At 46.4% G+C, this 144,179-nt stretch overlaps 2 protein-coding genes across 3 annotated transcripts; one reads left to right on the forward strand and one right to left on the reverse strand.

Annotated features, from left to right (window-relative positions):
* Nucleotides 1-6,964: 6,964 nt before the first annotated feature.
* RPS27A (ribosomal protein S27a) lies at nucleotides 6,965-14,269 on the reverse strand. The gene is made up of 6 exons (XM_073553906.1): nucleotides 14,116-14,269; nucleotides 13,935-13,999; nucleotides 11,417-11,471; nucleotides 8,552-8,637; nucleotides 8,253-8,384; nucleotides 6,965-7,149 (listed from the first exon to the last, which is right to left on the reverse strand). The coding sequence occupies exons 2-6, from the start codon at nucleotides 13,980-13,982 to the stop codon at nucleotides 7,000-7,002; spliced, it is 471 nt and encodes a 156-aa protein (XP_073410007.1). The 5' UTR covers nucleotides 13,983-13,999; nucleotides 14,116-14,269; the 3' UTR covers nucleotides 6,965-6,999.
* A 302-nt stretch (nucleotides 14,270-14,571) lies between these two features.
* CLHC1 (clathrin heavy chain linker domain containing 1) lies at nucleotides 14,572-53,882 on the forward strand. Of its 2 annotated transcripts, XM_073553907.1 has the most exons (12): nucleotides 14,572-14,697; nucleotides 19,700-19,913; nucleotides 20,001-20,188; nucleotides 20,553-20,689; nucleotides 25,018-25,219; nucleotides 27,812-27,927; nucleotides 35,097-35,181; nucleotides 38,738-38,844; nucleotides 45,934-46,108; nucleotides 47,170-47,372; nucleotides 49,568-49,747; nucleotides 51,839-53,882. In XM_073553907.1, exons 2-12 carry the CDS (start codon nucleotides 19,734-19,736, stop codon nucleotides 52,033-52,035), a joined length of 1,770 nt encoding a protein of 589 aa, XP_073410008.1. In that variant the 5' UTR covers nucleotides 14,572-14,697; nucleotides 19,700-19,733; the 3' UTR covers nucleotides 52,036-53,882. The 2 variants fall into 2 exon arrangements, with proteins under 2 accessions (XP_073410008.1, XP_073410009.1); XM_073553908.1 differs by lacking the exon at nucleotides 14,572-14,697 and having other exon boundaries at nucleotides 17,191-19,913.
* The last annotated feature ends 90,297 nt before the right edge of the window (nucleotides 53,883-144,179 follow it).

Consider the following 144,179-nt stretch of genomic DNA (forward strand, 5'->3'; position numbering starts at 1 on the left):
GGAAGTGGCATTTGGATGGCTTCACTTTCAGGCCAAAGTTGGACAGGGCTTCAAACACCTCAGCCAGGTGCTCCAGATGGTCTTCATAAGTCTTGGAGAAAACAATGACATCATCAAGGTACAACAGAACTGTCTCGAAGTTCTTGTGTCCAAGACAGCACTCCATAAGCCGTTGAAATGTCCCTGGGGCGGTGCAGAACCCGAACGGCATGTAGTTGAACTCGCAGAGACCCATTGGTGTGGTAAACGCTGTTTTCTCCTTTTCTGCCTCTGCCACGGGAACCTGCCAATACCCACTAATGAGATCTAAGGTGGAAAAATAGTTATCAGTTTTAAGTGCAGCTAATGACTCTTCATTTCTGGGTAATGGGTAGGCATCCTTATGTGTAATGCTGTTAATTTTTAGGTAATCAACACACATTCTCATGGTACCATCTTTCTTTTTCACAAAAACTATTGGAGTTGCCCATTGGCTACAACTGTCTCTGATCACCCCAGCCTCCTTCATTTCCCGCAACATACTTTTGGCACATTGATATTGTGTTGGGGGTATAGGCCGGTACCTTTCTTGAATGGGTGGATGATCTCCAGTGGGGATATGGTGTTGAACCCCTTTTGCCTTCCCAAAGTCTAGAGGGTGTTTGCTGAATACCCGCTCATACTCCTGAGCCACTCGGTAAACCCCATTCTTTTGGTATGAAGAAGTGGAGTCAGCTCCCACATGCAGCTGCTGACACCACTCCTCCAGCTGCTTTACAGAGCCATTGTCCCCTGCCTGGTCGGATGAGACCAAGGGCTCTGCTGCCTGTATTGCGTTGTTACTGACAGTAAACAGCTTAGCAACTGTGGCATGCTGAGGTATTGTGGCCTCCTCCTCCCCACAATTCAAGAGGCGTCGATGTACTCTCCCTTTGCGGACATCAACTACCCCTCTGGCTGTCAGGACAGTGGGCCAGCTATCAAGAGTACACTGACTCTACCAATGCTTGGTAATCTTTTCCTCTGAGGCCTATGGCTGCCCGACAGCAAATTAACATTTCACATATAGGGGGTATCGCAATGGGGAAAGAATCACTCAATCTGACGCTGCCAATTTCTCCGCCAGACAGTTCTACCTGCTGTCTTTGCATCAGGGCCTTGATCTCCTTCTGCAGGACTCGCTGTTCACTGGAACCAGCAGTCTCAGCTACCTGTTGCATAAAACAATAACCTCGGCAAGACAATTTTCAATCACATTAGTACCTAAGGTCATCATTGGGTTACATTCTCATCGATCAATGTCTACAACTATCAGACCTTGAGATTTTAACTCCACTCGCCCCACCTTAATGGTAATCTCTTTACATCCTACTTGCGGCAAAGACTGACCATTGCTGGCAACTACTGTCAGCTCATCACTTGGGCCACGAGTAAGTTCAGAGTCAGCCCAATACCGCTTGTAAAGGATATATGGCATAGTTGTCACCTGAGAGCCAGTGTCCAGCAAAGCGTTCATGTGGATGCCGTCAATCACCACTGGGAGGACCGGTCGCCCTCCAACATACTTTGCTCACCAGTTCTTTGGGCCTTGTAGTCCTACTCCTGGGGGTTGGCCCTCTGCCCCAGGGGATGCTCGTTTAAATAACAGAATCTTGCGATGTTGCCTGCCTTGCGGCAGTGACGACAGATGGTATGTCCGTCCTGGTCATAGCGATCGTTGTCTCTCCCTCGGAGTGGCGGGATCCTCTTCTTACGTAGCCACGGGACATCCTCTGGACTGGAGGCCAGCTGGATCTTCTCCTTTGAGGACACCTACATGGACTGCACAGTTTTGGCAAATGCAGCCATATTTGTGGTCAGCTCTTGGACCTGAAGGCGCAGTTCTGTAGATGGATCATTATCCAGAGTCTGTGTGTCAGCCTGCACAGGGCTCGGAGTGAAAGATGCAGCTTCTTGGTGGTATGTGATTGCTGGGCGTCGGACGGCTGACATTTAGTTCATGCAGCACCCGGGTAGCCCTGTCTTTAAAGTCTGCAAAGTCTAGATCAGGGTTTTGTAGGGCTATGATGCGCAGATGTGCTCTGTGGGTACTGGATAGGAGTCCCTCAATAAATTGCTCCTTTAACAGTCTGTCTCCATCTTTCACACTGTCTGGGTCAATCTGCTTTATGGCTCGCAGCGCCTCTTGCAGGTTAAGAGTATAGTCCCATATACTGTCCTGCGCTCTTTGCTTACACCCAAAGAATCTCATTTTTATTTCAGCTGCAGTGCGGGTGTCAAAGGTGCTTCTTAGCATAGCCAGAATCTATTTAACAGTCTATATCAGTGTCCTGCCAAGACTTTACTTCTCTTTGCGCTGCACCAGTTAGCTGCCCAATAAGGATGTTCATTTATTGGCTTTCAGACAGATACACCTCAAACAAACTGCAGTTTCTCTTTGAATTCACTCAGGGTATGTGACTCAGGGGAGTATTCCCTGAGTAGTGCGGTAACCAGGTCGCTCCCGGTATATAGGCCATGGACAGCGGCATTATGGGGACTGCTGTGGTGGGCACTTGTTCTTGCAGTGCTCTGGAGGTGGCGCTGGCCGCTGAATTCTGCAGTGCCATTGGAGCCGCAGCTGCGCTGGCCCCTGCATCTTGCGGCGCTGTGGGGGGTGCGGTGGCATTCACCACTGCATCTTCTCTGACCTCAGACATTCTCTCCCCCCCCCTAGTTAACGCTGGCCAGGCCCTGTGTTGCGCTGGCTTACCGGTCGCCGCTCCGCAGCCTGGATGATCGGGGGACGCCGGGACTGCAGACCTCTGCTCCTCACTTCCCGCGCCCGCTGGTCTCTTCCCGCGCAGCACCTCTTTTTGCGCTCTGTGGCAGGCTCCACCCACGACGGCACGCCCCTTTGGCTTCCTGCGGGCGCCAAGTGGCAGGGTAATGGCGGCAATTGCACAATAAGTATGGCACACAGGACTCGGTGGCACCGGGCTTCGTAAATCCTGTTTGTGACGCCAAAATGGATCACCCGACAGGGCAGTGGGGTTACTTGGTACCGGGTAGGTGTCTCATAGGGACGTGTCACAGTTGCGGTGACCCGGTCTGTGGCCCTGGGCATCCATGCAAAAGGGGTGAAACGTAGCTGAATAAAGTTTATAGGTGGATGATACGTGACGCCACCTGTGGTGCTCGGCAATGAAGGGGTTAAGCCGACGCTGCAGGCAGATCCTCTGGGACAGATGGTATAAGGCAGCAAGATGTAAGAGCTCCCCACAGGTAGAGCTGTAGTCGAAGGGCAGTAGTAATAGGTGTTGAGGAAGAGGGTGCAGTGTTAGGCACAGAAATGTAGCAGTGCTAAAGGGGTTGCAGGAAGAAGGCAATGACACAACAGGGTGCAGTTTCCTTTACCTTTACTGTGCTTTGTCAGTGCAGTCCAGGATCCAGATTACAGATGGCACAGGAGCTGGCTAGCCTGGAAGCAACTCAGGAATCTCTCTATGCAGATGGGTTGTGTAGTCTCCTTCCTAGCGCTTATCTGAGGTACTTGCAGTACTGAGTTACACTGAAGTTCCCCTTGCTTGCTCTCTTTAGAACTCCCCTCATATGGAAGACAGCCGTAGCCTCCTTTTTCTGGCTCACACAAGTTGCTGCTGTTCCTCCGAGTGTTAGTTGGGAACAGAGCATTTACAGCCTCTTGTTCCTCCGGTTTCTGCTGCAGGACCATCAGCATCCATACAACCTTGGATACTGGACTCCGGACCATGCGCTTACAGCTAGAAGTGAGCCTGAATTCTGCTCAATCCTCCAGCTCCTCTTTTCCACATCCACACGCTTTGTCTTCTCCACACAAACTCCACTAACTTCCCTTTCCTGGCCCCAGAGAGCAGCTCCTCCCCCAGTTTGGTTCAGAGCTCCCTCTGCTGGCCTGGAGTGGAAACTGTGCTGTGTGCTGATTTACCTGATAGAGATCCTTCATTGCTTCCAAGCATGACATCACCCTCCCTAGGAGGAAGGTAATGCCACTGTGGCGACCATACTCCTGGGGGCGCCACAAGAACATCCCACTATTTGTTGTAGTTCTCATAGTTCCACCAAATTTTGTGCATTACTAGAGGTATTTGTTAAAGGATTTGAATGTGTTACTCTCTAGGGCTTTGTACAATGACCGGCTGCAGGAGAACATTTAAAAAACATTTTATTATCATCCTCCCAACCACTAAAGTGCTGAGCCTGAGCTTCCAAGACATTCACTCAAGGATTGGGTATCACTAAAGGCCGCGTCTCACATAGCGAGATCGCTAATGCGTCACCGATTTTGTGACGCGACAGCGATCTCGCTACATGTAACACATAGCGGCGACGGGCCCCCCCTCTGGATATCGCTGATCGTGCTCGAATGTCCTGGGCCATTTTTTCATCATCTGCATCCCGTTGGCCATCATGCATCGGTGTTTGACGCCGACGAGCGACCTCGTTGGCGACACAGAACTCAGGACACAGACTGGAATCGTTCAGAATAGCTGCTGTGTGACAATGCACCAGCGATCCTTACCAGGTCGCATCGTTGTCGGGATCGCTGGTGCGTCGCTATGTGAAACGGGACCCTAACCCACCCTCTGATTTTTCTCTCTGTAAAGTTTCCAATTTAATGTGGCCCACCCAGCAACCACCACCCCCACCCTCCCTGCACAGCGAGGATCTGAATATACTGTTAATAGCCTAAAAGAAGCAGGATGGGATCCAGTGAATTATGTACGAGATATAAAAACTGAGGCATCAAGATCATTGTAAGTAAATTAGTTCTTCTCACAGCTGATAAGGGATGTATAGACCATGTGTCCCTTTTTTGCAAAAACTTAGTGAGAATTGAAGTTAAATTTATTTTTCATGGTCTAAAGGATTAAGAGAGACCTTGGCTCCCAAGTATTTACATGTCGATACCTGTTGTAGTCCTGAGCCCCTCAAAGTATTAATCTGACCAACCCACTCATCCACAGACATCATCACCAACTTTGACCAATTAACAACAAGGCCGGTGCAAGTCCCATAAGACTGAATCACCTCCATTAGCGAAGGCAGGGATTCTGAAGCACTGGCTAAAAAGAGTAAAATGTCGTCAGCATATAACGCAATTTTATCTTCTAACACATCTTCTAAACCCCTCTATACCGGAATGTTTCCGTATCAAAATCAATGAAGGTTCAATAACCAATGCGAAGAGCAAAGGAGACAATGTACAACCCTGTCTTGTACCTCTCCCCAGTACATATGATTCTGATAGAAAGCCATTCACCCTTATCCTAGCCGCAGGGTTAGAATATAAGATTGGTATCCAATCTATAAACCTTTACCCTATGTTAAATTCCTGTAAGACTGAGCACAGAAATCCCCATTCCACACTGTCAAAAAATTTGGCAGTATCTAAGGAGCAAATAACTCTGTCCGGTAAGTTATCAATAATGGGCCCCATATAATGCTCCATACAGAATAATGGTCCATACATAATGGGTCCCAATGCCTCATCATAATCTACATAGAAAGAGTCCCATATAATGCTCCATACAGAATGGGCCCCATATAAATGCACCATACAGAATGGGCCCCATATAATGCTCCATAAAATGCGCCATACAGAATAAAGGGCCCCTTATAATGCTACATACAGAATAGGCCTGATATAATGATCCATACAGAATGAGCCCCATATATTGCTTCATACAGAATGAGCTCCATATAGAATGGGCCCCATATATTGCTCCATACGTAGTGAGCCCCATATATTGCTTCATACAGAGCTCCATACAGAATGGGCCCCATATAATGCTCCATACAGAATGGACCCCATAGAGACAGGACCTGCTGAAGAGGCATTTCAAACAGTTTGAAACACGAGGCTAGCCTAGTCCCAGGCCTTATAGCATGCCGGTGTTCCCAATGGTGAGTGGGCCCCGACACTTGGTAGTGACACCGGCCCTGACCGCCTGCAAGGGCCCCCTCCACCTCCGGGCCCAGTGCAGCTGCACTGGCGGTATCTCCGCCCCTCCTCATATATTCCTGCATTTGTGGGTGCATCTCATACAGGGATTCATAGAATATTTTAATTTGCTTTACGGTCTGTGGAGTTTCATATAGCGCCTCTCCAGCCCCATTCATAGTGCAGCAATATATGGCGATCCCTTTGTGTGTTTGCTACCGGTGCTAGATCATACTCCGCTTTTTCACCTTCATCAAAATAGATGTTTTTTATATAATCATTTAACATTCGCTGGCTCCAATACATGCAAGTTATAGGCATCTTGACCGACTTGCATCTGAAGAAAGTCTGCTCTTCCACTAGATAAAGGCATTCCTGCAGAAACACGCGTCGGGGTGGGCACATGCTGTGGAACTCCCTGCCAACTCTTGAACAGGTATTACATTTATGATTTTCTTTGGTATTTTATTTTTTTTTTATCTCTGATTATTTGATTACTTGATCTATGCGTATCCCGTTCAATATCACTGTGAAGGCCAATAGGGAAAGTGCTAAATGATATGTATATGTCCAGTGCGCCTTATTTCTGCACATGTGCGAATTTGGTGTTGATTCCTGCTTGCCACTCTTATACTTCCTGATATTTAATAAAGTATCAATTTTTGCAACTCAATGTGAATTGTCCTGGGATTATTCATCGCATTTTTTCTTGGTTTTCTCCACTAGAAGTGTAGAGTTTTTCCTGTACTCTTTATTTGAGGAATTCACCAAACTGTATTTTTCAACTTCGCTTACGTAAGAAATAATCTTTAATGGCCTGTTCTAGTAAATGACCATCAATAATCTATAACCAGAATGCATTAAAGCTCCAAAGTCTAAGCAGAGATATATTATTACATTGATACCTTCACTAATAATGGCGAATGATCTGATAAGTCGAGAGACTATTTTATTTTCCCAGCCCAATTGCAATGTAGAACAAGTCATGTCCAGGAGTGGCTAATAAATAGAGCAGCACACAGGTGAAGGATGGGTGGACTTTATTAACTCATGTACATTTATTTGTCCTCTGGCTTGTTGAAGCAGTAGGTCAGACAGCACTTGCCACAGTAATGCCTGTCAAAGTGACTGGCCATGAAGACTCCAGCCCCACATTCCTCAGACGGGCATTCACGCCTCAGGCGGTGGATTTTTCCATTTTCATCAACCTACAAAAGATAGGTTTATGTGAGACAGCCAGATAGATGATAGATAACCAATTAACAATTGTAGGTGCAAACGTTTGTGGGTACTGCAATGTAAGAATCTTGCGAGTAAAGGGGGTTTTACACTAAGCGATATCGCTAGCAATATCGCTAAAACGTCACTGGTTTTGTGACGTTATAGCGATATTGCTAGCGATATCGCTATGTGTGATACTTACCAGCGACCGGCTCCCCCGCTGTCCATCGCTGATCGCGCGAGAATGTCCGGCTCCATTTCTCGTCGGGCGCTTCCTGCTGAGACTTCCTGCTGTGACGACGAGCGACGCTGGAGGCGGGCGGGAGGACGCAGGATCGCTGTGTGTGAATGGTAAGTATCGTGCGCTGCGTCGCTGCTGAATCGCTGTGAGGTCTTTCTGTATGAAAGCTCACTAGCGATCATTTAGCGATGCACCAGCGATCCTGACCGGGTCGGATCGCTGGTGCATCGCTAAATGTAAAAGGGCCTTAAGACTATCACGTCCCAGTCAAATGTCCTAGTGCAGCATGCAATCCTGCAGTCCAGCAACTAAATGTTTCTTCGCGATTATGAATGACATTGTGTATTAGCGCCAATTGCCAGGAGTCGCAAGAGCATCAGCAGGAACAACTACTAGTGTTACAGAGGAGGGTTGCAAATATGATCAACTTTCACATAGGACATTGGGTCTACATGATACTACCCATTTTCTATTGTAACCAATCACAAGCCCAGAGATTGGATTTTATGGATACTCCCTTAAAAGGATGATTATGTACCTTCAATGGGCTTACTATCATTATAGGTCAGGTGGGTGGTACATTAATATTAGTGATAAGCGAACGTGCTCAGATGTGTAATCCAAGCATGTTCGAGTCCCTGCAGCTGCATGTCTCGCAATTTGATAGCCGCAACCATGCAGGCACGGGGGTCTCAAACATTTTTCAAACACGCTGAAGACACACAAGCATGCTCGGGTAACACCTTATTCAAGCACATTCGCTCATCACTAATTGTATCCATACGAAACAATTCTGTCTCGTATTCATTGTTATGCCGAGGCACAGAAAGAACAGACCTACAGTCTTACCTTGTAGTACTTAAGAACAGCAAGTTTGACCTTCTTTCTCTTATGCTTGTTCTTCTTGGGTGTGGTGTAAGACTTCTTCTTCCTCTTCTTCGCACCACCACGGAGTCTCAGCACCAAGTGGAGAGTGGACTCCTACAGGGGTTAAAAAAAAAAATAAAAAAAAAAAATAAAAAAAAAAATGGGGGTCTCAGGATGTGAACTCCAACCCATCGGCAGGGAATTGTGTCCTGTCACTTGGCGGTAACAAAAAAAAAATAAATAACTGAGGCTATGCCATAAACTGATAAATGTAGACATACCTTCTGGATATTGTAATCTGAGAGAGTGCGGCCATCTTCAAGCTGCTTGCCGGCAAAGATCAACCTCTGCTGATCAGGAGGGATACCTAGAGAAGCAAAAGACATCAGTCTCCATGGACGAGAACATTGCAGACAACCCCTAGGTTAGATAATCAAACTTGAAAGTGAATAATTTCATAAGGGCCTCTTTAGTATCTTTAAAAGAACCAGTCTAGGTCTGCACCTATGTAAGACTGGTGATTTTTCTAAATACTCTATGGTCAGAAGGTTCCTCATGGCCCCATAAAGGACCTGACTTCTGGGTTCTTGTATCCCAGCATACAAAGCTCTTTGCACTCATCAAGTGCTGTCGCGTCCTTTACCAAGAAGCAGTGACAAAATCTGCTCTAATGATGCAACCAGTAAGCAAGAGCCAGGATCAGCATAGAGCGAGATCTCACAGCAAGAATCAGGGCTGTGGAGTCGGTAAGCCAAACCTGCGACTCCGACTCCTCAATTTCCCTTACACCGACTCCGACTCCAACTCCGACTCCCACACATATTGCTTATATTTAAGTGAAAAGTTTATTGTAGTACAATGTGAACCTCAGACATTTAATCATTTTTATGATCCAATAATCAAGATATTTAGATAGAACAGAATATATATTGGTGTGCTACCCGGTTTTCATTCTTTTTGGTACAGATACGATTTGGATAGACAGATATGGATAAATGGATAGATAGAGCAGATTTCTAATCTGCTTTTGCTATTGAAAACATTATGAGCTCAAAAACCTTTCAGGTGATGCAGTTTTTTTAAAAAGATGATCAGCTTTTGCAGCTGAAAAACGTATCCTCAAAAAACACAGGAAAAACGCTGTGTGTGAATGTAGCCTTAGATCAGGATTATAACAGCCATTTATAGGACATTTCATAACTTTCCCAAACTCCTATGAAAAAATATTCATCACATCCTGCATTGAATTACTGTACCCAATTTATTATATATTTTAGGAGTCGGTCCATTTTATACAGACTTCAACTCCACCAAAATGAGCACCGACTCAGACTCCACAGCCCTGGCAAGAATTGTAGCAGAGTTGTGGGACCCCACTACATGCTAAAACCCAAAAACCAGGAAGCTTGGACACAACAGAGGGTAGAAAACTGGGCCAATTGGGGGGTGGAGGGGCACTTGGGATCATGGCAACACTTAGTGAGTGTTTAGAAAAATCAGTCTGGTAATGTCACTCTACTTACGTAAAAATGGCAGACGCAAATTGGCAATAGGTACTTTGTTTTCTTAAGGAAACAAAGCCCAAGAAACAAGTAGGAACTTTAAATAGGCAAAAATCACTACTTGAAATGATGTGGATAAGGAAGGGACCCCGTGGTCGGGACATACATATCATACACTTGCCCCACCGCGTATGTGTCCAATTAGGTTTCAGTAGACGCAATATCACCCGCCCGTTCACCTCCTGATATGAGTGTGACAGGAGTAAAAAAACCCTGTAATACCTTGAAAAACTACGTGTAAGGCCACAACTAGCACTCAACAGAAGTTTTAATTTGCACGTATAGAATGACATTTGGGTTCATGTTTTTTTTTCCCCCCAGAGAATCTCAACGACAAAACAACCAGGAACATTCAGCAAATACAGGTGTATTCTCAAAAGGATTTTTTTGCCATTTACCACATTTTTCAGATAACTTTTCCCCCCAATTTTTTTTTTTTTTTTTGGGGGGGGGGGGTAGAAGTATGGGGGGTGTATTACAGCATTATAATTCGAGTGTAGCTTACCAGCTGCGGTGGAGCCAGGTCGTTGCTGCAGGAAGCTTCTGGTGGCAGGAGTGGGGCAATACTGCAAGTCCCAGGCTGGTAGGATGGGGCAGCTCAGCGGTGCGGGGTTCCACCAACGCTTTGTGAAAGCCTGGGGGCTGTGCACTTTCCATGCTTTTGAATGCGGTGGACTCAAGGAAAAGAGCGCAGATTAAGATCTTGGTACCGACATCTTGTCTCATGCACAGCCTTTAGTGGCCATTCCCACCCTAGAGTCCATCGCATTGAAAAGCACAGAAAGTGCAGGGGCTCGAACTCACAAAATGTTTGCGGAGCCCCGATCACCTCCTACCAGCCTGGGACCCGCAGGATCTCCTGCCTCTGCCAGCTTCCCGCAGCAGCAACACTGACACTCACCAGGTAAGCTTCCTTAAATCGGTAAGATGCACTACCATTAAAAAAAAATATTTTGCTCCCCAAAATTTGGGGTGCATCTTAAAATCCGCAAAATACAGTATGATGCAATAATAAGGCCTTTTTTTTTTTAATACAAATGTATACAGCTTATGACTCATGTGGATGCGCCATAAGGAGAAATACATTTCCTTCTAGATGTCGCGGATCATCTTTCAAACTTGTCAACTTCTAGCAGAATACATATGAAGTCATCCATACAGCTCTCTTCCGACAGCCGCCACACAGATGAGCGTTCATCTTGAGTTCTCTAATGAAAGTGCAGAGAAAAATCTCTTCCCCAGAGGCCAATAATCAGAACGATCATTTACAGTATAGTAACAGTCATTCTCGTTATCGGCCCGTGATGCTACCGATCACTCAAGCAAAAGGCTCGCTGGGTTGTCTGGAATGGAGCATTCCCCCGACACACAATGCAAACAGCAAGACTAATCTCACCATGTCTCCACCGATCTCTACTGCCTGCTGACAGGACCCCATTGCTGCAGTAGGGAGACCAGTGGGGAAACAATGAGTCCTTGATGGCTTCACTATCTCAAGACCATTTTGTGACACTTTTTAATCCCCAGACAACCCATTTAGAGCCATTCTGGTCTGCTACAGGGATAAAAGTCAGCAGAACTCACCTTCCTTATCCTGAATCTTAGCCTTGACATTTTCAATAGTATCAGAGGGTTCAACCTGGACAAGAGAGCAAGACGTTAAACTGGATTAAAGGAAAATAAAAAAAGAAGGCAAATTGCAAAGAATTAGCATGGATGTCAGTCTCATGTGACTTATATTGAAGTCTATGACAATTAACATGTGCAATCGGTGAAATATTTCAGGCCGTCACAAGGCAGTTGAATAGGTCGCAATGTGACACGATAGGAAGTTGTAAGGTGCAAAATAACACTGATTTTAATTTCGCCGGGTAGCCATACGGAGCTACAGACTGCACACTCCTGTGAGGAACGGAAGAGGAACCCTTTAAGATGGACAGAAGACTGACTCTAGGTGGCACTATGACTCCATAGATGGGAAATACAGCAGCCCAGGCTAATGTGCTGTCTGTATGCAGACCTGCTATTAGTCACTACTCACTTTATTATGCTTTCCTTATATAGCACCATTAATTCCACAGCGATTTATAGCCATCATCACCCCTGTCCCCATTGGGACCCACGATCTAGATTCCCCATCAGTATGTCTTTGAAGCTGAGAGGAAACCCACACAAACACAGGGAGAAAGTACAAACTCCTTACAGATGTCAATCTTGGTGGGATTTGAGCCAAGGACCCCAGAGTGCTGCAAAGCAACAGTGCTACCCACTGAGCCACCGCGCTGATCACTTGATTAAGTCTATGTAATCCAAGTGTTTAGTAAGGAGAACCACACCACCTGTGACTGCCGGGTCCCTGGGAGCTCAGATGCTTTCTGTACATGACATCCTCTTTAAAAGGTGTTGTCCAGTTAGAAATATGTTATAACCTACCCAAGGGATAAGGAAGAACTTGACCAACTGGTGTCCCACCCCTGGGACCTGCGCGAGTGGACCGAACAGGAAATGTATCCCTGGTACCAAATGGAGCAGCAAGTCAGGACACCGGACCACCACTCCATTCATTCTTTATGGGTATTAGGACAAATACTGGACTCAGCAACCCCACAGGGTATGAATGGCGCTCCAGTCACACGTGGGACTGACAACCCTAGAGGGAATGGCGCTCAGGTAACAGGTGGGCACAAACAACCCTACAGGGAATGAATGGAGCGCAGGTCACGTGGGCACCAACAACCCTATAGAGAACAAATGGAGCGCAGGTCACACATGGACACTGACAACCCTAGAGAGAAGGAATCGAGCGCAGGTCACACGTGGGTACTGTCCTATTTTACAACCCTCAAATTAAAGAGGCTGTCCACTACTTTTTTATTGATAACCTATCATAGGGTTTGGTCATCAATGTTTGATCTGTTGGGGTCTGACACTGGCGTCGGCTAACATATACTCACTTGCGGAGCTGCCCGTCTTTTGACACCCTGCGGCAGCCACTACTACACATCCGCGTCCTACTGATTTGAATAGGAGGCAGATGCACAGTACCAGGCCGTGGCCACCGCCAGAAGACAGCCAGCTCTGCGAGTAGATCCAGCAGCCACCAACAGCTGATAGGTGAGGGTGCAGAGTGTTAGACCCCAACCAGACATTGATGTATCCCAAGAACCTCTTAAAAATACACAATGCAGCATAGAGGGAAATAGTATTTATGGGATTATTAAAGAGGGGTTGAGGGAATCTGTCACCCCATTTCTGGAGTATCAGCTGCCGGCACCGCCATCAGGAGCTTATCTACAGCATTCTGTAATGCTGTAGATAAGCCCCCGATGTAACCTGAAAGAGAAGAAAAATTAGTTATATTATACTCACCCGGGGGTGGTCCGGGTCTGGTCTTGGTCCGATGGGTGTTGCGGTCCGGTGCCTCCCTTCTTCTAACGGTGACGCCCTCTTCTTTGCTGCCTGTCGCGGCTCCTGCGCAGGCGCACTGCTCTGCCCTGTTGAGTGCAGAGCAGAATACTGCAGTGCGCAGGTGCCGGACCTTTCCCGACACCTGTGCACTGCAGGACTCCACTCTGCCCTCAACAGGGCAGAGCAGTGCGCCGCGATGGGAAGCAAAGAAGAGGGCGTCACACTTAGAAGATGGGAGGCGCCGGACTGACACCCATAGGACCAAGATCGGACTCTGAGCCCCCCCCCTATAATGTAACTCTTTTCTCATCTTTTAGGCTACATTGGGGGCTTATCTACAGCATTACAGAATGATGTAGATAAGCTCCTGATGGCGGTGCCAGCAGCTGATACTCCAAAAATGGGAGTCTGAAAAGGGAGATCTCCAGAAACCAGCTCAGCCATATTCAAACCTCAAAGATGCCAGTGATGAGTGATGGCCACTACAGACATCCCAAAATTAGCAGGATGGCAGCTGTGCAGGTCACACTGAGCTGCGGTTTCCCCGCGTTATCACAGCTCCTCCATGATGGCCCCGCAGAGCACATGAGCCGCCAGCCCGCACACCCCGGGAGCACGTGTACACGGCCGGCACACACGTGGCCGCACTACTACTCCCTGGGGCCTCCACCACACACCGCCGCCCCTCACACACCTCAAGGGTGATGGTCTTCCCCGTGAGAGTCTTCACGAAGATCTGCATGTTGGCGCCGGATCCACCTGTAGAAGATGACACACGGTTACTACCGTCCAAAATAGCGCGGACTCCCGGGGCCCGAGCCCCCGGTACACGGCAATAATCCCCCCCATACCCGGAGCCGAGCCGCCACACTCACCTCCTGCTTATGGCGGATCCTGGAGAGAGGGCCTCCTTCCGGCGAACACGGGGTTTTCCTAGCAGCCGAGCAGGGCTGCGGTGGGCGGTGCGGGATTTGGCTGCCTTTCTCAATGCCTGCTAGAATCTTCCTAGTACAAAACGAGACGGAGGTCGGAGACCGCAGAGAGCGCCCCTCAGCGACCACTGCGCGGTATCATTGTAGTGAAATGGTGGATAGTACTGGTTACTCGTCTCTGGGGGCCTTCCAGGCGCAGTGCATTGTGGGACTTGAAGTCCTTGTGAATTTTACGCTGTATTTTTTATTTAATAAATTCACTCATAAAACATTTGGACAAATATTAAAATGTTTAAATCAGTAACGGAAATGATAATAGGTAGGAGTGATTTTCTTTTTCCCGCAAACGTTTTCTCATTTCCATTGACCACGCCCCTGACAACAGCCCTTAGTAACGAGAGTCCGTACACAGAGACCCCGGTCCTGCTTTTTGAGGTGTGTGGCAGGGAGCGTGCACAGCTGGGGAGCGTGCATAGCTTGGCGAGGTAACAGCAGGGCTGAAGGGGCTCTCATAGGTCTTCAAAAGTGAGTATTGCTCTCTGTTATCAGCCATTGTAATAGAAGCAGTAAAGCAGAGTTCTGACGTAAATCAGGTCCACTCTCAGTACTTTATAATGTAAAAACATCCACAGAAAAACCATTCTGCTGACCATGAACCTCTGCAATCGCCCTATCGCGTTCCCCGCACGACCAAAGCTGGGAAGGAGGCAGTACGAAATAATGACCTGTCTCTAATCTTCCCTTCATCTCTAAACTCCTGGAACGCCTGGTCCACTCCGGTCTTATCCGCTATCTCTCTGATAACTCTCTTCTCGACCCTCTCCAATCCGGTTTCCACTCTACACTCTACTGAAACTGCCCTCACTAAAGTCTCTAATGATCTGCTAACAGCTAAATCAAATGGCCATTACTCCATGCTAATTCTCTTGGATCTCTCTGCAGCATTCGACACTGTGGATCATCAGCTCCTCCTCACTATGCTCCGTTCCATTGGCCTCAAGGACACCGTTCTCTCCTGGTTCTCCTCCTATCTCTCCGACCGCTCCTTTACTGTTTCTTTTGCCGGTTCCTCCTCCTCTCACCTTCCCCTTACTGTTGGGGTTCCTCAAGGATCCGTCCTAGGCCCCCTCCTCTTCTCTTTGTACACTGCCCCTATTGGTCAAACAATCAGTAGATTTGGTTTCCAGTACCATCTCTATGCTGACGACACCCAATTATACGCTTCTTCTGACATCACGCCAGCCTTTCTAGAAAACACCGGCGATTGTCTAAACGCTGTGTCTAACATCATGTCCTCACTATATCTGAAACTGAACCTGTCAAAGACTGAACTCCTTGTGTTTCCTCCCTCTACTAATGTACCTATACCCGCCATTGCCATTTCCATGTGTGGTTCCACTATTACTCCCCAGCAACATGCCCGTTGTCTTGGGGTCATACTTGACTCCGAGCTTTCCTTCACCCCCCCCCCACACACATTCGATCACTGTCTCGCTCTTGTTATCTGCATCTCAAAAACATTTCTAGAATTCGTCCTTTTCTTACTTTTGACTCTGCAAAAACTCTTACTGTTTCTCTTATTCATTCTCGTCTCGACTATTGTAACTCTCTTCTAATCGGTCTCCCTCTTACCAATCTCTCCCCTCTCCAATCTGTCTTGAATGCTGCAGCCAGGATCATATTCCTCGCCAATCGTTACACCGACGCCTCTACCTTGTGCCAGTCATTACAGTGGTTACCCATCCACTCCAGAATCCAGTACAAACTTATTACCCTCACCCACAAAGCTCTCCATGGCTCAGCACCACCCTACATCTCCTCTCTCGTTTCAGTTTACCACCCTACCCGTGCCCTCCATTCTGCTGATGACCTGAGGTTAGCATCCTCAATAATCAGAACCTCCCACTCCCGTCTCCATGACTTTACACGTGCCGCGCCAATTCTTTGGAATGCACTTCCCAGGTCAATACGATTAGTCCCCAATCCCTACAATTTTAAGCGTGCCCTGAAAACTCATTTATTCAGACTGGCCTATCGCCTCAACACATTAACCTAATCTATCCCTGTGTGGCACAGCCAAAAGTTTTGCCATAACCAGGTTCCCCGCATCATGTTCCCACATGCTTTATGCATCCATTAGCCCTCTGTGTCTGTACTGTTACACACTTAACATTATGGCTGGTCCAAACAATCAGAGCAACTGTTACCACCCACCTTTCGTGTCTACCTCTTTCCTCATAGACTGTAAGCTTGCGAGCAGGGCCCTCACTCCTCTTGGTATTTGTTATGATCTATGTGATTACTGTTATGCTGTTATGTCTATTGTCTGTACAAGTCCCCTCTGAAATGTAAAGTGCTGTGGAATATGTGTGCGCTATAGAAATAAAATGTATTATTATTATTATTATTATAATGCTAAAGTTGGTGTTATTACCTGTCCCACCTCTCTGGATAAAAAAGCTACTGTATAAAAAAAAATCCTGTGCACCCCGAAGTGTTTTCGTTGTGGAGCATCAGTATTACACGAGGAAAGGTGGAGCACACATTGCGGATCCGCAGCATTTTTTCCACTCGGAAATGCTCCAAAAACGCAATGGATTATTTAAGCGAGGTTAATCAATGGGAATCCAGAATTGGTGTGCACACGCTGCGCAAATTTCCGTCCTGATTCGCAGCGTTTTATTTTCCGCAGCATGTCAATTCTTTGAGCGGATCTGCAGCGTTTCTGCACCCATTGACTTCCATTGAGTCAGTCAAATCCACAGCAAAACCCCAGATGTAAAAAGGTCTGCGGGTTTGATGCCAATAAGGCTGCGGAATTGTCAAAGGAAATGATGTCAGAAGGAGGAAGAGTATGTGAGCGGAGAATATGTGCGTGTCTGCGGGTGTCGGTGCCTGCGGGTGTCGGTGCCTGCGGGTGTATGCGTCTGTCTGTTTTTATTAAAAAAAAAAGGTTGAGGCTGAATGTATATGATAAGTGGCCAGACAGAAGAAAATAGAAACAGCAAAAAGGTGCGCATACAAAATCACATATGGGTGCAGGCCCCTGAACATATACTCAGTCTAGACAAGACCCCCCAAAGGGGGAGAAGAGGAACAGGCGAGCTAGGGGGTGCACTTTCTTCTTTACATTGGTAATATTTTACCTCCCCCTCTTTCTTCTGGTTCCCTCCTTTCCGTTTACCTCTTTGGGGTCTTGTCCAGACAAGAGTATTTCTTGTAGGGTCACCTGGATACATTCAGGGGGCTACCCCCATATGCCGGCCTCTATACACACCTACTGGCTGTTTCTGTTTTCCTCTGTTTAGCTCTTTGTCATGTATAGCAGATCTGTGCAAGTATCGGCACACAGACAGGGACAGACAGAGACCAGAATCTAAGGCATGCAGGGGGTCATTATACAACATGGGAGCTAATGCGGGGGGCACTGTACGGTGTGAGAGATAGTGCTCAGGTCATTATATAGTGTGGGGTATAATGCAAGGGCCGTTATACAGTTTGAAGGCTGCTATCAGGCAATCATATAGTGTAAGGACCTATATACACTGTGGGAGCTACTGTGAGTGCCATTATAGAGTGTGGGGACTACTGTGAGGGCACAAAGGAGATATTTTACTATGTAAGGGCACAGTGGCGGCATTACTATATGAAGCAGTATGAGGAGCATTGCTTTTGTACCACACAGCAGGTGCAGGAATAGGGCATATGGCAGCAGCGGCTCAGTATTGGGGTATCATCAGGATAGGGAATTTGTGCAGGTTGGGGATAGATGAGGACGGTGCAGGAAATGTGAGAAGTCAGATGTGTATATGTTGTAATCTCTGCAGGCAAGTCCTGGCAGGAGAAGTCGTCATGTCGGTCTGGGCCCGATGGAAAAGACGGGAAAAGTGAACGACTCCATCAGAAAGAATGTCCTCTGTAAGTCACCATGTGTAACTTTACTATAATCACTTGTATGCTTTGTAGGACTGGTATCTACCACTATATGGTCACAATATGCCGGTATTATCAGTGTTGGTCTTTGTGGAGATTTTTTTTTAGCTACAGCAGGATCATCTGCTGAAGTTCCCCTATACCCACGATTAGAGTGCACCACCATAGTTGTAATCAGAGATTAGGGGCCCACTCAGATATCTCGCCCCCCTGAGCTGAAGCCCTAGCTACGCCTTTGCCTTAACTACCATTATACACTGGTGCTCTGTACATAGTAGTGTCAGTGTACAGGTAATGCAGTGATCACCAATGACATTATACACAGGAGCTCTGTATATATTGTATAGTGACGGTGTACAGGTAATACAGGGATCATTGGTAACATCATAAAAAGGAGCTCTGTATATAATATATAGTGTCAGTGTACAGGTAATACAGGGGTCATCGGTAACATCATAAAAAGGAGTTCTGTATCTAGTGTACAGGTAATACAGTGATCACCAGTGTCATTATACACAGGAGCTCTGTATATAGTGTATAGTGTACAGGTAATACAGTGATCACCAGTGTCATTATACACAGGAACTCTGCATATAGTGTCAGTGTACAGGTAATACAGTGATCACCAGTGACATTATACACAGGAGCTCTGTATATAGTGTATAGTGTACAGGTAATACAGTGATCACCAGTGTCATTATACACAGGAACTCTGCATATAGTGTCAGTGTACAGGTAATACAGTGATCACCAGTGACATTATACACAGGAGCTCTGTATATAGTGTACAGGTAATACAGTGATCACCAGTGACATTATACACAGGAGCTCTGTATATAGTGTATAGTGTACAGGTAATACAGTGATCACCAGTGTCATTATACACAGGAACTCTGCATATAGTGTCAGTGTACAGGTAATACAGTGATCACCAGTGTCATTATACACAGGAGCTCTGTATATAGTGTACAAGTAATCAGATTGCAGCAGGAGCATCCCCCTACAATTGGGTGTCTGTAAGAGAGACAAAAGATTGCAACAGGAGCCTCCCCCCCCCCCACTGCAAGAAAAATACAGGCGCAAATTAATGTCGCTGTTTTCTGTGGAATTTATACAAGAAAATCCTTCAAGCTGACAAACCCTGTGGGCAAGGTTACAGTATCTCCCATTTACTTTTAGTATTTACTTGTAGATTAAAAAAGGTTGTCCACCTTTTTATATATTGATGATTATATAAGACCGGTGGAGGTCCAACACCCAGAACCTCCCCACCTCCATCAGTGATTGAACGCAAACAGTGTATTTTGCGGAACAGCAATGCTCTGTGACACTGTTTCATGGCGGTTTTCAGATGAGGATTGAGGAGAATAAGGGCTGATCTGCAGTACCTGGCAGCAGACACTACACAGTGTGGCGGAGTGGCGCTGATGGAGGTGACACCGGCTGATCGTGGGGAGGTGCTGGTTGTCAGATCTCCACCGTTCTAATAGTGAAGACCTGTCATCGTGGGGACAGGACATCAGTATAACAGTAGAGGGGAAATTTTAAATGTTCCTTTCACTTTGTTTCTTTTTCTGACACCACATTTATGCAGGCGTGAAATAGCACCAGATGCATCTACAGGAACTATGAAATCTGTTCACGGATTATCTGGGACCCCCGTGCTCCCACCCATCACTAGTACCAGTGATAAGAGATTTCTTACCAGCATTGAGGAGAATATAAAGGCGGAGGCGGAGAAGCTGTCGGCTGCGGGTCAGCTTGATGCTGAGCAGTGGTATATTATCTATGGACAAGCTTTTGATAAGGTGACCTACGTTACAGTATATCGGTACATTGCTTTATGGTTGCTCTGTCTTCTCTATGTAACTCTTGCATTTCCTGCGTGTTTTCAGGTCATTGACAATTCCACCGATTATAAACGTCTTCTGACTGCGATCAAACAAGAGTACGATGAATTTATTGATGCCGCCAAACAAGGAGAAACTAATGCAATTCATGTCCATGCAAAGTTGAAGAGACTAGCCTCGGAGCCCACAACACTCATGTATTATAGGAAACGGGCAGCCGAGGTGGCAGACAGGTGATACTGGTATAATGATTTAGGGGTTATCCTGCACTGCTCACTTCTTCATCGAGAGGTGATGGGTACTGCTGATGTGGGCACATGTCCGGTACCGTCCAGATGAGTGCGAGACTTGGCAAGCTGCTGTCCACACAATGTCAGCCGTGCATCTCACCTCCCTCCTACCGCTATAGGATAAACTCGCTGTGCAGACAGAGGCTCCTGACGTCCCATGTAGACTGGAGGCGGTCTACAAATCCATACAATGCAAGATGGTGGGGAATCACACCATTTATCAATTTTATGTTTGATTAACCAATACAATCTTTTGTAAAATGTGTCCTCTGTATCTTTTTTTTTGTATCTTTTTTTTTTGTCCTAGAATTGATATAATTAATAAAGATTCTAGCAGAATTGAAAAAGAATTGCAGAAATTGCTGGATGAAAAGAGAGTGAAGACCCCTCCAAACGAAGCAGGACCTCCACAAAATGAAATCAACCCCAGTGCTCCAATTTCAGGTATCATATCCCCAATATTCGCTCGCTTCCACATACTCTAAGCTGTGAATCAGTATTTTAATGTTGAAAGCTGCTAAAATGCTGTTGAGACTCAAAACCCTATGAGACCTGTCCCAGAGTCGTGGCAGCTACTGAGTATTCCTCTTTCCATATTTTGCTAGAACACCTGACAGAGTTACTCTAAAAAAATTTGTATCTAAAGTAAAGGAAAAATAATGAACAAGTAAATGCAAGTCCTTTACTTGTCAGGTTATTACAGGGGTTGTTTGGCCAGGAAAGATTCCGCGCAAAATTCTGCACAGCAATCCGCAATGTGTGCACATACTGTCATGATCCATGCTGGATCATGACAGATATAAAGCACAGGTAACCTTTTTTTTTTCCTAAGCTGTGCTTAAGGTGGGTTTTTGCCCCCGGTGGCCATTAGGATTATTGAACTGTTGTGTCGTTTGTTCTAAGTTTTCCCCCCGGTGGTGGTGAGCGTCATTGCACTCTGGTTTCTTAGTTAAGTGCACATGATTAGAATGCAGGTGTGATTGCTTGCTCTGCTATAAAAGAGTCACAGGTGTTGCAATCAGTGTTGGTGATAGTGTTCATTTCAACCATGCTTGGTGGAGGAAGGAGCTGGAGAGCAGCTCTGACAGAGCCTGGTGTGAAAGGAGTCATAGGGGATTTCCTTAGCTCTGACAGAGCTTGGTGGCATCGATTCAGGAGGAGAGCTGCATGCTGGTGGTGGACTCTGTTGCCAGGAGCAAGTGCAACAGAGTAAAGCTAAGTGGTGTTTCCCTGTTTTTTTTTTTCCTTAGTGTGTATTAGTGCAGCGGTGGGGCCAGTGCCTGCGCCACCCAGCTCCCTAGCAAGGGATAGGTGTAGGGTGTGCTAGGGCGACAGGTTCGTGATCGGCGCCCGGTGCGGAACCGGCATAGGGAACGTTAGGAGCGTTAGGCGTTAGGGACACTGACTCGGGAGTGCAGGAGGTCTCCACATCCCCTGTCCCTATCGCAGGGCCCACCGTTGTAACTGTTTCCGTACCCCTTGTCTTGTTGTTTTAGTTACCGGCCTACGAGCCGTGTCACACAGGACAATACCACGTGCCGCGTCTTGTTACCGGCCTGCTGGTCGCATCACACAGAACGGGTCCACGTGACACATACCCTTACTACCCTTATCACTAACCATAACTTTTTTTTTTCTCTGCTGAGCCATGGACCCAGTTCAGCCCTTTGCCCAATTGCTGCAGACCCTTACTAATGAGATTAGGGGGCTGGGCGGAGGGTTGGTGCGGCAGCTGCGGCTGTTTGTGGGCTCTGGGGGCTTGGTCCAAGAACAGGCTCAGCCAGAACCCAAGATATCCCTCTCTGACAGATTTTCTGGAGGGAGAGATCAATTCTTGGTTTTTCAGCAAGCCTGTAAATTGTATTTCAGGCTGCGCCCTCGTTCATCAGGGAGTGAAGAGCAATGGGTGGGAATCATTATGTCCCTTCTTAAAGGGGATCCCCAATCCTAGGCCTTCTCCCTACCGGACGATTCTCCATCTTTAGAGTCCGTGGACGAGTTATTTGCGGCTTTGGTGCTTGTGTATGGGGATCCTGATGGCGTCGCCCTTGCGGAATCCCGAATCCATAGGTGTAAACAGGGAGCCCAGGTTGCTGAGGAAGTACTGCTCAGAGTTTAGGAAATGGGCCACTAATACTCAGTGGAATGACCCTGCACTTAGGAGTCAATTTGGGCACGGTTTGTCTCCAAAGATGCAGGATACTGTGGTGCAGTACGCCGCCCCCAGGTCGCTGGAGGCCGCCATGTCCCTTGCCATCCAGGTGGATAGACGCCTTAGGGAAAGACATATACAAAAAGTGCCCCCTGATGTCCTCACTAGGGAGGAGGGCCCACCAGTGCGGACGGAGGAACCCAGACAGCCCGGTGTTGTTGATACAAAAAAGGGTGTGTCTGCGGCTCGTCATGGTGGAGGGGTATGCTTTTCCTGTGGGAAGCCTGGCCATTTTCTGAGAGCCTGCCCAGTTCATGCCAAGTCTCCTGACGAACCCATGCAAGTAGGAGTAGCTAGGTTGTATTCGGAGCTGCCTACGGTTCGGGGAGTGGTGTCGGCATGTTTGTATTGTGGGAAGACTGGTCATGTCCTGAAGGCTTGCCCACTGCGCGCCAAATTATCTGTGCCATCTGAGAAGCCGCATTCCCCTGGTCACTTGGAGGGAGGCGACCAGGGAGTATACATTTCCTCCATTTTGCCCTCCCAAAGTACCATGTCAGCAGGTCTTGGCTGGCGTGGTACCGGAGGTGATACCGGTGTTTTTGGACAGTGGAGCAGGAGTTAGTCTGGTGGATTCTCGCTTTGTCTAGACTCATGGTCTGAGGTGTAGGACGCTAGCCCAGCCTATAAGCGTCCAGGCCATAAACTCTGTTCCAGTGAGCCAGGGGAGCTTGACCAAGGTCGTAGAGAATATCCATCTGTGTATAGGACATCATGAGGAGTCCTTGTCATGCTACGTCTTGGAGGGAATGCCAGTACCTATTGTTTTAGGCCTCCCTTGGCTGAAGAGACACAACCCGGTTATAGATTGGCGGACGAGGGAAGTGGTCAGCTGGGGGCACTCGTGCGAGGGCTGCTGCCTAGGAACTACTGTCTCTGCTGTCTCTCTGCAACAGACCCCTTCCTCTTCGGTGAGGGCAGCAGATGTGCTGCAGGAGAGTAGGGGCAAGTCTCAACCCTCGCCATTGACCAACCCTGGGAGGCGCAGACCTCGTGGTGGCAGGGGTTGGAGGGTGGTGTACCCCTTGGTGAGGTGCGGGGGTGTGAGTGTGGTGACACAGGGGGACGCCTCTGTTGTCAATCCCAGAAAGAGTTCTCCAAGTGGTGACGAACGAGTGGCAATAAACGTTCAGGTCCGTACCTGTGTGTGAACGAGCGTGTATGGGTGGCCACCAAAAAACATCCAGTGGAAGTGTGTTGTGGAGTGTTGCCAGCGCATACCAAATATACACATACACAACCCGTTCCCCAGGTCAGAGCTTCGGAGATGTGTGTTGCCTCCAGAACATACGTTGCCAACACCAGCGGGCTCGTTTCTCATCAACTTGACATGCAGGTAGTTGCTGGGGTGAACTGTGGGTCTGGGCGTCCCCACTGTAGGTGGTTCCCTGATGGGCAGCGGTCTTGAGGGTCCAGAGGCCCCTCATTAAGGGGAGGGTAGTGTCATGATCCATGCTGGATCATGACAGATATAATGCACAGGTAACCTTTTTTTTTCCTAAGCTGTGCTTAAGGTGGGTTTTTGCCCCCGGTGGCCATTAGGATTATTGCACTGTTGTGTCGTTTGTTCTAAGTTTTCCCCCCGGTGGTGGTGAGCGTCATTGCCCTCTGGTTTCTTAGTTAAGTGCACATGATTAGAATGCAGGTGTGATTGCTGGCTCTGCTATAAAAGAGTCACAGGTGTTGCAATCAGTGTTGGTGATAGTGTTCATTTCAACCATGCTTGGTGGAGGAAGGAGCTGGAGAGCAGCTCTGACAGAGCCTGGTGTGAAAGGAGTCATAGGGGATTTCCTTAGCTCTGACAGAGCTTGGTGGCAGCGATTCAGGAGGAGAGCTGCATGCTGGTTGGGGACTCTGTTGCCAGGAGCAAGTGCAACAGAGTAAAGCTAAGTGGTGTTTCCCTGTTTGTGTTTTTCCTTAGTGTGTATTAGTGCAGCGGTGGGGCCAGTGCCTGCGCCACCCAGCTCCCTTGCAAGGGATAGGTGTAGGGTGTGCTAGGGCGACAGGTTCGTGATCGGCGCCCGGTGCGGAACCAGCATAGGGAACGTTAGGAGCGTTAGGGACACTGACTCAGGGGAGTGCAGGAGGTCTCCACATCCCCTGTCCCTATCGCAGGGCCCACCGTTGTAACCGTTTCCCTACCCCTTGTCTTGTTGTTTTAGTTACCGGCCTGCGAGCCATGTCACACAGGACAATACCACGTGCCGCGTCTTGTTACCGGCCTGCTGGTCGCGTCACACAGGACGGGTCCACGTGACACATACCCTTACTCTCGTATTACTCTTTAGAGACCATACAGTTGTAAATATTCAGAGAAGGCTAAAAGATAATTGTCATAACTTTTGAGATGAGGAGATGACAGCGGCTTATATTCGATTTTTTTTAGGAGATGTTGTAATAGAATAAAAGGTAACTACACATCTGTTAGCGCTCATTAATAGGTTATTATAAGCCTCGATTTGGTGGTACTTCTGGAAATTTTTGTGATCCACAACATTTCCTGTCTGAAATATTCAGAGAAATGTATTAAATCTGAGTTATAATGTGACAAATCTGTTAGGGATGACAATAGAAGATTCCCTGGACATGGCCGCCCTTATAAAATACCAGCAGCTCTTAGAGGACAAGAGGTGTGCATTAAAAGCTGACATGAAAAGCAAGTACGTCCCCATCCAGAGGAAGCAGGAACTGGACATCAAGCTCGGAATCGCTTTACAGGAAAGAGAGGAAGTTGACTTAATCAACCAGAGATTGCTGGACAGGTATTTCTAATAAATAATGCATGCTGCGGGATTTGCTTAGTGCCAGAGTCATCTAAATGGATAGTACTTTTTATTTATAATCATAATCTGCGGGTTTTCTCTGTGCTGCAGAAAATATTTTCTTTTCTGATAGACTAGGGAATCAGCATCAGGGCACTAACAGCGCAAAAAATACAGCTGCTAAAACTGCTGTCCTGATTGGTTGTCTAATTTTCACTTTTAAGGTCTTAAAAAATCATCTTAGAAAGGGAGAAATAAGTGTTAAATACCCATCCATCAGAAGAAGTGTGTGACTGACGGATTCACTGGTAACTCATTCTGCAGTCTGCTGTGTACTATAGTACAAAGAGATCAGTCTTCCTGTAACCAAACTTTCTCCTCTCTAAGCCATCCTGAATGCAACAACCAGAGTCATATTTCTGTCCTGCCGCTTCACCGATGCCTTCAACTTGTGCCAGTCATTACACTGGTTACCCATCTGCTATAGAATACATTACAAACTTATCTCTCCCACCCACAAGGCCATTCTCAGTCCTTCTCCACCCTACATCTCCCTCATCTCTGTTTATCGCCCTACATGTGCCCTCTATTCTGCAACTGATCTAAGACTAACATCCTCTTTAATCTGAACTTCTCAATTCCATCTCTAAGACCTCTTGTGCTGGCCCAGTTTTCTGGAATGCACTACCCCGGATTATACAATTAATACTTAGCCATTTTTAAATGTGCTTTAAAAACACATCTCTTTAGACAGGCCACCTCAACTCACTAACCTTATTCTCCCCTATTCACTCTTTCTAAATTTTCCTCAGAATCTGCACCCTCCTATTCATCTGTCTCCACATCCTCCATGCCCCAATAGCATTTGGTAACTGCACTTAGACAGATACTGACTGATGCCCTATTTATTATAATGATGGCTGGACCATACATGACAATCACTTTTTTCCTACTATTATGTCCCCCCTATTTCCTCATAGATTGCAAGCTTGCGAGCAGGATCCTCACTCCTTCTGTAATTGAACTTTCTGTTACTTTGCATTGTATGTACATGTCCCCGCCCATCTAAGTGTAAAGTGCTGCGGAATATGTTGCCGCTATATAAAATCATTAGTTATTATAGAGATTACAGAAGCCAAACAGTTCACATTTTTTCAATGAAACCCTATTGCAAAAGTTATTTTTAACCCAAAATGCTTGCATTTAACCCCTTTGCACAACCGGAGTGTACATCATAGTCAGGGCCAGGGTTATCAGTTCGAGCTCCCTGTGCAATATTCCACTTCAGTGCGCTGTGACAGTGTGCTCCCTCACCATCTGTAATGAGAAGTGACAAGGCAGCAACAGAGCGCACTATCAGTGTGCATTGAAAAGTCGAGAACGTGGCAAGTAGGGAGAGCAGAGACCAGCTCTGCCCCCGAAACAAGAGCATTGTCACTACACATTGAAAAGGAATATAGTGTAGGGAACTCATACAGAGTATATCACAGAATTTACAACTGACGCATATTCAGTAGAACATGGAGTAGCCAAGTGCCCGATACGGACATCATTGATAACCCAAAAAATGGTGGGGGGAACAAGAGGCGCAATAGTGCCCTATCACTAGTGACACTTGAAGTATGAGCGGTATAATACAGTTCCACTCACCTATTCCAGATGTGTAACCCACAACTGGCTTGAGAGCATATCACAGAATCAGCTGCTGCAGGACCTCCACCAACCACTCACACGTGGAAAAACCTTCAGAAAGTTGTGGGAAACAGGGTGTGTTGCAGTCCACGCTGCCGAGATTCACAAATCACCTGGGATACAAGATGTTGTAGCAGTGTACTCCTTTATTTCCTCCTATGCGTTTCGGCGCCCTTCCTGGCACCTTCCTCAGGGTAGGTGCCAGGAAGGGCGTCGAAACGCGTAGGAGGAAATAAAGGAGTACACTGCTACAACATCTTGTATCCCAGGTGATTTGTGAATCTCGGCAGCGCGGACTGCAACACACCCTGCTTCCCACAACTTTCTGATCATTGATAACCCGTCATTTCAGGGTTGGGAAATCAGCGGTGGCAGTGACCATGCCCCCCTGATGATGTCCTGTTTCAGTATCCCAGCATGCACTCAGGAATCTCAAACAAAACGTTATCGGATCGGACGTTAAAAAAACAGAGTAGAAAAGGAACAGTATGGACTTTTTAATAAAAGTAGGTTAGAAAAGCAGTTTAATTACTACATTAAATATAGACTGACATTTAGGATTAAATCAACTTTAGTTTCAGACCACTCCTTTAAAAACAATGCCCCTGAAGTTATCCATATTCTTTAAATGGAAACAGAATTAAGCTAGTAGACAGGTACAGGAGCCATATGTAGCAGACGCCGCTGTGCTACCACGGCCTGCCGTCCTGTGCGCTGCATACAGGCTGCTGATGCGTCTTGTTGCCAGACTCGCAGCCTTTAGTCTTGTGTTAGTGGCCATTATCAGGCACACCTGTGAAATGAGTGAATAAATGAAATATACTGTAAATGAAGGAAGATGCAGCCCCCTTATACCTAAACCTGGGCCGTAAACCTAAGCTTCTTTATGTTTCCCTACAGTTACAGAAAGAAAAGAGCCATTGCGGACACCGTCTCCTCCTGGGCGAGATCAGATAAAAGTCTCTCTCTTTATGAGACATTAGCGCAAATTTTATCGAAAGAAAATGAAATAAAAGGTATTTAGCATAAATTATCTCTTGCAGAAGTCTAGGGAAAAAAAACAGGTTACTGGACAGTCATCCAATTTGGAGGTTCTGCAGGTCAGAAAAATTAGATTTGTGTCTACAGCAGAAATCCTAGGCTCACTCTGATTTCTGTGCCTAGTGGTGGTTTGCCCTGGCAGGCGTCTGCACATTGATAAGCCCCATTCGGTGGGGCTAATAGGTATGTGGTTACCCGCTGTGGTTTCGGGCAGAACGAAAACTAATTTAGTAAGTGACAGATCCTTGGCCGAATGGACAGTAACATCGATCTCCCATTAAAAAGCAATGGGAGGTGGCAGCTTTGACTCCATCACAGCACAACACGTACTAGTGCGTCATATGTCAGGTTTGGGTGTATGGCGCAGGCTCAGAAGATGACCCCACTCCTCCTCAGCAGGTGTGTGCTGTGTTACACACCCAGCACCTTCCTCCAGCAGCAGCAATCAAAGCTAGTTGGTCACGTAAATGCCACTGTCACTCTCTGATCACATCATGCGGTTGTTTCGCATCCTTCCTACCCTCTCCTTGGTTGCCACCGCTATCTTTGGGTTCCCATGAAGTCCAGCCATAGGACTGAAATAACCTGTATGTTTAACGCCGTAAAAAAAAAAAATTAAAAACGCCAGAATTGCCTTTTTGGTCCCTGCCCCTCCCCCTCAAAAAAACAATAAAAAAAGAAGAAAAAAAAAGGTCACATGTACCCCAGATTGGTATACAAAAAAAATCTGCATTCCCCACAAAACTAAAACACATAGATGATGTCTGTAAGGCACTGTGGAATGAATGACACAGAGAGCAAAATAAATAAAATCACCTCCTCCAACGTAAAAATATAAATGTTAGAGATGTCAGCAGAAAGGCGACGCTAACCAAAGATCTATTTTTTTTTACTTCTGAATTTTTTTTTAACCATTTGTGGCAGGGTTAATTGTCGTGTAATTGATGGGAAATATGTGTCTCATAAATGGCTTATCTCCATAATGTAAGGCATAAGTAAAGCATACCAGATATTGTTATTGTTTTTGTTTGAAGGACCTGTGGTGAGGTCACAGTCATGTGACCAGTCAGCTGCTGGGTTCGTGGGTGTGGCTACAGCCTTATAATGTGACCTGCTCCTGAACCAGGGAGCTGTATGTGGGGAGGACTACACCTCCCAGCATGTGCTGAGACTCACGGTTTGAGTCTGCAACCACAAACGTTTGTTTTGTTGGCCTAAGCTAGAGGCGATTTTTGGTGACACGCTGTTTTATGGTTTATGACAGAAATAAACCGCATGAACTTTGGAAGAACCTGTCTCCTGATTGTCTCCCGCTGCACCTGAGTGAGTCACATCCCTACAATTGGTGGAGAATGCGGGCAGCGGTCCCAGCAGAGACTTGAGACAGTTGCTGCATGTCCTGGGTGAAGTTTGCAGCGGGGCAACAAGCACTGCCTGGAATCATAGAGGACCTGCTGAAACACCTGGTCCAGTCCCAGGCACTGCAGCAGGAAACCAACAAGCTGTTGTTACAGCAGATCCAGCAAAGCCAGCAGGAGCAGCGGCAGCAGTTCCAGCAGAGCCAGCAGGAACAACGGCAGCAGATGCAGCTTCTGGCAACCGCCATCCAGGAGGGCAGGACGAGCGCCCCAACCCCAGGTCGGGCTGATGCCACCGATGTCGAGAAGGCGGTAAGACGCGCATTACAAAAAATGACCCCTGAGGATGATGTTGAGGCCTTCCTGACGGTGTTTGAAAGGGTGGCTGAGAGGGAAAAACTTCAGCCAGAGCGGTGGGCGGAGGTACTGGCCCCATACCTAACGGGGGAGCCCCAGAAGGCGTACTTTGACCTGACGGTACAAGATGCCAGAGAGTATCCCAAATTAAAAGCGGAAATTTTCGCCCGCTTGGGGGTAACAATGACTACCAGGGCACAGAGAGTTCATCGTTGGGCCTGTCACCGGGACAAACCCCCGTGCTTCCAAATGTTTGACCTGTTGCACCTGGTCCAGAAATGGCTGCAGCCAGAGTCGGCTTCCCCTGCACAGATGGTAGAGCGAGTTGTGATGGATCGGTTTGTGCATTCTCTGCCGAGACCTCTACAGACTTGAGTTGCCCAGGGTGATCCCCAAAATGCTGATGAACTGGTTGGGCTGGTCGAGAGATACCAGGGGATGGAAGGTTCCTTGGGGAAGCAGCCCATTCCGTATTGGGGGTCCCAGCAGGGGGCGGAGTCACAAAAAGGGGTGGTGCGTCCAAGGTCAAAAGGGGCGGGGGAGGCGGTGCCCAAGGTCCCCTCGGGTGTTATTTGCTGGAAGTGTCATGGGCCAGAACATATAGCTGCCCGTTGTCCCCAGACCACCGAGCAGATGGACTGCAGCATGGGACGCCGTAGTTCATACTACGCATATCCAGCTTGCAGTGGGAACTCGCTACCTAACAAGGGGCCACAAACGTGTCCCGTGAAGGTGAACGGTCGAGCAGTAATGGCGCTTCTGGACTCCGGGAGCTTGGTGACCCTTGTGAGGGCCAGTTTTCCTCTAAACATACTCCCGGGTTAAAAGATTGGTGTTCGGTGCATACATGGCGATGCAAAGGACTACCCTATGGCTAGGGTGAATATTGAAACGGCGCATGGCACCGAGTCGCATGAAGTTGGCGTTGTTCGAGACTTGTTTCATCCTATAATTATTGGCCGTGATTTCTGCCTGTTTTGGGATCTGTGGGGGATGGGTTCTGAGTGTGCTAGCAAGAACAAGGAACCAATCCACCTCACTGAGGTATCGCCACCACCAGACGCAGACGAGTTTCCTCTATGTGTCCTTGTTGGGGATGAAGAGGAAGGGTCCCCTGTACCTGACATCCCGGAGTTAGGGGTGGCCGGGGAGAATTTTGGGACTGCCCAACATAGGGACCCCACACTAAGGGAAGCCTTTAACAATGTCACCGTCATTAATGGGGTTGCACAAGAGCCGGGAGCAGACACAAGGTTTCCCCATTTTATGTTGAGTGCGGAATTGTGTTACCGGGTCAAGAAAATAAGGGAGGAGGTGGCAGAGCAGTTAATAGTACCAGGCCCCTATAGACGAAAAGTGTTGGACATGGCCCATTCACACATCTTGGGGGGACACCTGGGGGTGGAAAAAACCCAGGAACGGATTGTACAGAGGTTCTATTGGCCTGGGTGTCACCGGGAAATAGTAAACTGTTGCAGGTCCTGCCCGACATGTCAGCTAACTGCTCCCACATCTCATTTTCGGAACCCTCTTGTGCCACTGCCCATTATTGAGGTGCCATTTGAGAGAATTGCCATGGACTTGGTTGGTCCCTTAGTTAAATCAGCTCGGGACCATCAGTATATATTAGTCATCCTGGACTATGCCACACGCTATCCTGAGGCCAGTCCCCTGAGAAACTCCTCCGCGAAGAGTATAGCCCGTGAGCTGGTCCATGTGTTTTCCCGGACAGGTTTGCCGAAGGAGATCCTGACCGACCAGGGGACACCTTTTTTGAGCAAGGTGATGAGAGAATTGTGCAGAGTCTTGCAAATTTCCCAGTTGAGGACTTCAGTGTACCATCCGCAGTCAGATGGCCTTGTTGAGAGGTTTAACAAGACCCTGAAGAGCATGCTGAGAAAAGTCATAGAGGAAGATGGTAGAGACTGGGATTGTCTCTTACCGTATTTACTGTTTTCTATCCGTGAAGTTCCCCAGGCCTCCACGGGGTTTTCCCCCTTCGAGCTTCTGTACGGCCGGCATCCGCGAGGTCTCCTAGATATAGCCAAGGAAACCTGGGAAGCCGAAGTCACACCCCACAGAAGCGTCATTGAGCATGTGGCACTGATGCAGCAGAGGGTTGCGAAGGTGATGCCCATTGTTAAAGAACATCTCCGCCAGGCACAAGAGGCTCAGGCCAGGTTCTACAACCGGTCAGCCAGAGTGAGGCAGTTCAATCCGGGAGACCGAGTTCTCGTGCTAATCCCGACGGTGGAAAGTAAGTTCTTGGCCAAGTGACAAGGGCCATATGAGGTGGTGGAGAAGCTGGGAGACGTAAACTACAAGATCCACCAACCCGGAAGACGGAAGCCATACCAGGTTTACCATGTTAACCTTATCAAGCCGTGGCAAGATAGAGAGCCAGCGGTAACTCCGTGCTTGCTGGGCAACCTAGAAGGGGAGGTTGGAGCCCTTACCATAGCGGAGACTCTGTCGAAGGCCCAGAAACAGCAGTGCCGGGAGTTACTCCAGAAAAACAGCGACCTGTTCTCAGAGTTGCCGGGGTGCACGAAGGTGGTGGAGCACGAAATTCTGACCGAGCCACATGTGCGGGTGAACGTGAAACCATATCGTATTCCTGAGGCCCGGCGAGAGGTAATCTCTAAGGAGGTGCAGCGTATGTTGAAGCTCGGGGTCATTGAGGAATCCAAGAGCGGCTGGTCGAGCCCAATTGTCCTGGTCCCAAAACCTGATGGTGAATGGAGGTTCTGCAACGATTACCGGAAGCTGAATGAGGTCTCCAAGTTTGACTCTTATCCCATGCCACGCGTTGATGAGCTCATCGAGAGACTTGGACCTGCCAGGTACATAACCACTTTGGATCTGACCAAGGGATATTGGCAGATCCCCATGGCACAGGAAGCCAAGGAGAAGACGGCATTCTCCACACCAGACGGGTGCTTCCAGTATGTCCGGATGCCGTTTGGCCTACAGGGAGCTCCGGCAACCTTCCAGAGGGCGATGGATAGAATCCTTGCACCTCATAAGCTATACGCTGCCGCATACCTGGATGATATCGTCATCTTTACCCCGGACTGGGAGACTCACCTGGAAAAGGTCCAAGCAGTGTTTGACGCTCTGAGAGGCGGGGTTTACAATAAACCCGAAGAAGTGTGCCTTGGGGAGAGAAGAAGCCAAGTACCTCGGATATGTAGTGGGGCGTGGCGAGATCAAACCCCAAATCAATAAAGTGGAGGCAATTCAAACATGGCCGAGACCTCTGTCAAAGAAGCAAGTTAAAGCCTTCCTGGGGATTGTGGGATATTACAGGAGGTTCATCCCAAACTTCGCCACAATGGCTGCACCTCTAACTGATCTGCTTAAAGGGACAAAGTCAGTGATGGTCAGCTGGTCCGAAGAAGCAGAGTCAGCCTTCCAAGAAATGAAGGGAGCTCTTTGTAACCATCCCGTTTTGGTGGCCCCAGACTTTAAACGTGAATTTGTCCTCCAGACAGATGCCTCAGATGTCGGGGTAGGAGCTGTCCTTTCCCAAGAGATACGTGGGGAGGAGCATCCTGTTCTCTACTTGAGTAGGAAGTTGACTTCTTGTGAGAGAAATTACTCAGTTGTAGAGAAGGAGTGTTTGGCCATAAAATGGGCAGTGGACACATTACGGTACTACCTGGTGGGACGGAAGTTTAGGTTAATATCCGACCATGCCCCACTCAGGTGGATGAGGGAAACCAAGGGCCAGAATGCTAGGGTCACCCGCTGGTTCTTAGCCCTACAAGACTTCAGCTTCCATGTAGAGCATAGGGCCGGGAAGCTACATGGGAATGCCGATGCCCTCTCCAGAATCCCTTGCCTGGTAGGTGAAAGTGCCAAGCCCCACGGCTTTAGGCAGAGGGGGGAGGTATGTGGTAGGGCTAACGGTCGTGTAATTGATGGGAGATATGTGTCTCATAAATGGCTTATCTCCATAATGTAAGGCATAAGTAAAGCATACCAGATATTGTTATTGTTTTTGTTTGAAGGACCTGTGGTGAGGTCACAGTCATGTGACCAGTCAGCTGCTGGGTTCGTGGGTGTGGCTACAGCCTTATAATGTGACCTGCTCCTGAACCAGGGAGCTGTATGTGGGGAGGACTACACCTCCCAGCATGTGCTGAGACTCACGGTCTGAGTCTGCAACCACGAACGTTTATGTTTTGTTGGCCTAAGCTAGAGGCTATTTTTGGTGACACGCTGTTTTATGGTTTATGACAGAAATAAACCTCATGAACTTTGGAAGAACCTGTCTCCTGCTGCACCTGAGTGAGTCACATCCCTACACATTAAAGTAAAAAAAATAGCTGTCAGGCTTTACTATTGTCTTAAAAGGGTTGGCCTACAAAATCATGTTGCCTTGCAATTTTTACTCCGGAATGAACCCCGTTAACAACAAAACCCAAAAAATAATGGTGGAATTGCATTTTTTTCACAATTTCACCTCACTTTGAAATTCTTTTCCATTTAATAGTACATTGTATGGTAACGTGAATGGTGTCACTCAATCTACAACCCGTCCCACAATGGTCATGTAAGAGTAAAAAATGTATGGCTCTTGGAAGAAGGGAGTGGGGATTTCTGCCAAGCAAAACGCTGGGAGTTTCGATGTATTGGCCATGTCCAAAAATTGGAAGTTTTGGCAGAAGTGTCCAAGCCTCGTTTCGGCTCCTAACCAGCTCTACCCATTTTAGCGGAGCTGATTTAAACGGGCCTGAAAACATCAAACGTTACAACCTTTTTATGCAACCACGTCTTGTGCAAAAATGTTGCAGCTTTTCAAAGTTTTTACGCCACTTTTGTGGGTTAAAGCCTTGATGAAATAGCGCCAATGAGTGTATGTGCCCTCAAAATTCTCTAAAAAATAAGATGCAGATCAGCTTTCTCCATAAAAGATGTGTGCTTGGTTATCTCTATTTTTATCATAAACTTGAAAACCAAAAAGGTTATTCCCACCTCATAGAGTGGTGTCACATGGCTGAGTATATGCCATCACTGTATGATCTCAGGAACACACACCATTATTAGGAATGAAGAGGATACAATGCGTTTTCCAGGTTGTCCCTTCACATCAGTGCTCCGAGAACCCACTGTGCAGAGGCTGTATCATGACCATGTTCAAATGAATGTGACTCGCTGCACAGCCAGTGAAATGGCGCTGCACTCTCCATGCTGAGGATATCTCTACTTTCCAGACGTGTTTACTTTACCCTCATTTCTCCTATAGAATGACATTCTCCAATGGCTTCTGTTCTGTGTTCTCACAGACAGTTGATTCCCTCAGAATCAGTGATATCACCTTTTGTCTTTAATAGAATCAATAAAGTTACATTTACAGTCAGTCATTAGTCATATCTCCTGACATGACCTCTTTCACCGATCGTTGACCCTGTTTCATCCTCTAGATGTCGCTACTTCCACAAATGTATTTGAGGATCTCGATCCAAGGAAGAACCAGGAAGCAGAGTCTTTGCTGGAATATGTTGAAAGGTACAAATGTTTTTGTTATATGGTGAAAGGGATCTACACTTGTGTTCAAAAGTTTACATACCCCGGCAGAATTTTTGCTTTCTTGGCCTTTTTCCAGAGAATGTGAAAGATAACACCAAAGCTTTTTCCTCCACTCATGGTTAGTGGTTGGGTGAAGCTATTTATTGTCAAACTACTGTGTTTTCTCTTTTTAAATCATAATGACAACCCAAAACATCCAAATGACCCTGATCAAATGTTCACATACCCCATTTCTTAATACTGTGTATTGGCCCCTCTATCATCAATGACAACTTGAAGTCTTTTGTGGTAGTTGTGGATGAGGTTCTTTATTTTCTCAGATGCTAAAGCTGCCTACTCTTCTTGGCAAAAAGCCTCCAGTTCCTGTAAATTCCTGGGCTGCCTAGCATGAACTGCGAGCTTGAGATCTCCCAGAGTGGCTCAATGACATTGTGGTCAGGAGCCTGAGATGGCCACTCCAGAACCTTCACTTTGTTCTGCTGTAGCCAATGACAGGTCAACTTGGCCTTATATTTTGGATTGTTGTCATGTTGGAACGTCCAAGTGTGTTCCATGCGTAGCTTCTAGGCTGATGATTGCAAATTTGCCTCCAGTATTTGTTGATAACGTGTTGCATTCAATTTTCCTTCAACTTCAACCAAGTTTCCTGTGCCTTTGTAGCTCACACATCTCCAAAACATCAGCGATCCACCTCCATGCTTTACAGTAGGAATGGTGTTCCTTTCATCATAGGCCTTGTTGACCTCTCTCTAAATGTAACGTTTATGGTTGTGGCCAAAAAGTTCAATTTTGGTCTCATCACTCCAAATTACCTTGTTCAGAAGTTTTGAGGCTTGTCTCTGTGTTGTTTTGCGTATTGTAGGCGAGATACTTTGTGGTATTTATGGCTTTCTTCTGGCGACTTGACCATGCGGCCCATTTTTCTTCAAGTTCCTCCTTACTGTGCATCTTGAAACAGCCACACCGCTAGTTTTCAGAGAGTCCAGTATTTCGTTATTAGTGGGTTTTTCTTTGCATCCCAAACAATTTTCCTAGCAATTGTGGACAACATTTTTGTTGATCTACCTGACTGTGGTTTTGTTTTTACAGAGCGCCTGATTTTCAATTTATTAATCACAGTTTGAATGCTGCTGACTGGCATTATCAATTCCTTGGATATCTTTTTACATCCCTTTCCTGTTTTATACAGTTCAACTACGTTTTCACATAAATCCGCTGACAATTCTTTTGCTTTCCCCATGACTCACAATCCAGAAATGTCAGTGGCTAGATAACAGATGCAAGAGTCTGTCCGGATCCCAGAAACTCTCTCCGCTTTTATGCACACACACTGATACAAGCAGACAGGTCACAGGTGAGAATGTTACCTTTAGTAGCCATTCAAACCCATTTGTGTCAACTTCTGTGCATGTTACCAGGCCAAAATCCCCAGGGTATGTAAACTTTTGATTAGGGTCATTTGGATATTTTGGGTTGTCATTATGAATTAAAAAGAGAAAAATAGTAGTTTGATAATAAATGGCTTCACCCAACCACTAACCATGAGTGGAGAAAAAGTTTTGGTATTATCTTTCATATTCTTTGAAAAAATGCCAAGAAAGCAAAAATTCTGCCGGGGTATGTAAACTTTTGAGTACAACTGTACATGGTGCAAAAGAACACCAGAAGCGCCACCCCTATGTAGGGCCCATTATACTGTATGGAGGGCTATGTGGGGCCCATTATTCTGAATGGACTACTATGTGGGGCCCATTATACTGTATACTGGTTGGCCCACAACTTTGTTTTTCATTTTGGCCCTCTGTGTTTGAGTTTGACATCCCTAATACTGTAGTGGGCTCTGGTCCTTCCCACAAATCACCATTATAAGGCTATGTGCACACGGTGCAGATTCTGCTGTGGAATTTTCCGCGCAGATTTTGCTAAATCTGCAGGTAAAATGACCTGCGTTTTACCTGCAGTTTTAGTGCAGATTTAGTGCACTTTTTGTGCGGATTTCCCCTGCAGTTTTCACCTGCAGATTTCTATAATGGAGCAGATAAAAAACTGCTGCAGAACTGCACAAAAGAAGTGACATGCTGCAATTTTAAAGCTTCACCAAATCTGCACGGAAAAATCTGCAGCATGTGCACAGCGTTTTTTGTTTTACATAGCCTTAAATGGTACTGTACATCACTTGCAGTTCTGCTGCAGTTCTGCAGGGCCAAATCTGCTGCAGAACTGCAGAGAATCCGCACCATGTTCACATAGCCTTATATTCCAGATCAGATTTTTTGTATCAGATCACAAATTAGAATCAGTACAGTAAAAACGGCAGAGTTTTTGTTTTCTACGTTAACTTGCCACAATGAGTTTTTGATGCTGTGCATTTTCGATGAGCAAAAAACACAGCGAAGTGGATGAGATTTATAGAAATCTCCTGCCCACTGTACCTTTTTTTTGACGCTGCATAAGCTGACCTGCAATGTGCCAGTTTCCCTTGGTGATATGCTGAATCTTCTGTGTAGATTTTCCCGATAGAATTGTATTAGATGCAGAAAATCTGTAGGTAAAAACACATTTGCGAAAGCGCACTAAAAACGCTTATGATTCACACATGACTATTTAAATAAAGTTTTGTCAAAGCCAAATACCAGGAAGTATCAAACACAAAGCAACTTTATTTTAAAAAAAAAAAAAGACACATCAAAAAGAGACAAAAACTGGACCAATAAAAACATGACAAAAACACAAGTAAAAAAAAAATGCACTCAAAAACACAATGAAAAAAAGTACGAAGTCTATTTTACCTACCGTAATTACCTAATTTATCTACTTTATGCGCGGGTTCCATCTGTGGGACGTGCACTACTCTCCAGAATAGGGGACCAAATACATGCATGACCTTCTCTTAATTCATTCTCCTCTTGGACACAGCAACCGGTGGCCACCTCATCAGGCATGATCAACGTTGTCTGGATTTCCATTTCGAAGATCAGTGTGGGTCCCAGTATTGGCAGCTGCAAGTGGGAATAACCCTTTAGTTATAGGGTTTTTGACATTAGGAGTCATGTTAAAATATTGATCCACTGGGACCCACACTGATCCATTGTGCAGTGAAAAATTTGAAGGGTGTATACCGCTATAGACCCCTCATTCTCTGAATTAGTTGTTGTCGGTCCTGGTAGTCCAGACCCCCATGATCACAAACTGAGTACATATTATGCTGATGTCTATCTAGTGGCCTGATAAAATGTCATGTCCCTGTCCAGTTCTCAGTCCTGCAGAGTCTTCTCACAAGTTGATGGTGATCCGTACTGCGGATCGTCCTGAGAACAGATGCACGGTGTACGTTATTTTAGGAAGCATCACTAACGATTCAGACATTTATTTCTCAAGGAATGAAGAAAACTATTACAGACAAAGAAAACCCGGTGGGCGGCTAATTCCCCTTCTTTTGTGAGATGCCCGTGTGGCGGGTGATACGTGCATTTATCTGAACACTGTGTTATTCTCCTAGCCGCTCTGACATTGAGTTTGTGTTGTGTCCTCGCAGATTTAATGAGCTGTTTGTTCATGGCCAGTACAAAGCTGCTGCAGTCTATGCCGCACACAGTCCCCGAGGAATCCTCAGGAATACGGAGACGATGGAGAGATTTAGAGGTAAACAGATAAGATGTGCCCAGAGTTATACACAGCTGATGTACTGCAAGAAATAGAGCAAATGCAGCAACTCCTGTAATGTAAGCGAGTCTACAGTCCCCAGAGGCCGATGCTCCATATTCCCCTACAGACATATGCTGCACATTACCCTAGAAGACTGGTGTACCCCCAAGTGATAAAGCAGCCTGCACAAATCTCCCCATTTTATCCACCATGCATAACTAACATTGCAGAAGGAATTAACTTTTTTTTATAGTCTTATAGTCTTTTGGTGTTTTCTCCTTCGCCTCATTGGGGGACACAGGTACTGCGGGTGTATGCTACCGCCATCTGGAGGCTGACACTAGGCAAACAACACAAGGTTAGCTCCCCCGCCATATACACCCTCGGCCTGAATGCGGGCGGAAACCAGTTTTTTGCTTAGTGTCTATGGAGGCACACGTCTGGTCTTTTTCTCCAGACTTTTTTTCCATGAAGATTAGACAGGGGCAACGGATCCTCTTTAAAGGGTCCGATTTCCCCAAACCATCAACGGGCGAGCACGTGTCGAGTATCGTCTCCACGTATCCTTTCCCGCACCGTGGGACAAATCTGGCAGTTTCCCCAGAATTTTTTATTTTAGTTTGTTTCTTTCTTTCCTTTATTTTTTTGAAGAAGATTAGACAGGGGCAACGGATCCTAATGAAAGGGTCCGATTTCCCCAAACCATCAACTGGCGAGCACGTGCGAGTATCCCTCCAAGTACCCTCTCCCGCGACGTGGGACATGATGCCGGACCTAGCCCTGACCAGCCCTAGGTATGGAAACCATGTGGCTGTACAGAGGCACAAGACGGTCCGAGCGGCCCCCACTGCTCCACCAACCCTAGACGGAGGTGCTGCAAGGCGGCGGACGGTCCTTCTCCTCGGCCTCGGAAGCTGGATGGATTGAGGGTTCCTGCACCGTCCGGGATCCCCCCGCCTCCCCGATGGTTTGCATACCTGTTGGCGATAAAGGTACAGGGCGTGGGTGGGCTTGGGTCCGGCTAGGCCGTGCGTGGGGCTCCTGGGCAGCAGGGGAGATGCGGCGCTGCAGGCAAGAATAGGCTCTCCTTCCCCGTTCCTCTCCTCCTGTGATGCTGGGTAGGATTAGCATAGGAGCATCGCCTCCACAGAGCCGCCGCTGCAGAGCGCAGTTGCGGCGCCGCCGCCCCGCGGGCGGGTGTTAAAAATTTAGCTCGCGGCTTCGACTGAAGAAGCTAGGCCGGGGCGGAAGTTCCGCCCCCGGCCACGCAGCGTCACTTCCGGGGCCCGCCCCCTGGATCCTGGGCGGACGCCAGATAAATTGAGGCCCCGGCTTCAGACAGGGGTAGGCCGCGACCGGTAAAGTGGTCGGCCTGCCCCACGGAGAAGCACAGAGACGCAGGAGCGTTGGCGTGAGGGGGACGCAGGAGCGGTGAGTGCAACCAAGTCTGCTAGGACGCAAGGGGTGCCCCCCCCTCTCTATTAAAAAAAAAAAAAAAAAAGCGCCTGGCAGAGGCAATATGGCCGGGAAAGGAAAGATGCACTCTTTCCTCTACACTGCATGCATCTCCTGTAAGGCTGCGTTTCCGCGTGCGCAGAGCAACAAATTGTGCGAGGCCTGCGATTCCGAACATGCCCAGGAGCCCCCCCCGGCAGCTGAGTCCAGGGAACAAAATCCTCCGGAATGGGCCCTATCATTATCCCAATCTATGGCATCGTTTACAAGGGCGATTGAGTCTCTTCGCGCCCCAAATGGAGGCAAGGATAGTGCCTCGCTTATCTGGGAGGGGTCCTCCACCTCACAAGAGCCTTCAGCCTGCAGGGGCCGCTCTCATGCCAGGCAGGTGCGAAGGAAGCGGACCCACACGAGGTCTCCTGGTCTATCCGGTCCTTCGGAATCTGGCAGTCCAGCATCTCGCTCTCCCTCACCAATGGTCGGGAGTAGGCAGAGTTCGGATGGTGACTCAGATGGGCCACTGGACCTTGATACCCCAGGGAGTCGAGAGACAGTGGACAGCCTCATTGAAGCTGTCAATCAGACCCTGGGGGTAGAAGATGAGGTTACTTTGGCTTCAAGCCATAAAGTAGCCTTTAAACGGGCCAGGCGACCCCACAGAGTGTTTGGTACTCACCCGGAATTTGAGGATATAGTGCAGCGGCACAGAGAACGCCCAGATAGGCATTTTTCGGGCCAAAAGACCATAGAGGCAAGATATCCATTTGCCCCGGAACTCCGTAAAGGATGGACGGAATCACCAGTGGTGGATCCGCCAGTGTCACGCCTGGCCTCGAAGTCTCCTGTTGTCAGTACCGAGTGGCTCATCCATTAAGGACCCCAATGATAGCCTGGCTCGATCAGTTTTTGAGGCATCAGGGTCAGCGCTTGCTCCCTCGTTTGCGGCAACATGGGTAGCCAAGGCCATGATGTCATGGTCAGAATCATTGAATAGGGCCTTGCAGGATAGAGACCTGCCTGTGGAGGTGTCAGAGGTTGCAAGTCAGATTGCGATGGCTGGAGACTACTTGATCAATGCTTCCTTAGATGCGGCCAATTGTGCGGCATCTGCAGCCGCTAATGTGGTAGCCATTAGGAGAGCCCTTTGGTTAAGAACTTGGCGAGCTGATTCTGTCTCCAAGAAGTCTTTGACTTCCTTGCCCTATCAGGGAGGCCGCCTGTTCGGGGAGAAGTTGGATCAGCTCATCTCTGACGCTACAGGAGGAAAAAGCAGCTTCCTCCCGCAGCAGAAAGTTAAGCAGCCTTTTCGCCAGGTCCCGGCACGGTTTCGGGCCTTTCGCAATACCAGGTGGACGACGGCCACCAGTTGGGCCGCCCCAAATCGCTCCAACCAGGATAGGGAGTGACAGGTCTCATATAGACCCAATCCATTGGGGAGAATGCGCGCGCGCCAGCCCAGGTCGAGAGGAACCAGCCCGCAGAAGTCCTCAGTCAAATGACTCGCAGCACTTTGTAGGCGACATCAGCAGGGTAGGCAGCTGCCTGCTTTTCTTTCGCCATGTCTGGGTCGACGTAGCACACGACTCATGGATAGTGGAACTGGTGTCTTCGGGGTACAAGATAGTTTATCAGGTACCCCCCAAGTCAGCTTTTTCTGTCCCGACTTCCCAGCGTGAAGTCCAGTACAACGGGGTCATAGTTCTCGTACCAGAGCACGAGAGAGCTCAGGGTTTTTATTCCAATCTGTTCGCAGTCCCCAAAAAGGACGGGACGGTCAGGCCTGTTTTGGACCTGAAGCTCCTAAACAAATTCATCAGGGTCAAACATTTCAGGATGGAATCTCTCCGTTCAGTTATTTCGGCCATGGTGCAGGGAGAGTACTTAGCCTCTGTCGACATCCAGGACGCCTACCTGCACGTCCCCATTTTTCCACCGCATCAAAGGTTCCTTCGGTTCGTCATCAATGGCCGTCACTTCCAGTTTGCAGCGCTGCCCTTTGGGTTAGCCACCGCCCCCAGAGTGTTCACGAAGGTAATGGCAGTCGTGATGGCCGTCTTACACTCTCGGGGCATAGTCGTCTTGCCCTACTTAGATGACCTATTGGTGAAGGGCCCCTCATTTCGGGCATGCCAGGAGAATGTCGGCATTATGCTGGATACGCTCTCCCGCTTAGGGTGGTTGGTCAACAGGAAAAAGTCATCCCTTGTGCCAGCCCAGAGGATCTCCTTTCTAGGAATGATCTTCGATACCTCCCGAGGGTCGGTGATTCTCCCGCAAGACAAAGCCCTAGCGCTTCAGCAAGGAGTCCAGAAGCTCCGGCAGCCTGTCCCTCACACGATTCGTTTTGGAATGAGGATACTGGGGAAGATGGTGGCAGCAATGGAAGCAATTCCGTTTGCCCAGTTTCATCTTCGCCCACTACAGCACACCCTCTTGGTAGCTTGGGACAGGAACCCGTTTACACTCGGGCAGCAGTGCCGGCTGTCCCTTCAAGTCAGGCAGTCACTGGAGTGGTGGACGATCAGATCCTCCCTTCTTCAAGGGAAACCTTTTCCCCCAGAGCACTGGCTAGTGGTCACGACTGATGCCAGCCTCCTGGGCTGGGGAGCAGTTTTTCGCCATCACACGGCTCAGGGCCAATGGTCCCAACAGGAGGCACGCCTCCCAATCAACCTGTTGGAAATACGAGCGGTCCGGCGGGCGCTGCAGCATTTTCAGCACCTTCTAGCAGGACGGCCCATTCGGATTCAGTCAGACAACGCCACGGCGGTGGCTTATGTAAATCATCAAGGGGGCACGCGCAGCAGGGCAACCATGCGCGAGATTGGATTCGTCCTTCAGTGGGCCAAGAAGAACCAGTCGGTATTGTCGGCAGTCCACATCCCAGGAGTAGAAAATTGGGCAGCAGACTTCCTCAGCCGGCAGGAGGTCGTGGCTGAGGACTGGGCCCTGCACCCCGAGGTCTTCCAGCAGATTTGCCAACGATGGGGAACTCCGGACGTGGATCTGATGGCGTCCAGAATGAACGCCAAGGTACCCGTGTTCGTCGCTCGGTCACGGGACCCGCGAGCGTTCGAGGTGGATACGTTGGTTCTACCATGGAACCAGTTTCGCCTTCCATACTTGTTTCCCCCGTTGCCATTACTTCCGAGGGTCATCAGGAAGATCAAAACAGAAGGGGTTCCAGCGATTCTGCTAGCACCAGACTGGCCCCGACGGGTGTGGTACGCAGATCTGGTGCAGCTGCTCACCGACGTCCCATGGCGACTGCCAGAGCGTCCAGATCTACTGTCCCAGGGCCCGATCTTCCACCCGAACTCAGGGGCCCTGAGTTTGACGGCATGGCCATTGAATCTTGGATTCTGACCCAGGCTGGGTTCGAGCATGGAGTGGTCGCTACAATGGTTAGCGCCAGGAAATCTACCTCGGCAAGAATCTATCACACCTGGAAAATTTTCTTCGCTTGGTGTCGAGAGCGGGGGTTTTCACCACTAACATTCTCTATTCCCAACATCTTGGCCTTTCTCCAATCAGGCCTAGATGCGGGACTGGCCCCGAGCTCCCTTAGGGGAAAGATTTCGGCGTTGTCCGTTCTTTTCCAGCGGAAGATTGCTACTAATATGCAGGTGAAGACTTTCATCCAGGGAGTTTCTCATATAGTACCTCCCTATAAGGCGCCAGTGGACACCTGGGACCTTAACCTGGTCCTGAGTGTCCTGCAAGAAGCTCCTTGTGAGCCGCTACAGGATATATCTTTATCATTCCTCTCTTGGAAGGTGGTGTTTTTGGTGGCCATTACCTCCATGAGGCGAGTGTCGGAGTTGGCGGCTCTGTCTTGCCGAGCACCTTTTCTCGCTTTCCACAAGGATAAGGTGGTGCTTAGACCGGCTCCCCCCTTTCTTCCGAAGGTGGTGTCCTCTTTCCACAACAATGAGGATATTGTCTTGCCCTCGTTCTGTCCGGCACCGGTGCATCGCGTGGAGAAAGCTCTTCACACCTTAGACCTGGTGAGAGCACTCAGGAGGTACGTGTCGCGGATGGCACCTTTTCGCCAGACGGATACGCTGTTCGTGATCCCTGAGGGGCGCAGGAGGGGACTCGCGTCCTCAAAAGCGACCATAGCCAGATGGATCCGTTTCAGGAGGCCTATCGCATCAGAGGTGCGCCAGTTCCATCAGGGATCAAAGCGCACTCTACTCTGGCAATGGGCGCCTCTTGGGCGCTTCGGCGGAACAGGTATGCAAGGCAGCGACCAGGTCCAGCCTGCACATGTTTACTAAACATTATAGTATCCATACTCAGGCTTCGGCGGATGCGAGCCTGGGTAGAAGGATTCTCCAAACAGCGGTGGCGCACCTTTCGGGAGGTATCGAAGATCATTCATAGAAAGGAGGTGCATGTAGCTTGGATCGGTGAGTCAATCTCCCACCCAGTGACTGCTTTGGGACGTCCCACAGTACCTGTGTCCCCCAATGAGGCGAAGGAGAAACATGGATTTTTGTGAGTACTCACCGTAAAATCCTTTTCTCCGAGACGCTCATTGGGGGACACAGCACCCACCCTGTTAGCCAAGTTGTCTCTCGTTTATATAATTAACGTATGTTCTTTTGTGAATGTCAGGGTGGTCCTTTGCCAGACATATTGTTTTTCTGCATTAAGGCTGATTGTTATTGTTCTCCTACTGCTTTTGCACTAAACTGGTTTCCGCCCGCATTCAGGGCGAGGGTGTATACGGCGGGGGAGGAGCTAACCTTATGTTGGTTGCCTAGTGTCAGCCTCCAGATGGCGGTAGAATACACCCACAGTACCTGTGTCCCCCAATGAGCGTCTCGGAGAAAAGGATTTTACGGTGAGTACTCATAAAAATCCATGTTTCACGCCAGTTTCACCCATCTCTGTCAAAATTGGCAGAGCAGGGCAGGATGGGATTGCAATGGGGCTTGACGACACCCGCTCATCTAATTCATGAGCTGCGGAATTTTGTACGCCAGAAATATTACTCCGTTCTCTGACTGGAGTCTGCATTTTTGGCGGAGAAAAACAAAAACCAAATATCTTAAAATAAAAAAGTAAAAAATAAATTGCAAAAATTGCATGAAGGTAGTAATAATAAGGGTATTTAGTAAACATAATTTTGATCAAAAGAATGTACAAGCCATCGCGCCACGTCAAGGCAACCCTTGTGGAACAGTCCTAACTCTTGTATTAAAACATTTTGCACTTGTCAAGTGACTTAAATGTGAACAAGGACCGAGGGACTGAACCACCAGTAAAAGCATAGGCCAGACAGAGTCTCTCCCTCTCTTAAATTTCATGCAATTAGCGGCTGCAGCACTTTGACAGTTTGCAACTGACGTCAAACAACTGAAGTGTGAAACAGGCCTTACCCATTTGATGCAATCGGTAATACACCTTTCGCATTCTGTGTAGCACAGACCAATCTGATACATAGAATATCAAACATCTCACATGTGTAACCAGTAAGTGGCTGCTTCGCATTTGAAGCTCCAAAAAAAGTGAAATGGTGATAATCCTTTATGCCAGCCATGTTGTTGTGTTATAATTTGAAGACATCTGGATTATTGGGCTTTATCTTGCAGTGAATATGATTAGATTTCCTTTCATCTTCAGCTGTTGTGGTTGGTAAGGACGATTTGTCTCCTTTAATGATGTTTTTTGAGGCTCTTCTGGAATCCAGCAGCTCAGCCAAGCATCCTGTAAATGCCGGGCTCACACTGGAAGCTGTTAAGTGTGCCCTCTCCTATGATAAGATGGAGCTGATAGTTCACTGGGTGACACAACAAAGGTAAGACCTAGATCTGTCAGAAGGCAGATGTGTGGTATTAAGACAGAGCTCAGGCAGGAATATGAAGAATAGGGCTAGTCACCTCCTCAATAGTGGTGAGCAAACGTGCTCGGATAAGGTGTTATCTGAGCATGCTCAGGTGCTAACCGAGTGACTTCGGCATGCTCAAGACGTATGTTCCAGTTCCCGCAACAGCATGTCTCGCGACTGTTCAACAGCCGCAACACATGCCGGGATTCCCTTCCATTGGTTTTAGTGGGCAACCTACAGCTTTCCATAGCGTAATGCTTGTAGTCTGTGTCAAGTCTTCATATACTGAACGCCATACAAGTCATTGTCCTCAGTTCATTAAGACTGGCGCTTTTCACGCTGGTTTTGATGAGGGTGGATTGCGAGGCGCCCCATTCCATAAAGTCAGGTGAAGTGACGTGCGCCTCCATACGCGCATCGCCACATATCTTACTCCAGTTAGCAACTGGAGTAAGATTTGAGGCATAGTGAATGCACCAGTCTCCATGAATTTGATGAGCGGGGGGGCTGTCACTCCCCTGTCCAGTTTGCTGAAAATGACTTAGAAACGTTAAAGTTGCAAATTCTTTGTGCAGCTTTGCATTACACAGACAGTTTAAACTTTTGAAGCTTTTATGCCAGAATTCTGGCACATAAACTTTCATGAATCAGGGGCAAAGTCTATGTTATTGGTCTATGGGGAAAAAAACAGAATAGTACAGCCCCTTCCACCCCAAGAGCCTCCCTTGGCCGGCCATTCATCCTCAGCCTCCCAATCTAGCGGAGCTGTAGACATTACCAGCACTTTGTATAGCAAAGACATCACAACACTTCATTACATAAGAATTTATTCCATATGCCCAATTTTGCAACCAGAATTCAGTTTTATAAGGGCTAGATATCCCCCTTAGCAATGACATGGCTGCCTGTTATAGCATTTATTAGTGTTTGGAGTAAGTGGGTTAAATTCAGCTTTACACTGGACAGTAGCGGATTATTCCTAATTAATATGATTGACATCAATCATTGTGTTTTTCACCTCTCTGTTTCAGGATAACAGTCTCTGAAGCTCTAGGGGATGTAATTTGGGATTACGGAGAGAGAGAGCCTTACCACAAGGTCACATGCCTGGCATTGGCTCAGCTGATCTACCGAAAATGTCCTAGCCTCCGGAAGGCTGCTCTCTGCATGTGTGTACAAGGTCAGATCCAAGGGGCTCTCGACTACACCCATCAGAGCAAACGCTTTTTATTAGGTAAGACATTATTTTTTGCATTTTAACTTTTATCAGAATTCCATAGCGCTTTACTTACATTATCATCTCTGTCCACATTCCCTATCACTATGTCTTCGGCGTGTGGGAAGAAACATGGGGAGAACATAAAAACTCCTTGCAGATGTTGTCCTAGGTTGCATTTGAACCCAGGTCCCCAGCGTTGCAAGGATACAGTGTTAACCACTGAGCCACCTTGCTGCTACAGAAGAGACAAAAAATAGAAAAGCAATTGATCTGCCTCTGTTCTTTATTTAATATGTTATGAAGAATAGTTCTGTATTTTACCCTCAAGGTATTCATTCATCCATCCTTCTCATGGGGTAGACATAGTTGGCCCAAAAACTGTAATAGTTTCATAGTTTTAAGGTTGAAGATAGACTTAAAGGGAACCTGTTACCTGTTTTGGCCGATATAAGTTACAGCCACCATCTTTCAGGGCTGATATACAGTATTCTATAATGCTGTATATCTGCCCCCAACCGACCTGGAAGAGTAGAAAAATAACTTTTATTATACTCACCTGTGGGGCGGTCCGGTCCGAGGGGTGTCGCTGGTCCTGGTCACTGCAAAATGCAAATAAATTTACATAAATTTATACATTGTGATTTTCTGGGCTTTATTTTTAATATTCTCTCTCTCAATGTTAAAATTAGCCTACCCTTAAAACTATAGACTGATCATGTCTTTGTCAGTGGGCAAATTGCAAAATCAGCAAGGGATCAAATACTTATTCCCCTCACTGTATCACTGGAGATCAGAATTGTTCACAGCATGTGGCCGCACTAGTGACTTGTATAGAGGCAAAACTATGTTCTCCTCATGAGCATCTATTAATCTTTTAATGCATCCCATTATTTTGTTTGCCTTGGTAGCAACTGCCTGACACTGATCACAAAAGTGGAGTTTGCTGTCCACCCATACACCCAAGTGTTTTTTAAGTGACAGTTTTACCCATTGTTTTACAATTTAGTGCATAAAGCCCAAGTATGTGACTTTGCATTTATCTACATTAAGGAGAACCGTCGACTCTTCAAAGCCCTAATTAGCATTTGAAAAGTGGAGGTTAAAACTACTTTTTAAACATAGTTTTCAGTGAATAGCATTATACAGGGCTGGTAAGGCAGGGAATTTAGTCATATATGTTAATGCTGCTGGGTTGAAGGGCATGAGGATCTTGACCGTTTCCCTTTAAATTTCAATTGCCATTTCTCAGCCCAAGCCTCCAGCTTACATAAATCCTTCCATCATATTAAATTATCCTCCTCAGTGTTGATTACCCTGCAGAGTTTTGTATCATCTGCACATATTGTATTTCTATTCTGAATGCCCCCTCCAAAGTCATTAATATGTTAAAAAGAAGAGGGCCCAATAGGGGTCCCTTTGGAACCCCTCCAAGTGTGTTCCATTAATAACCACTCTTTTTTTCCTATCACTGAGACAGTTGTTAACCCAGTTACACATATTTTCCTCTAGTCCCATTATTCTCATTTTATATACCAACTTTTCGTGTGGCACTGTATCAAAGGCTTTGAAAATCCCATATAGACAACATCCAATGGGAGTGACAACATACAGAGCAGTTGCTCAGTGTTACCATAAGACTGAGCATGTAAACCATGGCCAAGGCCCCAAATAGACGTCTATTCTTAGCATAAATATTCTATTTGTGTTTTTTCCTGATAGAAAATGAGCCCATGATAGTCTGTTGGGTAGTTCACCTGTACTTGTACTATGACAGTGGTGTTCACACCCGTAGGCCTAATCCTGAGCCCCTATACCACTCGGTGCCTGTGCTCCTGCAGGAGCGCCACACTTCAGAATGGGATTTAGCAATCGTTGAACTCTTTCAAGTGATAGATGTCCGTCAACCAAATGTTGTTATTTTTATATTGGCGGTGCCATTGTAATAAAGAAACTTGATCCAGTAAAACCACTTTTGTTACTCAGAGACAAACCACACTTTCTCTGTATTAAACTCCAAGAAGTCAAACGTCGATATTGTTTTTTGGCACAACATGTATCCCCCTCGTTTGCCTAACATGAGCGATCCAGTCTATAAAGGCTGGATTATTTAAGGCCAGATCCATACAAGGTAAACATACTCCTTTCCCGTCATACATTCCTCCAGTATTACAGCCCGTATCTTTACTAGCCTCATCTTTTTTCCCATACAGACGACTACTTGTTTTTGCTTAAGAAATGTCCCACTGCAGAACTTATCAATGGACTGACCAAAGAGTGGAACGGGAAACCGGCAGCTCTGTCTGTGGGGCAGGCGGTGCTGTCCCTGCTCTGCACCGATCATAAGGAATATGGATTTCAGCTGCTGGAGAGCATACACCAATGTGGGGAAGGTAAGTGGCGTTATGGCCTACAACGCGGAGAATAGAGACACCATAGGGTTTCGGATTTTTTTTACCATGCAGATTATAAACACGTCACCTCTTCAGTCCTAGAAAATCTGAGTTTGGGAATAAAGCTGAATTCAGACATCCATGAAACACGGGCCGTGCATGATGCCTTGAACATGGCGGCCATGCATTGTGTGGCAGATATATGAATTTTGCCGACATCTGCCTTTTTATTTATCAGAGTGTATCAGTGGCTTGGGATTGAGCAGGTAAATTAGGCACAAATGCCTCGATTCATTATTTGTTTTTGCTTTTTTTAGCGGAGGTAGATTTTGCATCAAATTCATCGAAAGGAGTGCACAAAATAAAAAAATTAGACAGCTGTTTTACATTTTTCAACATTTCAAAATCTTGCAAATCATGAAACATCTGGGAACTTAATAGCACCCCCGTAATGCCGAACAAAGAAAATAGGCGAAACTAAGTAAGGTTAACTTAAAAAAGATGCCAATGAAATAATGAATTAACGCAAAAATAAATAAACCACTAATAGAACTTGAATGGGTCTCTCGTGGGTGAAATCAGCCATCAGCGCTGCCCCATTGAATAACATTGGTCCGAATACTAGCTGATAAAAAATCAGATATCACTCGTCCGATTTAGACGGTGGTGTGAGCGAGCCCTTAATCTGTGCAATCAGCTCTGATGACATCAGGCCATCTACTATAACGATGGGGATGCAGACACCCAATTTCCAGTTTTTCATGAGGAACAGGAACAGAGCAACACTGTATTATGTGAACACCTGCTTCAGAATATTCAGTAGTGAATGCAGGTATTTATGGAAACTACAAGGAGCAGTGACGGGCCCATTTAATTTCCCCAAGCTTTTTAAAAACAAACAAATAGCGCTTTTCCCACCTCTTCGGGTCCAGTTCAGAGCCCCCAGCACTGCTACCACGGTGTCTGTTGTCGTTATCGTCTGCAGTGCTGAGGTCATGTCAAAAGCACTGCAGCCAATCGGTGAGCTAAGCGATTCCCAGCATTTCTTGCCATCAACTCGAGCAAAAAAGAAAGGTTGTGCTTAGTTATTGGCTGCAGTGCTGTCGCCGTGACGTCAGCGCTGCAGACAATAAATAACATTGGCGGAAATTGAGCTGGACCAGGGGAGGGTGAGTTGTTGTTTTTTTATAACATACTGCAGCAGATGGTCCAGGAGTTTTCTGAAACCGGAAAACCCCTTCAAGCGCTTCCATACAAAGAACATAGTGTAGTGCAGTATAACGTCCCAATATGCAAATAGAGGTGTGATTTGGGGTTGACCGGGATGATAAACCCATCTTTGGTTCTCTGTCACACTTTTCAGCAGACTCACCTCCACGTTGTGCTAGCACTTTTAAGGCTGTGTGCACACCTTGCATTTTTGGCACTTTTTTTTCTGCGCAGTTTTGCCACAAAACCTCATGGGTTTCCTGACTACAGCAAAGTGAATGCTAATCGTGAAGTCTCATGCACATGTTGCTTTTTTTTCCCCTCGCAGATTTGGTGCAGATGTATATCTGCTGGATGTCTATTCTTTAGTTGTTGTTTTTTTTTGCACTTTTTCGTGTGGTTTGTCACAAGGATTTTCGGCATGTACCCTTCTGGATGTCTCTTGTTTCGTGGCTCGTGTGCACACCTGGCTCCTCGGACAATGAGCTCGGCTGCGTGTACGGCGACATCATCCCATTATATCATTGATCTTTACTCCTGTCCCCATGGCTCCTGTGTGCGGTAAATGTGGAATTGCCATCGGGAAGAGCTAATGAATGGAAACAATGGGTCTAAATGACGATTTTACTATTACTTTTGCATTTTAGCTTCCTTGAGATGCAGCCTGAGGTTTATGGGCACGAAGAAACAAAATGTATTAACCCTTCTCATTACCTCCACAGTGTAGAAAATATCCAGTAGCATACAGTACATCTACTTCATGAATGGTTGCATCTGATATTTAATCTTAATAAGTTGGAGCTTTTACAGATAATTCCTGTTCCCATTGTTTAGCATCCATGTACAAATGTATAATATAAAGTATTTTTTTTATATACCTAGCTGCATTGGAGCAAGTCATACTCAATGATGTCGTCTGTACCCCGGAAGGATGGGTAGAAATCGCAGAGGAATGTTCTAACAATGACTACAGACAGCTGTCTGAGAAGATCAAGTCTATCGTCATCTCACAAGATGGAGTTGTGGAGATTTCATCCAAGGATGAGGATGCAAAAATAATGGAGCATGTATATCTGTAATGACTGCTGTGTGACAGCAGAGGGAGCACTAGCACCAGTGCGCCGGCAGAAAAACTGATCATTGGTTGTTATTTTAATTATGGAGGCGACATATGGGGCAGAAGTGAGTGTAGAAATTTGCACACTATATTCATCCTTACTGTGATTGCTTTTATGCCCTGAAAATGACATACAAAGCAGATTTCCAAATCCACTGCATTTTGCGGACTTGATTCTTGCAGTTCATAGTGTCCATGCTAGAAAAAACGCAGCAAATCCCACATGTAGCACATATGAAGACTGTAGGGGATTTGGGACAAACTTCATTTAATTAGGTGTAGGGACCCTCAGATTCACACGACCATATTGTCAGTGCTAGTGGTGTCCGTGAAATATCGGACCGCACTCAGACCAATGTTATTCAATGGGGCAGTGCAGATCACTTTTTTTTTCTTTTTCATTAATTAAATTTCTGTGAGAAATAAATTGCAGCCTGCACTAGTTTTTGCCCCATAAATCGGAAGCGACTCGGCCATTCAAGTCTACGGTTGCGCAAAAAAGAAATCACATACCGTAAGGAGGCTCCGATTTTTTTTTACCGATACATTGCAATTCTTTAACATAAGAGACTGTAAATGGTCTTCTGCTTTATTAATTGCTGCTGTAAAAAAAAAAAACATATTGCCTATGGGAAAACAATCGTCCGAGTTTTCTGAATGAAAATGACGATGTTTTTATACCTAAGGGCGCAGTCAGACGGCCGTATAAATGGGACCGAGATTGGGCCGCAATGCCCGGACTGGCCGGTGGCTCTCCAAACCTGAGTGTGAGAACTGCATAGAAATATATGAAGCTGTCACGATCGGGTCAGGAGAGCTGCCGGTCAGTCCGTGCATTGCGAGTCCGATTTATACAGCCGTCTTACTGCTCCCTTAGAGGAGTCAGTCCTCCAATCAGATTCCTTCTCCAGTGTTATTATTACTATTAAAACAATTATACCGGGTATGACAGCAATCTCTAATGGAAAGCTGCTGTTATGTATTGAGCGTGATATTGACCGTTTACACCCCTCCTTGATGCTTTCTTCTTCGCCTGCTCCTCTCCCAGTCTTCCCTACCTCGCTCTTTCTGCTTCAGCTCATCATCTCAGTCAACCGTGACCAAGTCTCCTTCATCCTTGAAAAAAATGATGTCACATCTTTGACAGCGTCTTATTCATATCCCAGTTGCTCCGAAGCTGCTCGTTAAGAATGAAAGACGGGTACTGATGACTGAGATTTTGCAGCAATGTATATAATATCAGCACCAGTTATTACAGGACATTTGGCAACAGTGAGATCGTCCGACCATCTAATCTGTATGGCCACAGCCCTACTCTCCTCTAACAGATAGTGACTAATACAATTGTTCGTTACTAAATTTTAACTGATGAACATTCGTTATGATTAACATCTCTCTTTTTTGCCAATGTTAAAGCTAATGTCTATAGAGACCTTTACTTTATATAGTCTGCAACTTAGCGCTAAAAAAAAAAATCGGAACACAATGCTCGGACCGGCCGGCGGCTCTCCCCACCCGAGCTTGACCACTTCGTGTAGTTCCATGCAGCTTTCATTCTCTGGTCGGAAGAACCACGGCCAGTCCGAGCACTTCATTCCAATATCCATCCAGTTTATATGGCCGTCTGACTGCGCCTTTATAGCAATCATTTGTATAACAGTAGAGCAGGACTATGGAGATCAGTATTCAATGCCATGACTAGAGGACTGGTAGAAGAAGCTGCAGCCGCCTCCACTGATAACCCCATCTCCTGTATGAATAGATGATATGATCGAAAACAAGAATTTAATAAAAAAAAGTACAATTAAATCTAATTTCCTCTGTTGCGGTCATTTCAGAATTAATCTACAATATGAGATTGGTGCAGATCACATTGTAAATGTCAGCAAACACTGACTTATCTTTCCTTTAAGGTTCACATTACTTCTGTGTGCCCGTTCAGAACTCCACCCGGGACTTTCATCTGAATCCAAAAAAATGAGAGTCAGGTGTACCCCTGATGAAACCATTGATTTCAGTAAGGCAAAACATGAGTCTTTAGACCCTATTTGACCTCCTTTTCTGCAGTGTCCATCTTTAGACTGAGACAATAGTGTAGTAGATCTAGAAGATTTCATGAACATCTTAAAATGTTCTTTTTTTGCCAGTCCCCTCAGTGTTTTCATGCCGATCTCATCACATCCTGACGATTCCTGTCACTTGACAGCTACAGCCTCTATTACAGATTCAGGGATAACATAGAAACATTATGGTTAATGGCTCTACTGATATGACCGGATTGATGATCTGCAAATTAAAAAGGAGACATCTCCGAGCTTGGTCTGCGTCTAGGCTGAGGTCAGATGAGCTTATGGAAAATTGTCTTGAGTTTCTTCCTGAAAACACAAACAATTTTCATCCACACTCTCATCCGGATATCATCCGTGTGTCAGTTCTCACAGATGTGTGGCATCTGTTTTCACAAATCAATATTTTGAAATGTACATGACGTAGGGAATCACTCTCAATTCGCCAACATTGAGGTACGCTGCGCACAGGCACAAAGTCTCTTGTTCACACAGGAAGGTTTATTAAACAAAAAGTCCATAACAGTTTCAGCAAAAGAAGATATATAGCCCTTCTCTGACATAAACGGAAATTATGTAAGAAGACACAGCTACAGCAACACTGACAGAGTCCTTCCAAGACAATCCACACACCTTTTGTCACTGGTTGAGACTCACCAGAAACACAGGTCTACGCTTGGTCAGCTTCTGTCAGTCTGACTAACTTACCAGAGGTGTTTCCATCTCTACACCCAGGCAACAATGGACCAGCTCAGGGGCCCTGTTATATCAGCTGCAAGACCTAGATTGGCGAAATGGGAGCAGCCAGTCCCACTCCGCTCTCCCAGCTGCTCCTAAAGCCCGGACCCAAAATCCAGGTCCATTAAAAAAAAATGTCAGCACTATCTGTGCTGGAGTCTGCTTTTCCGGATCCTGCACGCTGACGCTAGGTACCTTGGTAGCACATATACTCCTTCCAGGACCTTACCAACAGCATCCTTACATAGGTCAAATTCTTCTTTCTACATTAATAATGGCAATGTATCCGTAAAAATCAGATTCTACACAGATGATCCTTATGGTTCGTGTGAAAATACTTGTCAACTGAACAATCCTATTGAATTACATTTGTTAGTGTGCTGTCTTGATTTTTACACAGACAGCACTCATCCATATAATATGCTCTTGCACTTGCTCATAAATGGACAGCTCATAGGTGCTGAGCGACTGAAAAATATACGTGGGAATAATGCCTATAGGGGAGAAAGTGACAATTCCTATCTATAAATCAATGCCATATTCAGAAGCAGAGTAAACACATATTACAGTTACATGTGCTGTGTGCTCTCCAGGAACGTGTCCGGGTGGAACAAATGTTTGCACTTTTGCAGTCACGGGGCAGATCCCTTCACTTGCATCTGTGATGTGCAAACGGTGAACTTCCAATCACACTTTGCTCAGGGCTGTTTAGCTCAATAGGATTGTTTAATGTACAGTGTAAACTTTTCAATGCTCATTTTTTGAAAAACATGACTGAGCTATACACATCTTTGTTGGACAGTTGCAAATCTTAGGAATAGAGTTCATGTATTAGTGACTGTCACTTTCACAAACTTTGCATAAAACAATAGTAGAAGTGAATATAGAAATCTTTGTGATAAATCTTATCAAAGAAATATTATTTTTCTACTTATATGCCACTACTTTTCCCCCTGCCTTTACTTTTCCCCAGTCTCTACTTTTCCCCCTCCTTATACTTTCCCCCCTCCCTCTACTTTCCCCCCTGCTCCTACTTTCCCCCTGCCCCTACTTTCCCCCCTGCCTCTACTTTTCCCCTCCCCTCTACTTTTCCCCTCCCTCTACTTTTCCCCCTGCCTCTACTTTCCCCCTGCCTCTACTTTTCCCCTCCCTCTACTTTTTCCCCTGCCCCTACTTTCCCCCTGCCCCTGCTTTCCCCCCTCCCTATACTTTTTTCCCCGTCTCTACTTTCCCCAGAGTCGGAATGGGACACCAGAGAATCCTCCAGTGGGCCCACCGCAGCCCCAGCTCCTGCCACCCACAAAGGGGGGCCCCCTGCATCTGTAGCCCCTTTATGAAGTGCAAAGACGGTGTACAGCATTCCTTACAGTGAATAACGCTGTGCATGCTCTGAAGTCCTTGCTCGTATTTCCCAAATCTCCCTAGACTACCTCTCTCTCCCTGCAAGTGTCAGGTTAAGTTGAGAGTGAGGGGGGCATCTCACAGTACAGAAGAGGTCAGACAGGGCAGGAAGATGTGTGCAGCACAAGTGAAACAACAGGACCTGGTAAGTGTACATATATACAGTATGTATATCTGTGTGTGTACATGTGCACTATACAGTGTGTGTGTCTGTATATGTGTATATAGTATGTGTGTGCATATATACAGTATATAGTATGATCGTGTATATCTGTGGTGCATGTGTGTATATTTATATATTCAGTGGCATAACTACAACGTTATGGGCCCCGGTGTGAACTTTCAAATGTGCCCCCCACTCCGGGCTGCCACAAGGAATTTCGGGGCCCCATACTGGCAAAATTATTGGGGCCCCCTTGAGACCAGTCCAGGCTCCATCCTTCGAACTGTCCACAGCCCCACCGACCGCTCCCATAACTCCACCCCCACATAGAGAATGAAAGGAGCGGAGGGCAGGTGTCTGACTTGCTACACCATAAAATATAATGTCGCCCCCCATATTATATAACAGCCTCCCCCATAGAATATAATGTTCCCCGCATAGTATATAGCACAGCACCACATAGTATACAGCACAGCCCAGCATAGTATACAGCCCCCCATGGTATACAGCAAAGCATCCCCTCATGGTATACAGCACCGCATGGTATACAGCCCCCCATGGTATACAGCACAGCACCCCCCATGGTAAACAGCCCCCCATGGTATACAGCACCCCCCATGGTATACAGCACCGCATGGTATACAGCCCCCCATGGTATACAGCACAGCACCCCCCATGGTATACAGCACTGCATGGTATACAGCACAGCACCCCCCATTGTGTACAGCACCGCATGGTATACAGCACAGCACCCCCCATGGTATACAGCACCATGGTATACAGCCCCCCCAAGAATGGCCCCACAGTCATGGCTGTACTGTTGCATAAAAAAAAACCTCTCCTCACCTTCTCAAAGTGCCTGCGCTGCTAGCTGCTCCTGTCTGCTGCTCTGCCTGCTACACAGTGAGTGCGCAATGACGTCATCACGCACCCGCTGTGTCAGAGGCAGCGGGGAATGATGGGAGAGGGAGCGTCAGCTGACGCTCTCTCCTCCATCATTGCTTTGAACTGTGCTGGCGTCATAGATGCTGGTAATAATAATAAATTTTATTTCTATAGCGCCGACATATTCCGCAGCACTTTACATTTCAGAGGGGACTTGTACAGACAATATACATTACAGCATAACAATAATCACATAGATCATAGCAGATACCAAGAGGAATGAGGGCCCTGCTCGCAAGCTTACAGTCTATGAGGAAAAGGGGAGACACGAAAGGTTGGGTGGTAACAGTTGCCCTGATTGTATGGACCAGCCATAATGTTAAGTGTGTAACAGTACAGATGCAGAGGGCTAATGGATGCATAAAGCATGTGGGAACATGATGCGGGGAACCTGGTTATGGTAAAAAACTTTTGGCTGTGCCACATAGGTATAGATTAGGTTAATGTGTTGAGGCGGTAGGCCAGTCTGAATAAATGAGTTTTCAGGGCATGCTTAAAATTGTGGGGATTGGGGACTAATCGTATTGACCTGGGAAGTGTATTCCAAAGAATTGGCGCAGCACGTGTATAGTCTTGAAGACGGGAGTGGGAGGTTCTGATTATTGAGGATGCTAACCTCAGGTCATCAGCGGAGCGGAGGGCGCGGGTAGGGTGGTAGACTGAAACAAGGGAGTATAGTTCAATGCGGTATAGTTCAATGCGGCGGCGAGGGGGAGGCGGCGCTGACATGGTGCGCCTCTGACCCCCCCCTCCCGCCCAGCCTGCCCAGATGCGGGCCCCCTCTGCTCATAGGGGCTCCATACATGTTACGCCCCTGTATATATGCATGTACATATAATATATAGGATGTGTGTCTGTGTGTATTATATTTGTATACTGCATGTGTGCACTATATTGTGTATATGTATGTGAGCATACTGTATATAAACTGAATGTTTGTGTGTGTATACCTTATATGTATCCATGTACACACTGTATGTCCATGAGCCGTCCGTGTTTAACATTGAAAGTATATGAGAAGCTTTGTAATTTCATTTCCATTATTCATACCGGAAAAACACAGATGGCACATGCACGACACACTGATTGGAAAACACTGGTGACAGCGATATCTGTGTAACACGTACGTGTTTTATATGGACATGTGAAGGAGGCCTAACAGTGTTGTTGGTGGGGCAAGTTTCATGTGCTGCTCCAGTGGTGCTGTTGGGTGATCCCGGCATATTCTCAACATGCTTTGAGCTAATTTTGTGTATTTGCATTACGGAGTAGATGCTAAGAATATGCTGAGATGGCTTGTAGGCAAATTTGATTTCCAATTTTTAAAACTGGGAAATGTGAAATTCCTATTTCTTTGGGAATTATACATATTTTTTTTAGTAATGTCAGTTTTATATAATATTTTTTTATCTAGTAAATAATACTCATTTTTTGTTATTGCACTTTAATGGGTACACCCATATTTCCAGGATGTGCCACAATAGTAGATGTGGTTCTCACAAATGGAACAGGCATCTGTTTCGCTGTTAGTGGAGAGATGGCCAGAGTTTTGTCTACCTCATCACTTATATCACTGTGTGACGGGGCCCCGTGCTCAAAATAGATGCAAGTTCCATTAGTGGGACTTATACGTTAAGGAAATCTACCTTGAAAGTATTGATTCTTGTGTTATCCAACAGGCCCTGAATGAGACATAAGTGTTTCTTTTTTTGCCTGGAGTGTTTCTATAGTTTGTTAATTATACATTAAATTAAATTGGTTATTTATTGGCTAATTATTATTATTATTCACTATTATAGCACCATTTATTCCATGACGCTTTACATGTGAAAAAGGTGCATACATAGACAAGTACAATAAACATCAGCAATACAAGGGACACACAAGTACAGGGGGAGAGAGGAGAGAGGACCCTGCCCACCAGGGCTCACAGTCTACAGGGATGGGTGAGGATACACTAGGAGAGGGTAGAGCGGGTCGTGCCGCGGTTCAGTAGACTGAGGATCACTGCAGGTTGCAGGCTTGTTGGAAGAGGTGGGTCTTCAGGTTCCTTTTGAAGGATTCCGTGGTAGGCTAATAAACACTTTGTTTGGTATTACCTCATTTTGCAACAGAACTGGTATTATTTCTATATAACTGCAAGGTGGGCCCCAAGAATGATTTTTCTCTGGTGGGCCCAAGGTACTCCAGTCCGACGCTGACTTTCCCCCTGCCTCTACTTCAGCTGGAATGCCAGTTCATTGAGCTGTCAAACCAGCTGCCTACTTAAGTCAATGGAGACCTGAGCTGCTTTCTGGTAGGTTTTATTTTAGGCCTGTTTCACACATCCGTTTGTCACCATCAGTCAAGATCCGCCGATTTGCAAAAAAAACGGATCCGCCATTTTTGTTGGCGGATCCGTTTTTTTCCTCATAGACTTGCATTATCGGCGGATCTTGGTGGATGGTCATCCGTTCGATCCGCTATTGTACTGATCCGACAAGATTTTGCCGTCCGCTAAGCGGACGGGAAGGAGCATGTAGCGTTTTTTTCATACGTGGATCCGCATTTTGCGCTTGTCCGGGTGATTTAACCCTATATCCCAGCTGCGAATGAATGAAAAAATTCTCTCTCTCTCTCTCCCCCCCCTCACCCGACTTCCTCGATCTTCCGCCTCCTCCATTCCATTGCGCGATCTCTGCTAAAGGGCCTGTCACACTAAGCGATATCGCTAGCAATATCGCTATAACTTGTGACGTTATAGCGATATCGCTGTGTCTGATACTTACCTACGACCCACTCCCCCGCTGGTTATCGCTGATCGCGCGAGAATGTCCTGGGCCGTTTCTCGTCGTCAGCTTCCTGCGGCACATCCTGTGGAGCGACGAGCGTGGAGCCGGGCGGGAGGACGCAGGATCGCCTAGTGTGACAGGTAAGTAACGACCCCCGACCCCTGCGATGTCGCTGGTGAGATCTGCCTGTGTGGCAGCTCACTAGCGACCACTTAGCGATGCACCAGCGATCCTGACCGCGTCATATCGCTGGTCGGGATCGCTGGTACATCACTAAGTGTGACAGTACCTTTACTCCCGGATCTCCACATCTCATGCTCATATCTTCTCCCGGAATTTGGCTTCTATCCTGCGGTTCCTTTAAGAATCCTTCATCGTCCGCTGCCTCACGTATGTGTGAAACAGGCCTTAGGCCTCTTTCACACATCAGGTTTTCGCCGTCAGGCGCGATCCGGCGCTTTTGACAAAAACCGGATCCGGCGAAATGCAATGCCGGATCCGGTTCCCCCCCATTGACTTGCATTTGCGCCGGATCGCGCCGGATGGCCATGCGTTTCATCCGGTTTTCGCCGGATCCGGCAATGTGTCGCGATCCGGCGTCTGGAAAAAACGGCTACTGTAACGTTTTTTGTCTCCGGCGAAAAAGCCGGACACGCCGGATCCGGCGCGTCCGGCTTTTTCACACAATGAAAGCCTATGAGCGCCGCAATGCGCCTGATCCGGCGAAAGCCGGATCCAGTAGCCGGATCCGGTTTTTTGGTCTGAGCATGCTCAGTAGCTCTGCCCACAAGACATATATAAAAGCAAGACAGTGGGACCCACAGCCACACCCAACATGCCACCCAAGAAAGCAACCAAGCGCAGGAGAAGGCAGGAGACCACTGCAGCACCATCAGCACCACCACCACCCCAAATGGAGCAGCAAATGGAACATGCTGAGGAGGGGAGGCCAGCAGCAGATGAGAGACGGTAATTATCAAATCCCCCATTCCTCCAAACTAGGGCTATTGAATATCAAGATATTCATTGGCCCTTTGTTTCTCTTTATTCAACAGCCGCCCAATAGATGCAGCAGCAGCAGCAGCAATGGCAGCAGCTGGAACACCACCCACAGGCATGGAGTGTGGCCACCAGGAAGACAGCACATCATCTTCTGGGAGCCCTCCCTCGCATCGTCAGCGTTTGACGGTAAGTTTTTATTTCCAAAATCCATCATCTCTGTAAATATATGTCTATTCATTGCCTTTTATTTCAAAACAGGATTCACAAGATGAAGAGGAGCTCCCAGAAGAAGAAGGAAGGGATGGACAGACACTTGGAGTGGGCTCACAATTGGTAAGTTTTTTGCATCAAACGCAGAAACACAACATCACACTACACACAACACATAGAAAACAATGTTCTGCAGACCACACACAGCAAACAAATGCCTACATCCAAAGACATAACATTTTTTGTTTTCTTCTCTAGTCTTCCCAATCTGGTGCTCGGCCAAGAGGTCCTCGCAGTGCCTCCCAGGGTCGTCGGCGACAGCAACGCGGCGGTCACCAGCGTGTAAGTATAAATATTTTTGCTTTGTTTTTTTGCACTTTTTATTTCATTTCTTTTGTGGAGGCTAATTATGTTATTTTTGTCTTTTTCTTTAACAGCCTTCACAGCGTGCTCCCGACTCTGACGGTGAGGATGGAGGACTCGATGTGGACCACCTCATCGATCTCGTCAGAGAAAGGGAGCCGCTCTGGAATATGGCTGACCGCCGCCATGCTGACCTTATTGTTACCCGACGACTCTGGGAGGAAATCTGTTCGCTCCTTGTGGGCCGCTGGGAGGACCTCGATGCTCGGGCCCAGATTAAAGAGCGTAAGTATATACAGTACCGGTTGCTTGATGTAAACCAGTGTTTCCCGAACTCCAGTCCTCGTGGTCCCCACGGATCATGTGTTCAGGATTTCTATTTACTATGGAAATCCTGAAAACATGACCCCTGGGGACCATGAGGACTGGAGTTTGGGAAACACTGATGTTGTATACTAACCACTCCTTTCTCGTTTCAGGGAACAGAATTGTGAATCGGTGGCGGTCTGTGAGGGATCGTTTCAAGAAGGAGTTCAATAAAGAGATGCGGGCCCCGAGTGGATCTGGAGGACGCAGGAGCAAGTACAAGTACGCACAAGCCCTGTCGTTCCTCCGGGAAACAATGGTCACTAGAAGGTAAATATTACACACCACATGTGAAAAAAAATGTTAGATGTAACTTTTTTTTTTCAGCCAGGGCCATACCATGTCAGTATTTTAATTGTTTTTTTTTCTCTTTATTCCACAACACGGTGAGCAGCACTCGGGAGCCTGCACGATTGGACCCTTCTGAGGCGATCCCTGAGGAGACCGGCACCGAGGGACACTTCGACCGCCCCGGTACATCTGCACCTTCCCAGCCTTCCCACACATTCGACCCATCTGTCCCATCCACCAGCACAGGAGCATCGTGGCCGCCTACATTACATGAAGCTGCTGGTGAGGAGATCGCTTTCCCTTTACCCCACCCTTCTGCCCCTGCCACCTCTAGTACACCTGCGGGTACTGGGCGGCAGCGGCAGAGGGGTCAGGAAAAGAGTTATGCGCCAGAGTTCTTGCATCTGAATGCATCTTTCCAGAACTGTCTAAAAGTCTTGTCAGAGCAAATCTCCGCAGGCTTTCAGCAGATCAACTCCAGCATTCTGGAGGTGAAGACACTTCTGCAAACCATGCATTCAGAAGCAAGATCTTCGCCAAACCACACCTTTTTCAGGTCTGTTGTGGAGCGCATGGCAACACTATCTCCTACCCAGCAGATGCATGTAATGCATTCATGCCACGGTGCTCTACAGCAGGTTACCTCCCAACCTCCACCTCCCACCACTGTAGTTCCTCCACCTGCACCCCCTCCAGCCACTTTCCATCCTCCCCCTCCTATTACATCTGCACCCCCTCCAGCCACTTTCCATCCTCCCCCTCCTATTACATCTGCACCCCCTCCAGCCACTTTCCATCCTCCCCCTCCTATTACATACCAGCAACCTCACCAGTACCAGCAACCTCCCCAGTACCAGCAACCTCCCCAGTACCAGACATCTCCCCACTTCCAGCAACCTGCCCCGTACCAAACTCCTTCCCCGTACCAAACTCCTTCCCCGTACCAAACTCCTTCCCCATACAACTTTCCATCAACATCATCTGCTCCTACAGTCCCTGCCCAACCCTCCACTCCACCGCCCACCACGTCTTCTGCCTCCCACATGTCCACCCATTCTGTAGCTTTTTCCACACCATCACCTCTAACTGTTCCTTCCCCACCACGATCCCAGTCCTCTCTCCACACTCCCATTGTCGAAGTGTCCCGCAGCCCCTCCAGCAGTATTTCCACCCCACACTACACCGAGTTATAATGTTTTTTTTGTAATAAAAATGCCCATTTGGTTGGTTTCAAACCTTTATTAAAAAAGTTTTTTTAACTTTAAAAACAGTTTACACAAAAAAAAATATTTTAAATAAAAGTTAAATTATTGTTTACACTGGTTGTCTGTCATTTCTTTCTGCGGCGAAATATGTTTAAAAAAAAGGTTAAATACAGGGTATTTAAAAGGTAAAAAGGTATTCAAAACCAGGTATATAACTGTGGGTAAATTTTAGCTTTTTGCCACAGTTGTGTTCCTGGTTGTGTTTGAAGCAAAGTATTTCACCTGAAAAGTTGTGTTTATTGTTGGTGATTTCCTAACAATGTACACAACTTTTGTTAAAAGGTGAAATACTTTGCATAAAACACAACCAGGTACACACCTGTGGCCTAAAGCTAAAAATAGAGACCATGACAAGATAGCCAACTTTGGTTGGCAAAGGTATATACTGTTGGTACAGAAGGTACACAAGTTTGGTTAGGGCACAAATCTTTCACACTCTGTCATCCTGCCAGTGTACTCTGCCTTGAGGTGACATAAAGTATAGTGCAAAATTGTCCCTCATTACTGAAACCGTCACAGAACTTCTAGTGGTAATGTCATGGTAATCTTGCAAGGTGGTTTCTTCAGAGGTGTCCTCAATGGAAATGGGTTCCTTGCAGATAACAAAATTGTGGAGTACCACGCAAGCTTTGATCACCTCGTCCACAGTTTCTGTCTTGAGGTTGATCGCAGTCAATAGGACCCGCCATTTGGCTGTCAGAATACCAAAGGTACATTCAACCATTCTTCTTGCTCTTGTGAGGCGGTAATTAAAAATGCGTTTTGGTCTTGTCAATCCTCTGCTAGAGTACGGTTTCAAAAGGTGTTCTGACAGCTGGAAGGCTTCATCCCCTACACAGACAAATGGCATAGGTGGACCAGATGTTTGCGGCAGCGGTCTAGGTGGTGGGAACTGGAAGGTGTTTCCATACAGTTTACGCCCCATGGCAGACAGTTTGAAAACTTGAGAGTCATTGGAGCGGCCATAGGCCCCAATATCAACCGCAATAAATTTGTATTCCGCGTCAGCGATGGCCATGAGGACAATTGAAAAATATTTCTTGTAATTGAAATATTCCGATCCCGATCCGGCTGGCTTTACAATGCGGATATGTTTCCCGTCCACAGCGCCCAAGCAGTTGGGAAACTGACATATCTGTTGAAACTTGTCAGCAATTTCAATCCACCTCTCTGTTGTGGGCTCTGGTAAAAACTCTTCAGCTAAGGAGTCCCACAGTGCACGGCATGTGTACTTCACAATTCCAGATATGGTGGAAATCCCGAGTCTGTACTGGAAATGCAGTGACGAAAGGGATTCTCCAGTTGCAAGAAATCTGTGGGGAATTAAAAAACAATAAATTAGTTTTAAATCACAGCATTACATACCAAAACTGAGCTATAACACTTGGAGATACAAACTACCACCAACAAGATTGCAGTGAAAGTGTGCTCTGATGCGATCATATCCAATAAATGTGGCTTACCTTAAAGTCACCATCAGACGCTCTGCGGGTGAAACAGAGAAGCGGCAATAGGTGTCCGCTTTTCTTATGAGGTGTGCAATGCGCTCCACCAAGTAATCAAAATTCTCCATTTTCATCCGAACATATCCAAAAAATGTATCCGTGTTTCGTCGAAGGTCCATGCAGAGTGTAGAATAGACCCCACGCGTCATTCTCTTGGCTGTGATGGGGTGGATCCACAAACGTCGTCTACGATGCCTGATGCGCTGCTGTCTCGCTCTCTCCTTCTCCAGAACAATCACCCTCAAACGATTCGCCTCCGCTATAAAATCCGCCAAATTCTTCAAAATATTTCCAATGACAACATCCATCTTCGCCAGTAACTTGCTCTTCTCTCCAACCTGCACTTTCTCCTCTACAACCTGTCAAAGAAGGGCTGTAGGAACACGCTATATATAGTTTTCCAGTAGCCAATCCCGTTCGGAAGGCCACAAGGGTCAATTTTAAAAACCGGATCCGGCGTAATCCGTCCAAAAACGGATAGAAAAACGGATGAACCGGATGAGACGGATCCGGTTTTGTCTGTCAAGAAAAAGACAGATCCGGCAGAAAACCGGATCCGGCACATCAGGTTTTACAAAACATTTGCCGGACCCGGCATTCCGGCACGACGCTGGATCGCGCCTGACGCCGAAAACCTGATGTGTGAAAGTAGCCTTAGTGTTACATTAACATCTACACTGCACAGTACTGCCGAATAATGTTCTCCATGCTGCTGCTGTGAATATGTGTTACATAGAGACAGGGGAACAGGAATCCTTCATGTCTGTATGTACGTAGTATGGGAGACACCATAGCAGAGTGGGAAACTGATAAAAACATACCAGTTATATAATGGTCTGAAGTAGTGTTATTCCTTAGGGCCACACAACAGCTTTTTATGAAAAGTCACCTGAAATGACAAACCTGATTTAAAGTTAATACAAATAAGGGTATCTTACACACACAATTGTATTTTTAGTCTGTTTGCTGTCCATGTGCTCAACAAACAGCACACCGACCTATTGTCGCCTATGTACTAGTGCACAAAGGAGATTTTCAACCTAAACTTTAGGTCTGTGTTGGAAAAAAAAAGCAGCATGCATCAGTCTGGTCCAATTAATGAAGAAGAGCAGTGTAAATAGAAGATAGCTCCTACACCTGTCACCTATGCAGATGAGCTCACAGAGACAATGATGATGGTCCTCAGGGATCCACAATCTTCTCATGTTCCTAAATGGGTAAAACTGGAAAAACTTGGAACTTTCATGTTTATCTCTTATTAAAATGTTCTTCCGAACTCGAGAATGGAGGGATTTTTAATTCTATTGTAGGCAAGGTTACCATACCAACTCAGAGGTGGACTATTTCCTTCTGCTCTGAAGCTGGTGGCATCACTGTTTAAGTTTGCAGAGGAAGTAAAAATTGAGAAGAATGATGGGGGTAGCCAAGCACTGCATTCCTCTTCCACTCTTAAAGGGAATCTGTGCATAGGACACCGGCCTTTGAAATGTAGTTTCATCTCAACACCTTTATATCTTCTATATGTTGCTGCATTCTCTATTAGTTACCATTGTCATTCACATGGGAATTAGATGTTAAGTACTCTGGCCATAACAGAGCTGTCATGGCGGTAACTCGCACACGTTCTCTGCGCCGTGCTACTCACCGCGTTTGCCGCTCTTCCCCTCTTTATGTCATGCCACCCCCCTGAGTTGCTTCATTCTGCTCTCCCATCTCTGCTGCATCTTCCTGCTGTCTCCACCTGGCTATAGAGGCACGGCCAGGAATTTAACCCTGCTGTGTCCTGCATGATTTGGTTTCCCTAGCCAATCCATTGCCAGCAAGGGATATATTAGATGGCTCCTCCCCCTATTGTTATTTCAGTGGCAGCGTCTCTGCATGATCCTTCTTCCCCCTCTCGACAGAGACGCCAACGTGCTCATGTACTCCCCCTCTCTGCTTCGGTCCCCGCCTCCTCTGCTTCCTCACAGTAACCGCTTCTTAAAGGGGCAGGATGCGCACTGAAATGACCCCAGCCAATAGATGGGAGACATCAGATAGTTTAGGAATCCTCCCCTATAGGGTGCCTCAGCAACTTTCGTGTTAGTGCATTAGCTACCATATTAGTTGTAAGGTCCCTGTTTCTGTGCTCCCTGATCCCATCCTGTCTAAACCCAGTCCTGAACCCCTCCTACCAATACCTAGTCCTCATCTGCTTCTTCTGTGTTTGTACCTCTTCCCTCTCCAGTCCAGTCCAAACCTGCACCTGTGTTCCTACCCTTGAGACTGTCCTGTGTTCCTGTGCCTGTTCCGGTATCCGCACTGTCTACTGAGTCGTATAGTATCCATCCCTCCAGTTTACCAGTTCCTGGCCTGCCTGACTCTCCGAGTCCATGCCTGCTCCGCTGCCATTTTGGGATCAGCTGCTGCTGTGGCGCCCCTGAGGGTTCAGTCGCCACAGAGATACTGCACCTCCTCCTGAGGTGTGGTATCCCACCATCCAGGTAAGGTGGAGACACCTGACCACGCTCCAACACCTGCATCCCACACAACACAGTAGTGTAGCAAAGCACCCTTTCGTGGCTCCCTGCTTGGAACACGAAGCGTGCTGGGAGGCGGGTGGAGTTTAGTTTGCACTCAAGAGAGCGGGAAGAGATTAGGATTCAGTCATTCAGTGAGTCAGTGAGTGGAAATCTGACCGGGAAGTGAGTCAGGAAGATCCCCGGGAGTGGGATGGATGAAGGAAGTGCTGCAGCCGACCTCAGTGATCTGGGTCCGCTGGCACAGGGAAGAGACATTAGAACGGAAGCCTGATTCTCCATATGAAAGAAAGGATTGTACGGAACGTAAGGAGAAAAGGATGACTAAGGATTAGGGTTAGAGGAGAACCCTTCCCAAGTTCGTAGCGCAAGGCCGGGGTCCGGTCCCGAGGTTGTATGAATACTAATAGTCCTGCAGCAGACACCGGAGGAATAGAAGTAGTCACCACTTTATTCCCACACAAGACTTGGGGGAGCAACAGCAATGATAGTGAGCCGGGACTTAACAACAAGGAGTCCCCGAAGCAGGCTACAGCTGTCTGCCGTACAAGTAGAGTTCATAAGAACATCGGACAGGAGGAACCCCAGTGTAACTCAGTACTGGAGTACTTCACTTTAAAGACGCTATAAGAGGAGATGTTCAGAAAAGGCACATATGTTGGCGGAGTGTTGGAAGGGAGGACTTCATCTTGCCTGGAGGTTGACTGAGCTCCTGACCCGGAGGACATGGCATGGATGCGGGGGATGCGGGTGCCTGTACCACAAAAGACTGTGAGTAAAGCTTTGGAACTACATGCCCTGGTGTCCTCCACTTATTCCTGCGTCAACCCACTCAGAACTACTACATCCCCTGCGCCTGACACTACATCATCTAAGTGTCACTTCACCTACACTGCCCTGGGACTACAGCCCTGCCTGTGGAGGGCTATAACATCACTGCTGCACCCCACCATCGGTCCCAGAGGATAAGTCTGCAGCGTCGGCTTAACATCTTCATTGCCGAACACCACAGGTGGCGTCACGAATCATCAATAGACTTTATTCCCCTTTTACAATGGAGCTCCAGGGCCACGGACCGGGTCACAGCTGCCGTGACATCTCCCATCAAAGCCCCGTGGCCTGGCTCTGAGTACCCCACAGCCCTGGCGGGCGCTCCAACTTGGCGTCACAAACAGGATGACGAGGCCCGGTGCCACCGGGTTCTGTGTGCCTACGATTTATTGGACTTAACAGTTTGTGAAAATGTACAGAATAACCAATTTAATAGACTGTAAAATGAACTCTTAAAATGGCCGCTGGCGCGGTGAAGAGGGGCGTGACAACATGGGTGGTCCTAAGAAAAGACAGCACACTGTCCTGGGCCTCCCCTGTCTGAACTTCTATGCAACAGCAACATGGCCCACCCCCCGAGTTGTTCGTATACTGGCCTGGTATGGAGGAGTAGGAAGAAGACGTCGCCCCCAGAAGGAGGAGCGAGAGCCGGTGGCGGGAAGAGTCCAGACAGGACGAGAAAGGAGAGAACGCCATGATGGAAGGAGAGAGGAGGCCTGAAGAGTGAAGGGAGGTTAAGCTGAACCTCCCCGGCGCAATGGCTGAAGGCTCCGATCTGGCTTCCCATCTGGACCGTCAACAGCTGGAGGATGAGATTGCCCGGCTGTCTCATGAACTGCAGCTGAAGCAGGAGGCGCTCTGGATGAAGAAATGGCAGCACGCCCTGGAGGGGCCTCCATCCGTGGTACCCCAGTCACCGGTACCCGCCACCGCTGCACCGGATCTCCCTAAGGCAAACCCTGTGGAGCCTGTGGCCGCTGCCATACCACCGATAGCATCTATCACCGCCGCCCCGCTGTCACCGCCGCAGGGGGAGAGGCCTGCCCGGAGGAGTTGTCTGAGGGCCTGGGAGCTGAAGTGGAGGAAGAAGTAGAGCTCCTGCCTGGACCTGACGCGGCTGCGCAGGTCCCACCGGAGACCCCTGCGGACCCGGAGCCGCCGTCGGCTCCACCATCATCTCCGACCATGGGTCCGGTGGTACCGGTGAACGTAGTGTGCCGCCGGGAGGCTCCAGGTATGACCGCCACCCCTCCCAACGGGTTGCCCCTTGAGTTCTCGTGTAGTGAGGCTGGCTTGCTCGAGCTCCAAATGGGACAATTAGACGATGTATGCTTTCAATTCAGAGGCACTAAGCTTACTGAGATGGGGAAGTGGAAGAAGTCCCTGTTGAGGAGAGTGAGGCTGGAGCAGGAGCGTCCTATTCGGCATCTCGTGGGTTCCGCAGAAGAGTCTGAACAACTGGGGAGTATTAATATGCATCATGGGTTCCCCTTACCACAGATTCCAGACTCCCGCATTTCACCATATCAGCGCCTACAGACACCGATACCACCGGACGTCAGGCCAAAGACCACAGTAGTAGTGCCGCTAACTGTAGTACCACCTGAAGCCGAGAAACAACATTCCTTGGTACCAGCTGCAACTCCTGCAGAGTCACAGGCAACAGGAATACTACCAGCAGCGGATAACATGTTACCCTCACAGGCAACTGTTACTCCCGCTGCCATTCCATTAACACCAGCAGATGCCAACCGCACTCCAGGAGAAAATGAGTACATGCAATTTGTGGCTAGACAGCAGGAAGAGGATGCTCTGAAGTTCTTCCCTGGAAGCAGCCAAAGCAACCCGCTTCCAGCACCCCAGAAAGGGGAACACTAACACTAACAGATAAATAACTAACTTTTGTTACCCAGGAGGGTATTAGCACCTTTGTGCCTAATTTTCTATTTTTGGTTCATCATGTTTTCCCGCTTAACTGTTTCCAGTTTTTGTTGCCCAGTCTAATTGGCAGCCTTTACACTTGAACTGTGGAGATCATGGACGCTGAGTGATCCAGAACTGTCATGTAAATAGTTTGCACCTCTTTAGGTGCTCTCTCTTGGTTTTACATAGTACTTTCTTGGAATAAGGACTACCTCATTTCTTTGTTAAATAGGGACATTTCAAGACTTGTTGACTGGACCAGTGTCTACTCTTTATAGAATTGCACTTAAAGAAAAAAAAAATGATGATGCTTAGTATTTTTGTAACAGAGAAGTAAATAGTGATAGTGTTTACAGATTTTACAGAGAATGTTTCATGATGTTTAAGACTGAGTAAAGATTTAAAATTTCAGGTGACGAACCAGGTAGCCACGGTTGTCACTTAGGGTTTTGGAAAGTAGTAAATGTGAAAGAAAAGAGAAAGTGAAGAAATGTGTTAATGATGATACTCGAAGTGGTAGTGAGTTGTTGTCAAAAGCACTTTTGAATTAGGTACTATAGTAAAGTATAGATATTTAGTTAAATTGTTTGTTAAGTTCAAGAATGAGTTCCTCCCACATTGGGAAGTTTAGATAAGAACTGTTTATTAGCATTATAAAAATTTTGTATGATCCTGTATTTGTCCATCTTTGCTTCTTTTTCAGCCCGCGGATGTGCTGTGTTTAACGGGGGGATGTGGCGCCCCTGAGGGTTCAGTCGCCACAGAGATACTGCACCTCCTCCTGAGGTGTGGTGTCCCACCATCCAGGTAAGGTGGAGACACCTGACCACGCTCCAACACCTGCATCCCACACAACACAGTAGTGTAGCAAAGCACCCTTTGGTGGCTCCCTGCTTGGAACACGAAGCGTGCTGGGTGGTGGGTGGAGTTTAGTTTGCACTCAAGAGAGCGGGAAGAGTTTAGGATTCGGTCAGTCAGTGAGTGGAAGTCTGACAGGGAAGTGAGTCAGGAAGATCCCCGGGAGAGGGATGGATGAAGGAAGTGCTGCAGCCGACCGCAGTGATCTGGGTCCGCTGGCACAGGGAAGAGACATTAGAACGGAAGCCTGATTCTCCATATGAAAGAAAGGATTGTACGGAACGTAAGGAGAAAAGGATGACTAAGGATTAGGGTTAGAGGAGAACCCTTCCCAAGTTTGCAGCGCAAGGCCGGGGTCCGGTCCCCGAGGTTGTATGGATACTAATGGTCCTGCAGCAGACACCGGAGGAATAGAAGTAGTCACCACTTTATTCCCACACAAGACTTGGGGGAGCAACAGCAACGATAGTGAGCCGGGACTTAGCAGCAAGGAGTCCCCGAAGCAGGCTGCAGCTGTCTGCCGTACAAGTAGAGTTCATAAGAACATCGAACAGGAGGAACCCCAGTGTAACTCAGTACTGGAGTATTTCATTTTAAAGGCGCTATAAGAGGAGACGTTCAGAAAAGGCACATATGTTGGCGGAGTGTTGGAAGGGAGGACTTCATCTTGCCTGGAGGTTGACTGACCTCCTGACCCAGAGGACACAGCACGGATGCGGGTGCCTGTACCACAACAGACTGTGAGTAAAGCTATGAAACTACATGCCCTGGTGTCCTCCACTTATTCCTGCGTCAACCCACTCAGCACTACCACATCCCCTGCGCCTGACACTACATCATCTACGTGTCACTTCACCTACACTGCCCTGGGACTACAGCCCTGCCTGTGGAGGGCTATAACATCCCTGCTGCACCCCACCATCGGTCCCAGAGGATCTGTCTGCAGCGTCGGCTTAACATCTTCATTGCCAAACACCACAGGTGGCATCACGAATCATCAATAGACTTTATTCCCCTTTTACAATGGAGCCCCAGGGCCACGGACCGGGTCACAGCTGCCGTGACATCTCCCATTGAAGCCCACGGCCCCGGCTCCGAGTACCCCACGGCCCTGGCGGGCGCTCCAACTGTGGCTTCAGGGTCTGTCCTCGGTGTAGCACCTGGCATCCACCTGCGTCCAACTCTAACCACACCATCAGGGGCTCTAGTGAAGAACCAGGTGGTCACTTAATTATGACCCTCCAGGCTCTCCGTGGTCCGTAGCACCAGTCGTGACACCTATTCTGTACCTGAACTTAGGTTGTTGGTTCCTATTTGTTTACAGCAATCAGTGTAAGCGCTATTTTGTCTCGTTACGTCTATTACCGACCCAGCTTATTTACCCGGTCTGTCTGACTTCTTCACTCCAGACCCCGGGTTTGTATTGTGAACCCATGCTGCCTGCCCTGATCTTGGTTCTGCTGCAGGTCCAGGGACAACCCTGGAATGGCTCTTGGTGGCTATCCTGGACACAAGCCTATCCACACCAACAGAAGCTCTAGTGAAAACCAAGTAATCACTTATTGATGCCCCTCCAAGGAAAGCCAGCCTGTGGTGCAGTCCACACTCACAATTGTCACAATAGCACTTAAGGAGACACTGCCTCTAGAACTTGTTAGCCCGCGAGCACTAGCCTCTTTAGCAAGATTAATAGCTCATTGTCTGCATGACATCAGGCATCAGTTGCCTTCCCGTGACTGCTGACCACACGGGAAGGCAACTTGTTGCGTTCCCGTGCAGTAGGCGAGCGCTTCAAAACGACGCATTCACATACATCCGCTTACATCTGCATGTCCTGCGTACCCAATGTTAAAGATAGGTATGCAGGACGCATGCAGAAGTAGGCGGACCTAAATGGAAGAAGTGGGCAGAGCTTCAGGGAGGAAGTATGCAGCCCTCCACAGAGCTTCCGAGAGCTAATGTGAACTTAGCCTTAGAGAGGGCAGCTATGAAGGAATCCTGGCAACTGCCCTGTTACCTTTACAGTCACAAAAATATATGTAGTGGGACATTGCTGACTATGCATTTCTGATGGAAATTTTAAAGGGCTCTAAGGATGAGGCCTAGTTACATGAAAGCGTACATGAGGACACAGGCAGCGCTCTTTTACAGCATGTAGTGCTCTTTTATTTGCTACAATTATCCATTCCAAGAGAATTCTCCTTTAACTATGGCCACGACCCCGATGCTCCCTGCATGTTGTAGGTTCATATCCCCCTTGCAAGTTGCGACCCCGATGCTCCCTGCATGTTGTAGGTTCATATCCCCCTTGCAAGTTGCATCATTTTTACCAGTAGTAGAAGTATAGAATGTTGCTATACTTTACTGTTAGGCCTCTTTCACACATCAGTTTTTCGCCGTCAGTCGCGATCCGGCTTTTTTTTGTAAAACCGGATCCGGCGAAATGCAATGCCAGATCCAGTTTTTCCCCATTGACTTGCATTAGCGCCGGATGGCATTGCGTTTCATCCGTTTTTTGCCGGATTCGGCTACTTGTCTCATTCCGGCGTCTGGAAAAAACGGCTACAGTAACGTTTTTTGTCTCCGACGCTTCCGGCTTTTTGCCACAATGAAAGTCTATGGGCGCCGGAATGCGCCGGATCCAGAAAAAGACGGATCCAGCCACCGGATCCGTTTTTTTAAGTCTGCGCATGCTCAGATCCAATTGGCCAGCCCCCAGGAAAACAGATATAACCTGCTAGACGGATCCGGCAGAAAAACGGATCCGTTTCTACAGTTCTCCAAAATTTATGCCGGATCCGTTTTTTCTAAAAATAGCCGGATCCTGCCTGACGGCAAAAAACTGATGTGTGAAAGTAGCCTTAAAGGGGTACTCCCATCATATCTACAAGATATGCTATAAAAGTATTGAAAATGAGGGTCCCACCAATGGGACCTGTATTCATCTCATGAAATGGGCTCCGCTATGTGCTGCTGTTAATGATCAGTCAGATTACACAAGGAAATGAATGGGAATTAGGGCCACTTCTCCACTAACAGCAGCCAATAACGGCTCATTATCGAGGGAGATCCATATCCCATTGGCGGGATCCTCATCTGTACATTTATCGCCTGTCCTGTGGATATGTGAAAGATGATGATCAGACTACAGATGAATGATAGTTGCAGGACAGCTGGATGATGGTCGGAGGACAGCTGGATGGTGGATTGAGTAGAGCTGGATGATGCTTGGAGTACAGCTGAATGATTGTCAGAGGACAGATGGATGATGGTCAGAGTGCAGTTGGATGATGTTGATCACCAGTGACATTATACACAGGAGCTCTGTATATAGTGTATAATGTACAGGTAATACAGTGATCACCAGTGACATTATACACAGGAGCTCTGTATATAGTGTATACTGTACAGGTAATACAGTGATCATCAGTGTCATTATACACAGGAACTCTGCATATAGTGTCAGTGTACAGGTAATACAGTGATCACCAGTGACATTATATACAGGAGCTCTGTATATAGTCAGTGTACAGGCAATTCATGGATCAACAGTAAGATTATACACAGGAGCTCTGTATATGGTGTACAGGTAATACAGGGATCACCAGTGACATACACAGTTCTATATATAGTGTCAATTTACAGGTAATACAGGGACATTATACACAGGAGCTTTGTATATAGTATTTAGTGTACAGGTAATACATGGTAACCAGTGACATTATATATAGGAGCTCTGTATATAGTGTCAGTGTATAGGCAATACAGTGATCACCAGTGACATTATACACATGAGCTCTGTATATAGTATTTAGTGCACAGGAAATACAGGGATCAGCAATGACATTATACACAGGAGCTCTGTATATAGTGTCAGTGTACAGATAACACACTGACTCAGGATGTGTGCACAGGCATAGGTGTGCATAGGCATTACTAGCATACACTAGGGCTTGTGGTTTGGTCACTTACTCAGACATGTATTTATAATTGTCATTTGTATATGTGTTTCCCTGCATCAGTGCTTAGCAGCCTCTGATTTATTGAATAACTTGTATATTTATTTGTTTTAGTCATCCAAATAAAATATATTTTATAGGTCTGTATACTCTGAGGGTTTTTCCTACCCCTCTTTGTGAATGACACAGATTTTGTTAGTTGTGCTCCCAAGTTGCTCCTCTTGATATGGGTTCTTTGGAAGCGATGTATATACAACAGCCTCGGAGTCTCCTATGTGATGTATAAGGCAGTCCGGTGTCTCCTATGTTATGTATACTGCAGATCTCCTACTTCTTGAGTTCTATCAATGTAATATGAGCAGTGATAATTTCCCACTGTGAGGAGACCTACAATATAATATGCACCTGTGTTCAGTACGACTTAATGCTGCAAATTCTTTACAAAATTAATTATCACAAAGAGTCTTCTGCGCTCAGGGCTGCAACCATGAATTTCAGGGCCCCATAATTTTTGGACCACCTTGAGACTCCGCCCTGGCTCCACTCTAGCTCTCACCTCCACCCGTCAAACCTTCTACAGCCCCACCGCCCACACTTGGAAAAACTTCACTTCTGCAGCCCATACTCACCAATCACACATTAACAGTTCCCATCTAACACCATACAACAGGGGTGGGCAATTAATTTTCCCAAGGAGCCATATGAGAGACCGTGACTGTTGTGGAGGGCCAAATAAATAGGCTGAAATGAATTAAGCTCAATATTAATAACAATATGTTATAATTATTATATTATTGATAATTATATTAATATTAATTGTATCACTTAATATTTAGCAGAATTAAGTATGCTGACATCCCCCTATATATCATTTGACCCCGAGTACAAGCCTTTCTGTATATCGTATGAGCCCCCCACAGCCACTTATATACTGTAAGAGCCCCACACAGCCTCCTCCATATGCGGCATGAGCCCAACACAGCCTCCCCATATACTGCATGAGCCTCACACAGCCTCCCTATATACACAACATGAGGCCCACACAGCCTCCTATATACACTGCATGAGCCCCACACAGCTTCCCCATATACACTGCATGAGCCTCACACAGCCTCCCCATATACACTGCATGAGCCCCACACAGCCTCCCCATATACACTGCATGAGCCTCACACAGCCTTCTTATATACAATACATGAGGCCCACACAGCCTCCTATATACACTGCATGAGTCCCACACAGCCTCCCTATACATTACATGAGGCCCACACAGCCTCCTATATGCACTGCATGAGCCTCACACAGCCTCACCTTATACACTGCATGAGTATTACACAGCCTCCCTATATACAATACATGAGCCCCACACAGCCTCCTATATACACTGCATGAGTCCCACACAGCCTCCCTATACATTACATGAGGCCCACACAGCCTATATACACTGCATGAGTCCCACACAGCCTCCCTATACATTACATGAGGCCCACACAGCCTCCTATATACACTGCAAGAGCCTCACACAGCCTCACCTTATACACTGGATGAGCCTCACACAGCCTCCCTATATAATAAAAATAATAATAATCTTTATTTATATAGCGCCAACATATTCGCAGCGCTTTACAGTTTAACAGTTTCAAAACACAAGTCATAAGTAACAACATTAACAATACAACAATTAAAGCAAAATAAGACGACCCTGCTCATGAGAGCTTACAATCTACAATGAGGTGGGGGAGATACAAAGTACTGGTGTGTATTTACAATGGTGTATTTACAATGATGGTCCAGCCATCTTGAGGGAGTGAGGGATGGATGGAGATAGTAAATGGGCTACACATGCACACTTACAGAATAGAATGACTTTGATCAGTGAAACTATGCAAATTGTGGATAGTCCTAATTTCTTGGGGTAGAGCATTCCAGAGAGTTGGCGCAGCACGGCAGAAGTCTTGGAGTTGGGAGTGGGAGGTACGGATTAGTGCAGAGGTTAGTCGAAAGTCATTAGCAGAGCGCAGGGGTCGGTTAGGCCGATAGACAGAAATGAGGGAGGAGATGTAGGGGGGTCCTGCACTGTGGAGAGCTTTTTGGGTAAGAAGTACTTTGAATTGGATTGTATAATAAATGGACAGCCAATGTAAGGACTGGTGAAGAGCGGACGTGTCCGAGTACCGGTTAGCCAGATAGATGACCCTGGCTGCTGCATTAAGTATGGATTGGAGAGGGGATAGTCGAGTAACGGGGAGGCCAATTAATAGAGCGTTGCAGTAATCCAGGCGGGAGTGGATCAATGCTACAGTGAGGGTTTTCGCTGTTTCCATGGTGAGAAAAGGGCGGATTTTAGAGATGTTCTTTAGGGGTAAGTGGCCAGAGCGGGAAAGAGATTGTATATGGGATGTGAAGGAGAGATTGGTGTCAAACATAACACCCAGACAGCGCACCTGCTGCCGGGGTGTTATTGTGGTGCCACCCACGGAGAGGGAAATGTCAGATTTAGGGAGGTTAGTAGACAGCGGGAGCAGAAGAAGTTCAGTTTTGGAGATGTTGAGTTTCAGATAGAGAGCGGATATGATGTTGGAGACTGCAGACAGTTACTGGCGTTCTGTAGTACAGCAGGGGTAAGGTCGGGGAATGACGTATATAGTTGTGTGTCATCAGCATAACGATGGTACTGAAAGCCAAATCTGCTGATGGTCTGTCCAATTGGGGCTGTGTAGAGAGAGAAGAGAAGAGGGCCAAGGACTGAGCCCTGAGGTACACCGACAGCAAGAGGAAGAAGAGATGACATGGATCTAGAGAACAAAACACTGAAGGAGCGGTCAGAAAGATAGGAAGAGAACCAGGAGAGAGCAGTGCCCTTAATGCCTAGTGACTGGAGCCTAGAGAGTAGGAGATAGTGGTCAACACTGTCGAAAACTGCAGATAGGTCGAGAAGAATGAGCAGAGAGTGGTGACCATTACGTTTTGCTTTCAGAAGATCATTGGTAACTTTGATGAGTGCAGTTTCAGTCGAATGTAGGGGGCGGAAGCTGGACTGTGAAGGGTCTAGAAGGGAGTGAGTGGAGAGGTAACGGGTAAGGCTGGAGTAAACTAGACACTCCAAAAGTTTAGTGATGAAGGGGAGATTGGAGACTGCTCTGTAGTTGTTTATGCAGGATGGGTCGAGAGCGTGTTTCTTTAGTAATGGAGTAACGATGGCGTGTTTGAAGGAGGATGGAAAAATGCCCGAAGAGAGGGAGAGAATAAAGATTGCAGTTAGGTGAGTTGTGATGACTGGAGAGAGGGACTGGAGATGTGAGGGTATGGGGTCGGTAGTGTATGTGGTCGGACGAGAGGAAGAGAGGAGTCTGGAGACTTCTTCTGTGATGGGATCAAATGTGGAAAGTGGGCCAGGGGAGATGCAGGAAGGGATGGGAGTCACAGCACTTGGTGGTTGGGAGCCGATTTCCTGACGGATATTATCTATTTTTTCTGTAAAGTGGGAGGCCAGGTCATCAGTACAAATGTCTGTGATAGGGGCTTGTGCTTTCGGCCTGAGGAGGGAGTGAAAGGTGTCAAAAAGTTTCTTGGGGTTGTTGGCTAGTGAGGAGATCAGGGTGGTGAAGTAGGTCTGTTTGGCGAGGTGAAGGGCAGCGTTATAGGTTCTTAACGTAAATTTGAAGTGGATGAAATCTTCTGGTGTGTGGGTTTATCTCCATAGGCATTCAGCACTCCTAGAGCATCGCTGGAGAAGTTGAGTTTTCGATGTGAGCCAGGGCTGTTTCACTCTGTGCTTGGAGGTTCTGAGGGTGAGGGGAGCTACTTGGTCAAGGGTGCTTCTAAGAGTGTCATTGTAGGGATGAACAGCCACATCAGGACAGGAAAAAGAGGAGATTGGGGACAGTGATGAGTGTAGGGAGTCTGAAAGTGTCTGAGGGTTAATGGCTTGTAGATTTCAGACTGTGTGGTAGGTAGGAGTGAGCTGGGGTGGGTGAGGATTTGTGAGCGTGAAGGAGAGAATGTTGTGGTCAGAGAGTGGAAGCGGTGAGTTATTTAGGTGGGAGATTGAACAGAGCCGGACAAAGACCAGATCAAGGGTGTTACCGTCCTTGTGTGTCTCAGAGGTTGAAAGCTGCGAGAGGCCTAGAGATGTGGTTAGTGATAGAAGCTGGGATGCAGATGTGGAAATAGGGCTGTTAATGGGGATGTTGAAGTCTCCCAGGATAAGAGTTGGTAGTTCTGAGGACAAGAAGTGTGGTAGCCAGGCTGAGAAATGGTCAAAGAAGTGGGTGGGTGAACCTGGGGGCTGGTATATGACCGCTACGCTAAGGGAGAGTGTTATGAATGGGTCACCGAGGAGAAAAAAAGCAGAACAAGCTAAGTCACAGAAAACCAGAGAGGTTGGTAACTATGCAGATTGCAGATCCCTGATCTTACCACAACAACTAGCAGTACAGAAGTATCATGCAGATTATGCAGCACCAAAAATTTACAATTTTCTTGGTGGTCTGGGGCAACTCGCATTGTCACCTGGGTCCAAAACTTAGGTTTATTTCTCCGCCAAAGGAGTAGCATCAATACCCCTCAAAGGAATAGGCGTCCGCAGCGGCATCATGGAAAAACCACAACGTTTAGCAAAGTCCAAATCCATCAGATTCAACGCTGCTCCTGAATCCACAAAAGCCTTCGTGGAAAACGTGGATAAGGAGCAGATCAGAGTAATTGCCAAAAGAAACTTAGGTTGTATACTGCCCACAGCAAATGTGTGTGCAAAACGTTTCTCTCGTTTTGGGCAGACAGAAATAATATGAGAGGCGTCTCAACAGAAAAAACAGCTTATTACGCCTTCTAAACTCCTGACGTTGCGCCCTAGACAAAACCCCATCACATTGCATAGGTTCAGACGTTTGTTCAAAAGGCCGGTCTCTGATAAACCCTTCCGAAAGAGAGCTGCCAATGCACTATCATTCCATGTAGTAAGGACCGCCCACTTTCGGAATTTTTGACAGTATAACTCTGCAGAATCCTGACCCTGGTTTAATGCCAACAGTGTTCTCTCAGCTTGATCAACAGCACTTGGTTCATCATACAACAACTCCAAGGCTTGAAAAAATGCATCCACATTAGTCAAAATAGGATTTTCAGGTGTCAGAGAAAACGCCCAATCCTGGGGATCGCCGCGCAGCAAGGAGATGACAATTTTAACCTGCTGCACAGAGCTCCCCGATGAGTTAGGCTTCAAGGCCAGAAATAATTGACAATTATTCTTAAAATTCAGAAATTTAGACTGATCCCCAGAAAACACATCAGGAGTAGGGATCTTAGGTTCAACAGCATGTGACTGAATGAGATAGGTGGAAATTCCCTGCACTTCAGCAGCCAGCTGCTCCACACGATCAGACAATTGTGATTCTGTTATGAATGGGTCACCGAGGAGAAAAAAAAGCAGAACAAGCTAAGTCACAGAAAACCAGAGAGGTTGGTAACTATGCAGATTGCAGATCCCTGATCTTACCACAACAACTAGCAGTAGCCGTGGAGCGTGCCTACGATGTTCCTAGACGCCTCGTCACGGCCGGAGGACTAAATAAGCCTAAAGCAAGAAAAGGGAAAACTAACTGCCCCAGAGCAGACCCCAAAGGAATAGATAGCCCCCACACATGTATTGACGGTGAAATAAGATGAAGGCACAAACACAGGCAGGAAAATAGGCTGAGCAAATGACGGGGCCCAAACTAACTAGACAGGAAAGGAAAGGAAAGACACTGTCTGCAACCTGCAAAAAACCCTACAAAAATCATGTCCAGCACTTCTGATAGCAAAATTAACCCTGAAGTCACTAGACTTCTCCCACTATATCAGCACTCTGAAATATTCTGAGACAGAGCAAACAGAGACCGAACTAGTAAGGGACAAAAAGCCAATTGGCAAAATACTGATAAATAAGAGTGGAAATTCAGCACAGCCCCCAGCAGGGGCTGGCTGAACACACCAAAAAACTGAATAGACCAACAAAAGCAAGTGTGAACATTAGCAGAAAAACGTAGCTTTAGATGACTGGAACAGAGCTGAAAACCAAGAGCTGACAAGCCAGAAGGAATCACCAGCAACTGAATAGGGCGTCGGCTGTCTTAAATCCAATCTGAGACTCCTGAGATCCAATCGTCATCCTCATTCTCAGGTGGCAGATCTCCACCTATCAAATCAGCCTCTCTACCTCCTATTACCACCAGAGGGAGTCTGGAAGGAGAACTCACAACTGGTGAACCAGAGAATGAACTCACAACAGGAGAGGGGACGGAAGAGCCTGATGGTGTAGACCTCAAAAGAAGGGAATATGAGTGATGGAACTGGGGGGATGACCTGGAAAGTGCATTGTGGGGAAAGGAGGATGCCGACTCCACCACCATGTTTATTTGTGGGTCTCGGGGAATGAGAGAATTGTAAGCCACCATAGGAAATGGCAGCAGGAGAGACAGTGTCAGAATCCTGAATCCAGGTTTCAGTGAGGGCCAACAGATTAAGAGAGTTGTTCAGAAAGTAGTTGTGCAGGAAAGGAAGTTTGTTACAAACAGACCGTGGATTCCAGAGGGCACAATTAAAAGATGGAGATGAGGGAGTGCAAGTAATATTAATAAGATTACTATGGTTTCGATATGAGGTAGGGTAAGGGTTGAGGTTGGGGATGGTGGACCAGGGTTGGGGGAGATGTCCCCTGAAATCAGTAGAAGTAGGAAGATAAAGAGCAAATAGTTGTTGGAATTGTAAGTAGTTTTTTCTGCGATGTGTTTGGGCAAGATGGGCTGAGGTTTCTCAGGAAGGTGAGGAGTGCATGGGAGCTGTACATGGGAGCGGGAAGTATAGAGGGGTTGATGTGTATGAGTGGTGATGGAGGGATGCGGTGGTGAATGCGGATGGCAAGGGAGCACAGGAGGATAGAAATAAAGCACATGGTTAAAGGGGAAAGCAAAGTGTGGGTTACCTGATTCCTGCCCTGATTAACTGCCATGGATAACTGCCATTTTCTTGATGCTTAGCTTCTGTGATGCTTTGCTTATGGAATGGTTGCGTGCTGCACCCCACACTATATACACTACATGAGGCCCACACAGCCTCCTATATACACATGTACACTGCATGAGCCCTACACAGCCTGCCTATACACTGCATGAGCCCCACACAGCCTGCCTATATACTGCATGAGCCTCACACAGCCTACACCATATGCTGCATGAACCCCACACAGCCTCCTATATACACTGCATGAGCCCCACACAGCCTCCCCATATGATGCATGAGCCCCACACAGCCTCCTATATACACTGCAAGAGCCCCACACAGCCTCCTATATACACTGCATGAGCCCCACACAGCCTCCCTATATACACAACATGAGGCCCGCACAGCCTCCTATATACACTGCATGAGCCCACACAGCCTCCCCATATACACTACGTGAGCCTCACACAGTCTCCCTATATACACTGCATGAGCCCCACACAGCCTGCCTATATACTGCATGAGCCTCACACAGCCTACTCCATATACTGCATGAACCCCACACAGCCTCCTATATACACTGCATGAGCCCCACACAGCCTCCCCATATGATGCATGAGCCCCACACAGCCTCCTATATACACTGCAAGAGCCCCACACAGCCTCCTATATACACTGCATGAGCCCCACACAGCCTCCCTATATACACAACATGAGGCCCACACAGCCTCCTATATACACTGCATGAGCCCACACAGCCTCCCCATATACACTACGTGAGCCTCACACAGTCTCCCTATATACACTGCATGAGCCCCACACAGCTTCTCTATATACACTGCATGAGGCCCAAACAGCCTCCTATATACACTGCATGAACCCCACACAGCCTCTCCATATACACTGCATGAGGCTCACACAGCCTCCTATATACACTGCATGAACCCCACACAGCCTCTCCATATACACTGCATGAGCCTCACACAGCCTTCCTTATATACTCTACATGAGGCCCACACAGCCTCCTATATACACTGCATAAGCCCCACACAGCCTCCCCATATACACTGCATGAGCCTCACACAGCCTCCCCTATACTCTACATGAGCCCCACACAGCCTCCCCATATACACTGCATGAGCCTCACACAGCCTCCCTATATACTGTACATGAAGCCCACACAGCCTCCTATATACACTGCATGAGCCCCACACAGCCTCCCCATATACACTGCATGAGGCCCACACAGCCTCCCTATGTACACTGCATGACGTCCCCATAGCCTCTCCAAATGCAGCATGACACACCATAACCTCCCCATTGCAGCATGACACCCCCATAGCCTCCCCGTGTGCAACATGACACCCCCATAGCCTTCCCCTGTGCAGCATGACGACCCCATATCCTCCCCATGTGCAGCAAGACGACCCCATAGCCTCCCCACGTGAAGCATGATGCCCCCGTAGCCTCCCTATGTGTAGCATATCACCCCCACTACATACCTCAGTCCTGTTCCCCGGCGCTCTGCCTCTCTCTGTGCCTCTGGTGCGCTGACTCTCCGCAGTTCACAGCTGATGCAATGAAGTTACATCATCGCATCAGCTGTTTCACACCCTGTTTGGTGGAGGAAGTGGCCGGAGGCCCCTCCTCCACCAAAGCAGTTAGCGCCTATGGAGACAACGGAGACAGTGAGCGGGCGGGCATGGTGCGGACCGTGGGCTCTGGCCTCCAGCCCCATGGCTGTCTCGGTCCGCGGGCCAGACTGAGACAGCCAGAGGGCCGGATGTGGCCCTCGGGCCGCACTTTGCCCAGGTCTGCCATACAACATAGATACACAGCCAACAGCTTTTGTTTTTGCCAAAAGATTCTTTGAGTCTGCCACCACGATAAGGAAGACTCTTCTGGCAGGGCCATACTCTACTCAAACTTTTTAAAAAATTCTTAAAATACCCAGTACTCTTTTTAGGTACCATGTTTTTCGGATTATAAGACGCACTTTTTTCCCAAACATTTTTTTGGGGAAAATGGGGGTGGGTCTTATAATCCGAATTGTAGCTGCGGTGGAGCTTACCAGTTGTGGTGCAGCGGGATGCCAAGGTCACTACTACAAGAATCTTCTGGCAGCAGCAGAGACAGGAGTGAAGCGATGCCAAGGGCCCCAGGCTGGTAGGACGGGTTGCAGGGGCTCCACCGACATTTTGTGAAAGCCCTCAGCCCCGTACTTTCCATACTCTTCAATGCGGTGGACTACAAGAAAATGGCTGCCTGAGGTGGCACATACGCAGATTGAGATCTTGGCTCCAGGCTTTCACAAAAGGTCAGCAGAGCCCCCACACCGCCGAACACCCCAACCTACCAGCTTGGAGCCCGCAGCAACTCCTGCCTCTGCCAGCTTCCTGCACCAGCGACTATGCCACCTGGGACCCCGCTTCATCGCTGCCACCCCCCAGGTAATCTATCATAAAAGCCACACTACCTTTTTATTTTAATAAAATGTTATCCTATTTTCCTCCCCAAAATTTGGGCTGCGTCTTATAAACCGGTGAATCTTATAATACGCAAAATACGGTATATTTTATTTATTTTTCTTTTAGAGAATGAGTCACATCATACTTTTTTTTTTAAATTACCAATAACACTACATGCAAGGAACAAATACTGCCACACCATGACCAGATCACATATTACCACCCCATACTGATGGAATAACACCATATTCAAGGAACAAATACCACTACACCATGACCAGACGACATATTTACACCACATAGTGACCGAATACTACAATATTGATCATTAATAAAAAAAACCCACAATGCTAATATTACCATAAGTGCCATTATACACAGGAGCTCTGTACGTAGTATATAGTGTAAGTTTACAGGTAACTAGTGTCAGTGTACAGGTAATAGAGGAACTCACTAGTGACATTATACACAGGTCTGTACATAGTGTATAGTGTACAGGTAATACAGTGACCACCAGTGAAATCATACATACATAGGATCTTTGTATATACTGTGTAATGTACAGGTAACACAGTGATCACCAGTGACACTATACACAGGAGCTCTGTATATAGTGTATAGTGTCAGTGTACAGGTAATACAGGAACTCACTAGTGACATTATACACAGATCTGTACATAGTGTATAGTGTACAGGTAATACAGTGACCACCAGTGAAATCATACATACATAGGATCTTTGTATATACTGTGTAATGTGCAAGTAACACAGTGATCACCAGTGACACTATACACAGGAGCTCTGTATATAGTGTATGGTGTCAGTGTACAGATAATACACTGACTCACCAGTGACGTCTCTAGTTTAGGTCCTTCATCTTCGCTTTTGCTCTTCATCCAGCACAGACCACGTCACTTCTTCCAGACAGGACTCCTGCAGAAAATAACACACAATTATCTAGAGCCCCTCTTTCAGAGCACATTCCCCAATTTTTCCCCAACTTCTACAGTACACCAGATGAAGCAAAAAGTGACATAGTGTCGCCCTGCACAGGAACAGGACTGAAAACAGTATCCTCAAAAATAAAATACATCACAGCAGTAATAATATCCCTTAGTTAACCCCTGCAGTAATAATGTCCCACATCCTGGCCCCTTCCTGTAATAATGTCTGTCATCCGGGCTCCCTTGTCTCATTCCTGGCCCCATGGGTCTTCATCCTGCCCTCATATGTTCTGCCATCCTTCACCCATATGAACTCTCATTCTGGCCCCATATTAACACCCATTCTGGCCTCATATGTCCTCCCATCCTGACCCCATATTGTCAGTACAGAATAAAAGTAAAAAAAAGTTGCTCCCTCCTCTTCCTCATCCATTTGAGGCGTCAGCTGCTGACCTATGATTGGCTGCACCAACATTCAGTTACTGAATCAGCTGACTCCTGCCCCTGGGACCCAGTCTGGGGCCCCCCCTCCTTGCTTCTGCTCACCGGGCCCCATACACCAGTAAGGGCAGTAATGCCCTGATGGGGGCCCTGCCTGAGCTCCAGACTGATATGAACCTGGAAAAGCAGTTCCAAGTGGCGACATCAACCATACCACTTAACATCACGGCCGCACCAAAGAGAAGCAGTTCCAGCCCCCTCATTAGAGGTGAGTTAATTAAATGTTTTATCAAATAAATCAGGGTGATTTTCAAGCGGATAATTTTGTACAAACAATTGTATAAATATCCAAAAGGCAGAAAAAAAGGTTCCCCACCCCTGCTTTAAGAGGAAAAAAAAGTATTTCTTGAAAACCCCCTTTAAACATAATAAAGGATATGTTAAGAGCCCAGATGTGTCCTTGTAACGACAAGACTCTGTACATTGATTTCTGCGGCAGACTCTTCTTTACAGAAGAAAGGACAATATGTAACACAGATCGGCAGCGCCATACTGTATGTATCCAAAGAGGAAGCAGAGATTCAAATCAGGGAAAACCTGGCCTGTATGCAGAAAATATTAATATTTGCTATGTACATTTCTACTATCTGGTCCTGGTCAGTGATATATCACATACTAGTACCTTACACTAGTGATTATTAAGACCGTCCTTGAGATATTATACATATATACATATAAACTGCTCTGTGAGTCGTGGCTATTGGTTCATTGCTGGCTGCTCTGTAGCACAGCAGCACATGGAGGAGCAATAAGAGGAACCTGATACATCCTATTGCATTATGCATGTGTGGTAAGTCTTCTCTGTCTCTCTGTGGGTCCGTTTCCTGCCTTTTCTACATGTTTGGAGTCACTGCAGCATCTGCTAAGCTCACAATGGACAGAAAGCTAAATTGCAGCAATAATATTCTGTGATACTAAACAGATATTATTATAAATTTTATGCAACAAGCAGTATATAGTCACAGTACATAGGCAGATATATACAGTATATATGCATACATAGCTAGAAGCGTGGATGGGGGAAAGAACCATAATCTCTGCTATGAGAAACTCTCCATACAACATAGGAAGCATAAGAGAACATTTGGGAATTTGGATCCCTAATAATAAAAAAATGTAGCTAACATGGTAAATAAGTCACAGTTTTCATTATAGTCAAAGTACAAGAATTTTATTTGTCAATAGTTACACAAACAGGACATATAAATATAAATGTTAACACATGTTACAAAATTGTTATAAAACAGGAGGCCAATGATACAACCGAGGGGCAACACTATGCGCAAAATCACTAGATGGGGTGAGGGACACATATTATATAGAATAGTAGATTGAATGTCAGGTTAGACAAATGAGGGAAACCACAGATAAATACACCATATATAGTATCTCAAAAGGCCTTCAATATGGAAGAAATTGACATGTCATTTTTAAATACCACACAAAATGTTAAGATATGGGCAAAGCATGCAAAATGCATGCAAAAACATATCAGGGCAAGGTGGCCACAGTAGTTTAGCTCAGACCAGGCATTCACAAGGTCCTCTTACCCTTGGTTAAAGCGCTGAAATGTTGCCCTGAAACCCCAACGCGCGTTTCGCACTTGCTTCTTCAGGGGGTCTTTTTGGCACAATTTCGAGGACTGTGTGCCCAGAGCGTGTCATACAATACACAAATGAGAGATGTGAGTCTGAGCACCCCAAAACATTTTGCCCCACCTCTCCCCCCATCATAAGATTATTATATCAAAAACTACTTTGGTTATAATAATAATAATAATAATAATAATAATAATAGTATAAGATGCTATTGTACTAAAAGTGTCACACAATGACTGAATAATACCACTATGTAGTGGATAAATAATACCTCCATGTAGTCGATAAATAATACCGCCATGTAGTGGATCAATAATACCCCATACAGTGACTGAATTACTCCACCAAACTGTAATAGAATAATACTTTCACACAGTATTACTGGAGTATATTGAATGTACCAATCTATCATACAGCAACTAAATTATGTCAACATACAGTAACTGAATTATACGGTTATATAGTGAGTATTTTAACAATCGGGAAGTATAAATATATGACTAGCTGATTATTTATTTTTAATGATCTGTTGTCATATGCAATTTCCTAGTGTACTAATATAATGGATGACGTTTTGGACAATCAGTATACGAAGTTCTCTTGAAACATATTGACAGAACCTGAATGGGTATAGCTCAGCTATAAGAAATAGCATAATTCTCATCACTATTACATGGAGGTGGTAACTAATAATTGAAGATTTAAACCGATAGGTGTAAAGTGTGACAGCTGCTGGATGTGAACACTAGATGGCATCTTCTAAGGCTCTTCGAAACAAATAGAGGCCTCACAGCATCTGCCTGTGTGCTCTCATATTAGAACACTACACTTGGGCCTTTCATTTGCTTAGTCTCTTTCGGATCACAAATGTTACAACATTTGCATTGTCCTCATGGGTCGCCCTCCCAGGGCTGTGGGGTACTCGGCACCGGGCCGGTGTCAGGGGGAAAGTATCACGGCAGCTGTGACCCGGTCCGTGGCCCTGGGCGCCCAATGTCAATGGTGGTTGTAGTTAATGGAATGGAATAGTTCGTGACGCCACCTGTGGTGTTCGGCAAGGGCGATGTTAAGTCGACGCTGCAGACAGATCCTCTGGGACAGATGGTAGGATGCAGCAATGGTGGTATCATCCTCCACAGGCAGGGCTGTTGTCCCAGGGCAGTGTAGATGTGGGGACACCTTGATGGTGTAGTGTCCGGCGCAGGGAATGTAGCAGTGCTGGCGGACACAAGAAGGAATGGAGGACACCAGGGCTTGCAGTTTCAACGCTTTACTCACAGTTCTCGGTAACCACTGGTGCCCGCTTCCATGTCGTGTCCTCCGGGGCAGAGACTCAATCAACCTCCCGGGCAAGTTAGGCTTCTCCTCTCCAACACTCCGCCAACATGTACCTTTCCTGAACGACTCCTCTATTGTGGCTTTAGTGTGAAGAGCTCCAGTACCGTGGTACTCTGAAGTTCCTCCTGTCAGATGTTCCTAACAACTCTACTTGTATGACAGACAGCTGTAGCCTGATCAGTGACCTCCTGGATCCCGGCTCTCCATCCATGTTGCTGCCGTGTCCCAAGTCCCAGATGGGAGCAATGCATCCACCCGCGCTGAGAACCTATAGGCAGGGCTCCTCCTCCAACCCACAACTCCTCTCTGTTCTCCTACTCCTTCGTTCTGTGCTGTTCCTTCTCTCTCTTTTGGAAGCTTAGGTTGCAGTTCTACGTCTTTCTCCTTCTGTTCCTTTCCTAGGGAGCTCGTTCCACTAAGACCAGTCCTCAGCCTCGCCTGACTACCTTCCTCCGCCTTGAGCTCCCCTCAGGCTGACCTCTTGTCAGCCTGCTCTCCTCCAGCCTGAACTGAACTGACTGCAATTCTAAACCTTCCCACTCTTTTATATCTAACTCCACCCACCTCTGAGCACATCTTGTGTTACGAAGCAAGGACCCACGAAAGGTGCTCTGCTATCCTCTAAGCATGGAGCCGCAATCTGGTCCATTGCTGAACTATCCTGTGTGTGGGTGCAGGTGTTGGAGTGTGGAAAGGAGTTCCCAACTTACCTAGTTGGTGGGGCACTACACCTTAGGAGAAGGTGCAGTACCTCTGTGGCGACTGAGCCTCAGGGGCGCCACATACCCCCCGTTAAACACAGCACATCCACGGGCTGCAAGATAACAAAGTAGACAGCAAAGAAACATACAAAAATTTTGTAATGCATAACAAACTTTTCTTATACTAATCTTCCTAGTATAGGAGGTACTCATCTTGAACGTTGCAAACAATTCTATCTAAAATTTTTAATTCTAAGTGCAATTCTCAATTCAAAGTGCTATTCTTCTGTAACACATTTCTTTATTACTTTTCTCTTACTCTGTCAATTTACTTTTCTAGACGCAAGACGCTGACCGTAGATACCTGGTCCGTCACCTGTCTACTTTCAATTCTTTATTCACATCACTCATCTCTAGATCAGACATTCCTAATTCTTCTATAAAAGACATTTCTCAGTTACTAATACTCTCATAAAACACATTATCAAATACTTCACAGTAAAACATTCAACAGTTATTCTTGTAAGGTGCTGGACACCACTCCCAGCCGGGATCTCTTGCAGTGTCCTTAGAGGTAGACATCATCTTCGAAAAGTGTCCATGCAAAAACCTTATCTTCGCAAAGTGTCTCTATATGTAAAACCAAGAAAGGGCACCTAAAGAGGTGCAACTATTTACAATAAAAGTTTTTGGATCACTCCAAATTCATGATCGCTAGTTCAAATTGAAGAACGCTGCCAATCAAAACAGGGCAGCTAAAGGTGCTACCAGAAAAACAAAAACATGATAGCATAAATAGAAAAATAGAAAAAGGCACAACTGGTGCAAACAAGCCCTCCTGGGTAACGAGATTTGAAAAGTATTTCTTAATTGTGGTCCCCTCCTGGGGTTCTGGAAGAACTGGAACTGCTACCAGAGTCAAAGTAGTCATTGGCAATCCTTAAGTACTCCTCTTCCCACGGTGTGAAGCCAGGGATCTTTGGTCTGGGCTGCAGGGCTGGAGCTGATGCAGGGGCAGCTTGGTTCCTGGAAGCAGGTACCTGTGCAGTCTGGGAGGCAACGGTGGGTGGAGGAGCAGCAACTGGTCGCTTCGACTTGTACCTCTCAATCAACTCTTCTGGGATACGCCGTATATTCAGGGCATACCACCCCCTGAGCCCCTCATGCCAGGTGAATGTCACATACTCCCCAGGCTGCAGGTCTCTGTCAGGATGTCCCTTTCTCAGATGTGGCTCAACATCCCTCCGGTTGAAGAACAAGTCACTAATTCGCTTGGGGTCCGCAATAAATCCAAAACCCCTCTCCTTGTTCACATTCAGCACTTGCCCCCATCCAGCTGCATCCCCGGGGGCCATAATGACCTGCACGGGCCCTCTCCTTCCGGGTCAGATCCGGGCCCAGCACAGCCTTCTTTCTCTGCTCTCTCTCCCGGTATTCCGTTGCCAGCTGTCGGATGGTGGCCCGGCCTCCTGCCCAGTTCTCTTCATCCTCCCGCTCTTCCTGGGACCTGCTCTCACCCACAGAATTAGCATCCCGGTCCCAGACCAGATCCACTACGACCTGGCCAGCCGCTGCAACTGCAGTGCACCCCGGGGCCTTCCCAGGTGGAGGGACATCCGACGTACCTGGGGCCACCTGGCGGTGCGGCCTCTGATCCGGTGCAGGCTGGACCACCGGGATGGTCGGTCCGGGTGCCGGCGGTGGTGATGCCGGTGGCGACTCTGGGTCCGCGGGGGCCTCGGTCGGGACCTGTGCAGCCGCAACAGGTCCGGGCGGGATCACAGTCTCAGCTCCAGGGTCCTCCGGTAACTTCTTCGGGCAAGCAGCACTCAGCCGCACGGACAGCGTGGAAGTGAAAATCAATGCTGCCGGGGAAGCGGTAGCAGGTACCGGTGGAGCGGGTACCGCAGGCGTGGGCCTCTCTGTGATGCGCTGCTGTCTCAGCTTCTATTGCGCCTTTAGTGTGAAGGGCTCCAGTACCGTGGTACTCTGAAGTTCCTCCTGTCAGATGTTCCTAACAACTCTACTTGTATGACAGACAGCTGTAGCCTGATCAGGGACCTCCTGGATCCCGGCTCTCCATCCGTGTTGCTGCCGTGTCCCAAGTCCCGGATGGGAGCAATGCATCCACAGCCAGCCACCCCACCGGTGTCCGCTGCAGAACCACAAGCGTCCACACAACCTCGGGGACTGGGCCCCGACCCCGCGCTGAGAACCTATAGGCAGGGCTCCTCTTCCAACCCACAACTCCTCTCTGTTCTCCTACTCCTTCGTTCCGCGCTGTTCCTTCTCTCTCTTATGGAAGCTTAGGTTGCAGTTCTACGTCTTTCTCCTTCTGTTCCTTTCCTAGGGAGCTCATTCCACTAAGACCAATCCTCAGCCTCGCCTGACTGACTGCCTTCCTCCGCCTTGAGCTCCCCTCAGGCTGACCTCTTGTCAGCCTGCTCTCCTCCAGCCTGAACTGAACTGACTGCAATTCTAAACCTTCCCACTCTTTTATATCTAACTCCACCCAAATCCCAGCACATCTCGTGTTACCAAGCAAGGACCCACGAAAGGTGCTCTGCTATCCTCTAAGCATGGAGCCGCAATCTGGTCCATTGCTGAACTATCCTGTGTGTGGGTGCAGGTGTTGGAGTGTGGAAAGGAGTACCCAACTTACCTAGTTGGTGGGGCACTACACCTTAGGAGAAGTTACAGGACCTCTGTGGCGTCTGAGCCTCAGGGGCGCCACACTTACGTGGGGTTATACTGGTTTCTCCTGCTTTATTCTAAACTCCACTATTATCTACAGGGACTGATGTGAGTGCTGAGAAATGCACTGCAAAAAACATAAGTGCTATACAAATACTAAAATTACCATCAAATAATATATTTCCAGTGTCTTCGTGTTATGCCAGGGTTCAGATTTCTGGCACCCTGCTCCAATCAGGCATGGAAGCATTAGGCCTCACAAAGCAAACATAGATTTTTCCTCTTTGTAATAGAATTTGGATTGACCCCTACTGCTTACCGTAAGTGCGCCATACTGCAGTGATATGATGAAAGAAGCGGTTATCATGATCGTTACAAGAAAGGTAGACGAATATCAATTTGTCACTAGCCTCAGAACTAAAGGGCTATTTACACATAGCGAGATCGTCCTGGGCCATTTTCTCCTTGTTGGCGTCCCGCTGGCGCCGACTAGCGACGCATGGACGCAGGCGGAAGTCGTCATCATCGCTGCCATGTGGCAAGTAAGAGCGACCGCCGAGCATCGCTGGATCGTTGCTGCATCGCTAGTGAGATCTGCCTGTTTGGCAGCTCACGAGCGACCATTTAGCGAGGCACCAGCGATCCTGACCGGGTCGTATCATTGTTGGGATCGCTGGTGCATCGCTAAATGTAACGGGACCCTAACAGAATATACTTAGTTTAGCAACGGCTATCAAGATAATGGCGGAGAAGACCCTGGTGGACCTATCTAGGGTTACAGAAGATTGATGCTCCTACAGATCACTCATCCATCAAATCACCATTGGTCAAGATCAAGCCAAAGGCTCCCAAAGAATTCCAGATGTGAGATTATCCTCAGACTGATGACAAGCATGCCTGAAAGACATACTGACTGGAAATTTAAATTGAGCCCAATGGGGACAGTGAGTGATCACAACTTATGAAAAGCGTTGCACAATATGTTGGCACTACATAAAGAATAGGATTTCACCAAAACACAGGCAGGTAATAGAAGTTTGAGGTTCCAAACATCATCTTCATTGGATGCTCAGAATTTGAGCAGATGACATGTGGATCTATGATTTACCATTTAGCCATGGAGTTGTCATGTACTTGCCTTTGCTAAGTGCATGGTTACCACATCAAGAGCACAGTATCCTGTATCTGGAGAGAAGAGTGTATGAGCTTCCACGGGATCCAGAATGAAACCACATAGGTTTGAGCTAAATCAGCAGAGCAGGTGGGTGCACACAAAGGCTGGAAAGCACAACATTGCATAGGAGCAAAAAGGAGGATGTGGCACACCAAAATGAAGATAAAAAAAAACTTTATTCGGCACTCAAGCCATAATTAAAAACTATGCAAAACCTGACACACTTCTGGTGCAAAAAACGCACCCTTAGTCATAGGATACACAGATAACGCAATGGTCACATTAGAGAAAAGCAACCAATCACAACCACTTAACAATTACTAGGATATGCATGAACATGTGAGAAACACAACACTTAGAGAAACAGTGTTGTGTTTCTCACATGTTCATCATGCATATCCTAGTAATTGTTAAGTGGTTGTGATTGGTTGCTTTTCTTTAATGTGACCATTGTGTTATCTGTGTATCCTATGACTAAGGGTGCTGTTTTGCACCGGAAACGTGTCAGGTTTTGCATAGTTTTTAATAATGGCTTGAGTGCCGAATAAAGGCTTTTTTATCTTCATTTTGGTGTGCCACATCCTCCTTTTTGCTCCTATCCTGTATCTGATTGGGGTCGTTTGTCCAATTGTTCATTTTGAACAGGACAATGACCCAAAAGGCTATGTAAGAACCATTTAACAGATAAGGAGAGTGATGGAGCACAACAAGCTGAACGTTCCTTCACACTCACCTGATCTGAACCCAATAGGGATGGCTCAGGATGAGTTGAGGCTCAGAGAGGGGATCTACTGCAAGAAAAAAATTGGTTAGTTGTCACAATGGTCAATAAACGGTGGATCAACCAATCTACTAACAAGTTATAATTAGACTGGACCAAGAAGTGGAATCTGAGAGATTAGAGGTTTTTATTCCTCTTAACAGAGGTTTGGACTTTCCAGGAGGTAATCCTAAGGTAACTTTCCCAGGATAGTCACTTTTAGCAAGAACTTACATGAAGAAAGGCCAGAGAGACAGAAGCGTGGTTTCCAAAGACTGGGGTCAGAGAGTTGAATAGTTGCCGAAGAAGACAACCAAGCGAAGGATCAGGGCAGACAGCAAAGAAATGATGGGTCTGATATTAATGCAAATTGAAGCCAGAAGGTCAGAGAAATTATGCAGAAGAAATCCTAACGTTGTACTACTAAGTGAGTGCACAGGAACCAAATATATACAGGGAATAGCCAGAGTATTAGACAATTTTACTGATGCTAAATTTGTTGTATGATGGACACACAGTACCCAACAAACCTACAGTGATTATCCGTCAATGTGACAACATTAAACCATGAAATGTGGCAGATGGAGGCTACACTGACTTCAGTGCCATGGAATGTCAAGAACGACTAAAGCTGTTATTGACATCCAAACCATTCTTGCCTCCTCGTTTGGAACGTTGAAAAGGAGATCTCTAAGACTCCTGGAAGTGCTTGAATATCTCCTGTGAATTGCCAAAAGCCTCTCGAGGAACAGCATTCACAGGTTTCTTGGGTGTTGCTTCGTTAAAAGACCGAGCCCTGACATCCAAACTCATATTTGGGATAAGCAGCGAGTATGTGGCCTAAAAAGAGGCACGGTTTTGAAAAAAAAATGTTCTTTGCGTCCTGCTCTACACTTTCTTCAGCAACATCACTTTAACAAGTTGCGTTTATGATTTAGACATTCAAACATTTTCTTGATCATTGCATAATTTTTCTTGTTGCAGAATTTTTGATGACTGTTATTATTCTATAGCAGAAAGTGACCTCATCAGTGGTTAGATACTGATGTACCGAGGTCAAGGAGCTCTAAGCTTTATTTCTGCTCAGCGTATAGAGAATAAAATAATGAGTCTCCTGACCACAATAAATTGCTATGCAGTTGGCACCTTCCTTGGCTTCTGATTTACCATGAGCAAATATTTGACAATCAGGATCAGGGAATAATGATAATATAATCACATGCTGCCTACAATAAAACAACTACCTATTACCGATGAGTTACCATGCAGGAGTCCATGGTATACTGATTGGTATGCAAGAATGTTTTCTTACATGCTGTGGATTTTTTTCTGGATATTCACTTCCACCATCTAATAATTACCTAAGGCTGGAGCCACACATAGCGACTCACCAGCGATCCTGACAACGATATCAATGTGTCAAGATCGCTGGTGAGCTGTCAAACAAACAAAGGTCACGTGCGTTCAGCATGAAACTCAGGCGCAGAGCTGGGATTCGGGTGTAACTGACCCTGAGTCAGGTTTATTAACGGTGAAAGCAATGCAAAAAGGAAATAAAACATAAAACAAATCCTTGCCTGTCCGGCACTAACTAAACAATGGACAACCTAACTACCAACTGGCGGGCTTCTCCCATCCAGCCAAACCACAGTTGCAGTGGGCACTGCTTCCACTCACGTGTGTCTCTCATACAGACAGGCTCCTCTGTGTTCCCAGGCTGAGACACTCACACAACCACCTGGCATCCTTTTATATCCACCTCCCATTATTCATTAGCCAGCAGGAGCGATACTGACCAGACTAGGCCACATAGGAAAGGAATCTGGGCGAGATATACCTGCCCTCATCCACTATTCCCACATGATTCTCACAGCTTCTAACAATAAACAGCAAGTGCTAGTAAAAAGATGACAACAAAACAGGGTATTTAGTTGATGTTTTTTGCAAAAAATGTATACTAAGCCGCTCTACCAAACGCCAAGGTATACCCATCAGAGCAGTCCTAACCAATGTATTTAAAACATTCAGAGAGGTAATGTCTGTGTGAGACGGCTTTATATGTGGATGGCCCACAAAAGAGGGATGGAGACCTCCCAAAAACTTGCAAAAGCAAGAAACCAATTGAATACAAACACCTGGGCCATGCACATACAGTGAACAAGTCGGTAAGACAGTGTTCACACCACCAAGCTTTGCCACAATACTTTAGATAAGAAGCCAAAGCAGAAACTCCATTTGCAGACAAGTGTTTCATTATGTGCACAGCAGGAGATCTGATGTGGCTGGGTGAGAAGCTATGGAGTTTGACGGTATGTGCACACGTAGTTTTTAGGTTGTGCAGATTTTGTTGAAAAATCCGCAGGACAAAAGTCCTCCGGTTTATCTGCGGATTAGGCCGGGGTCACACTAACTGACGCAAAATACGGTCCGTAGTTTACATGCGTAATACGGATGAATGACCCCTAAATAGTGCTCCTTATGTCATCCGTAAGCAAGGTGTGGTCGCGTATTTTGTGCATGTCAGCATCCGTATGTAATCTGTATGGCATCCGTATGGACTCCGTATGGCGTGATTTTCTCGCAGCCTTGAAAAATGGACATTTAGCGGTTTTGAGGCCTGCAAACTATTTAAATCATTAGCCTGCACCCTATTTATTGCCTCAGGAACAGGTGGCTGCCTCCATTCTGTCCATTTGAGACCTTGCCTTCAATAGGTGTGTTGCTGTTGTATGTGTAACATGGCAAACAGTCTGAGTTTCAATACAACTGAGCAGGTTCTCTTCAAATGGCTTTTGTCACGGCGCTTTGGCCAACCATACCCAGTGATAGTGGATCCGCGGAGGAGGAGACGCATGTGGGTACATCCACTTTTGAGGCAACGACTCACAAGAGGGCATTTTCACCGCCTCTATTCTTCTCTGCGGGAGCATCCGGCTAAATTCTACCAATACTGTCGCATGAGTCTTGCAACATTTGATAGACTCTTGGAGACAGTGCGCCCTGGGATAACCTTTCAGGACACAAGGATGCGCAAAGCTACAGTCATGGCCAAAAGTATTGACACCCCTGCAATTCTGTCAGATAATACTCAGTTTCTTCCTGAAAATGATTGCAAGCACAAATTCTTTGGCATTATTATCTTCATTTAATTTGTCTTAAATGAAAAAACACAAAAGAGAATGAAGCAAAAAGCAAAACATTGATCATTTCACACAAAACGCCAAAAATGGGCCGAACAAAAGTATTGGCACCCTCAGCCTAATACTTGGTTGCACAACCTTTAGCCAAAATAACTGCGACCAACCGCTTCCGGTAACCATCAATGAGTTTCTTACAATGCTCTGCTGGAATTTTAGACCATTCTTCTTTGGCAAACAGCTCCAGGTCCCTGATATTTGAAGGGTGCCTTCTCCAAACTGCCATTTTTAGATCTCTCCACAGGTGTTCTATGGGATTCAGGTCTGGACTCATTGCTGGCCACCTTAGAAGTCTCCAGTGCTTTCTCTCAAACCATTTTCTAGTGCTTTTTGAAGTGTGTTTTGGGTCATTGTCCTGCTGGAAGACCCATGACCTCTGAGGGAGACCCAGCTTTCTCACACTGGGCCCTACATTATGCTGCAAAATTTGTTGGTATTCTTCTGACTTCATATTGCCATGCACACGGTCAAGCAGTCCAGTGCCAGAGGCAGGAAAGCAACACCAAAACATCAGGGAACATCCGCTATGTTTGACTGTAGGGACCGTGTTCTTTTCTTTGAATGCCTCTTTTTTTCTCCTGTAAACTCTATGTTGATGCCTTTGAACAAAAAGCTCTACTTTTGTCTCATCTGACCAGAGAACATTCTTCCAAAATGTTTTAGGCTTTTTCAGGTAAGTTTTGGCAAACTCCAGCCTGGCTTTTTTATGTCTCGGGGTAAGAAGTGGGGTCTTCCTAGGTCTCCTACCATACAGTCCCTTTTCATTCAGATGCCGATGGATAGTACGGGTTGACACTGTTGTACCCTCGGACTGCAGGGCAGCTTGAACTTGTTTGGATGTTAGTCGAGGTTCTTTATCCAACATCCGCACAATCTTGCGTTGAAATCTCTTGTCAATTTTTCTTTTCCGTCCACATCTAGGGAGGTTAGCCACAGTGCCATGGGCTTTAAACTTCTTGATGACACTGCGCACGGTAGACACAGGAACATTCAGGTCTTTGGAGATGGACTTGTAGCCTTGAGATTGCTCATGCTTCCTCACAATTTGGTTTCTCAAGTCCTCAGACAGTTCTTTGGTCTTCTTTCTTTTCTCCATGCTCAATGTGGTACACACAAGGACACAGGACAGAGGTTGAGTCAACTTTAATCCATGTCAACTGGCTGCAAGTGTGATTTAGTTATTGCCAACACCTGTTAGGTGCCACAGGTAAGTTACAGGTGCTGTTAATTACACAAATTAGAGAAGCATCACATGATTTTTCGAACAGTGCCAATACTTTTGTCCACCCTCTTTTTTATGTTTGGTGTGGAATTATATCCAATTTGGCTTTAGGACAATTATTTTTGTGTTTTTTCATTTAAGACAAATTAAATGAAGATAATAATACCAAAGAATTTGTGTTTGCAATCATTTTCAGGAAGAAACTGAGTATTATCTGACAGAATTGCAGGGGTGTCAATACTTTTGGCCATGACTGTATATCTGCAGAGGAGCGACTTCTACTCACAATACGGTATGTACTACACAACCATATTCTCTATGTTCATGATGTGTTGGCCAAAGTATGTATTTTTTGCTTCTTGGAGTAACTTTTATGCCCTCATCTTAGTCTACATATGTGTCAACTTACAGACCAGAATGTTATGTGTAATATGTACTGAACATCACTAACTCATTGTGCGACAAAATATATGTGTGTTATTTGCTCTGAAATCCTACCAAGTTTGTTATGTATGGACCTGTTTGTTTTGTAAATGTGTGCATTCTAAAATATTCCTTTTCTGTTGTTCTTCAGCTTCCTGGCCACTGGCCTGTCTTATGCTGCCCTACACCATGAGTTTCTGATTGGAAGATCTACCATTTCTGGCATAGTCAGGTCAACATGTAGTGAAATCTGGACAAGACTACATCAAGTCGTCATGCCCGAGCCCAGGATGGAAGACTGATTGAGGATATCAAGGGACTTTGAGGAGGAATGCCAGTTTCCAAATTGTATTGGGGCCCTTGATGGCAAACAAATCCGGGTGCGTAAGCCGCCGAACTCTGGCTCCCAATTCTTCAATTATAAACAATACTTTTCTGTTGTATTGTTGGCTCTGGCCGACCCTCAATACAAGTTTATAATTGTTGACATTGGGGCCTATGGAAGGACGGGAGACTCTAGAGTCTTCAATACTTCCATTATGGCTCGGCGGCTACGCACCGACCAGTTGGATCTACCACCACCACTCCAGCTACCAGGCTCCACTCAAGAATCTGTCCCTTATGTCCTTGTGGCAGATCAGGCGTTTCAGTTAACGCGCAATGTCATGAGGCCATATCCCCGGCGCAACCTTCACCACAGGCGCAGAATTTTTAACTTCCGCCTATCACGTACTCGGCGACTGGTGGAGTGTTCCTTTGGCATTCTTTGTGCTAAATGGCGTGTGCTTCAGTCTGCCATTCAGCTGAGTGAACAAAATGTTAATGAAGTAGTGAAAGCCTGTGTGGTTCTTCATAACTTCACCAGGATACATGATTGCTCCTCCTCTGATGGTGTTGTGCGTAGGCCAGACAATGTGCGTAGGGTGAGACCACCTATCAACCCTCAACGTAGACCGCTCTCTGGCCTCAAAGTGCGTGATATTTTCACTAATTACTTTCTGGCACCTGAGGGGGAAACTTCTTGGCAAGAGCATGCTGTCTCTGTGTTGTAAATGTTTGTTTGATGTGTGTCCAAAAATATATATTTCTACCCCTTCTGAATCTATGAATGTTTAATTGCATAGGTAAGCGTTTGTTGATACGGTTTTTGAGAATTGAGACAGAGACATAAAGTGTAGTAGACAAATTTTTACTTTTGCCTTTTTTTTAGGGTTTTTTTTCTTAAAGGCAAACATATTCTTGCCCTATGTAAAACTTGGGCAATGGGCCAAATTGGCCATTTTGCAGATTTGAACATTGTTGCAAAATAAACTTTACAAACATATCCAACAAAAGATATAATGCAATAACAACATTGCAACATTAGACAATTGGATTCCCAAGTCAAAAAGAGGAGATCTCCATCATCAAATTGATATAAAAAACATAATACAAACATTTATTATGAATGTTTTCAAATCATATTAATAAGCCACCATGACAGGCAAGGCTACTTACGCGTTTCTGAGACATATTACATGTCTGCAAAAAAGACAATATTTCAGCGCACTATACAGGGAAACTCAAAGGATCACATTACAATACTCACTTGATAATACATAGAGAGAGCGTGATGTTCTTGAGGCTGTTTGCCTTGATTTGGAAAGAAAGTTAGCTGCCCACAAATTTACGAGTTTTATATGGACAGCACGGCTTTTCTATGGATTATCAAGTGAGTACTCTATTTTGATCCTTTGACTTTACCAGTATAGCGCGGTGAAATATTGTATTTCTTACAGACATGTAATATGTCTCAGAAACGCGTAAGGTAGCCTTGCCTGTCATGGTGGTTTATTAATATGATTTCAAAACCTACATAATAAATGTTGGTTTTATATTTTTGACATCATTTTGATGATGTAGAGCACCTCTTTTTTACTTAGGATTGTGATTTTTAGCACCAGTTGTAACACACTGGACATCTCCTGCCATCAGTCCGCTTATGGACACTGATGTACAGTATGCATCAACAATTTGCATGTTTGTAGCCACTTATAAATTGTGGAATGTTGGGGAAGGAGAAGGCGGAAGAGCAGCTTGTGGTTGCTGCTGACTATTTTGAGCATCATCGCCCTGTGTGGGGGCATACTGTTGCCCATGATGTTGGTACTGACCTTCCTCCTGTGATTGTTGGGGGTAGTGGCCAGAGTAATACTGCTGAGGGGCTTCTTGTTGGGGCGGGTAGGCCCGTGTCTCATACCCACCAATATAGCCATGTCGTCCCCAACCAGGTTGGGACCAGCCTCCAACACTGGGTGGGAAAAAGTGGCCATATTGGTGGGGTTGGCTAGAGGCAGACATATGTTGCTGCTGTAGGGAAGGTTGGGTAGGGGGAGGAAGGGGGTGAGGTGTAGGGCCTCGTATTTGAGGATGTTCAGACCCTGCTTGAGCAAGCATCTGTGTGGGTGGTCTCATGCGCATAAGATTTCTGGGGGAAAGCTGCCACCTCTCCAGATATTCAAAAAGCTCATATGGGGTATTGGTGGGTGTGTTTGCATCAAGCAGGATCTGAAAACATCCTCGAATACGGAGCCTCACCTCACTGGAAAGGGCACTGAGATAAAGGGCAAGGCTACATGAGTAGGCCTCCTCCCCATCATCTGCATTGACTCTAGATAGGTAATTTAAGACCCCAGTGTCCACATTGGTCCTGGTATCTTGAACAGCCATCTGCCGCCTTCTTGTCCTCGCCGGGATGTTACAGCAGCCTGTGGGGAGCCCCGGATCTGGGCAGTTGGGCTGCTGCTCATGTTGCCCAGCTCCTCCAGTATGGGTGATGGCCCAGCAGCAGACGGTCCTGGTGGTGGTGTTTGTTGGGCAGGCAATGGGTTCTCTTGTGATGACTCTTCACCCATGCTTCTTGTTGGGGGAGAAGATGGGCCAGCCACCTCATCCCCTACAGGATCAATTATGGCCTCTGTCTCTGAGCCCGTTCCTCAATCCGTAAGGTTGGATTGAGTTCTGTTATGAAATAGAACAGAGCCAAAAATACATCAATATTTTTGGCTCTGTAAAGTATGGGTGCAATGTGGTGTGAGGTATCTATTTACGGTCTCAGATCCCAAATTGGGGCGAGGAAGGAGAGGCGGTCATAATATACGTATTTTCTTTTTACGTAGCCCGCATCCCCACTCCTGGACCGCTGCTGACGTTCCCGTCGGTACTGATCCCGGATGCTGCGCCAGCGTTTCATCTTCCACTGCAATGTGACAGGAAATATTATCAATTTCACATATTTGATCGGTCACATTTGCTACCAGTAGTCTAGGCATGTGGCCTTCTGGGGTGTGCTTTCTAGGCAGGGTGGCATATCTAATTGGCCCATCCAGGCCAGATACACAGGGTCTGAATAGTTCATGTATCAAGTAACTACACTTAATAACTTGGTTGGCTAAGAGGATGAGGAGCTTGTGGCCTGGGCAAAATTATGGCAGTGTGAAACTATGTGTCACAACAAAATCTAACCACCTCCTGAGGAAAAAAGTAGAAGCACAGGAAGGGGAGGGGGGCAGAATCTGTATGCATTTTTGGTTGTGAGGTAATTTTAATCATTTTTGGGCCTTGTACTTACTCAATTTCTGCTGCTCCTCACGTGGCCGATCACCAAAGTCATGGAACATCTGGCGACATATGCACCTCCATGATGCCTCCTTTCTTGCCCGGTTTGCATAATTGGCATCCCGTTGGTCCCACAGTTCTGGCCGCTCCTGTACCAGTACAATGAGCATCTCCACATTTAGGAAATATGGCGCCATGACGCTGCTGTACTCCGTGGAGGCTGACTTCCTGGATGTCTGGAGCGCTATTTGTGGTGATTTGCATGTCTAGGCTTCCTGAGGATGGATTGGGCCATTTCCTGTCACCAGCCAAAAGACCTGCATATTTCTCGCAAGTCACACGTGTGGTCCGTGTGTAATCCGTATTTTTTGCGCACCCATAGACTTGCATTAGCGTATTACGGGCGTAGTACGCTGACAATCGCAGCATGCTGCGATTGGCACTGACCGTAGAATACGCCCGAAAAATATACGGCTGTTGGGAGCAAACCCATAGAGAATCATTGGTCCGTGTGTAATGCATGATTTTAACGCCTCTCACTCGTCCATATTCCTCGCCAGTGTGACCCCGGCCTTAGCCTGCGGTTTTGCCCTGCAGTTTCACACCTCATAACGGATAAGGTGTGAAACCGTAGCAGAAACCGCACAAAGAATTGACATGCTGCGGATTGTAACCCGCGGAAAAAATCCGCAGCATGTGCACAGCGTTTTTTTATTTCCATAGGAAATAAAGGTACTGTACAATGCAGCAGAATCTGCTGCGGACCCGCAGAGCCAAATCCGCTGCGGATCCGTAGCAGAATCCGCAGCGTGTGCACATACCCTAAGGGATAGGATTCTCATTGTGGACACTGTCAACCTGGTGTAAGGAGACTTATAGTCTATGCAATTATTTCTTGGAATTTCAATGCATACAAGAGAAACTACCCTCTGTCAGAGGCATCTCACCCAGCCAAATCAGATCTGCTGGTTTGTACCGTGTCATGTATTTATGCTAGGCCTCCAGCCTACACCTCCGGTCATTAGACTTGTCCATAGAGGCCTTCCCAAAAACTGCCAAGCTACCATGCAAAAAAACCCCTGTGACACATCGCAATTAGAATCTATCTGGGTAAAGCACAAATGTGCCAGGTTTCTCCAGAGAGAGATAAGCTAAGCTGTTATTCCCTATAAATGAAAGAGCACATTAAAGGCCTTTTCATATGCTGACAAATAAATGAACACGCAATTGTAAAATTATAAACCTGTGTAAACTCCCAATAATTGTCCCATGTAGTCTTTAGAGCATTCAGTGGACAATTGAGCAAACTTTTTATGTGGAATGGAAAATTATTATCGGCAGCACATCACCTATGTAAACCGGACAAACTATTATTAAAGCAATTATTTGGTCCACATACAGTTTTCATATTGTTGGCAGCTCATCCTGTTTAGTAATAGTTCGTCCTTATACAGTTTACATTGGCTGTGTAAAAAAACCCCTTACTAGTGAGTCGATTAACTTGCTATATCGTCAGTCAGTGCTTATTATTGGCATAAATCTGCCTCTATAAAAGGGACCTAACATAGATAACTGAAAGGGGTTATCTGGTGTAAACAAGTTATCACCGATTCACAGCTCAGGTGTAAAATTGTTGATCGTGGGGGTCCAACTGCTCGGACATGCACTGATTGGCAGGATGGGGAATTTTTATCCTTGTTAAAATGGAGTGGTACTGCATATGTGCAGCCTGTCCTCGGTCAATATGGGACTATCGAGTGGTGGGCTCAGCTTTTTCCTGCATGAATGGAGGGCTCCTGTGGTATCCAACTTGCTGGGAATAAAAGTGCCCAGTTGGGGATAGAAATTCCGTGCTGCCGATCGGTGTGGGTTCCAGTGGTTTGACATCCACTGAGCAATAAGTTATTACTTATCTCATGGATAGATGACATCTTGTTTTCACGAGACAACCCCTTTACATAGGTTATTTGAAAATGGGTTTTGTAACTCGAAGCTGACCCATTAAAATGATCTTCTGATATGGCACATACATGAGCAGACCACATTGGGTAAGTCTGTGCAATTGGACCACCACGTGTTTCCAGAATGCTCCTATATACACTATACACAACCCATATACTTATATTTGAATAAATCTAAAATGGGAACTAAATCGCACAATAGGGTGATACCCTATGGAGGCACAGTGCAGACGCAACTCCTATGTAGGCATGAAGAAAAGCAGATGTTGCTGCCCTGTGACCGGTGGATAAATTTTCCAGGAGGACAGAACAAAGAATCGGATCTTTTAAAAGAATGTTCCAATGTCTATGCAGCGAGTTACAAATGGCCTGATGAGCTGAATTAAAAGTTGTGATAAAATTACAATTAAAATAATCACCTGCATTCGCCTGTGGGGCAGTTTCTAATAAGCATGCTTGATAAGCCCTTATCGTTGGAAGCTATAAGATTACATTTTCCTCATATAATTCTCCCATCCTGAGTCACAACAATACACCAACCTAACCGCTTAGTTCATTTTTCACCCTTCCATCTTTCCACTCTTATAATTTCCATTTGTCAGAATGACTTCCTCTCTAAATGAAGAATCTAGTCATTTCTCTCCACTGCTTACAGCACCATTTACTGCACAAAACCCCATCTCAGGCCAATATGTATCGCCCTCGTGTCCTATGTAGACCCATCTCACTGCACCTTCACCTGAGCCCTGGAGATCTTCGCCAGGCTCTTTGTCACACTATCTCACTTGTAATTCTCCTCCTATTCCTTGTTTCACAATTTTCATCCCCTATTTCTCTTTTTAACTTATGATGGCCATCTCCCCAGACTGCGCTTCTGATAAATGTTCTCTCTCTGGTTTCTTTTCACTGACTCATCCAGAGTTCAAATCCCGTTTCTAATGTACCCCAAATTCCAATCCTTTCACTCCTTCCTCTTCAACACATTTTGCCCTTTTTCATCTATTTATGTTTATATGTATGTGGGTTTTTTTTTTGTTTTTTTTGGGGGGGGTTGGTACCTCTAGCTCATTTCCCTAGGTGGTTCCTCTGTTTGTTTTTCTATTTCTGGTTCTCATCTTGTGTTCAAATGCCATTTAATTTCTTGTTATTACTTTCTTTTCAACACTTTGACCTTTATTCATCTATTTACATTTTATTATTAATATGTATAGTTCCCTTTCTCTCATCTGCCTAGCTGGCTCCTCCATTAAACGTTCTCTTCCTGGCTTCTATTTGCTGGCCTATCCTGGCTTCTAATCCCATTTCTCCTACATTTCAATCATTTTTTCTAAAAAAAAAATGTTATCATTTATTTGCATAGTTCTCTTCTTTCCCCTGTCCCTTTCCCTCATCTGCCTAGGTGGCTCCTTTATTACATATTCCCTTTCTGACTTCTGTTCACTGTCCCATCCTGGATAATTCTCCTACATGACAATCATTTCTCCTCCACACTGTCCTATATTTAGATTTTATCATTAATAACTATGTCCTCCCTTTTTCTAAATTAAATTCAATCAATTTGAAATCACCAGTTGAACTTCCCTCTCCTTCCCAATTTTGGTAATGGTTTAAGTGTCCCTATGGGTGTTCCCTATGTAATTAGCATCCATTTTAGGCCTTTAAAAACCCATCTGTTGCCATATTTTGCACATGTGATTTTTTCACTTGATAAAGATGATGGTACGGTGTTGAAATGCATTGTTTTCTAACCTTATTCATCGTCATCATTTCTGAAGAATTGGTTTACTTCAGTAGCGCGGTGTGGCCCACCTACATCTTCAACCGACTGGATCCAATATATTCATATCTGTCATACATAAAAATTTGCAGAGCTGGATAGGTCTGGTCAATGGGAGCGCAAGAACAAGAGATAGATCTTCTTTTATTTCAAGTAACCACAATGCGTTTCGACAGATGATTCTGTCTTCCTTAGGTGGCAGCCACCTGAGGAAGACAGAATCATCTGTCGAAACGCGTTGTGGTTACTTTAAATAAAAGAAGATTTTCCAATATTATCCCTTGTTCTTGCGCTCCCATTGACCGGACCTATCCAGCTCTGCATTACCCATCCTCATCTGAGGCACCCGGCTGGAGCTGCATCGCATTGCCCTAAACCACGCATGGCTGGCGCTCCTTTATGACCGTCCCTACCTTTGCCTGAATACATAAAAATTTGGCAAACAATGACATCTCTTGCCATTTAAAAAAAATGTCTCATTAAAAAAATACAGGGGCACTGTCACGACTAGCCACCGCGATCGCGGCCGAGCCGGCGCCTCCATGTCAACCAACCACACCGACGTGGGGCGAGCATCCCAGGTGGGGACAGGATGTGGACCACTGGACCCGGGCCTACCCAGACTAGGGAAGAGTAGCGACTGGGTTCTGTGGCAGCTGAGCATGTGAATGAGGAGGCAGAACGACACCGCACAACTTCAGGTATAGGCATAAAGTTTACTCAAAGTCAAAACAAAGTACATAAACAGAACATAATGCCAGGTTCCCAATTCCGCACATCAGGGAAGGGTACACATCTCAGGATAACAGACGAAGGCAGGAGGACATCACAGGTTGATGCTGTCCAGGGCTGTCTGGCACGGGCATACTAGGGCTGCCTCTTCCTCAGGCCTCTGGCGTAGCACAGGCTCAGCAGGAGAACATCAGACACCGACCTCACACAGACTTCAGACGATGGCAGGGGTCATCACGGGTTGATGCAGTCCAGGGTCATCTGGCACGAGCATATCAGGATGGCCTCTCTCAGGCATAGCACTGGCTCAGCAGGAGAACATCAGACACATACCAAGGACAGATGTCAGACGATGGCAGGAGTCATCAAGGGTTGATGAAGTCCAGGATCCTCTGGCACGGGCATACTAGGATGGCCCCTCTCAGGCCTCAAGCGTAGCACTGGCTCAACAGGAGAACATCAGACATATACCCAGGACAGACGTCAGATGATGGCAGGAGTCATCAAGGGTTGATGCAGTCCAGGATCCTCTGGCACGGGCATACTAGGATGGCCTCTCTCAGGCCTCAAGCATAGCACTGGCTCAGCAAGAGAACATCAGACACCGATCCCAGAAGGACGTCATCACTGGGTGGACCTCAGGGAAATGGCGGAACATCGGGACACAGGCAGGGCCACGGACATCAGGACACCAGGACACCAGGCAGGACCTCAGGACACCAGGAACATGGACTGGACATCAGGACACCAGGCAGGACATCAGGTCTCAGGCAAGACATCAGGTCTCGGATCTCAGATAGAGCATCAGCACACTGGCATCAGACTCCGGACATCTGGCAGCGATCGACAGGCTCCGGACATCAGGCTGCGGACATGAGCTCCGGACATCAGGCTCCGGACCACTGACAGCGATCTGCAGACTCCGGACATCGGGCAGGGAAACATAGGATGCGGACATCTGGCAGAGGACATCAGGCACAGCACATCTGGAAGAGGTCGTCAGACACCGGACATCAGGCCGTGGTCATCAGGCTCCGGACAAGAGGCCACGGTCATCAGGCTCCGGTCATCTGGCAGCGACCTAGAAAGGAACCCCAGCGGTCTGGTGCAAACCCTGCCGGGTTGGACTGGAACCGGCAGGGAATTGCACCGATTCCACAGCTGAGGACAGAGTGGCAGAAACTAAGCGGACACACAGGACTCCTACTTCCAAGATGAACCCAGGTTAAATCACAGCAAGTCAGGTAGCAAAGAGTCACAGTCACTTGGCACAGGGTTCAGGACAAGGAAGGACCTCAGGAACATCACACAGAGGACACAATTCAGACAGGGTCAGGTAAAGGAGCAGGTCCAGGATCCAGGGAACAAGACACAACATAGACGGACCTGGATATGCAGCCTCCAGGAAGGGCGATCTGGGTATTACAGCCCCCAGAGCAGGCGGAGAAACAAGACACAATTCAGACAGGGTGGGGTGCAGGAACAAATCCAGCATCCAGGATTCAGGAAACAAGACACAGCAGGAAACAGGTGCAAGGCAAGACTCCAAACATAAACACAGGGACCAGGATATTCTGCCTCCTGGGAGGGCAGACAGGGACCAGGATATTCTGCCTCCTGGGAGGGCGGACAGGGACCAGGATATTCTGCCTCCTGGGAGGGCAGACAGGGACCAGCATATTCTGCCTCCTGGGAGGGCGGACAGGGACCAGCATATTCTGCCTCCTGGGAGGGCAGACAGGAATGAAGGCCAGGATATTCTGCCTCCTGGCCGGCGGCAAGACAGTTCACACAGGGACAAAAGGTACTGTCACACTTAGCGATGCACCAGCGATCCCGACAACGATATGACCCGGTCAGGATCACTGGTGCATCGCTAAGTGGTCGCTAGTGAGCTGCCAAACAGGCAAATCTCACCAGCGACATAGCAGTGGTCAGCGGTCGCTACTTACCTGTCAGACGAGGCGATGAAGACGTCCTCCCGCCCGCGTCGCTCGTCGCCACAGCAGGAAGCTGACGACGAGAAACGGCCCAGGCCGTTCTCGCGCGATCAGCGATAACCAGCGGGGGAGCTGATCAGAGGTAAGTATCACACATAGCGATATTGCTGCTGCGTCAAAAAAACAGTGACGTTATAGCAATATTGCTAGCGATATCGCTTAGTGTGACGGGCCCTAAAGAGCAACAGCTCCCCCAGAACTGATCACAATCAGAGCAGGAGCTGAACACACATACTCACATGGCTAGGTTCAGGAACTCAATGCAATGTGCTGGCAACGCCCCACAGGGCAGGGAACTTTTATATGTCAGCTGCCTCACAGCGATAGGCTGGAGCAGCAATTGTAGCACACACCCATTCCTCATAAAAGCAGGGGCCAAACAGAAATCAGCATTGCAGAGGACACTTGGCGAGAGCTGCAAGCCTGAACACACGTGGTAAGCCATACATAATGCAGAGGACCTATACCCATGGATAGCTTTCCACAGCAGCAGTCAGGGACCGTACCAGCGGGTGGTCTTGCAAAGCAGCGGAGCCACACATGCATGTACGGCTACACAGCGGGGCACGGAATTGAGCAGCATCCATAACGGTAAGGCTAAGTGCACACGTACCGGAACTCTCGCAGAAATTACCGCGAGAATTCCGGAATTCCAGTCCGCGGGAAAATCGCATTTTAAATTCCCGCGATTTTCCCGCGGAAAAACTAGCATTTTGCAAGCGTATTTAGCTTGCAAAATGCTAGCGTTTTCCAAGCGATCTGTAGCATCGCTTGGAGAACTGATTGACAGGTTGGTCACACTCGTCAAACATAGTGTTTGACGAGTGTGACCAACTTTTTACTACTGAGGCTGCCTATGCAGCATCAGTAGTAAAAGATAGAATGTAAAAAAAAATAAAAAATAGTGTCATTCTCACCCTCCGACGTCCCGCGCATCCGTTCCCAGTAATCCTTTGCTAAAAAGCCCGCGATGACGTCAGTTCTCGCGGGATCGCGACGTCTCGCGGTAATTCGCGATGACGTCACGCGAATGACCGCGAGACTTCGCGATCCCGCGAGAAGGGACGTCATCGCGAGCATTTTCGCAAAGGACTACTGGGAACGAGAGCGTGAAGAGAAGCGGGAAGGCTGCGCGGGACGCCGGAGGGTGAGAATAACAATATTTTTTATTTTTAAAATCTATTTTTTACAGGGATATGGTACCCAAAGCCCGGAGGACAGTCTCCTCTCCTCCGGACCATGGGTACCATCCGCAATTGTTCTGCTTACTTTCCGCATAGTGTGCACAGCCACATGCGCCAAATAAGCGGAACAATGCATTCCTATGGGTGCGGGATCGCCGCGATTCCACAAATTAATGAGCATACTGCGGTTTTTACCGCGAAGCGATTCCGCCGCGGTAAAAACCGCAGCATTAGCACAGCATTGCGGAATCCCATAGGAATGCATGGGATGCTTATTTTTCGCGTTTTCGCGGCAAAATCGCGCGGTTAAAACCGCCGCGGAAACGCGAAAAAAATGCCACGTGTGAACTCAGCCTAACAGTCAAAAGTATCCCTGCTAGTTAGGAGGAGAAGAACAAAGAGTTAATGCAGAGTAACGCCGGGGAAGCAAAGTACAAACACAACGGCGTTACAGGCACCCTTAAAAGTATACAGTTTAGGTTTTTTTTGTCATACAAATGCCATATTTGCAACTATATGGATATATATATATATATATATATATATTTATCTGCCCTACTTTTTTGGCTCAACTAACTTGCATGATATAAATACCCACATGCTTGGAATAGTTTACAAGTCAACAAAACCCATTTTCTTCGGTTTTGTCCTCGCCTTATATAAATCACCAGCAGGTCACACTCCCTTTCTTCCCTCTCTGGGGATCAAAGCAGATCACAAATAAGTATAAATCTAGCTCCATTGTTCAAAAGTCTGCAAACCACTTCATAGATAAAACCACATGATGGATCCAATGGAAGCCAAGTGCCTTTTATAATTAGGTTTGGCCGCGTGAGTGTGAACTTTGTGAACGCCCCAATTTCCGAAACAAGTTTTGCTAAGGCCTCATTCAGACTGCCATATTTTTGGTCAATGAGTTGCCTGTGTGTGCAAAGGACCGTTGGCAGTATGAGTCAATGTGCCAGTGCACACAAGCGATTTTACACTTGGATTGATGTTTTTTTGTGGACAAAGTCACAACAAGCACACGTCTGGTCTGTTGTATGGACAGTTGTAGTAGTAGGCAGCTCCTGCAGCCATTGCGATGCAAACAATACATACAGAGCCTGAAATGACGAGGCCGATAATTTCTACAGATGACGGTCTTCCAGTAATATTTATCACATCTGTGAAGGAAAGGTCATAAGTATGAGATGATTGAGGATTCAACCACTGACCGTGAGCATACTTGGCTATTTCTGCATTTCCCTTTCTGTGCTTCTCATAGTTTTGCATTGCAAATGTACATTAAAGGGAATATCTCAGTAAGATCAACCCTACTAAACCGTCTATATGGTCATGTAGGTCATAGGAAGCAGAATAATGATACTTTTATATCTGAAACCTGATGTCTTATTCCAGAGAAAATACACCTTTTTCTTAATATGTAAATGAGCTGGTAAGATCTATGGGCCAGACATAGATCTTCCAGAGAATCTGCCTCTAGAGATTATTGTAAATGAAAGGAAGCGTTAACAGTATGAGACGTGTAGATCAGGAGAGCAGACTGTCAGTCATTACATGTCTCACACTGGTAAGGCGTCCTTTAAAGGGAAGTTATCACTAGGTTTTCCCAATATAAAAGTACGACCAACACCTCTAAGGCCTCTTTTACAGTATTTTAGTAAGCTACATGTAACTCCTCAATTCCATCTGCATAGCCCCAAAAAAACTCTTTAATTGTTATCTCATACGGCATGGTCGGTCCGATGGCTGTTGCTGGTCTTGATCCAGCGCCTTCTCTCTAGTCGCAATCGCTGTCCTCCTGCTTGCTTCATGTGGATGACGTCATCCACAAAGTGTCCCCCTATCACGCTCCTGGGTCCGGCCCATAGATCTTATATACATACTAGATGGAGGCCTGATGCTATCGCATCAGGAGGGCGGTAATGTCACGAGGGGGGCAGGCTTTGCAGCGTTGAGAATCTCTCCCCCCATGTGCTCACCCACCTATCCACTCTCTCTTTCCCCATGTGCTGACTTCTCCCATCTGTGCTCTCTTCTTTGACCTGTCTACCCCATGTGCTATCCCCCTTGTCTGCTGTCTCTCTCTTTCCTGTGCTGTGTTCTCCCCTCATGTGCTGTCCCGTTATAACTGTCTCCCCCCTCTGCTCTGTCTATCTCACCCCTGTGCGCTTTCTCTCTCCCCCATCTGCTGTCTTCTCCTCTCATGTTATCTCTTCTTTGACCTGTGTACCCCATGTGCTAGCGGCCATTTTTAGAGTTCATTTTACAGTCTATCAATTTGGTTATTCTGCACATTTTCACAAGCTGTTAAGTCCAATAAATTGTAGGCACACAGAACCCGGTGGCACCGGGCTTCGTCATCCTGTTCGTGACGCCAAGTTGTAGCGCCCTCAGACGCCAGGGCAGTGGGGTACTCGGTACCGGGCCGGTTGATCTCCTCAACGGGAGTTGTCACGGCAGCTGTGACCCGGTCCGTGGCCCTGGGGCTCCATTGTAAAAGGGGTTGTTTCAGTGTGCTTATGGTGATGAAAGTGATTCGTGACGCCACCTGTGGTGTTCGGCAATGAAGATGTTAAGCCGACGCTGCAGACAGATCCTCTGGGACAGATGGTGGGGTGCAGCAGTGATGTTATAGCCCTCAACAGGCAGAGCTGTAGTCCCAGGGCAGTGTAGGTGAAGTGACACATAGATGATGTAGTGTCAGGTGCAGGGGATGTAGTAGTGGATGAATAAGTGGAGGACCCCAGGGCATGTAGTTCCAAAGCTTTACTCACAGTCTGTTGTGGTACAGGTGCCCGCATCCGTGTCGTGTCCTCCGGGTCAGGAGCTCAGTCAACCTCCAGGCAAGATAAAGTTCTCCCTTCCAACACTCCGCCAACATATGTGCCTTTTCTGAACGTATCCTCTTATAGCGCCTTTAAAATGAAGTACTCAAGTACTGAGTTACACTGGGGTTCCTCCTGTCCGATGTTCTTATGAACTATACTTGTACGGCAGACAGCTGTAGCCTGCTTCGGGGGCCCCTTGCTGCTAAGTCCCGGCTCACTATCGTTGCTGTTGTGCCCCCAAGTCTTGTGTGGGAAAAAAGTGGTGACTACTTCTATTCCTCCGGTGTCTGCTGCAGGACCATTAGTATCCATACAACCTCGGGGACCGGACCCCGGCCTTGCGCTGTGAACTTAGGAAGGGTTCTCCTCTAACCCTAGTCCTTGGTCATCTGTTATGAGCTCATTTTCTGCTCCACCAGTTGAGAGTTCTCCTTCCGTTCTCCCTCTGGTGGTGACAGGAGGTAGTGAGGTTAGTTTAAGTGGTAGTGATCTGCCACCTGATGAGGAGGATAACGATTGGATCTCTGGAGTATCAGACTGGATATAAGACAGCCGACGCCCTATCCTGGTGCTGGTGATTCAGTCTGCTTCTCAGGTCTTGGACTTCAGCTCTCTTCCAGTCTTCTCAGGTTAAGTTTGTTTTTTGCTAATGTTCACACTTGCGCTTGTTGGTCAATTCAGTTTCTTGTGTGGTCAGCTTGCCCCTGCTGGGGCTATGCTGAACTTCCACTCCTATTTATCTGTATTTGCCAATTTGCCTTTTTAGTCCCTTATTAGATTGGCCTCTTTTTGCTCTGTTTCAGAATATTTCAGAGTGCTGATATAGTGGGAGAAGTCTAGTGACTTCAGGGTTAATTTTGCTATCAGACGTGTTGGACATTATTTTGGTAGGGTTTTTTGGCAGATTGCAGACAGTGGCTTTCCTATCCTTTCCTTTCTAGTTAGTCGGGCCCCATCGTTTGCTCAGCCTATTTTCCTGCCTGTGTTTGTGTTTTCATCTTGCTTCACCATCAATACACGTGTGGGGGCTGTCTATTCCTTTGGGGTCTTGTCTGGGGCAGTTAGTTTTCCCTTTACTTGTTTTAGGTTTATGTAGTCCTCCGGCGGTGACGAGGCGTCTAGGAACGTCGTAGGAACGCTCCACTGCTACTGTTAGTTGTGTGGTTAAGATCAGGAATCTGCAATCTGCATAGTTACCAACCTCTCTGTTTTTCTGGGACTTAGCTTTTTTAGTTGTTCCTCCTCGGTGACCCATTCATAACAGTCATCCTTTTCTCCTTACGTTCCGTACAATCCTTTCTTTCATATGGAGAATCAGGCTTTCGTTCTAATGTCTCTTTCCTGTGCCAGCGGACCCAGATCACTGAGGTCGGCTGCAGCACTTCCTTCATCCATCCCTCTCCTGGGGATCTTACTGACTGACTTCCCTGTCAGATTTCCACTCACTCTCTGAATGACTGACTGACTGACAGAACTCTTCCCGCTCTTTTTTAGTGCAAACTAAACTCCACCCACCTCCCAGCACTCTTCGTGTTCCAAGCAGGGAGCCACCAAAGGTGCTCTGCTACACTACTATGTTGTGTGGGATGCAGGTGTTGGAGTGTGGTCAGGTGTCTCCACCTTACCTGGATGGTGGGATACCGCACCTCAGGAGGAGGTGCAGTACCTCTGTGGCGACTGAACCCTCAGGGGCGCCACATATCCCCCTTGTCTGCACTCTCTCTCTCCACCACTGTGCTGTCTTCTTCCCTCATGTGTTCTCTTGTTTGAGCTGTCTCCCCCCTGTGTGTCCTCTTTCCTATGTGCGCTAACCTCTCCCCCTGTGTTAAAATGAAAGCAAAGTAGGTAAAGGTAACATTTTATTAACATGGAACAATTTATGTGTGTGTTGCGCCGATGTTCCGCTGGTGGTACAGCGCAAGAGGCTGGTGCCACCAGCAGTTTCCATATTGAGACACCCATCACTTGGGTGTCCCAATATGGCGGTCAGTGAACTTCCGCTGCTTGGAATTCTGGGATCCGGACACATCTGGACAGAACAGGATGTGAAGACATTACAAGGTAAGTATATATTAGATTAACGCGTTTCGTTCTCACTCATCAGGGGAGTCTCATGAAATATTGTATGACCCTGTCGCTTGGGTCAAAATGCCATCTCTCAGAGTCGAGAGAAAGGGAGGCAACCGAAATTATGAGGTCCGCTATAGATCAACAATCTGGTGAGACCGTTCCATTTATCTATATGGTCGCATAAGCTGTTTGCTTGTTTGAGAGAAATTTATGGAAGTCTCTAGTGGCACTTATATGCACATTGTGTCATGTGTCATGTGTTTGCCTATGGACTCCTCTCTCTGTTTTTTTTGCCATACAAATATTTGGTATTTGGCTAATGGTCCCTGTATAGGGAATGCCAATTTATTAAGCCAGGTCACTGTGCTTCATTTCTATATGCTCTGATTGTTATTTAAGACTTGTCAATCAATATGAACTCTATTCTATGCTGTCAATTTTTGATCGGGACAGTCCTATACTATCTCTAATATAAAACCTTACCATGTGTCAAGAACGACCTCATAATATATAAATACAATATTAAGGATGCCAGGTTGTTTTTGTTTTGTTGATTATAATCTAGAACTTCAATAAAAACAAGTTTTAAAAAAAGCCTACAACTTATGGCTATGTCAACTCCCAATGAAAAAATTACATAGATAAGGTTCGTGGAAAAAAGGAAGGTAAAAAGCAAAATTCCAGAATATTGCCCGATCGGGACAGGGTTATTTGCTAGTTATTATTATTATTTATTTATATAGCCATTGATTTCAGGGTGCTGTACATGAGAAGGGGTTACATACAAACTACAGATATCACTTACAGTAAGCAAACTAACAATGACAGACTGATTCAGAGGGGAGAGGACCCTGCCCTTTCGGGCTTACATGCTACAGGATGGTGGGGAAAGAGATAAGTAGGTTGGTGAGTTGCAGCAGTTCCGGTGTTGGTTGAGGTGATATCTCCGGAAGTGGTGAGGAGGTAGTGGAGTCATTGCAGGCTGTAGGCTTTCCTGAAGAGATGAGTTTTCAGGTTCCGTCTGAAGGATCCGAATGTGGTTGATAGTCAGACATGTTGGGGCAAAGAATTCCAGAGGATGGGGGCTATTCGGGAGAAGTTTTGGAGGCGGTTGGGTGAGGAGCGAATAAGTGTGGAGGAGAGAAGGATGTCTTGGGATGACCGTGAGGGAAGTTATCGGGAGATTAGTTCAGAGACATATGGAGGAGACAGGTTGTAGATGGCCTTGTAGGTCAGTATTAGTAATTTGAACTGGATACGCTGAGGGCATGGGAGCCAGTGAAGAGATTTGCAGAGGGGAGAAGCGGAGGAGTAGCGAGGAGAGAGATGAATTAGTCGGGCAGCAGAGTTAAGGATGGGCTGGAGAGATGCGAGGGTGTTAGCAGGGAGACCACAGAAAAGAATGTTGCAGTAGTCGAGGCGGGAGATGATGAGAGCGTGCACAAGCATTTTAGTAGATTTAGGGTTGAGGAAAGGACGGATTCTGAAAATATTTTTGAGCTGGAGGCGACAGGAGGTAGAAAGACCTTGGATGTGAGGTTTGAAGGACAGGGCAGAGTCAAGGGATAATCCGAGGCAGCGGACTTCTGGTACGGGGGAAAGAGTGATGTCATTAATTGTGATAGATAGGTCAGGTAAGGAAGATCTGTGAGATGGAGGAAAGATGATGAGTTCAGATTTGTCCACATTGAGCTTGAGGAAGAGAGAGGAGAAGGAGGATATGGCTGATAGACACTCCTGGATTCTGGACAGCAGAGAGGTGATGTCTGGGCCAGAGAGGTAGATCTGAGTATCATCGGCATAAAGGTGGTACTGGAATCCATGGGACTTTATGAGTTGCCCCAGGGCAAGGGTATAGATTGAGAAGAGTAAGGGTCCTAGAACAGAACCTTGGGGGACTCCAACAGAGAGAGGGTGGGATGAGGAGGTAGTGTGGGAGTGGGAGACGCAGAATGTGCGGTTGGAAAGGTATGAGAAGATCCAGGATAGGGCGAGGTCTTTGATGACAAAGGAAGAGAGGATCTGTAGTAGGAGGCAGTGATCAACTGTGTCGAAAGTAGAGGACAGGTCTAGAAGTAGGAGTATAGAGTATTGTCCGTTAGCTTTGGTTGTAAGTAGGTCGTTAGTAATTTTGGTCAGGGCTGTCTCAGTGGAGTGATGGGGGCGGAAACCAGATTGTAGATTGTCAAAGAGCAAGTTAGATGAGAGGTGGGAGGAAAGTTCAGCGTGGACGTGCTGCTCCAGGAGTTTGGAAGCGAATGAGAGCAGCGATATTGGGCGATAGCTTAACAAAGAGGTTGGGTCGAGGGCTGGCTTTTTAAAGACAGGCGTGATTGTGGCTAATAATAATATTATCAAATACTTTCAATTAGAAATGTAGTATAGTTCTTCTGATTCGCTATGTTGCTTACCCCATGTGCAGGGCATTGCAGTAGCTTAGGTATCCATGGTTATGACCACTCATATAGTGACAGTTAGTTGTTAGTGGTCATAGCCATGGAAACCTAAGCTACTGCAATGCCCTGCACATGGGGTAAGCAACATAGCTTATCAGAAGAACTATACTACATTTCTAACTGGTAACAAACACCCAAGAACCAAGCAGTCAGAAAAATCCATAAAATGTAATATTTTATTAAATGTTATTAAAAACACATATAAATATATATCTCTCAAATATGGACATACAGTGTATGGATAAGGAGGAACAAAATTATGGACAAAAGTGGTCAAAGACCAACCATACTGCAACCGCAGCAACAGGCAACAATAGTGATGGCTATAAAGTAAAATAATAATGAATCAGAGACACTTGAGAAAATGGTAATCCTATGGCAAGGAGTGTTTAGAAAGAACATCACCATATAGCAAGTGCTACTGCAGTCATAAATAATGTACAAAGAGTCACTGATAGTTAAACATATATTATAGCCCAGGCGGTGCTCAAAGAGCAGCGCAATTAGAGTAGTAAATAACTATATGCGTATACCTGGAGACAGTGGTGGCAGGGGGTCGGTCAAATCCCCGACGCGCGTTTCGGAGCCAAAGAAAGACTCCTTCCTCAGGGGGCGTGGAAGGAGGCACGACCGTCCGGTTTATATAGTGCACCCACCAGAGACCGTCTGTGCGCATGGTGAGCCCGCCCTGCACCAGCCGGATCCATGCTACGACGTCACCGGAAACACGCGGGCCCACGTGATCCGGCGCGCCGAGCAGGGAACACAGATGACAGCAGAGCGGACACAGCGCATGCGCACAGACAGCGTCGGGCCAGGGCAACCATATCTGAAAAGGGCAGAACTGAGGGCAAACAACGGTGCAGCAACCAATAAGATGGGCCATCTATGCACAGCATATTAATGCAAAGGAATGGTATAAAGCTACGGGGCCTGGCAGGGTATATAGGACTAGATATATACAATCCATATATCAATAGGTAGGCCACATCTGTCACATATAATAACATCAAAATTACTATTGTCAGGACCGAAGCAAAAGACCCACAATACATTTCTAACTGGACGTAGTTTCTAATATTATTATTATTACACCTACTACATATTGGGATAGGGTCTTAGAGGTGGGAATACCCCTTAAATAAAGGCGAATTTCTAAATCATCATCCTAACTGAGCCCTGTTTTCAATCAAGAGCATATAGATCAGTGCTAGTTTTACTGGGGTGGGCATACTAAAACTGCTTTTTTATGGTTGTAGTACGATAGTAACATTTTGTCCCTAGTAAATAGACTTTAGATCATGCCAGAGGCAAAAACAGTGTTTTAAAGGGACTGTGGTTCCAACCATGGGGGTACGCACTGTGTACAATAGCACCATGACCACCACCAGTATACAGGCAGTTAGTAACCTGGTTAGCATGGTAATTTGAGATTGTGAAGGGGTTCGTTGTAATAATCTGTGACAAGAAAAGTGTAATGTAACTGTTAAGTTTAATTTAAATGTCAACATTCTTTGTAGAGGATCAAAGTTCTATATTTCTAGAAAAGAGCTCGAAATTCCCCTTGTTTGGCTTTCCTGCCAGTCAGTGTTAGGCTGGAGTCACACACAGCGACTCACCAGCGATCCTGACAACGATATCAACGAGTCAGGATCGCTGGTGAATCGCTATGTGATCGCTGGTGAGCTGTCAAACAGACAGCTTCACCAGCGATCAGCACAGCGACGCCGAGCGCTCGGCGTCGCTGTGCACGTTAGTAACCAGCACGCTGATGCAGGAAGCTGGTAACTAACGTACACATCGGGTATCTAAGGGACGCACGTCCCTTGGATACCCGATGTGTACATTAGTTACCAGCAGATCACTGGTCTCCTGCCTGTCACACGCAGCGATGCGTGGTGGCCAGCGGGAGACCAGCGACCAAAAAAAAGTCCTGGCCTTTCCTGCAGCGATCAGCGATACCCGGGAGGGGAGCCGGTCGCTGATCGCTGTCACACACAGCGATCTCGCTGGTGAGATCGCTGTTGTGTCACAAATACTGTGACTCAGCAGCGATCTCGCTAGCAAGATCGCTATGTGTAACAGGGCCTTTAGGATAAAATCCTGGCTGCCTGCAGTCACCTCTAGAGGGCAGTCACTCCCATTTTCTATTGTTCTATATCTCAGCTTTTGGGGTAAAACTAGTTTTATGCCTAAATATCTAATAAAGAAATGTAATGTAATCCTGAACAATGAGATCACTCAGACTCAGCCAATGCTCCTCGGATCCTGCCTGCATTAGCCCAGTCATTTACAATAAGTGACATGAAGTAGGGACCGACATGATTTTAAAAGCCGAGCACTTAATTTATAAAGCCAATTACGACTGCAATAAAAGCATCATCTGCTGGAATAGCTTTATGCGTCGCCAGATCTTAGCAATAGATTATTTAATAACTGGATGAAGACAAAGACAAGATTTAAAGCATAATCCACCAGTGTGTGCAGAAAAAAAAAAGATTGCAGAATGCAAATCTCATATTAAAGGAAATATAATTAAGTAGTTACAGCCATAAGAAAAAGTAAGTACACCCTCTTTGAATTCTATGGTTTTGCTCTTTAAGACGTCATTTAAAAAAAACACCTGGTTCTTAAATTAGGTAAATACAAAACACAGGCCAAATGCAGGATTGCTTTTTTTTTTTTTTTTATTACACTATATGTAAAACCATAGAATTAAAAGATTGTGTACTAAGATGTTCTTATTACTGTACAGTATATATTTCCATAAATAGTATTAATTATATTTCCATCCTTCTTTGTTAGCTGTTATAGGAAATTTGCCACTAGGTTTTTACTACCTAATCTGAGAGCATCATAATGCAGGGGCAGAGGCCTTGATTCCAGCGATATGTCACTTACAGGGCTGCTAAGGCTAATTTCACACTTGCTTTTTTTGCAGCGCGTTTTTCCCGCAAAAAAACGCATTGAAAAAACGCATACAAACGCATACAAATGCTGCGTTTTTTTCAAGCATTTTTATGAGCATGCATGAAAAAAACGCAGCGGTTTTATGCGTTTGTATGCGTTTTTAGTGCGTTTTTACCGCGTTTGCGTTTTTTTCCAACATTAGGTGGCCCCTCACACTAACCCAAACCATGACTTTACTAACCCTAACCCTAACCCTGACCCTGACCCTAACCCTGACCCTGACCCTAACCCTAACCCTTAACCAAACCATACTAACCCTAACCCTGACCCTAACCCTTAACCAAACCATACTAACCCTAACCCTAACCCTGACCCTAACCCTGACCCTAACCCTAACCCTTAACCAAACCATACTAACCCTAACCCTGACCCTAACCCTTAACCAAACCATACTAACCCTAACCCTGACCCTAACCCTGACCCTAACCAAACTAACCCTAACCCTGACCCTAACCCTGACCCTAACCCTGACCCTAACCCTTAACCAAACCATACTAACCCTAACCCTAACCCTGACCCTAACCCTTAACCAAACCATACTAACCCTAACCCTGACCCTAACCCTGACCCTAACCCTTAACCAAACCATACTAACCCTAACCCTAACCCTTAACCAATCCATACTAACCCTAACCCTGACCCTAACCCTGACCCTAACCCTAACCCTTAACCAAACCATACTAACCCTAACCCCCCTTAACTGACCCTAACTCTAACCCAAACCCCTAAATTCCATTGTCAAACTAATGGTAAAAAAAAAAACGCATGCGCAAAAAAACGCATACATAAGCATGCCAATGCGCACATATGCGCACCCATAGACTTATAATGGGTGTCCTGCTGTAAAAAAATGCATTGCGCGCGCATGCGTTTTTTTGAGGCAAGTCGGACGCCCAAAAAATGCAACAGGATGCATTTTGTGCGCCCGAGCGCATACCGCAAAAAAACGCATGCGCGGAAAAACGCATACAAACGCATGTGTATGCGCACATAAGCGCATCCCATGCAAAGTATAGGAAAAAAAAACGCATGCGTTTTTTAGCGCTAAAATCCCGCGGAAAAAAACGCAAGTGTGAAACCAGCCTTAGTGCATTTTTTTATAAAATAATTGTTTTATCAGCAGGAAATTATCACTAGAAGACTAGTAAACCTACAGCCAGGTAGTCCAACCCCGCCCCCATCACTGATTGGTAGCTTTCTGCCTATATAGTGTACACAGAATGCTGCCAATCAGTGGTGTGGGCGGGGTTATACAGAGCTCAGAATTTAGTGAGCTGCTGGATCTCCAGGAGAGAAAACAGTTTTTAAAACTGCATCACCTGGCTAACTTAGTGACACATTACTGGAATCAGGGTTACTGTCCCTACATCATGCGATACATAAAAAAAACTAGTGACATATTTCCTTTAAAGAGTAACTAAAGTTTTATGTAATAATTTTGTCCAGCATGGAAAGCTATGGAAATTTGAAAATCACTTTTATAACGAGATTGCATTGATATCAGAACAGACTCATTTGGAGTACAGATGATAGCAGTGAAAGGCTGAGCACCTGGGTCTCGCTAGCTCTGGGGATAAACTGCTGCTGTAGATTGTTCTGATAAGGTGGAGACAGGCACGGACTGATCACTGCCATCATCTGTACTCCAAATGTGTACATTCTGATATCAATGCAGCTAGAGGCAGGTAAACAGCCTGGGGAAAAGCAGAGGTTTGGAAGCCACTTAATTTTTTTTTTTTTGTTGTTTTACACCAATGATGACAAATCACAAGTTTCATAACTTTCCATGCTGGACAAAATTATTTAAATATAAAATGAAAGTTTAGTTACTTTTTAATGGTATGGCAACTCAGGCCCATTCATTTAAATGTGGCAATGTCTCTGAAAAATAAAAGCAGCAGCAGATTATGTCACCCCAAAGTGGCAGGATTGTGTCATAACTAGAGTTGAGCGACTTTGGTCGGATCGGGTTTCGTGAAACCCGAATTAAACAAAATTTGAAATAAAAGTCGGCATTGAGCGGATGACATTCATCCACTCAATGCCGACTTTTATTCCCCATTGACTTGCATTGGGGTCGGGTTTCGGACGAAACTCCGACTTTTTTTGCCCTAGTCGGACCAGTTTCATCCGACTCAAATTTTGTTTCATTCGGGTTTCACGAAACCCAATCCGACCAAAGTCGCTCAACTCTAGTCATAACTAAAGTGAAATCTGATTTTTCTGTTGTCTGCTTGAGACATGGGGTTTGCTACCTTTAGTTGATGGTTGGGGAGATTCCACCTTTTGTAATGTAAACTTTCTATCTGCCTGTGCAGCAAAGCAAACAGGTGATGTCCACACAGGTTCAAGGCCTCTGCTGATGTAATAACCATTATCGGGATTTGCTGAATGCCAATGTCTGACCTTTCCTTAGATCATTGGAAGTCATTATACAAGCCGATCAGTGGTCTTTTTCTGGCCTATCTATATGCAGGCTGGCGAACATAAGGGATTATTCACACTGACTTGTTCAGTTTACTGGAGTTTGAACTTACTGACTTTTTTTGGAGCAGAAACGCTCGTAAAACCACAAGGAGTTGAAGAGTTTCCAACCTCAATGTGAACACACCCCAATGACTGTCAATGCAATTGTTTTGTGCTCCTAGAATATCACATCATCTACTTACATCTGCTGCCAATTCCAATGATTTTTATGCCAGCAGTTTACATGGGCCAATAGATGTGAACAGGAATTCCCATGAATGCTCGCTCTCCGATTATTGTTTTCTCTAAAATGGGCCCTAATTCAGTGACAATATGGTGTAAGGGGCGCTTTCACGTTGCGTTCAGGCACCCGCTTGTGACCGAACTCCCTGCAAAACAGGATATGGGCCGATGGAGCCATGGACTAGAATGGTGCCGACAGAGCGAACGTGCATCATTTTCAGTAGTATACGCCTACTGGAGGCGGACACTCAGATGTAGTAAACTGCGTCTTGGTGTCTGTCTCCTGTAGGCTTACACTCTCGAAAATGATGCGCGGCAGAGCGCACGTTCCCTCTGTCAGCACCATTAGAGTCCACTGCACATCGGCATATACGCCCGAATCCTGTTTTGAAGGGGGTTCGAATGCAAGATCTGATGGGGCCAATGAACGGGTGCCTGAACGCAATGTGAAAGCACCCAGAGAATTGCACTCCACCCCAGAACTTCAGGTAGGCCATGCCCTGATAGCTAGAAAAAAAGACATGGCACAAGAGATGTGCCCCCTCTTTGGAAGCAGTATTGTTAATGGGACAACACTCTGGTTGTGGCACTGATTATTGGGGCACATGCTCACAGCTACTCTCTGTATAAGGGCCAAGCATTGACCAATGCACTTGATATGTTCCCACAATCTGCAGAGCACAGATTTATTGTTGCTTGGTAGTGAATTCCCTTATGCCAGCTCCATCCATTATGATGTTTTCCTGCAGGCAATCTCTTTGACACTGCTTGGTGGTGTTATTCAATCACTACATAATGTGAGCAGGTTGTGGAATGCAGTGATGGACAGGAGGCAGAGCAGGGGTTAACAATTTTACTTAACAGGGAATACTCCATACAGGGAGGCAATGGGATAAAGTTACAGGGGAATAAACAGTCTAATTTGCAAAGGATATGCAGAGTTAAGAGACAGTGAATCCGGTAACGGCAGTTCTTGTGAAACAACGCGGCAGTAATTCCTCAGGCTGTGAAGTCCATAGCGCCAACAATGGCTGACGCAGAACTTTTACAGGAGGGTCCTGTAGGCAATGAGGATCTGTCTTCTGGCGGCAGCGGTCGGTTTCCGGTACCTTCCGCTGAGCCCCTAGTCCATGAACATATGCGCCCGCAGCAAACAAGGTGGGCTGAAAACGTCTGTCCAGTACCTGGTTCTCACTCTGCGTCACATGCGCTGTACTCATGGTCACGAAGCACATGGCACATCGATCTCTGTCAGCTACGGGGCACTGTTATGATTGAGTCACCGTAGGAGGCAAAAACAGAAATGCTAGCTAAGTCCTGAAAACCAGAGAAGTTGGCAACTATCAGATTGCAGACCCCTGAACCTATCAACACAACTAGCAGTAGCCGTGGGGGGTTCCTACGATGACCTAGACCCCTCGATCACAGCCGGAGAGATACATAGGCCTAAAGAAGGAAAGGGGAAATCTAACTGCCCCAGAGCAGACCCCAAAGCAATAGGCAGCCCCCCACATATAATGACGGTGAAGCAAGATGAAAACACTTACACAGACAGAAAGACAGGCTGAGCAAAGACGGGGCCCAAAAACTACCTAGATAGGAACGGATAGGAAGGCTGCTGTCTGCAATCTGCCAAAACCCTATCAGAGACAAAAGCCAACAAGCTGATATAAAAATGGCCCTGAAGCAACTAAGCTTCAAAAACTAAATCAGCACTCAGGTACCTTCAGAAGACAGAGCTCACGGAACACTGCACACTCCAGCAGGGAGTGGCAGAATCCAAAAAGCAAGAAAAACAAAAACAAATCTTAGATGCAAAAAGGCAAAACAGAAAACTTAGCCTTAGGAGAGCAGGAATCAGACTGGTGTCCAAGAGTCCAAAGAGAAATCACCCGCAGGGCAGAAAGGGCGTAGGCTGCCTTAAATCCAGTCAGTGACTCCACTCAGCCAATCGTCTTCATTAGTCCCAGGTGCCTGATAATCAGGCTCACTACCTTCCTTCACTAGAATAGGGAGTTCTCCAGGCCTCAGTGACGGAGGGGAAAATGAACTCACAACAGTAACCCCCCCTTGAGGAGGGGTCACCGAACCCTCAACAACGCTACCAGGGCGATCAGGGTGAGCCCGATGAAAGGCACTCACCAATCTTTTGGCATGAATATCAGAGGCAGAGACCCAGGAATTATCCTCCTGACCATAACCCTTCCACTTAACCAAATACTGGAGTCTCCGTCTAGCCAGACGGGAATCCAGAATTTTCTCTACCTCATATTCCAAGTTACCTTCAACCAATACAGGGTCCGGAGGTGCCACCTCAGGCACAACTGGCTCAACAAACCTCTTCAACAAGGACTTATGGAACACATTATGGATCTTAAATGTGACAGGAAGAGCCAAACGAAAAGAGACAGGATTAATAATCTCCAAAATCTTGTAAGGTCCAATAAATCTAGGCTTAAACTTAGGAGCAGCCACCTTCATAGCAATATTTTTTGATGATAACCACACCATATCACCAATCTTAAACTGGGGACCAATGGTCCTATGTCGATTGGAAAACCGCTGGGCCTTTTCCTGGGAGAGAGATAACTTATCCACCACTTGGTGCCAGATCTGGTGCATTCTCTCCACCACAGTGTCAACACCTGGGCAGGCAGAAGGCTCCACCTGCCCTGAAGAAAATCGAGGGTGAAAACCAAAGTTACAAAAAAAAGGTGACATCAAAGTGGCAGAACTAGCTCTATTATTTAAAGCAAATTCGGCCAAGGGCAAAAATGAAACCCAATCATCCTGATCAGCGGAAATAAAACATCTCAAATACGACTCCAAGGTCTGGTTTGTTCTCTCTGTCTGCCCATTGGTCTGAGGGTGAAAAGCAGAGGAGAAGGACAACTGAATTCCCAACTTGGAACAGAACGTCCTCCAAAATTTAGACACAAATTGAACTCCTCTGTCAGATACAATGTTCTCAGGAATCCCGTGCAAGCGAACCACCTGTTGCAAAAACAGAGGCACCAACTCAGAGGAAGATGGCAACTTAGAGAGTGGTACAAGATGAACCATCTTAGAGAACCTATCACAAATCACCCAAATAACAGTCATTCTTTGAGAGACCGGCATATCAGAAATGAAATCCATTGAAATATGGGTCCATGGCCTCCTGGGGACCGGCAAAGGCATCAACAACCCACTAGAGCGAGAACAAGATTTAGACCGGGAGCAAGTCCCACAGGACTGCACAAAATTCCTGACATCATGAGACAAGGTGGGCCACCAAAAAGAGCGACTCACCAGATCTCTAGTACCAAAAATACCTGGATGACCAGCCAATGCAGAGCAATGAACTTCAGACATCACTCTCTTCTTCCACTGGTCAGGAACATACAACTTTCCACTGGGGCAACGCTCAGGTTTGTCCTCCTGGAACTCTTGCAGGGCAAGTCTCAAATCGGGGGAGATGGCAGAAAGAACTACCCCTTCGCCTAAGATGGTGGCAGGCTTGGTCACCACAGGAGAATCAGCAAAGAAACTCCTAGAGAGGGCGTCTGCCTTGACATTCTTAGTTCCAGGAAGGAAAGAGACCACAAAATCAAAACGTGTAAAAAACAAGGCCCACCTAGCCTGTCTAGGGTTCAAGCGTTTAGCCGACTCTAGGTAAATCAAATTTTTGTGGTCAGTGAGGACCACAACTTGATGTTTGGCTCCCTCCAACCAATGTCTCCACTCCTCAAATGCCCATTTCATGGCCAACAGTTCCCGATTCCCCACATCATAGTTACGTTCAGATGAAGAGAACTTACGGGAAAAGAAAGCACAGGGATTCATTTTAGATGTTACCGGATCCTTTTGGGACAACACCGCTCCTGCACCAATCTCAGAAGCATCCACCTCTACCTGGAACGGGAGTGAGACATCAGGTTGACGCAGAACCGGGGCGGAGGTAAATCTACGCTTCAGCTCCTGAAAGGAAGCAACCGCCTCCGGAGACCAATTCAACACATCCGCACCCTTCCTGGTCAGGTCAGTCAATGGTTTGGCAATACTAGAAAATTTTGCTATAAATTTCTGATAAAAATTAGCAAAACCCAAAAACTTCTGGAGGGCCTTCAAAGAAGTGGGCTGAACCCAATCATAAATGGCCTGTACCTTGGCCGGGTCCATTTCAATAGTTGACGGAGACAAAATAAATCCCAAAAAAGAAATTCTCTGTACTCCAAAAAGGCATTTTGATCCTTTGACATACAGAGAATTCTCTCTCAAGATCCGGAACACAGTCCGAATATGTTCCACATGAGAATCCCAATCCTTGGAGAAGATCAAAATATCATCCAGATAGATAATCAAAAATTTATCGACAAAGTCTCGGAAAATATTGTTCATGAAGCACTGGAAGACAGAAGGGGCATTAGTGAGCCCAAAAGGCATCACCAGGTACTCAAAATGTCCCTCCGGAGTATTAAACGCCGTCTTCCATTCATCCCCCTGCTTAATGCGGATAAGATTATACGCCCCCCTGAGGTCAAGCTTGGTAAACCAGCAAGCACCTCTGACTCTAGAGAATAGATCCAAAATCAGGGGTAACGGATACTGATACTTAATAGTAACTTTATTGAGGGCACGATAATCAATACAAGGCCTTAAAGAACCATCCTTCTTGGCCACAAAAAAAAAACCGGCACCTAAGGGTGAAGAGGATGGTCTAATATGACCCTTCTCCAACGCCTCCTTAATATAGGATCGCATAGCCTCGTGCTCGGGTACAGATAAATTGAAGAGCCGACCCTTAGGAAATTTACACCCCGGGTTTAGTTCAATTGCACAGTCATAACTCCTATGAGGAAGCAAGGACGCAGACTCATTCTCACTAAATACATCATAGTAGTCCGCCAAATAGTCAGGAACCTCATGCGACTGAGGAGAGGTGGAAAAAACCGGAGCCTCACTAAAGGTACACCGGCAACCCCAACTCACCACAGACACAGACTTCCAATCCAAAACTGGATTATGAATCTGCAACCAGGGAAACCCCAGAACAACGGCATCATGCAGACCATGCAACACCAAAAATCTGCAATTTTCTTGGTGGTCTGGGGCGACCCGCATGACCAACTGGGTCCAAAACTGAGGTTTATTTTTAGCCAGAGGGGTAGCATCAATCCCCCTCAAAGGGATAGGCGTCTGCAGAGGTGTCAACGGAAATCCACAACGTTTAGCAAAATCCAAGTCCATTAGGTTTAGCGCTGCTCCCGAATCCACAAAAGCCTTGGCGGAAAATGTGGACAGGGAACAGATCAGAGTAATCGCCAAAAGAAACTTAGGCTGAACCCCACCAACAGAAAACGTGTGTGCAAAGCGTTTCTCACGTTTAGGACAAACGGAAATAACATGTGAGGCATCTCCACAGAAAAAACACAGCTTATTACGCCTTCTGAATTCCTGACGTTGCGCCTTAGACAAAACTCTATCACATTGCATAGGTTCAGACGTCTGTTCAACCGATGGCAACACCTCTCGTGTAATCCTGCGTTCACGTAAACGCCGATCAACCTGAATGGCTAAAGACATAGAATCGTCCAGACCAGAGGGAACAGGAAATCCCACCATAGTATCTTTTACGGCTTCTGACAAACCCTTCCGAAAGAGAGCAGCCAAGGCACTATCATTCCAGGTAGTAAGGACCGCCCACTTTCGGAACTTTTGACAGTACAACTCTGCAGATTCTCGACCCTGGTTCAATGCTAACAGGGTCTTTTCAGCCTGATCAATAGCATTAGGTTCGTCGTACAGCAACCCCAAGGCTTGAAAAAATGCGTTCACATTAGTCAGAATAGGGTCATCTGGTTTCAAAGAAAACGCCCAATCCTGGGGATCGCCGCGCAGCAAAGAGATGACAATTTTAACCTGCTGCGCGGGGCTCCCTGACGAGTTAGGCTTCAAAGCAAAAAATAATTTACAATTATTTTTGAAACTCAAAAATTTAGATCGATCCCCAAAAAATACATCAGGTGTGGGGATCTTTGGTTCAACAGCATGTGAACGAGCAAGATAGGCGGAAATTCCTCGCACTTCAGCAGCGAGCTGCTCCACACGATCAGACACTTGCTTTATCTCCATTGAGAGAAAAAAAAATTCCCCCTACGGCCTCAGAGATATAGAGGAAAGAATATACACACACCTTTTTTTTTTTTTTTTTTTAAACACAATTCTTTCCTGCTATTGAGTACCCCAGGATCTGCGGTTTGGCGGGTGATTCTGTTATGATTGAGTCACCATAGGGGGCAAAAACAGAAATGCTAGCTAAGTCCTGAAAACCAGAGAAGTTGGCAACTATCAGATTGCAGACCCCTGAACCTATCAACACAACTAGCAGTAGCCGTGGGGGGTTCCTACGATGACCTAGACCCCTCGATCACAGCCGGAGAGATACATAGGCCGAAAGAAGGAAAGGGGAAATCTAACTGCCCCAGAGCAGACCCCAAAGCAATAGGCAGCCCCCCACATATAATGACGGTGAAGCAAGATGAAAACACTTACACAGACAGAAAGACAGGCTGAGCAAAGACGGGGCCCAAAAACTACCTAGATAGGAACGGATAGGAAGGCTGCTGTCTGCAATCTGCCAAAACCCTATCAGAGACAAAAGCCAACAAGCTGATATAAAAATGGCCCTGAAGCAACTAAGCTTCAAAAACTAAATCAGCACTCAGGTACTTTCAGAAGACAGAGCTCAAGGAACACTGCACACTCCAGCAGGGAGTGGCAGAATCCAAAAAGCAAGAAAAACAAAAACAAATCTTAGATGCAAAAAAGAAAACTTAGCTTTAGGAGAGCAGGAATCAGACTGGTGTCCAAGAGTCCACAGAGAAATCACCCGCAGGGCAGAAAGGGCGTAGGCTGCCTTAAATCCAGTCAGTGACTCCACTCAGCCAATCGTCTTCATTAGTCCCAGGTGCCTGACAATCAGGCTCACTACCTTCCTTCACTAGAATAAGGAGTTCACCAGGCCTCAGTGACGGAGGGGAAAATGAACTCACAACAGGGCACACTGCACTTCTCTCTCCAAGCTGCACACTGCCTGTTCCCGCCAAGACTGAAGCACTGACAAAAGCTGGTGCTTATGCTGCTCCAGGGAGGTCCTGCAGACCACTGTCCGGCGACGAGAGCACCAGCGAAAAGTCCTGAACTCTGCCCCGGCTCTTAGGCTGAACAGGGCTCCCAGCTCCTTCCTTATTACTGCGGTGGCCACGGCAGCGTCCCGTCATCGGATCGGCCGCGTGTCGTTGCGGCCTGACTGCGCACCCCTCGGAGCCCACTGCACACAGGCCTTGCCTCTGTCACCGCCAGCGGGAAACTGCCCGATGCTGCACGTGCTCTTTCTTATAACCGCGCCCCCAGCTTCCAGGTCAGAGCCCTAGTCCGGCTCTTTATTTTTTCCCCCAGGCAACAGGGGATGCAGCCTTAACAGTTCCAAACCGGGCCCACAGGTACCTGTCTCTAATCTTCCCTTCATCTCTAAACTCTTGGAACGCCTGGTCCACTCCCGTCTTATCCGCTATCTCTCAGAAAACTCTGTTCTCGACCCTCTCCAATCCGGTTTCCGCTCTTTACACTCCACTGAAACTGCCCTCACTAAAGTCTCTAATGATCTGCTAACAGCTAAATCAAAAGGTCATTACTCCATGCTAATTCTCTTTGATCTCTCTGCAGCATTCGACACTGTGGATCATCAGCTCCTCCTCACTATGCTCCATTCCATTGGCCTCAAGGACACCGTTCTCTCCTGGTTCTCCTATCTCTCCGACCGCTCCTTTACTGTTTCTTTTGCCGGTTCCTCCTCCTCTCACCTTCCCCTTACTGTTGGGGTTCCTCAAGGATCGGTTCTAGGCCCCCTCCTCTTCTCCTTGTACACTGCCCCTATTGGTCAAACAATCAGTAGATTTGGTTTCCAGTACCATCTCTATGCTGATGACACCCAATTATACGCTTCTTCTCCTGACATCACGCCAGCCTTTCTAGAAAACACTGGCGATTGTCTAAACGCTGTGTCTAATATCATGTCCTCACTATATCTGAAACTGAACCTGTCAAAGACTGAACTCCTGGTGTTTCCTCCTGCTACTAATGTACCTACGATATACCCGACATTGCTATTTCTGTGTGTGGTTCCACTATTACTCCCCAGCAACATGCCCGCTGTCTTGGGGTCATACTTGATTCCGAGCTTTCCTTTGCCCCCCACATTCGATCACTGGCTCGCTCTTGTCATCTGCACCTCAAAAACATTTATAGAATTCGACCTTTTCTTACTTTTGACTCTGCAAAAACTCTTACTGTTTCTCTTATTCATTCTCGTCTCGACTATTGTAACTCTCTTCTAATCGGTCTCCCTCTTACCAAACTCTCCCCTCTCCAATCTGTCTTGAATGCTGCAGCCAGGATCATATTCCTCGCCAATCGTTACACCGATGCCTCTACCTTGTGCCAGTCATTACACTGGCTACCCATCCACTCCAGAATTCAGTATAAACTTATTACTCTCACCCACAAAGCCCTCCATGGCTCAGCACCACCCTACATCTCCTCCCTTGTTTCAGTATACCACCCTACCCGCGCCCTCCGTTCTGCTGATGACCTGAGGTTAGTATCCTCAATAGTCAGAACCTCCCACTCCCGTCTCCAAGACTTTACACGTGCGGCGCCAATTCTTTGGAATGCACTTCCCAGGTCAATACGATTAGTCCCCAATCCCCACAATTTTAAGCGTTCCCTGAAAACGCATTTATTCAGACTGGCCTATAGCCTCAACACATTAACCTAACCTATCCCTGTGTGGCAGAGCCAAAAGTTTTACCATAACCAGGTTCCCAGCATCATGTTCCCACATGCTTTATGCATCCATTAGCCCTCTGTGTCTGTACTGTTACACACTTAACAGTTGCTCTGATTGTATGGACCAGCCATAATGTTACCACCCACCTTTCGTGTCTCCCTCTTTCCTCATAGACTGTAAGCTTGCGAGCAGGGCCCTCACTCCTCTTGTTATTTGTTATAATCTACTGTATGTGATTATTGTTATGCTGTAATGTCTATTGTCTGTACAAATCCCCTCTGAAATGTGAAGTGCTGCGGAATATGTCGGCGCTATAAAAATAAAATTTATTATTATTATTATTATTACCTGCGGTTTGGTCGTCCCCCTTACAATGACATTACTGTTCAGTCACAGCATATTGGTAATAAATGATAGCAATGGCGGGAAAGATGATATTATTCACAATAGGTTAGTATAATTTAACCACATTGTAATGTCAGTATGACGCGTCACGGTACGGTGGTATTATTTTGCCATTATATGGCAGCATTATTCAGGCAGTCTGAAATCTACACTTCTTGTTTTCAACTGAATTAATGTTAACGTGAGACACTGTGATAACAATCTGCAAAATGTATAAAGGTATTTGGTGGAAGAAGCAAGACCAGACAAGCCGCCATTATCTTTCTAACCAGTTTTCTGACATTATATACGGTACAAATACAGTGGCACGTAAAAGTTTGGGCACCCCTGGTTAAAAATAATGTTATTGTGAACAGATAAGTTGAAGATGAAATGATCTCTAAAAGGCCTAAAGTTAAAGATGACTCATTTGCTTTATATTTTAGGCAAAATATTTCATATATTGTAGTGCACAATGCCTTTGTAATAATACAAGTATGATCTGTGATTAAAAAAAAATGCCATGTGCCTGTTAAAGGCAGTCTAACAATAATCATCACAATCAATAAGCACAAACAGGAATTATTAATGTCTTTATTTTTAGAACTATGAAAGGGAAATACAATTGCATGTCCTGTCCTGAAATCCAAATATGTCACCGAGAGCTCTGGGGAAGCTGTTTTCTTTTAATTAGTCCTCTGCATACCCGACTGTTCATGCAGAACGAGCGTCATTTGTGTGATCTCTCCTAAACAGGACAGCCATGAATGGAATGATTGTGTTTGTATAATTTTACCTTCGCTTGGTACGAGGATGAGGCTTTCATCCCAGAGTCTGTGTCAAGAGAGCAGCACATCCTCATTAGAGAACAGCAAAATGTCTGCCGGCGTCTTGCTGAGAACGACTGCTGTAAGCAGCGGCAAAGAACAATCCTGATTAAAGATTGTTAAGATTACATGCAACAAACATAATAATCCCTCTATGTAAGTAAGGTCGGGCCGCACGATAAAGATGACAGTGACATTTCTCACGTGTTGACGTAATTTTATACATCGAGATGTAACACTCCACCGTGCGTGAAAGTTTCAGACGTTTATCACTAACTCATTGGAAAAAAAAAGTTTTAAAAAATGCAATCACTTTGTGAAATTTTGCTCTAAAGGCTACGTACACTTAAAAAAAACACCTTTTTTTTTCAAGTTCATTTTCTTCCTCAATCAAAATGTAATCAGCTTGTCTTCAAAATAGTTCCTAACATTTTGTTGTTGTAAGACCTGTTCAACTTTTCACAGAGCTGGATGTCCTGCTGCTTCAGAGAAAGAAAGATACAACACGCTGCCAATGGCCGCATCGCCTCTCTCTGCCTCAAAGTTAGACATGCCAGCAGCCGGGTGGGACAGGAGATGGGGGAAAGAAGTACAAGGATGAAGCTGTATTTGTACATAAGAACTATTGCAGGCAGCAACATTCTGTGCACACAGACCTCACGTCCAGCATGTATTACTCAGAAGGATATGCCTACAAGAGAAAAGTCTAAATCCAGGAGCTGATTGCATCTGAACACCAGGGCATCTGAAAATGAATAAAACAATGCAGATTGTAGCCTGAAACTTAAGAGAAAATTTTTACTACTACTATTATATGTAACAATTAGCTATTTCTAGAGTGGCTATAGCCTTAAGGGTAAGTTCACACTAGGCATTTTTCCAGTGTTTTTTTTCTCTGCAGCAAAACCTGATCTCTTGGCAGGAAAGAATCTGCAGAAAAAAATCATGTTTTCATTGCTGTTTTTTGCTGCGGTTTTGGCATGCTAGATTTGTCTCTTGTTCATGCTGATAAAGTTTAGTGTTGAAAAAAAAAGTCCTATTCTATAGAATCAGGTTTTGGCACAGAAAACGCAGCAAAACATGATACTTGCGGTTTTGGTGGGTCTTTTTTCAGTGTTTCTTTCACCACCCATTCATTTCAATGGAGGAAAAACGCTGAAAGACGTGACATGCTCTTTGTTCAATAAAGTGTGCAAAGCACAAAATCCTGATGACAAAAAAAAAAAAAAGGCTGTGTGCATGAAACTTCTGAAATCTCATAGACTTTGCTGGTACTGTAAAACGCAGCTGAAAATTTGCGTTAAAATGCACTGCAAAAACGCCCAGTGTGAACTTAGCTTTAAGGCTATGTGACCACGTATGCAGAAAGTTCCTGACTAAAAACCCGACTCCTTCCCAGGAAAAACGCTGTTTTTTTTGCACGGTTTTCACACGTTTTTTATATGTTTTTCTCCGGAGCATCCACATTCTCATAGAATATAGTTGGAAATGCGTTTTTTTCTGCAAAATTATTGAACATGCGTTTTTTACCGCAATGTGGTTTTTTTTGCGGAAAAAAACGCATCATGTGCACAAAAATTGCAGAATGCATTATAAGAATGGGATCCTTAATGTATGCATTTTTTAAGCGTTTTTGCATGGAAAAAACTTTAAAAACGCGAAAAAAATGCTTATGTGGGCGCACAGCCTAATTTTTTTTATTTCATGCAGTTAAACAGGTAATATATGCAAACTACTTGATAAGATCAAGAAACTTTGCAATTTACGTCTTATTACAAATTTCTGTTCTAGAGAGGTAAATTTTAATTGTATAGTTTACCATTTGTTACCTAGGTTACCCGTCACCTCTGCTGTTTATCAGTGGTCCTTTAAAGTGTAATTGGCATTTCAAGTGAATAAAGGGCCTGTCACACTAAGAGATATCTCTAGCAATATCGCTATAACTAGTGACGTTATAGCGATATTGCTAGCGATATCGCTGTGTCTGACACTTACCTACGACCGCTCCCCGGCTGGTTATCGCTGATCGCGCAAGAACAGGCTGGACTGTTTCTCGTCGTCAGCTTCCTGCGGCGCTTCCTGCTGTGACGACGAGCGATGCGTGGAGCCGGGCGGGAGGACGCAGGATCACCTGGTGTGACAGGTAAGTAGCGACCCCCGTCCCCAGCGATGTCGCTGGTGAGATCTGCCTGTGTGGCAGCTCACTAGCGACCACTTAGCGATGCACCAGCGATCCTGACCGCGTCATATCGCTGGTGCATCGCTAAGTGTGACAGTACCATAAGGCTGGTTTCACACTTGCGTTGCACAGACCTGCCTGGGTCTAACAGGAGGAGGCGTGGCAGGGGGCGGAGCTTAGCGTCTGCCGTGCACAGACCCACGCAGGTCTGTGCAACGCAAGTGTGAAACCAGCCTAAGCTGTCATGTGTGTACATGAGAAAAAATTTTATTTATGCGCTTTATAATTATTTATGTTTTTCTTAATATAGCGCTATCATATTTCACAGCACTTTACAGATATCATCACTGTCCCCATTAGGGAATTTAGATTGTGAGTCCCATCAGTATGTCTTTGGAATGTGGGAGGAAACCCACGCAAACACGGGGAGAACATACAAACTCCTTGCAGATGTTTTCCTTGGTGGGATTTGAGCCCAGGACCCCAGGGCTGCAAGGCTGCAGTGCTAACCACTGAGCCACCATGCTGTAACCTGTATCTTGCATTACCTGTGTCACTCCTCCATGGCTCCATCCCTAGTTATCAGTTTTCCCTGAACTCAGTTCCAGATTGACTTACTGCTATGTCTCTAAATACTTTATACAGCACAGAGAACAGAGGAGATCCTGCTCCCTTATCTTTCTTTGACAAAGGTTAAGTATGCAGCAGTCAGAGATGATGTAATGGGGCTGTCATACCTCCATATAGAAACCGCTAAGTTGTTATAGTACTTGGAAAGTCTTAGGCTGAGTGCACACGTAGATTTTTGCCCCAGCGGATTTTTCCGCTCAGATTTTAAGAAATCCGCAGGTCAAATGACCTGCATTTTTCCTGCGGATTTCTTCCTTTTTTATTGCGTTTTTTGTGCGGTTTTCCCCCTGCGGATTTGGAGAATGGAGCTGGTGGAAAATCGCACAAAAGAAGTGACATGCTGCTTTTTTTGGACCGCGCAGAAAAAAACACAGCGTGTGCACAGCGGTTTTTTTTTTCATTGATTTACATTGTACTGTAAATCACAGTGCGGATCTGCAGCGTTTCTGCGCGGAAAAATCCACTGCGGATCCACAGGAAATCTGCATCGTGTGCACATGGCCTTAAGGTTATACATTTTGAGTGTAGAGAACCTTCTTCAGACCAGTAAGACATACAATAGGACATTTAAGAAACATGGTATATATCCATACAGACAATGGCATTGACAATCTAGAGATATCAATTTATCATGGTGCACATCCAAGGTATATAGTAAAAAAAAAGGTAGGGATGCTGTGTAGATAGTAAAGAAGAAAAGGATGCAAGGATTTGGAAATATCTTATAGTCTAATATCTTATTTATTCACAACAGAACATAGAACACGGAACAGAAGCTGAATATTAAATATTTTTCCTTTTCATTTGGAAAAATTAACTATTTTAGAATTGATGGCAGCAACATATCTCAAAAAAGTTGGGGTAGGGCCTTGTCCACCATTATGTAGCATCCCATTTTGTCTATAAAAGTCAGGGAAATGAGAAACCAATTTCTGGGGGAAAGTTGTCCCATTGTTACCTGATGTACGATTCTCACTGCTCCGCCAAATGTTTTCTATTGGTGAAAGGTCTGCACGCGGCTGCTTCATCACCCGAACTCTTCTTCTCTGAAACCATGCTGTTGTGATGGATGCGGTATATGGGTTAGCATTGTGTTGCTGAAATATGTAACGCCTTCCCTGAAATAGACATTGTCTGGATGGGAACATATGTTGTTCATAGATCGGTGACCTCTGACTATCTTTGCTTCTGAGAGACTCTGCCTCTCTAACATGCTTTTTGTATGCAGTCAAGTGACATAACTGAAAATAGACCCTCGAGCTGTTTTTTATTGGTACTATTTACATTTCCAGCCTTTTGTTAACCCTGTCCCAACTTTTTTGATTTGTGTTGCTGTCATCAATTTCTAAATCTTTAATGTTGTATATAGGTCCACTGTATGACACATTAGATACAACTTTGCATCTTTCAGCTAAGGGAGTCCAGAAGCATTAGCTTTAGATGAAAGAAATGGACGATTTTGACCATAATGAATAATCATTAGTTGGTTACAACGTCCGACAGCTGAACATTCATAATTATTCAAAACATTGGTTGAGGAAATTGAATTTTTTGGGGCGGGTGAACTGCACCGCCATCATCATCGGATGAAAAAATCCAATATAGACCATTGTAGTCTGTGATTTGTTTGGAGCCATCGCCGATCTCTTGTTCGTCAACCCATTTTCATCTAATGTGTATTGGGCCCTTGGCATCCTCTGCACTTACTTGGTCAATTCCGCAAGTTTCTTGCCCCATGCCACCTGAGAGCTTTGTTCTCCTGCATCAACCAGTAATTCTTCTACTTTAATCTGTAGATCTCTACAGAAGAGAAAAATGTAAATATGGTCTGAAGTGTTCGGGGGAATTCAAAACATCACTTCCAAGTGTCTGACTATGACTTGCTATAAAACCCGTCACTCCACTAATAATGTTTTGTAACCAGAGGTGTCAAACACATTGGCCTCATAAGCAGATGAGCCTGTTAGACAACAGTTCTCCAGACTCCACCTATGTGAGTGCAGAGGCTCCCCAAACGATACAATAGAGCTTCACTGTCATCACGGAAACCAATGCGCTGCAGAAATTTCAACGGATGTTACAAAATTGAGTGCCATCTAAAGGTACTGTCACACTTAGCGATGTACCAGCGATCCCGACCAGCGATATGACGCGGTCAGGATCGCTGGTGCATAGCTAAGTGGTCGCTAGTGAGCTGCCACACAGGCAGATCTCACCAGCGACATCGCTGGAGACGGGGCTCGCTACTTACCTGTCACACTAGGCGATCCTGCGTCCTCCCGCCCGGCTCCACGCTCATCTCTCCACAGGAAGCACCGCAGGAAGCTGACGATGAGAAACAGTCCTTGAGGTTCTCGCGCGATCAGCAGGGGAGCGGGTTGTAGGTAAGTATCAGACACAGCGATACCGCTAGCAATATCGCTATAACGTCACAAGTTATAGCGATATCGCTTAGTGTGACAGTACCTTAACTCACAGTACCGACTAGAGACAGCTGTACATGGGGCAGGCTTGTAACTGGCGCCAAACCCACCATCAGTCAGCTCCACTTCCACATTATTTGTGGACCAGCAGAGAGCTGTCCTCCATTCTCTGTGTCATGTGCAGCAAGACTTTGGTTGGGGCTTTATGTGGTGCTCTGCTTACATATTCATCTGTATGGCTTTTGACAGGACACTGATCCCTCACAGACCTGCCCCCTATTTTACATACTGCATAGAATATAGGTTAAAAAAACAAACATTTATCACGCAGGTGTCGGGGATGACGAATGCGCTGTAGCATTGTATAATAGATAATATGCCTATATGCATTTATTATTTAGTCATATAGTATTGTGGGGAGGAAACAAAAAATGAAATGTCTGAAGAGCAATGGCATCACTGAGAAGAGGAGCAGAACACCGCTGGATCCTGGAGAATGCAGCAGTAGGTGAGTATATATACACGTACACTACATGCACAAATACACAGGTTTAATTAAAAAAAATAGTCATGGGAGGGCTTCTTTAAAGATATATTTTAGCTGTCTACAGCTGTTAGGGACGGCGGAACGCACTAAATATAAAATAGAAAGTGCGTTCGCCGCCCAGGGTCCACCGTGCAGAGGTGTTAAACTGCTGCTATATAATGGCAGATGCACAATATGGCGGTATATCGCACATGGGTTGAACGTCACCCGGTGTGCACTGGGCATACTGTTATATTCACAGAGTCGCCTTAAGGCATAAACATAAATGCCGAGCCTGTTGACCTCACAGGTCTCAGCAGTGTGCACGCACGGTATATGGTCACAGGACTCAGGCCCAAGACACAGGGTCGGTGTCCGTCTAGACCTACCGTGCGTGCGGCGTCGCTGCCGCGGACGCCCACAAGTGCTGCTGACCGCAGCGCGGCAACTGACTCAGCCGCTATACGACAATGCCCAGGAGGGGCGCACTGTAGGACGCTAGCTCTGTGGAGATGAGCACTGTGGCTTGTAGCATGCCACTGACTGGCGCTGACTCTAAGGATAAGTCCCTATCCACACACGTAATATCAGAGGGAGGGGATCTTAATGAGTCATTCACAGGTTCATGCATCCATCATCATTCACACAGTAGCAATTAGAGACAACACTAGCGCATGGCCGAGCGGCCATGTGGACCTTTTATAGCCGTGCGGGACCTTCCAGATCTCTGGGATGGACCAATCAGATCAGGAGAAGGACCTGAGCACGTGACTCCCGATCTCCAATGGGAGATCGTCTCGTGAGCATGCCCAGTAGCGTGACGAGAGGACTTAGCCACTGGAGTGGCTTGCTGCAGGGCAGCCTGCGCTGCTATTGCTGACCCAGAGGTAGCAGCAACAACCAGTCCTACAGAGCTGGTCTGAGCAGAGCACCTGCGACACTGAGATTGCTGTGCAGGCTCCTGAGCGGTCGGAGAAGAATGGGAGACTGCAGGATGCAAGGCTCTGGATTCCTGCTGTGCAGCTGCAGGAACCCGACGCCTAACAACAGCCACATGTAGTTGGAGAATAAGAGCTAACTCCTAAGATGGGTGATATTTTTTTCAGATTTCTGCTTTAGAAACAGAAACAAGTGCCGCCACCCTGCAATGCCAGACACCAGCAGTGCCAGTCGTACCTCGTTGACAATAATGGGATTTGTCTGCTTTCCGTCATGGGGACATTTTACCAGGCAGAATAGAACCGCTCATTGAGCTATTTTGCTTGGTATTTTTCTCTGATCTGTGATGGGGCTTTCAGCGTAGATGTGAACAGCGCCTTATACAGTTAAGACTGAACTCGATGTTATAACAGTAAGATCCTTAGTTCCAGATAGCGGTCACAGCCGACAGACAGAATTGCATCTTATAAAAGCTTTGACCAAAATTCCAAACTTATCACCTGGATGCGCAGCCTACGCCCCATTCATTCGCTATAGGACTTTATGGGCTCTCGCTTGTAAAAAGAGTAATTCTGCTAATAAGATTTTATTCTGATAGAAAGATCTGGAATGATCTCTGGTAGGACAGCAAAACAAACATCATCCTTTGTACAAAGCCTCCAGATACTTTGACTATGCATTGAAAATGATAAGTTGTGACAAGCCGACTCCAGGGTCAATCATTTGTGATCTCTGGAGGAATGTATCCAGGGACAACTGCCTATCTCTGGTCTATGGCCTGAAATAGATAATGCATGCAAGATTAATTTCTTCATTCTGTAGTTCTATGAATTATTTACTGCGCCTGTAAAACCAATTTAAGACTGTCACGTAACAATAAAGCCTGAATGATAAAGTACAGCATAGGATGAAGTGAATGTAATATTCTCACATCTTCTTACATACCCAAAGTGATCACTTGCAAAGTATGTTAAAATAATAGAGCTTCATATCTCGTATATATTTCTGACTCAGACAGAAATAGTAATGGTGTCCATCTAATTGCTGTCAAAGGGAACCTGTCAGGAGCTTAAGCATCACCAAACTATTTATAGTACATTGTTGGGTAGGGTAACATTAAGTCCATACATACCTTCCTGCCTGCAAATAGTTATTCCATCTCATCAAATCAATTTTTTTATGGAAATGAGACCGCAAGTGCACCAAGGATGGGATGACCGTAAGTGCACCAAGGATAGGATGACTTCGTGTAAGTGCACCAAGTAGAGTTGAGCGACTTTTGTTTTTTTAGGGTCGAGTTTCGTTTTGTGAAACCCGACTTTTCCAAAAGTCGGGTCGAGCAAGATCGTCCGATTATAGGGAAAAGTCGGGGTCGTCCCGAAACACGAAACCCAATGTAAGTCAATGGGGAATAAAAGTCGGCAGTGAGAGGAGGACAGGAAACACACCTACAGTGCTCATTTGAATGCCAAAAGCATCAATTCTTCTTACTTAAGCTTGTCAACCTTAATTAACTTCATAATACAAGTTACGCACTGAAAAATGGGGGTTATTTGGCTAAAGTTGTGGGGGGGGAGGGCTGGCTCCAGGTTTTCATGTGCCCTGGGCGAAAGAGCGCCCCTTTAACACATACCACAACTCATCATGCTCCGATACGGCAGAGAAATAGCGGTATAGTACAATGAAAAATACTTCACTTTTTACATCTCATGACGAGGCCCATCTATTTCTCCATACAGAATCATTGGTCCCATATAATGTTTGAAACAGTATATGATGAGCTCCACATAATGCTACAGTATATGTTGGTCCCCATGGATGAAGCTCCACTGTCTTATGGGCCCAAATAATGCTCCAAACATAATGGGCCCCATTTCTAATGCTCTAGTGTATAATGGGCCCTGTAAATGCTGCTCCAGTGTCTGATGTCCACCTTTGGAATGTTCCAGTGTATGGTGGGCCCCATCTATCATTCTCCAGAGTATAGTGCTCCCCAAAAATTGTTGTCCCAACATTGAAAACAATCAAATAAGTCTCCTCGCTAGGGAATCCCTGTACTAGTCTGGACTCCTCGTCGTCCCCATCTTCCATCTCACTGCACAGTATTTCAACCTTGCAAGTGCTGTGATCCTGAGCAAGCAGGGGGGGCCCACTCGTTGGCGACGGCACTGGCACAGGGCCCCTGATAGTACGGTGGTGTGTCTGATGGCGGGTGGGCCGAACCTGCACTTTCATCTGCAGCTTCCTCTTTGTCACCGTGTAAGATGGAACTGTATATGGGAAGGGTAACCTGAGTTTCATCAGGGTCAGATTCAGGCCGTGTAGCGTGCGAGGGGAATGTAGTGGTCTGGGTCAATGTACCAGCAGATTCATCGAGCAGTGGCTGGGCATCAGTGCACTTGTGTCGCCCCCAGGAGTACGGTCACCACAGTGGCATTACCTTCCTCCTAGGGAGTGTGATGTCATGCTTGGGAGCAACGAAGGATCTCTCTATCAGGTTAACTGATTGGGCGGCGTTATTCCCACGAGTCATGACCCTCCAAACAGCGTTCATGAAGGCAAAGTGTTTGTTTTACGTGGGCAGTATGGTTGCAAAGCTGAACCTTAAAGGAATGTCCAGAAGGGCACCACCAGGAGTGGAGCCTACGGTTAAATTCGACTCCACCTGGGAAACCTCAACCATGCCAGCTACAGAACAGATGCACACATTGCAAGCTTAATTCCGTTAACGAACGAGACTCCGTCATGCCCCGCGGTCCGAGTCCGGCTTACTAGAGGGACACGTGAGGCTCTGGCACATGAGATTGGCCAATAACTGGTGTGTCATGCCCTTACATGTCCGTGGCTGCATGTGCGCTACACTGAAAAGGCCAGCGTTTGTCGCTTACAGGTGCAGATAACCCGCTGAACAACGTTAGTGATGGGGATCACTGATTACAATTATTACCCGCGAACGATGATTTCCCAGTAAGTGCAGGTCAACCGCAGTTCTGGAATTAGGCCTAACCGTCATTCCTGAAAAATTAAAAACTTATGTGTGCAAACCACAGGTGCTGTAGCTTGCTTAACAGCTCGCCAGCCGTTCTCACGCCCAGTATGGATTACACGTGATTGCACAAAGGTGAGAAAGGGTACCGTATCCCCAGATAACATGTATGGATAGCGTACACATTCAAAATATATGTCTATACATCAGGAGGCAGGCTCAGACGGTGTTAGGCCCAGTATGGATTGCACGTGATTGCAGAAAGGTTAGAAAGGGTACCGTATCCCCAGATAACATGTATGGATAGAGTACACATTCAAAATATATGTCTATACATCAGGAGGCAGGCTCAGACGGTGTTAGGCCCAGTATGGATTGCACGTGATTGCACAAAGGTTAGAAAGGGTACCGTATCCCCGGATAACATGTATGGATAGCGTACACATTCAAAATATATGTCTATACATCAGGAGGCAGGCTCAGACGGTGTTAGGCCCAGTATGGATTGCACGTGATTGCACAAAGGTTAGAAAGGGTACCGTATCCCCGGATAACATGTATGGATAGCGTACACATTCAAAATATATGTCTATACATCAGGAGGCAGGCTCAGACGGTGTTAGGCCCAGTATGGATTGCACGTGATTGCACAAAGGTTAGAAAGGGTACCGTATCCCCAGATAACATGTATGGATAGCGTACACATTCAAAATATATGTCTATACATCAGGAGGCAGGCTCAGACGGTGTCAGGCACAGTATGGATTTGACGGCCCAGATTACACAGCGGAGGAGCAGGGAGAGGTAAAGATTGCAAATGCTGGGGCCCTGCCCAAGCAAGGGGGGCCCACTCGTGGGCGTCGGTACTGGCACTGGGCCCCTCATAGTACAGCGGTGTGTCTGACGGCGGGTGTG

Source organism: Dendrobates tinctorius, unplaced genomic scaffold (genome assembly GCF_039654945.1).
Source record: "Dendrobates tinctorius isolate UK_male_01 unplaced genomic scaffold, ASM3965494v1 ptg000203l, whole genome shotgun sequence".
NCBI classification, from domain to species: Eukaryota; Metazoa; Chordata; class Amphibia; order Anura; family Dendrobatidae; genus Dendrobates; species Dendrobates tinctorius.

Excerpts from the sequence above, each read along its gene's own strand:
- RPS27A (XM_073553906.1), bottom strand. The coding sequence starts at position 13,982 with ATGCAGATCTTCGTGAAGACTCTCACGGGGAAGACCATCACCCTTGAG. Across the intron at positions 8,638-11,416 it reads TAAGATTCAGGATAAGGAAG|GTATCCCTCCTGATCAGCAG; the intron begins GTGAGTTCTGCT and ends TTGCTTCTCTAG. Across the intron at positions 8,385-8,551 it reads CAGATTACAATATCCAGAAG|GAGTCCACTCTCCACTTGGT; the intron begins GTATGTCTACAT and ends TAACCCCTGTAG.
- CLHC1 (XM_073553907.1), top strand. The coding sequence starts at position 19,734 with ATGAAATCTGTTCACGGATTATCTGGGACCCCCGTGCTCCCACCCATC. Across the intron at positions 25,220-27,811 it reads AACCAGAGATTGCTGGACAG|TTACAGAAAGAAAAGAGCCA; the intron begins GTATTTCTAATA and ends GTTTCCCTACAG. Across the intron at positions 49,748-51,838 it reads CATACACCAATGTGGGGAAG|CTGCATTGGAGCAAGTCATA; the intron begins GTAAGTGGCGTT and ends TTATATACCTAG.